This window comes from Phycodurus eques, chromosome 1, assembly GCF_024500275.1.
Source record: "Phycodurus eques isolate BA_2022a chromosome 1, UOR_Pequ_1.1, whole genome shotgun sequence".
Classification (NCBI taxonomy): Eukaryota; Metazoa; Chordata; class Actinopteri; order Syngnathiformes; family Syngnathidae; genus Phycodurus; species Phycodurus eques.
Window position 1 is genome coordinate 47,776,724 of NC_084525.1, and position 141,608 is coordinate 47,918,331.

Consider the following 141,608-nt stretch of genomic DNA (forward strand, 5'->3'; position numbering starts at 1 on the left):
CAGACCTGTCTCCCATTGAAAATGCGTGGTGCGTTATGAAGCGTAAAATACGGCAACGGAGACCCCGGACTGTTGAACAGCTGAAGCTGTACATCAAGCAAGAATAGGAAAGAAATCCACATACAAAGCATATACATACATAAACAAAGCATATACAATACATAAACTGTACATATAGTGTTTTACAGCAATTCTTAACTAAATTTATATTTTTTTTCTGTGGATGAAAACGCAAAACTTGTGGCCAAAGTGTATTTTTTCCAATCCGACACAGGCCTCTGTCGAATGTGAATATAAACGGGAAATGTATCTGATGCGACTGCAATCTGGACGCTCAAGGTTGCGCTCGTCTGACCTATTGTTCATCAGAAAGCGACAAACGTCACGACTGTTCGACAAAAGAAGAGAGGCGCGACCCCACAAATTGCCAGAGTCAAAATGATTGCCCTGTTTCTTCTTGACTTCCTATGTGAAATTATTTGATAAAGAAAAAGAACAAGCTATGGTAGGCATGGATCGCATGTACCTCCCCTTGACAATCGGTTTTCTGTGACATAAAGGTTCCATCAGAAGCGTCCACTCCTAACTGACGATGCCTGCTCCGATGAGAGGCGAAACATCTTCTAAGACTACCAGATCAGTCCAGTTGCGATCGATTCAATGCCCTGAGAATGAGTCAGAGTCTGATGTTGTACGACATGATTCAGTTCAGATTTTATTGGAAAAACTGCCACTGACTGCACCTTCCCCAAAGAATTAGCGAGCATGTTGACTTTTGTTTGTTCGTCCGTTCTGTTTTATTTTAGCAGCTGCTCGGAACACACACAGAGCGACTTGGCACAAACATGTGAGCCGTATTCACTCAGACTCAGTTTGATGTCGTGAGAGCTCGGTGGGTGGTTTTCTTGGGGGTGGGGGGAGTCGACGTATTCTAGGGTGCTGAGGATGACGAATGGAGCACGGGGTAGTGGGGGAGGGTTATGGATAGATGTTATTTAGGATGTGTAACGGTCTTGCTGCGAGACAAATTCATAAACATGATAATGATTCATTGAAAGAAATGAAGTGTAGCCGGCATACTGTATATATATAAAAGAATGTCATTCGCATTTAGAAGTTAGCTCATAATTATGGCTTATTCAAGGATGACTTTTTTTGTTGCTTGACATTGTAGTTACTGCGACCATGACGCGATCGTCTGTCTTTGTACGTCTGACCAGATCCAGGAAGTTGCAGCTGGGGGTCGTGTTTTGTCTGGGAGGGGTCACTGCTGAGCTTGCTCCCACTGAGCGCTCCCAGAACACACACAGTAGGACGTCCGCTGGGCGCAGAGTTCTTTCGGTGTCCCCGCCGTCCCGTCACCCAAACTAGACTTCACACGGCTGTGTCGCTCGGTCCCCGAAAACCAATCAATTCGCCACATTGAGAAATACTCATCGAATTGATTTTTCAAAAATTGTAATTTTATTATTGCGAATCAAATTTGGACTTCAAGACATCAAATTACTACTTTCAAGTAATGTTGTCCGAGCCCATTTTGTTTGACTGAAACATGACGAAGGCAAGGTGAATATGTTAGCCTGGCCTAGATGAAGCCACTCCCCCACAGGCAGACGAACTCTCAGCCTCCTTTAGAGAAACATGCCACGAAAGAACAGCTGCAGCTAATTTTACCTCATATTTGTTGACATATCCAAAACCTAAACTGAATGTATAATCATTTGAAAGCCTTATTCTTATCAACAATACTCCTGAATGCTAATAATGATCGGTAGTGGTAGTAGTGGAGGAATGCAGCCCGATGGGGGGCACAAGCCGGTTCAAACTGTAGGCTGGTCACAAGCCCGGATAAATGCAGAGGGTTGCGTCAGGAAGGACACCCGGCTTAAATCTTTGCCAAACAAATATGAGCATTCATCCAAAGAATTCCATACCGGATCGGTCGTGGCCCGGGTTAACAACGTCCGCCACCGGCGGCGTCAACCTTCAGGGCACCGCAGGTTTGGGTGATTAAGGACAGAGATGGAAATGTGTTGGCTGGTGTGCCAGTAGTGTGCTAGATAGATGCAAAGAATACTTCGAGGAGTTGATGAATGAGGAAAATGAGAGAGAAGGAAGAGAAGAAGAGGCAAGTGCAGTGGACCAGGAAGTGGCAATGATTAGTAGGAGAGAAGTTAGAAAGGCATGAAAGAGGACGAAAAATGAAAAGGCAGTTGGTCCTGATGACATTCCTGTGGAGGTATGGAAGCATCTAGGAGAGGAGTTTTTGACCAGCTTGTTCAATATAATTCTAGTGGGTGAGAAGATGCCTGAGGAATGGAGGAAAAGGGTGCTGGTGCCCATTTTTAAGAACAAGGGTGATGTGCTGAGCTGTGGGAACTACAGAGGAACAAAGTGGATGAGCCACAAAATGAAGTCATGGGAAAGAGTAGTGAAGGATAGACTCAGGACAGAAGTGAGTATTTGCGAGCAACAGTATGGTTTCATACCTGGAAAGAGCAACACAGATGCATTATTTGCCTTGAGGATGTGGATGGAAAAGTACAGAGAAGGTCAGAAGGAGCGACATTGTGTCTTTGTAGCTCTAGAGGAAGCCTTTGACAGAGTACCCAGAGAGGAACTGTGGTACTGCATGCGGAAGTCTGGAGTGGCAGAGAAGTATGTTAGAATAATACAGGACATGTACGAGGGCGGCAGAACAGCGGTGAGGTGTCCTGTAGGTGTGACAGACAAATTTAAGGTGGAGGTGGGACTGCATCAGGGAGCAGCCCTGAGCCCCTTCCTGTTTGCAGTGGTGATGGATAGGTTGACAGATGAGGTTGGACTGGCATCCTGGAAAGATGGAGGCATGCACTGGAAAGCAGAGGAATGAAGATTAGGCGAAGTAAGACAGAATGTACGTGCATGAATGAGAGGGGTGGTGGGGGAAGAGTGAGGCTACTTGGAGTAGAGATAGCAAGGGTGGAGGACTTGAAATACTTGGGGTCAACCATCCAGAGCAATGGTGAGTGTGGTCAGGAAGTGGAGAAACGGGTCCAAGCAGGTTGGAACGGGTGGAGGAAGGTGTCAGGTGTGTGATGTGACAGAAGAGTCTATGCTAGGATGAAGGGCAAAGTTTATAAAACAGTGGTGAGGCCAGCCCTGGCGGACGGATTAGAGACAGTGGCACTGAAGAGACAACAGGAAGCAGAGCTGGAGGTGGCGGAAATGAAGATGTTTAGCTTCGCTCTCGGAGTGACCAGGTTGGATCAAATTAGAAATGAGCTCATCAGAGGGACCGCCGAGGTTTCGATGTTTTCGAGAAAAAGTTAGAGAGAGCAGACTAGGATTGTTTGGACACGTCCAGAAGAGAGAGAGTGGGTATATTGGTAGAAGGATGACGAGGATGGAGCTGCCAGGCAAGAGAGCTCGAGGGAGACCAAAGGGACAAGACGAAAGAAAAACAAAGAAGTGGTAGTAATGGACGGGTGATGGGCAGCCTGTTGACGGGCATCCGTAGTTCCTCAGGTCGTACCGTTATGGTTGGGTGGTGGTGGGGAAGACAGAGGGAGGTGTAACCAAGTGAGTCTAGGGTGCAGGTGAAACGCACAGCAATTGTTTTATTCGGTCTTATCTGTCTAACAGAAATGTTTCTGTTTCTGCTTGGTAAGCATCGCTCATCCACTGCAGCTCTTAAAAATGGAGTCCCCCAAGGCTCCATTCTGGGGCCTATCCTCTTCTCCCTGTACCTGCTCCCCCAAGAGCCTATCATCAAAAAGGATGGCATCTCTAAGCAGACGTCACCCAAATTTACCTGCCCCTTAAACCATCCATCCATTTCCTTTTCCGCTTATCCTCATGCGGGTCGCGCGCGTGCTGGAGCCTATCCCGGCTATCTTCGGGCGGGAGGTAGGGTACACCCTGAACCGGTCGCCAGCCAATCGCAGGGCACACAAAACAAACATCCTTTCGCAATCAAATCACACCTACGGGAAATTTTAGACTCTCCAATCAACCTACCGCGCATGTTTTTGGGATCTGGGAGGACACCGGAGTGCTCGGAGAAAACCCACCCAGGCACGGGGAGAACATGCAAACTCCACACAGGCGGGGTCGGGATTTGAATGCCGGTGCTCAAAACTGTGAGGCGGATGTGCTATCCAGTCTCCCGCCGTGCCGGCACCCCTTAATTCCAAATGTCTTTAATTGTGCAACACCCTTGCTGGATTGCCTGAAGGCCAAAGCTTGGATGGCTTGAATGTATTTGAGTGGACTATTCCGCCCTCTACGTTGGCGTCAGCCAGTCTTCCCTCGCTCGCTTACAATCGGTCCAGAACGCTGCGGCTCGACTCTTAACTGGAGCACATCTGACCTGTGCTGGCGTCGCTCCACTGGCTCCCAATCCACTTTAGAATTCATTTTAAAATGGCATTGTTTGCTTTAAAAGCGCTGTAAGGGCTGGCTCCATCCTACCGCTCTGAACTTTTACAGTCTTAACACGGTCTCTGAGACCTCCCCTTGTCGTCTCAAGAGCAAAGTTGAAACGCGGGGCGACAGAACCTTTGCTGTCGCATCCCCCAGAACTTCGGAATGAGCGCCCCCTCCAGGCTAGACGAGCTCCCGTAGCTCTCCTTATATTTAAATCCCGTTTGAAAACCCATTTGTTGTAAACAGTGTTTCTATGTCCTGCATTTGACTTATGTTATCGATGCTATATTTTATATTGGCATTGCTTGATTTGATATCCTCTGATGTACAGCACTTTGATCAAGTTGTTTGTAAATAAATGGGATTAGCTGGTTATCCAAATGAAAAGGCGCTAAGCGAGCAACACAAAAAGACGCACATTTTGAAAAAAAAACCCCAAAAGACGCCAGGAGCACTTGGAAAACATGCTAACTCCCTATACGGAACCTTCGACGTCCTAAGCGCTCCGCCGCCGCGCTACCTGCTATTTATCATCCTCGTTTTACTGCATTGATGAAAATCTCTCCGTTCGTCTGTTTTCCTCACTTCCCATCCCATTAATCTTTGATGTTTTGACGGGAATAAAAGCGTCAATGTGGCGTGTTATTGTTTGGGATTTTGTATCGGTGCCGAGTCCTCATATATCAAAGTGCATTCGTGGTAGTTTTGTTAGATTTGTGCGGTGAATTGACACCTCTTGCCACACGGTGTGGAGTGCCGGACAATCTGTTTCCACTTGCCGACATTGTTCACCGTTCTCGGCCTCGTCACGCGGCGCTTATTGCGGTTATCTGGAGGCTACACTTGTGTTGTTTGTGCGTGTGTGCGTGTCAGGTAACGACAACAGAGGAAACGCAACAGGTCTGTTCGTGGCTGATTTTAAGACAAGTGATGCAAACTTTACCGTTTGAGCACCTCGTAATTCAACTTTAAGGCGTTCGTAAGTTGTTTTGCTCGTTGGCTGTGCCCACGGGCGTGGGGGGGGGGAGACTTTTAGCCGCTACTCTGTGTCAATCTTCTATTTCGTCAGTCTTTTTACAATGCGGCACAGAACTAGAAGCCTTCCTGAAGAACGTACGTCTATTGGCGCTCCGCGTAGTGACGGCAGAAGGAAGTTAGGAGGATGCATGTGGCACAGTGATCGTTAGAAAGAAAGTCGAGGAACGACTCAAAATCTTTTTTCCTTCTGTATTTTTGGAGATGACTTTTCTCGGAGTTTTCGTCACGTGTTAAGATCTTCCATCCATTCATTTTCTATGTTCAGCGAAGATAATCGAAGTCGAGTCGTTACATAATTCCTTATTTTTTTAAAAGGGAAGGTGGATGTTTTCTTAAGTGTATGCGGTTTTGTGTATTTGTAGCATGTGTGCATTGTTTTCTCCGAGTCGCAGACCAGACCATTTTCTGGCACAATTTGCCAGAAAGTCTTTTTGCGTTCAAATGCGATTGCGAACGCATCGGTACAGCAAACTAACATACATTAGCTACGTAGAGATACTGAGTGCAAAGTGGCTAACGTGCGAAGGCGAGTTGCTCCAAGATTGTCGGACTTTTTGCGCTTTGAGTAGCTTGAAGGCAGAAAAGCGCAATGGAGTGAAAGTCCATTTGCGTTCTTTTAAGACTCGCTGAACACAAGCAATGACTCAACTTGCTGGCAATTGGACAAGGACTCGACTTCATTGGCTCGATTTTTCCCCACAGTAACTTGGGACTTCCTTGAAACCTGGTTAAGACTTGAGACTCGCTGATGACTGATATCGCTGAAGTCGCTTTGGAAAAGCCTTAAAGTGAATAAACATTGTTGTCGATTGTAGCAGGAGTGGCAGAAATGAGCACGATCGCAGAGTGCCGTACACTCGTTTTGCCGCGTTTCCCTGCTGACTCGAACTCGCGTCGATGTTTTTTTTTGCAGCGCAGCCGGGAGAAACCGCCAACAGCGAACAGCCATTTGACGATCGATGAAGTCTGCGAGCACGGCGAGCTCCACGGATGTTTCCGACATCTGCTAACCGCACGGGGTCCCTCCGACGCTTTTAATGGGCGAGATGGCGGCGGCGCGTTTGTCCAACTCCGGCGAGGTCCCATCAGTGCTGCGGTTGACAAAGAAGTCGTGCAAAGAGTCGCCTCAGCCTATTCGCACTCTGCCTCACCCACTCTGCCTGCCGTGCGGCCCATTTGTCGCCACTTTGTGGTTTCCCAAAAAATGAAGGCAACGCGTGAACGTGCTCGTACGTGGCCGCCACCCATTAGCATCCTCCTATTCTTGTAAATTCCACACATCGACTGCGCCTTCTGATTTATTCATTGGCTCGTTTGCGATTCGCTGTGTCTGTGCGCGGTCGCTTTCCGAGTGTCCGATTGGCTCATCTGGCTGCGTCCTTCCACTCGAATGAGTCGCTTGCATTACGGGGAGTCTTCTTGTGGGCGACTCGGCATGCAAACGCCCGATCGTACGCTGAACAGTCCACGCCAACATACCGCAATGAAGCAACGGAGACTGTGTTGTTGATTTTCACATTTAAAAATACTTCTACAATAGCAAGTCTCATATCCAGACCTTTTGTTAACGCGATCGTACAATGATGAAAACTCCAGAAAAAAGAAAAAAAAAAATCCCAACTTCCATTTTTATTTATTCAAACTGAAATGTATTTGCAGGCAAGACAACACAACTTACCTGAAAAGTATTGACTTGGACACTCCTCTTGATTGTGTTGCTTTTTATTTTGTATTTTTATTTTTTTAATTCCATTCAAACCGGTCGACCGATCAACTATTCAAAAATCAATTTTGCATGTATGGATGCTACGCTGGCCTGTGACAAGCATGTGTCTCACGGTTGACAGTTTAAAAGCTATGTCATGACGTTTTTCCACTTTGCCGTGACGTCTACCTGTCGCGCACGCACACGCGCACACACACACACACACACACACACTTGTGGGATTAATACCCTTTCGATGCTCAAATTTGATTTGCTGTGAAAATTCAAATCCACTCTTGGAGGAGGAAGGACGCTGGCACCGACCGCCTGTGCAGCATTGCTGGCTTTCACTGCGATCAATCGATTCGTCGATCGATTGATCGATAGACAGACGGACGGCCGGTCAGTCAGCAAAGCAGGCACGTCAAAGGACGAATCATATTTGATGTGTAAAACATTTTTAGGTCATAACTGCAGTGCGATCTGCGGGCGGAAGCCGTGGGACGTCACGTTTGCCCGACGGCCGATTTCACGAGCAAGGCGATTCGAACTTCGCTCGCTGCTTCCACTGCGGCGCGTCCCGATTCCGAGACGGGCGGAGAGAGTCCGCGTGCGTTTGTCGGCCTAATGCACCTGCTCAGCTATTCAAACTGCACTAAACGCCGCCGGAGGCTCCTTCGTCTTCCCGCCTGCATCTCCCGGTGTCGCTCGAAAATGTGCGCCCTCGCTTTTTGACCCCCCCATCTTACTTCCGCCTTCAAGCCTTCAGACCCGTGAGCGCGTGAAGCTGTTCACTCTACTCTGGCCTTCATTTCTTGTGTCAGAAAATCAATCGTTAGTTTAGCGAGAATTAGCCGCTCGCCTGGCTGAATAATTTAAAACACGCGCGCGCGCAAAATACGCACTTTCTGCATTTTGAAAGTCATTCTGACAATATTCAAGCTGTAAAGCGGCCGAAGGGATCACGTGTGAGGGGAACTTGTTGTGCAACTTGCTTTTATGGATTTATTTAAGTTCTATTTTCTTGTAATAAAAATGAAAATTGAGATAATAACCGCTTTTTTTTTTTTTTTTTTTTTAACCGGCAGGATTTACTTTACACATATAGGTTGTTGTTGTTGTTTTTTTTGTTTGTTTTATTTTTTTTTTTGCAGCAGCAGGAGCAGCAGCGTTCTCACGCTGCGAAACAAAAGCTGACTGAAAATGAAACAAGTCATCAGAAAACAAGTTGACATTTTCTACCGAGTCTGTTTTGGATTGTGTGACTCGTTGGTGCTTTTTGGTTCTTCCAGAACGTTCTGCTGTTGCTCTCCTCCTCCTTTTAGTCGCTGTTTGTTTGAACTTTGTTGCTATTCGCGCTTCATTTCGAGCAGCCTTTTCTTTGTACTTTGTCAACGGCTGTTTTTACCTTCTTGTCAGTAGGGCTTTATTTTTGTAATTTTGTTCCTACTCGCCGTATGTGACCAGTTCTCTTACCTTGTACTTGGTGTGAACAAACCTTCTTGTCAGTTGCACCTTTTGTTTCCGCGTTGGGGGTCTGACTTTTTTTTTTTTTTTTTTTTTTTTTTTGACGAGGTTTCAAAGGGACGGAACATTTCTGGTCCATTTCCGGAACGTTTCCGGTAAATTTCCACGCGGAGGTTAAGCTGGGGTAGCGACACGTTTGACTTTTTTTTTTTTTTTTTTTTTACCAAAACCTTGCAAAGTCCAACGTTCTTGTTCTATCGGCGGATAATTATGTTTAGAATCCTTATTTCATGACTATTATTTTGTTGTCCTTGTATTTTAAACTCCCTTTTTTTTTTTGGGGCAGTATGTTTGCGTGTCGCTTGCCGCTCGGTCTTGCTAACCGATATGTCGGAAAAATCAATTAATTACTCCGAAGCAGCAGTTAACTGCGTCCACGCAATACAAGCCATGAATTATAGAGCAGCCGCGCGTGTGCGTCCGACTGACTCGTTAATAAGCGACACCTATTGTAGCCTGCGCACATCTACTGCGCTGAACTCGGGACACAAACACTAATCCTGTGTCTCATCTGTGGGTGGGCAAAGGTAGCAACTTATAGCTCAAACATGAATTCATAAAGTTATTTTATGCTGCGCGCTGCTAAGAAAATGGATGCTCATCATTTGGACACCTTTTAGTTCTACCATGCCAACTTTTTTCGGAAAAGAGTCGGTCGGAATGGAGAATCACTCGGAAGCGGGATGCAAATCAGGAATCGAAATCGTTCCAATTCGAACGATGCCCAACCCTCATTGTAATACATTCCGTGACTGGTAGAAAGTTGATTTTGGAAATTGCCATGATGACAATTGTGTTTACATTTGACCTCTGACCTGTGGTTCGCACTTCCTCCTCACAGGTCAGAGGTCGTGGCTTCAAAAATTCACAATGTAATGAGTCCGCCATGCGTGTTTTTGAAACGTGGGAGAAAAAGCAAACTCAAACGTCCCAGCGGAGTGTTGAACCTCGAACCCGGAGCTCCTGTTTGCGAGGCGGCCGCGGCCAAAAGGAAAGCACCGAACTGTAAATCGAGCTTTTCCGAGGCAGCGAGAGTATCGATGCGTGATGTTCATACCGCGATATCGATCAATTGTCCGAGCCCTCGTTATCGGGGCGAGCCGTTCCTTCAGCACCGCGGACAGCGCCGGACGATGGTCGAAAGGCGCTCTACTTCCTGATTGTCGTCATCGTTACCGCTAGCTTTGTGTTCTTTGCTAGTATAACCAGTCAAAAGGATTTTAATCCATCCGTCCAATTTCTACCGCATGCTCCCGAAGCACCCCCCACAGGACCCCCCGAGGGACACGGTCGAACGCCTTCTCCAAGTCCACAAAACACATGTAGACTGGTTGGGCGAACTCCCATGCGCCCTCGAGGACCCCGCCGAGGGTGTAGAGGCGGCCCACTGTTCCACGGCCAGGACGAAGACCACACTGCTCCTCCTGAATCTGAGATTCGACTTCCCGACGGACCCTCCTCTCCAGCACCCTTGGATAGACCACCCCCGTCTGCTAATACAAAGGATTTTAAAAAAAGTAAACGAAAAAAGGTTGGAAAAAGTATGTTGATTCAGAAGCAGACCTCGAGACCATTTAAAAGCCTTTGCAGGTGTTTCAGGTCATTACAGTGTCGTGCAATGACGTGATTTCACCATATTCAAACTTGTGACGCAGTTGGAACCTTTCATTCAGCGATTCTTTCGTGTGGCACTAGAGGGAGCCCACGTCCCCGCGCTTTGCAAATCACTCAACGATCGAAAAGAATCGTGAGTTCCACTCTTTGAATTCAAACACTTGCCCGGAAAAGAGACGCAACTGTTGACGGCATGGAATGCTCGTCGCCACAAAATTCCGATTGGCTGGACCGAATGGACCAAAACCGCTTCAAAGTCAGTTGAACAAGGAAGGGAAAAAAAATAAATAAATCGAATCTTCCAAACTGCTTCTCGTTTTTCTTTGTTTTACCTTTACTTGAAGATGGGAGTGAACCCCCAACAAAATAAAAAACAAAAAAATGGAGGATACGGCGCTGAGTGGCAAGTGAAGATGAAATTAGCAGCTGCGAAGGAAAGCGCCCGAGGGCAAAGTGGAGCGGCCGTCCCCTGTGGCTACGAGCTTTACAGGAGACCGCGATGAATTCAGCTTGACTGGCTCCTCTTCGCGTTTCATATTTTGCAGTTTTGTTTTTTTTAATCTTATGCTGGAGGGGGGGAAGGATGGAGAGGCGAACGAGGGTATAAGAACTGCTGACGAAGGCGGCCGAGTTCTCTTCCTTCGGGGTTTGCCCGTCTCCAAGTTTTTGTTCGTTTGATCCGCTTTCATTGACTTCAAATATTCCTTTTGCTTATAATTTGCCAGCTGGAAATCGGACAAACGGCCGGCGGCCTGCGAGGATCCGAACATGAACCCGGGAGCTTTCTCCGGTTCCGCTCCGCTGTCCTTGGCCGTGTTCTTGACGAGGAAGGGCCGAGCGGGCGGCGAACGCTTCGGTAAAGCAGCGGCCGGCTTCGCTCGCGCGGCGTCGCTGGAATCGCTAGTTCGGATTTGCTCGCGCTCGCAATTTGTACTTTCGAAAGTAAGGTAAAAAGCTCCCCGTGTCGTTAGCTCGTGCAGGTGTGCCAGTGCTTGTTGATGATGCCACCGAAAGATGAATAACGCTAACATGAGCAAACGTTGCATATTTTTGAAGAATGAATGACGGATGTGAGAATTTGATTTGATTATTATTATTTATTTATTTATTTTTTCCTGGATCAGGATAAGCTTTGTTTGTCTTGGACGTCAGTTAAGTAGCTTCAACTGCTATACATTTAAAAAAAAAAAAAAATAATAATAATAATAATAATAATAATCCGCAGTCTGCACACAAATTCTTATGTCAGTCTCCGAGAATTAGCGCGTGCATATATTGCGCACACGGGCATCGATGCAACGAAATGGAATCATTACATTTTCTCATTGGAGAGAAAGCTGTAAATGGCAACCTGAAACAAAACTTTTGGGGTTTTCTTAAAGAAAGAAAGAGAGAAATAATTTTTTAAAAATCTGATGGGAGTTTTTGTGTTTTGACACAGTCAATTAATGTAATTATTTGAAGGGGAAAAAATTAATTCAAAAAAGCTGTTTTGGTGCAGAACGCTCCTTGTAAAAATCATATTCATCTGATAGAAAAACCTCCAGAGCCTTTTTTTTATTTTTTATTTTTATTTTTTTTTGTCAATAGTTTTTTTCCAGCTGATTTGAGCAGCACCGAGCACAAACGTTGTGTTTTTTTGGGGGCTTTTTTTCACGTCAAGTTGTTGACCGCTCATGCATCAAATGTTACGAACTTTGCTTCCCGTAAATCGAAGCGTAGATGTCGCTCATCATCGGCACCTGTGAATTGCATTGCGGAAAATCCAGGGCGTCAACTTTCGTTTTTGTGACACTTTTGCGCGACAAAAGTCAACGTGCTCGCTAAATGATCTCATTTAAAGTTGCATCAGTAATTGTGCAATCAATCCCCCCCCCACTCCGACCCCCCCAAAGATACATAAAGATGCCGTTCAAATTGTATTTCTTTTTTCTTTTTGCTTTTTAAGCTAGGCTTTTTTACGAAGATAGCGAAATACCACTTTATTTATTTTTTCCGAGGGCAAAAAAAAAAAAAAAAAAAAAAAAATCGCATGTGTTGGCCAGACAGGAAAAGAGGCGTTTACATTTTTCATCATTCCCCTTTGGCCACAGAGGCAGACTGGCGTTGACTCAAAACTCTTCCGACAGCAGCTGGAAGGCAAGAAAATGGTTGACTCGACTCAAATCGCACACGCACGCGCACGCATCCGGAATATTTGTGTGAGGTGCGGGAATTCTGATGCGGGCGCAATTTTGTAAAGCATGCGGAGCAGGCACGTGCGCACACATTCTTATGGGTGGGTGCTCAAGCTCCAAAATAAAAAAACAAAACAAAAAAGGGGGGGGGCCAGCAATCGCCCAAATCTTTCATACAATTATCTGGATGATATACTTATTAGCCATCAACAGTCAATAATACAACAATTAAAGGAAGGGAAGCTACATTGGATATACAAAGTCTACACACCCCTGTTCAAATGGCATACAAATAATAAGACCGAGATAGATCATTTCAAAAAGATTCCACTATGAGTTAACCAATAACCTGGACAACAAATTGACAAAATGCATATTTTAGAGAGAGGAAGTACACACACACACACACACACACACTCTTATGAATGTGGATGTGTTCAGAATTTAGCGATCACATTCAAACTCATGTTAAGTTGAACATGCCGCCATTTTTCAAGCTCAGCTGTTTTTCAACACGAGCGCCACGGTCCGCAGAGAGTCCGACGGGTCTTGTTGTTCAAAGGCGCTCTGCCAATTCTCACCGGGACTCGAATAAATGCCCATCAGATAGCAAAACACTTTTGCGCGGAACTGATGATGCGGATGGTCTTTTTTTTTTTTTTTTTTTTACTTTTTAAATATGGAAAAATGAAAAAAAATAAAATAAAATAACGGGCTGCAGCAAAAAAGGACGCTTTTTCATCCAGGCCAAAAAAGGCCAGGTGCTCGAGCACCACTTGAGGTCTATGCAGTCCCCGAGCGATTTAAAAAGACCGGAAGCGAACGGAAAACAACAGCGATGCAAATGACGCGCGGCGGGCGGCCGAGATGCGACAAAACATACGCTCCATAACGGCACAACGGGAAAAATGTCAACTGTTCAAGGCGCCAATGGCAAGAGTTTGAAACAAAACGGGGCTCCTTTAGAAATATAACAAAGGGGAAAGGGGAAGCACAATTCTAAAATAAGAATAATAATAATACTTTTTTTTTGTTTTTGTTTTAGTGCAGCTTTAATTGGAGGAATTTGCCCCCCCCAGTCCCTTCCCCATCCACTGCGGACGGATATCAAACTGATTGGCCCTATCTAGCCCCCCACCCACCCGCCCCCCTCACCTCCCGGCCAATCAGCTTGGCTCTTGCCTGCTCAGCAACCAATCGGCTGCCAGCAGTCGGCAGCACTCGGCCGGATGAGACGCAAACGTGCGTGGGCCGTCGCGTTCAAAATCCACCGGCTGCCAACGGGAACGCGCACGCACGCGCGCGCGCGCCGCTCGCTGCCGTGAAGACTTTTTCCGCGTCTCTTCTTCTTCTTCTTCTTCTTCTTCTTCTCGTCTGACGCCGACAACGCCACATTGGAGCTCGTTGGGAAGATTCTCGCCACAATTGTTTTGTTTTGAATTGGAAAGAAAAGTGAAAAAGGGGAGGACATTTTGGAGGACGCGCCGTTTAAGGACTTGGCACCCCCCCACCCCGGTTTATTGACCGCACAAATGGTCTTTCTGTGGGACGCCAAATACGGTACAGCCCTCGTTATTATAATTATTATTATTATTATTATTATTATTATTATTATTATTATTATTATTATTATTATACAGGGTTTCCCTCCCTCCAAAAATGTAATCACGCTTTGACTGCTCGTTACTCAAATATTGCGCTTCGACTTAAGGGCTTTTGTGTGTGTGTGTGTGTGTGTGTGTGTCGGCGATTCAAGCCGAATGACTTCCATTAAGGAAAATTGCGCAGACACTTTATGGCCAATATTGTGTTGCGCGGGATGCAAAAGCCGCCATCCAAAGTTGAAGCCTCGACCCGAGAACATTACGTGCGTTGCAGACCTTCAGTGCGTATATCCATAAATACTCATCATCATCATCATCATGACATTATTGGACCTCTCGTGTCAAAAGTTCTGCGAACTGAAACCCAAATACTAATTATGTTGTGACATGAACACGTTGTCAAGCAAAACCTGAGCATGATCAGCTTTTTTTTCTTTTTTTTTTTTTGTGTGTGATGGAAGTTTTAATCGCGAGACCTTGTGTTAGTTTTGAGATCGGGCAGGTGTGCCTAATATTGTGGCTGGGGAGTGTCTAATCTCAGCAATATTAGCTCTGTATGGGACAATAACACTAACATGAGCAGCAGCAACATGAGGGGGAGGAAAAAAAAAAAAAAAGTGCAATGAATTTGCTATAAATTTGAAATCGGATGCTTCCCGATATCGGCGATGACGATTTTGTATAATGGAACTGTCAATCGACGTCTCCCGCAGACCCCTGCCCAGGCCGGCGCTACACCCCCCCGTCCACCGCCCTCGCCTCGGGGGGCAAGATGGCCGAGGCCCTGGGCGCCCAGGAGGCGGGGGGCGGGGCTTCCCTGGTGGGCAAGCTGCGCGTGGCCGACCGAGACGTGGTTAGCGCCGACTCCTCCCGGGGGGGGGGCGCGGGCGTGGGAGCGTTTTCCCAAAGCCAAACTAAATCCCCGTGCGTTTCTTTGCCAGGTGCTGTCGGATCATCCGGGCGAGCTGGTCAAGACCGACAGCCCCGACTTCCTGTGCTCGGTGCTGCCCACGCACTGGAGGTGCAACAAAACCCTTCCCGTCGCCTTTAAGGTCAGGACTCATCGCATTGATTTCCTCCTCAATGACGCATCTTTGTCCATCCGTGTATGCCGGCGACGTATCGTGACAGACAGAACCGCGAAATGCTCTTCCGCGAGACGGCGGAAGGTCCGCTTAACCTTTCGCCAGTCGTGCAATCGAATTCGATTCGATCGATTTCAGCGACGGCGGCCGAAACTAAGTTTGCCAATTTCTTTGCGGCCCGTCGAAATGCACTTGGTTTCGTAACGGTACAGACAAACGTGCATATGGATCAAGACGTAAACGGCTTCATAGAAACGGTGTGAGCGGCACAATGTCGCCCTTCCGGCTACTCAAAGCCAATACGCTCTTGTCTTCACACAATCCTAATAACGGTAAAGACATGCGCTCCTTCCGACACTTTGACAAACGCGTACATATTCATTCGTATCTCAGGAAGAACGGCACTGATTTTGCAATCTTGCAATGGCGGCCTCGGCCTCGGAGGAGGCTCTCTGCGGTGGCGATAACGCTAAAGACAGCTTGAGTGGCATTTGTAAAAAGAAGCGAAAGAAAAAGAAACTCTTTCGACGCTAACATGCATTTGTGTTGGTTCTCGCGAAAAATCCGATATATCCAAAAATGGTATTAGCATCTTCACAAAACCTTATTTGGGACTTATAACGGCAAAGACGTTTCAAAGTTTGAAAAATGATTTTTTTTCTTAAAAACATTGATCACCATTGCCAATTATTCAAATACTCAAATCAGTCAAATCGATTGATTTTCAATAGGAAATTTGGTGTGTCGCGTCTTTACCGTTATTGATCGAATGACGTGAAAAGGCCCCGTGCGGCATATACTTTTAGTGACATTTGTGCGCGGTGGGCCGGCGGTGAGATTTCCGGAATGCAAAAGAACGTCAAACGTGTGCCTTGGCTCCGCAAAAAGGTCGCGAAACAGCAGTCGGTCAATATTTAATAATCCAACGTTTTATTTGCATGTTACGCTGGCTTGTAAGGGGGAGAAAAGTCTCTCTGCCATTACCATACATACCATAATCCTCATCGGCTCTTACTTTTTTGTCTGAATTGTTGGATGCATTTTGTCCGCAGTGGCTTGAAAGTAAACGAACAAACAAAACAAAACAAAAAAATCACCCCCAAAAATAAAACAATGATATTATTACAGACATTATTATTATTATATTCTGATTTTTATTCCAGCGGTTGCGTATTTGCCCGGGTCCACGGTCTCGTTACATCCTGTCGATGCCCGCGCGCGTCTTTCCTGCACTTTCAGCCGAAAAGGCATTTGTGGGAAAAGTGGCTTTTAGCCGCACGAGCGACCCGTGCGGCGAGTTTGCCGCGCGGGTCGGCGTGCGCTCACACTTGGCGTGATGGGTCCTAATGAGGCGCCACTTAGCGCTTCCCGGAGCAGATTGTCGTCGCGACGCCTAAAACGGATCAACGTTCGAGACTTGAAAAGCCAAAGGTCACGTCGGCGTCGGCGCCGTCTCCGTTTAAAAGGCGTCTGTACTTTCCCCCCCCCGCCCTTTCTTAATTGAACATACTAAAAAAAAAATCATAATAAATAAATTGACCAGTGGGGGGAAAATATATGCTCAGCAATTCTAGTTTTTGTTTATATGTTATACGATCATTTTGAAAAACCGCTACATCACATTTTTTTCTGTTTCAAGTAATTCAAATTAGTCTAGGATTTTGAGCATTAGCATAATTATGCTTAATGTGTGAGGAACAATCAACAACAACAACAAGGGTTTACTCGATTGGGATGATTCGTGTAAACTATTTCACAAATTGGACCTTAACACCCGGCAAACGGAGCAAAAATAAAAATACAAATAACAAATTGTGATTTACATTGTTTTCTTCTGAAACCGCATGATCTTAATTCACAGTTTTTGTTGTAAATCATTTCACCGCATCTTTGCATCTCGAAAAATGCAGTTCACTGTTATTAATATTTGAAGTAGTGACGGGTGTTGCACTATTGCAGGACTTTTTGTTAAAACAACAACAACAACAACAAACACGTCGGCCATGTCAAATGCTGTTTTTTGTATACGCTGCGGACCGCTTAAAAAGCGGACGGTGGGCCACAAATGGCCCCCAGGGCCTAGTTTGGACACCCTGAATTTGAAACACAAGTTTGTCATATTCCAAAATCCCAAAATAATCCGATTTTGTTCTTTTCCTTTTTTTTTTGTGGGGCGTGACCAGGTGGTGGCCCTCGGCGAGGTCCTCGACGGCACCATGGTGACGGTGATGGCGGGAAACGACGAGAACTACTCGGCGGAGCTCCGCAACGCCACGGCCGCCATTAAAAACCAAGTGGCCCGTTTCAACGACCTGCGCTTCGTCGGACGCAGCGGCAGGGGTACGCGCACACGTCGCCGTAATCAAAACACGTGCCGCGCGCGCACGCGTGTGGATTTAAAGTCAGTATTCAAAACAACTTCCTCATAAAGTCACCCCCCACTTCCTCAGACACAAACATGTGCCCAACAGTTAGGCAAATATTTCCACTTATCTAGTTCAAGTAGCGGTGTCTCGTTTATAACGGTGTTTCGAAGCGAAGAGTTTTTATTTCCACACATGCAAATGCGCTGGCAACTGTTTCAATATCTACAGCCAATGGCGGGTATATCGTCGCCTATAAATCTACAATGTAAAATCAATTTGTGTATTTCACATTTTGCATTTGTTTGCCACTAAAAGACAAGCAGTGTCTCCCTCTAGTGGTACACAAAAGAATCACTCCATTAAATATTCAACTGCGCAGAATTATGTTACAGTTATATTGATCTTCTAAGTAAAACACATTTGCGTTTAATATTGAAGAACTGATTGTTCTCGAACATTGAATTAGGTAGAATTGTTTTAACTCAACATTTGAATTCAATCATTACATTTTTGGAAGCGAAGTGTTCATGTCTAAATTGCGCATAATTTTTAGAAGGATATTTAAATAGCCTTCCCCCACCCCCCCCCCAAAAAATAAAAATATAATAATTCAACCTCTGCCTCATTTTGATGGACACCTCAGTTTAATTTTGCTAATCTATGTCATTGTTGAGAGATTTAATTCGATTTTTTTGAGGTGGTTCTTGGCGTAAGCAGTTTGCAAAACGACTCTACTTAAGGAAGTAAGTAGAGTCGTCGGGGGGGGGGGGGGTCGCTTAGCAATTTGTTCCAACGAACGCATCGCAAATGTGCCACCGAAATATTCGACGTCGCGGCGCGCTTCTTCGCCGGCCTTTCACGTGACTCTCCCGGTGTCTCTGCCGTCTCTCCCCTCCTCGTAGGCAAGAGTTTCACCCTGACCATCACGGTGTTCACAAACCCGTCGCAGGTGGCGACGTACCAGCGAGCCATCAAAATCACAGTGGACGGTCCCAGAGAGCCACGACGTGAGTGCCGACTCAAACGCGGCGTTTCCCTTTCGAGCCGCCGTTGGGCGGTCGAACGAATCCGTTCCGCAGCCTCGATTCCTCGTCTGCTTTTTTTGTTTTCGTGTCGGCCAAGCTTGAAACTTGGAATCGTCGCTTCCAAATTCGCAGCTAAGTGAGTCACTGATGCAAAGGCCAACTTCCTCTCTCGCTTCACTTCCGCTCTTACGTGATGCGTCTCTCACACGCACGCAAACATTCAAGCGCACGTACATGCACGGTCACAGGTCGTGTACATATTTGCCGTTTCACGAGTCGCAAATTCTCGGGTGTTGTTTTTTTCCCCCCTGTGGAAGCGATCCTCAGCTATTTGCTGAAAAATTCACCTAATGACGTTTTGTTGTGCTCTTCCTGTAACACCCTAAAATGCCACAAGGTGCCGCCAAAGCCCTTGCTAATAGGAAAGTAGTAATTAATGTCAACAAAGTATGCTGAAGCATTGCAAGTACACTTCTTTGTATGTCAGGGAGGAGCTACGTTTAGCCCGGGTTCTCATGATTCAGATTTCTTTGCATTTTTATCCATTTTTTCCTTTTGTTTTTAATTTTTTTTTTTTGGGGGGGGGGGCAACGAACACTGAGAACGCTTATTGGCTGCCCCCCCGCTTATTGAAGAATTTTTGGGAGGGCCTTTTTACAGGTTGCCAAGGCGACATACACACAGAGGATGTGGCACACTGAGTAATGAAATCTTCTCTTAGGTCATCGCCAGAAGATGGATGACATCAAGCCCGGCTCGTTGGCCTTCTCCGAGAGGCTGACGGAGCTGGAGCAGCTGAGGCGAAGCTCCATGAGAGCGACTCCCCCGCACCATCCTCTTCCTCATCCGCATCACCACCATCACCACCACCATCATCATCATCAACAACATCAGCCCTGTAACACGCGTCAGTCGTCGGCCGCGTTCTCCGGCCCCGCGCGCACCCAGATGGCGACCGGTAAGATTGATTGGCAAACGATCCTGGCGTAAAATAGGCAGCGGTTAAAAAAATAAAAAATAAAATACAAAAATTATAGTAATAAAAGTGCACGTTCATTCGTAGGTTGTCGTTCTCTTGCCGCCCCACGACATTTATGGATTTCGAAAGGCTCGTATCGCAGATGTCGGAAGTCGTCGAGGTCGAACGTAAAAAGCCGCTCTTGTCGGCGAACTTAACGAAACAAATGTTTGCATCACACTGAAAGCAGCTCGGACTCAAACGCACAAGTCGCACGCGCTTCCGGCGAGTCACGGAGCTTCATCTTCATCGCAACCCTCGTTACCGTTTTGTGCTTCTGCGTCGTCGCGGAACCTCACCGCGGCACTTAAAACGACTGGTATCGCTTCCTCTTATTAGCCCGGTAGTGACGCCGAGCGCGTCAAACGCAACGCAAGCTCAACTCATGCGCGCGCACTGATGGACAAAAAAAAAAAGGGAACACGTCCGTCGTTGTGCAACCGCAAGCCAGTCACGCTGTCCTGTGAGGAAGTAATCGATCGATCAATTGTACCCGCTTGCCTGTCAGTCTTCTCATTCATCCGGTCGTTTCATCATCGGGACGCTCAACCGACGGCGAGCGAACGCCTCGGTTTGCCTCGGAAGACGTTTCACGCCTCGTGACGCGGATGAGCTCGTTGAGAGTCTCTTGTGCGCGGCGTGTTCAAAGGTCAGAGGTCAGAGCAAGCCGCTCGCGAGTCTCTGCGAGATGTCGGCTGTCCAAGTTGCGGGCCGGTCGTCCTACCGACCCGTCTGCCGTTTTTGCTCGACGGTTCCTCCTTCAACATTTTTCCTCCTCGGTCTTCGTGGTCCTCGGATGACAGACACTTCCCGACGAGGTCCGTCCCGGGGCCGCCCCCCCCCCGGCTGCCGATGACCGCCCGAGACGCTAACGCGTGTCGGCTGCGTTGCTTGCGATCGACAGGTCCGCGTTAACGTTGGCAATTCTGACCTTTGCCAGGTACGCCCATTTTGCCAAGTCTCCTTTAGTTGCCGCGTCGTGCGCACACTCGAGCCTTTGCGTGAGGCATCCCAAGCAGAAAGCGGCCGCACCTCCGGGACCCAAGACTCCCTGCCTGCGTATTACTTGGTCACCTTTGTCGGACTTGATTTTACCCGGCGGGATTGGACGAGTACTGCGGTCCCGCCTCCTGCGGCCTGCACGGAAGCAGCCGGAACAAAACTCTTTCTCCCGCAGAAAGCTTATCTTGTGTCTGTGCTTGGCATTGACTAGTTTTTTCATTCATTTATTTATTTATTTATTTTTGTTTTCAATTGGACGGTGAATTCTTGTGTTTTTAGCACAGGCACCGCATCCGCCACGAATTGTCGCTCTTACTGCCGACGACTTCCAGGTAAGACCACGGGCGACAAGTCTCTCGGCTTTTCATCTTTGACCGTCCCGCTCGCTTTCCTCCATATCGACTCAGATAAACTTGACTAGCTTAATTTCGGAAGGTTCCGGCTCGTCTGCGTTTTGGTTTTGAACCAGTTTCGCATCTTTCGCGTGGTGTCGTCGCTCACCGTAGAAAGTTTTTGAAATGTGACGGGCTCGTTTTTCAAATGGAGTTGAAGTAAATACATAGTCCAGTAAAGTACAGACGGCTGACAAATCTACTTGAGTACAAATAGTTCGATAGGATACGATATAGGAGTGGAACATTTCACTGAGTCAACGAAAGCGTTGACAATCCGGAAACTAAAATCTGCTCACAATTGTCTCGTTTCTCTCAGACGGTCGACAGTTGCAGTCATCTCCACCGTGGTCCTACGACCAATCCTATCCCTACCTCGGCCAGATCGCCACGCCCGGCATCCACTCGACCAATCCCCTTTCGCCGAGTCGCTCGTCGCTAGGCGACCTGACCTCGCGTCTCACAGGTAACACGCGCGCTCACGTTGCAAGACGGAGATGACAGCGAACGGCGTCACCCAATGAACAAAAGCGTAAGCCTTGAACTTTGGCCTCCTTCAGGTCCCGACCTGACCGCATTCGGTGACCCACGGATGACCTTGGAGCGATCTTTCGCCTCCGTCCCCTCCTTGCCGGACACCCGCTTCTCGGACCCGCGCGTGCATTACCCTCCCACGGCGGCCGCCTTTACCTACACGCCCCCGCACAATCCCCACTCCAACGGCGCCCTCGGCATCACCATGGCGACGGCGATGGCGACCGCACCTGCCGGGCGGTATCACACTTACCTCCCGCCTCCGTACCCGGCAAATACGCAGCACCAGGGCCAAAACAGGCCCTTCCAGTCCACCTCCTCGCCGTATCACGTGTACTACTCCGCGGCCGCTGGCTCGTACCAGTTCTCCATGATGGCCGGCGGCGGCGGCGACTCGCGCTCCCCGCCGAGAATCCTTCCGCCTTGCACCAACGCCTCGACGGGCTCGCCGCTCCTGCACCCGTCGTTGCCCAATCAGAACGAGGGCGTGGCTGTGGAGGTGGAGGCCAGCCATAGCAGCTCCCCGGCAAACGCCGAGGCTGTGTGGAGGCCTTACTGATGACGCACGGGAGTCCAAAAACCTTTTTCCTTTCGTGTCGTCCGCCTTTGGCGGGCAACGGGACGCTTTTAATGGTTCAGCAAAGGTCGACGCTATTTGTACATTTTGATTTTTCAACTGATCTTCCGGGGGACTTAGACTTATTGTTACAGCCACACTCTCTTGACTTTTCTGCAGCTTCTCCATCTTTTCAAGGATGGAGCTCAGAAATCATTTGAATGATTGAAACGCATTCGTCAATGGAGGGGTTCGTCGACATTTTTCCCGGTGGAAATACACGTGTGATTTTTCCGAACGGCAACACATTTCGTGAACGGGCGACGGGTGGGTGTCGACGTCACCTTTTCGCCGCTGCTGAAATTTGCCAGTTGGCCTCGCTCGTGTTCTCAAGCTTCAATTCAATGGGCATCATCTTCGTCTTCTCGGCACTCACTTTCTGTGGTTGGAATCAAGAAATTTGGCACGAGAACACAACAGTTGCCTGCACTTTCACGTTTGACCGGCTGTTGTGAAGTTCGCTGCCGCCATCCAGTGGCGTACGTCAGATTTTTGCTCGCAACACAAAGCGAACCCCACCAATCTTTACACTGGGACACTCATAAGTCAAGGCACCACTGCGTTATTATTTGATCGTTGTTGATGTACGGCTGGGCGACACGGTGGGGGAGTGGTTAGCATGTCTGCCTCATAGTTCTGAGCTCGGGGGTTCAGGTCTTGTGCGGAGTTTGCATGTTCTCTCCATGCTTGCGGGGGTTTTTATCCAGATAGTCCGACTTTCTCCCACAGTCCTAAAACATGCATGTTCGGTTCATTTAAAACTCTCAAGTGTGCATAGCTCACCTGGAAATTACTTTTTTTTAAATTATTATTATTATTATTATATTTTTTATTATTATTACAAATGTAAGTTCTGTGACAGATTCACATGTAGATACCTGTAAATAAAAGCTTAAATGTTGATTTGTCGTCTCATATTCATCTTTTGATGTAAAACCCAAATGTTTTCAGTAGAGATAGACTAATATATATATATATATATATATATATATATATTAAAATTTTTTTTTTCCTCAGGGTCGATAGTTATACCAGTTATAAGTAGCTCAGCAGGCCAATAGCCGATATGCGGAGCTGATAATCATAAGGGAAAACATTGGCATCAGCATTTTGAATAGTAGAAACAACAAGAATTTACTTTAGAAACAATTCTGATTTCAAACGTTAAAGTTATTATTATTATTTTGAAATTATTTCATGTTTTATAAAACAAGCGCATATCTGTTAAGTCCAGTATTTTTCATGTTTTTTTTTTTTTTTAAATAAAATGGGGATCTATAGTTCAAAAACTGAGATCAGTTTTGTATTCCGCACCCAAAAATGAGTTATAAACAGCTGTCGCTCCTAACTCAACAAAAATTGTGTTCCCCAGCGTAATTGCTCGATCTGTTTTCAGTCTTCCGCATAATAAATAAATACATAAATAATAATAATAATAATAATAATAATTGGCCTCAATTTCCACAGATAGGGCTGAAAAGATCTAGAAAGCAAATATGGAGATCCTAACGATCAGAGACATTACACTGGATATGGAAAACATGCAATTTCTGAGGAAATTTCGTGTGAATTAACGTAGAAAAGATGGCGCTGAACTGAAATGCTGGGAAAGTATTTGTAATGGAAGAGACGTTGAATGTGAGACTTAAAAACATCCAGACTTTTAATGATACAGATACATTGTTAAAAATGACTCCATTAGTTTAGGAAAACTGCACCTTCTACTCATCCCCACTCCAGCCCGGTGAGCGGCGCTAATGCACCCGAACGCTGGTTGCTATCCGCCATTTCACTCAAAGAAGAAGAAGAAAAGACGCCGAAGAAGACATTTCGACGTCACTCCGCGAGGCGCCAGATTTGGAAAGCGTCGCGTTGGCAGCGGACAATATTTACACGACTTTACAGACAAACGAGCTGGAGCCACAATGTCCGAAGAGTGCGGCTACTCTCCCGGCTTCAAACGACCATCGGAAATTATGCGAATGCGAAGGAAAAGAACCCGCAGCGAAGCGTTCTCGAAGCCGAGCGGCGACGCCGAGCAAAGCGCCTCGTCGTCGGCGTGTGTCCGGCCCTTCTCACCCGGGCCGCTTTTTTCCAACACCCGGAGCCGCTCCGGTGGGGTGAAACGCAGGAACCCGTTCGCCAGCATTGAGAACCGACACAGCCCGAGGAAGAAGCTCTTCGTTTATAACGACGACGACGAAGGAGCGGGCGGCCGAAAGCCACAAAGAAGAACGACGAGGGACGACTTGGCTTTCTCACAATTGATGGACAAAGTAGAAAACCGGAACGACAATCGGGTTAGTTAACGTTTTGTCCTACTGAAAGCCACCGAAAAGAAAAAGTAGCCGATAATACTAACATCATTTCGTCTCAGTCTACTTCGCAAGTGTACAGTGGCAACTTGCCTTAGACCACGCACGTATTTCAAAAAGATATTCATTCATTAGAATAAATATATAAGAATAAAGAATAAATCCCTTCAAACACCCAAAAATACGACTGCAGCGTGAAAAAATACAGTTTTATAAAAACAGACAGTAAAGAATTTGTTTGTGCATCACGATTTCATGCATGAATTGTGTCGCTCCTGTTCCTAGCCACCAGGTGGCAGTATAATGCACGTATAAAAACGAAGAAGACAGTAAGTAAAATTCGTCCTGTTGCAATAACTGTATACACGTTTCTATATTCATTGCACATCACATGGGACGCCAACGGCAGTTCCATTAGCCCATCTATGGTGTTTTGCATTGCGAGTTGCCATTAAGCTCGCAGACTTCCATTAGAAAGTCACGTACTGTTTTGTTGATCACATGTATTCTCATTGGTTGTTGTTTAGTTTTCCTCGAAACTACAACTGGGAGTGGCAATTTTGCATAAATGTAGCACTCTTAAGTTTTTGCCCGCAACTCAAGACAAAAAAAAACAACAACACTCGTATCTTGAAAAACTTGTTAGTCGGGTCACTTCTAAGTCAAGGTACCACTGTATACTGCGATAACGATCTCATCTCAATTTACTCACAAATTTACAGTACTTAGCTATAGGAACAAAGAGACACTATTTGTCGTCAATAAATATGAATTTTCGGACCAATTTAGTGAAATGCGATTATATCTCGTGGCACACCTGACGATCTCTTCCGGCACACGAGGGACCCCGCTTAAAGAAGTACTGAACAACTTGGTTTATGTCATTGCACCTGCTGTACGTGTAAGGTCTTCTTCTTTCCCATGCCAGAAGGGTTCGTCTCCCTCTGAAGATGACTCTCTCTTTGAGGAAAGCGAGGAAGATGTTAAAACACCACTGCAGAAGGTACTCGGGGAAAAACAATGTCCTACCCTACCACTGTGTTTTATGCAAGCGCTACATGGTAATCATGACATGGCATTTTCACAATGTTTCAGCCCTGCAGGTGATTATTTTTTTCTTCTCTTCCCTCCAAAGTTTTTGGGGAGTCAAATCCGTAATTGAGTCCTAAACCCATTTCTGAAGGGACGTCAAAGAGGTTAGAGGTTCCAGTGTATTTACGTTACTTTCTCCTGTCTCTCCATCCAGAGCCCCCAGGGCATTTCTCCTCTCTCCATAGCGCCCCCCGTCTGCACAGAGTATCCGGCCGACTGGAGCTTGAAGACTCGCCTCCTTTTTACATCCTCGCTGTCGCTGTCTTGGTCTGAACAGCCCAAAGCTCAGGAGGAAGCCCTGGGGCTCAGCCAGCACTGCCGAGCGCAGTTTAATACATTGCCGCACAATCTACAGGTAGCGTGACCTTATCGCCGTGTGTTGGAAAAAATTAAAATAAATACTGCATTTAGTTCCGTTGTTCCTCCTGCAGGATCCGAAGTCATGCACAGCGCTTCGCTGTGCCTTCCAGCAGAGTCTGATCTATTGGCAGCATCCCAGCCTGTCTTGGGTGCCGCTGTTCCCCAGGATCAACGCAGAGCGAAGGTTTGCTGGAAAGAACGCCCCCTGGGCACAAGATGCGGAACTGCGGCGGGGTCTAATGAGTGAATGGTAAGAATGCGAGCCCGCTAGGTCAGTGTTTCTCAAACTTGAGCCAAGGCACTTTTTTTTTTTTTTTTTTTTTTTTTTACATTGGAATAATATCACAGTAAACCACACCCCCAAAAAAAGTTCCAAAAGGTATAATGCAGTGGTACCTGGACCTATGAGTGCCCCCTATGTACGAGTTTTTCAAGTTACAAGCTGTCGCTCAGTTGATTTTTATGCTTTGTGTTACATCAGAGTTATCAGCGAGCTTCATGTCGCTGATGCACTTTCCGCAGTTTATTGAAAGGGAGAAAAAGTCAAAACACACCAATACAAAAATGAAAAGGCTCACAAGGAGCAGGCCCTAAAACTGAACTGACAGCGTGGTAAACTGCCAACACAGTCGGTCTCAACATTGTCAGCATCATGGTGCTTGCCGTTGCTTCTCAGAATTCATTGCAGTGCTCTTTTTAACTACAGGTTGTAGGAAATCAAGCTAAACGTAGCTCGTTACTTGCATTTGTTCCATATTGTTATGTGGGCATTAGCTATAGTTTATGTCAGGCTATGTTGCAATTTATGCTTTTCCTGAAACTCTTCACTGTGGCTTGTGTGTTAAATAGTGGCGTTCTGGTCATGTACACTGCATTACGTAGCAACCTGGTGACTTACCAAATGTGAGAGTTGAAACTGGCAGTAAAGTTTGTTTTCCTGCAACGTAACAGAGCCTATTTGTCCTGATGTGTTATTGCTGCTAGAAATGCTAACTGAACCAAAGATGAGCTGGCGAGTAACTCCAGTACACTCATCCACAAAACTAAAGAAATTGTGAATCCGCAACAAGTAAACTGCAATACAGCGGGGGATTACTCTACTGTAGTATTTGTGTTTCGGGTGTGTGCCTTTAAGGCGCGTGGCCTACTGAGCGACGTCGGGAGATGGAGTCATTTTGACCGTTTAGTCGGCGTGTGAGCAAGTTGTGGCTGACAGCAGCACCTTGCAAGTGTTTTCATTTTTTATGTGGCTGTCGGTTCCATTCAGTAAATGGCTGAAAGTGTGTTGGCACGCCTTGCCCGCGTGAGGTTTTACAGTAACTTCAATGCATCAATTTCACTCGTGACGACATACATCTAAAACTTACATTTTGGCTCGCAACACAAAGACAAATAAAACGGCCAAGCAACTGCTCATAACTTCAGAAATTAAGGATCATTTCTCAGTGGTTGAGAATCACTGGCTGCACTAGGTTGATGGACTCTTTCACAAATGCACATCTCAAATAATTTGTATGTTTGTGCAGGTCAGCCAGTCTTTCGTCACTCTACAGTCTACTAAAGGCCAGACTGTGTCCCTACTTCTACGTCTGCGCCTATCAGGTACAGGAAGAGAAAAAAAACCCCGCCGATTTGAACGAGCTTCTCGTCACCATCTCCCATTCCAGTTCACAGTGTTGTTCCGGGCGGTTGGTCTCGGAGGCTCAAGCAGCATTAATGCGCTGGTTTCTCCCACCACCAGAGGCCTCCGGGAGGCCATGCAGACAGAAGGTGAGTTGTTGCCGAAGCCACTGGTGTGTTTGTGTGATTCATTGCTGTCATTATTGATGGTCAGGTATCGAGTTTAGTCTGCCTCTGGTGGAGGAGGAAAGGACGGCGAGCAAGAGCAGAGAGCAACAAATTGTTTGTGGCGAGGAGCGGCAGCAGAAAGAGTGAGCAATATGATACACTACCTCCAGTTGATTTTCGAGGAAAATTATATTCATTGCTGCCATCCTAAATTCACTTTGTCTTTGAATTAAAAAAAATATGCACCTGAAGTATGCACGTAGCAAGTCAACTCCTCTCGGACATACAAAGATTAGACAGACACCAGAGATGCGCCACTTCAGCATACTTCCTTGATACCAAAAACTATACTTTTAGCTAGGGCTTTTCTGCTATCTTAGGGGCCTATAGAAAGAGCACCAAAGCACCCCCACCACCCCAAAGAAATAGCTCAGGCAAGTTGTACATGGGGAAAAAAATAGTCGCCGATGGGTGAGGCTTCACTGTATTGATAAAGTACTTTTGATCATCGCCTTGGGGTATTGAACAGGGTTGAAGTAGTCTAGAGCTCAAGACAATTGAGTTTTAAGATTTTCACTGTTTCCATTTCCTAATTTATTGGTTTAAAAAATGACGTACACATACTCTAATATTTTACATTTGGCATGTCTGTTTTGTCATTTTCATTTTGGAGACTGCTAGCACAATGAATCATTCTAGCGATCGTATCTGCCCGATCTATCTAGCTATTTAGCTACCAACCTACCCATCCATATCTCTACAGTATATCCATGTATCCATAAATTCAATCTAATCTATTCTTTCTATCACAGTAGCTCAGAGCACGGGTGCTGCTCGGATGACCCCGACGGTGATGACAACGATGAGGACAGAGGAAGCAGTCTCTCATGGTTGGAGGAGATAGGAGTCCAGGACAAGATCAAGAAGCCAGACAGTATCAGCATCCAACTGTATCCTCCAGCCTGTAGCCGTGGCACCCCCGTTTCCTCATCACAGTGTTCTCCTTAACCGTTCTCGTCCAGTCGTGAGGAGGGCCGAGCGGTGAGCGTGGACCACAAGCCGGAGTCTGTGGTGTGCGTGGAGGGGCCGCACACGTTCACGCTCGTCAACTTCCTGATCAACTGCAAGAGTGTGGTGGCGGCGGCCGGTACTCAGGCGGGCCTACCCCCGACATTACTGGCCCCCGTTGCTTTTAGAGGCGCTGCAATGCATTCGCTAAAGGTACCCACAGTACTCTCAGTAGAAGTACAGATACTTGTGTGAAATTAGGCCTACTGATTCAACTCATGTACTTGGGGGGGAAAAGTCTACTTAAACACAGTAACAAAGTACTCCCACCACTGAACATAAGACCTCAAATGAAACTGACTTGCAAGTGCGGCTGATGACCCGTGTGTGTTTTGATCTCTTCAGGCCCGCTGTGTGAATGTGAAGAGCCAAGTTGGTTCAACCTACCAGAACATCAGCAGTATGGAGATAACAGGTGCGTAGCTGACAGATCCATCCAATCCAGGATGGCAACAAAGGCACAGGGGAAGATGAATTGCTTTTTCTTTTGTCCTCCAGGACCTGTACTGCCATCCTCGCTACACGCCATAACAACTCTGCTCCGGCTCGCACAGAAAGGAAACTTCTCGGCCGTTCTTTACACGCATGCGCCCACGGCCATTCTGAACACTCATGGAACCACGGTAACGTGGCCGTAAAAAAAAAAAAAAAACATAAAATGAACATTTTTCTAATGTTTTTGCATTTTTTTGTTTGGGACAGTGTGCGAGTGGGTCAGCGGACCTGTCTGCATTTGGCCTTCATCCGGCCTCCATCCAGCAGCTGCAGCAACCGTCCAGCCTCGGAAAGACGGCACTCGCACAGATCACTATGAACAATTACAGTTACACCTGGAAGAAGTGATTCAGTTCAGCGTCGTGTTGTTTGGGCCATGGTATCGTCTTCTGGTTTTGTTGCTCAAATGAAAGTGCATTGACATAATACTCAAAACATTGACTTAATTGCTTGAACTACTTAATATTTTTTTTCATTATTTTTTTCTTGAATTTTGTCAAGACTAGTTTGTGTATAGGCAGCACACTGGATGAACGGTGAGCATATTAAGTGCCTCACAGTTCTGAGGTTCCAACCTCGGCTGCAGCCTTCCTGTGTGGAATTTGCATGGTCTCCCTGGTGCTTCTGTGGGTACCCTGGCATCCTCCCATACTCCAAAAACATACATGTTAGGTTCACTGAAAACGCTAAACTATCTCTCCACGTTTTACACCAAGTACCACAAACAAAACACAATAGCGTGCTAAGCCTTAGTGTTTATCAAAAATGACAGCAAAGTTTCTCCTAAAAGTATATTTAAGCTACTATTACATTATGGGAAGTGCGGGACGACTTAATTAAGTGCAAATGTATTATTGAATGAATGTACAGTGCAAGCAGTGATTATTTTGTGTACCACTGGAGGAAGCCTGTGTGCCACTCGTAACTGCTCTAAATTTTCCGTTGGGCTGAATGCGAGCGCGAATGCTTGTCTGCATGTGCCTTGCAATTGATGGGCGACCAGTCCAGGGTGTATTTCATCTCTTTCCCAAAGTGAGCTGGGATAGGCTCCACCTCACCTGCGGCCCTAATGAGAACAAGCAGATTGTATGTGTACTATATAAATTTATATACAAATAAATGTTGCACTGTTTTCTATTCAAATTATAAGGGTAGCTATAAAATCTGCAGTAGCTTCTTTATTTCTTATGCCACTTTAAAAGCTTACATTTAACTTCTCAAATGACAAGCAAATATTATATACAGTACTATAAACTGCCAGCTATGATAAACAAATGTACAGATTTTCTTTGCGTGTAGCTTTTTTTAATATATATATATATATATATATATATATATAACTTTAAGCATTCCATAATTCCATAACTGCAATTATAAAAATACCATATATTTCTTAATTTGCTTTTTATCTGTGCTGACAAGTGATACAACTTTTCAACGTTATTGCTGCATTAGCGCAGTAGATTCTGGAGCTCTTAAGTAAACATAGCAACACATGGCTATTAGCAATTATAAAAATGTTTGCTCTCAGTTCTCTTTCAGTAAGTGCCACACTTTCATGGAGTAAAAAAAAAAAAAAAAAATGAAATGGAAACAGTCATTTAAAAAAAAAAAAAGCCCAACCATGGCACTTCTCGTGTGAGGAGGGTTTGATGAGTGGCATTGTTTGGCTGTGTTGTCCCAGAATCCCCTCCATCCTTCAAACACAGTTGCTCTTTGCGGGCCACTGAAATGGAAGGATTGGAACTTGGGATGTCGACTGAGAAAACACTAATGAGATTTACTCACTAGAGGATGGGAGGGAGGAAATTGTGGCCACAGTACAGAAATTCTGTGCGCACAAAATGCTAATTTGTGGCCACAAAATGGTAATTTGTGGCCACAAGTAGCTGTTGGTCCGTACTGGCCAACTGGGTAAGCATATAGAGTGCACATTCCCTAGAAACGGACCCCGCCTAAAGCTGCACAATGGTCAGTGATATGAGGATGATTGAATTTCATTTTGGCTGGGGATCAACTACAAAGACATTCTGAAAAGCCTGGCGTTGCAAAGTATTACCGAGAGGCATTTAAATAGAGAAAGAGACATGAACAGGGTGACTGTTTTTATCCTCACACTAGAGAAAAATGTCCAGTCCCCTCCAAAAGTATTGAAACGGCAAGGTCAATTACTTTGTTTTTGTTCTATACCGACGACACGGGTTTCAGATCAAAAGAGGAATATGAGACAACATTTCAGAATTCCGTCTTTTATTTCATGGTATTTACAGCGTGTTAAACAACCCAGGACAAGAGCACTTTTTGTTTGAACCCACCTACTTTTTAAGTGAGCAAAAGTATTCAAACATATGACTGATGGGTGTTTATAGTTGCGAGGTGTTGCCTTTTCGATTGATTGAAGAAAGAAAAACTACTGAGCAACACATCGAACAGGTCGGCCAAGGGCATCAACGGCAGTTGATGACAGAAACATTTTGAGATTTGTGAAGAAACAGGCAAAGGCAACAGTCAGTGACTTCACTGCCAACCTCCACTGGGCAGGGGGGAAGGTATCGAGCTACTGTTCGAAGAAGACGTCGAGAGAAGAAATATACAGGCCATACCACAAGATGCGAACCACTCACCACCAAAAAGAATCGAAAGGCCAGATTGGATTTTGCAAAGAAGTACAGAGATGAGCCGCAAAAGTTTTCTGGACCAAGTTTAACCTCTACAAAAGTGATGGAAAGGCCAAAGTATGGAGAAAGAAAGGATCCGCTTATGATCCAAAACACAAGGTCATCTGTCTTTGTCTCATATTCATCTTTTGATCTGAAACCCGAATGTATTCAGTATACAACAAAAACAAAGGAATTGACCTTGTTTCCAATACTTTTGGAGGGGACTGTATATTATAATTAATAATAGCGTAAATACATTTTATAAGTGCAAAGGAAACATTTTCTAACAAACCTTAAGGACATGTATTGCAGTTTTTGCTCCATTTGCTTACCATGTTGTTCATGGGAATGATATTAAACCCGCAATTTAGTATTTCATAACATTGTAACCATTTTCTTTGCCGCAAATTTTTTTTTCCCTCGGTCAGAAATGAGCATTTAGGGGTATAATCTCCCATGTGCTTAAATCAGAAAAGGCACGCAGCTCCGCAGTTTCCCGCCTGCGCCCGTTCTGTCGACCAGTTAATTCCATCATTTGCACACTTTCTTGCTATTTACACACTCTGGGCGGAGTAACGCTGAAAGGTGGGCGTTCCCTGTCAAATCTGGCCGAGCACGAATTCTCCCAAAGACTTAAGCGTGTTTCCTCTTCCGCACTCCAGATGCTGTTGAAAGGCTAGCGCCCCGGGAAGGTGAAACATCATCCTGCATGTTTTGATTTAGCTAACCGCTCCGACGGAGCCGGTCACCGCAATACTGTGCTTATGACTGAATGCATCGGTGCCTTACAAAATGCATCTGGAAAATGTCGCACTTCATATGTATGCGTTGCAGATGACGTGCCCACTGCTCCATTCATAAGCAATACTGTGTTGTGACTGAACACTACTTGCTTATGAATAGGGCGGTGGGCATGTCATCAGCAGTGCAGTGATTAACTTCTGTAGCCGCTATGGAAGTTAATTTCACATTCAATGTGTGACATATTTTCCACATGGATGTCAATGGTATTCATGTCTCAAGAAAGCTCCACTTTTAGAGAATTACAGCCTCCCTCAGACTTCAATGAGTCACTAGTGTGGCAGAAGTTATCGCGGGAGAATCGACACACCTTGAAAGTGCGTGAATCAGGCGCAAAGAAAAAAGACTTTGAGCCAACGGGAGAATATGGCCCCAATTTATACCTATTTGATGGCACAGATTAATATTTTGAGGCCAGAGCATTTTGTGTGCACGTTATACCTATTTGGTGGTCACAAATTAGTACTTAGACATCAGAAATCAGCATTTCGTGCATACATTATACCTATTTCGTGGCCTCAAATTAGAATTTCGAGGTCACAAATTTGCATTTTATGTGGACATTATACCCATTACATGGCCTCAAATTTGTTTTCAAGGTCACAAATGTAGCAATTTGTGCATACGTTACATCTATATTGTGCCACAACTATGTTCGGGGCTTCGTAACTCACAGACTGGTGAAACAAACAAAAAAAATCTCATGAAGAAGTGCCACTCATGAAAAAAAATGCTCATTATGTTCCTTTTCAGTAGACGCATCTACAAAATGTGTGGGGCCATTTTGTACACAGTGAATCATCTCCTGCAAATTGACAACCCTGCCCACTTGACAGTCAACTTAAAGCACTTTACCTGAGGTTTTCCATGAAGAACGCTGCGGTTTACCTTTAGGCATGTTGGCGTAAAGAGGATGTTCACACCGAGCATGCTTTGTCAAAAAGGTTCTGGTGGTATATGACGCTTGCTTCGGTTAAAAGGGAACGGTGGACTGAAGTCTTGCGTCGGAGGCTTTGGGAGCTTCCGTTCTTCGTCGGGCAAAATGCCACGTAGCGACAACGCCGGCAGTCCCCGCAGAATAGATGTAGATCAAGATCAGCTGCTACTGAGTGAACAGGTCAATGGCAGAGGTGGGAGGGGAGCGAGATGGTTCCGTGGGTGAGTAGCAGATATCCACTCACTATGGCAAAGAAGACGCCCTGCTTGTGGAGAAACTGCAACAAAAAAAAGATATTAAATCAGGTCAATCACATCAAGACAACAGCAGATGGTACCTCTGAAGCCTGTGGATCATGTGAGCCACCAGGGAATCCGAAATGCCGGGGTAAGCCTCCTCAGTCCGCAAGATGGCCTCCTTCAAGTCGTCCAGGGCGACAGGGTTCCGGTTCATTTGCTCCTGCCTGGCCTTTAGCTGCCAACGTTAACAATTTTTGAGTATCGATCCCAAGGGAATCTTGATATTTTTGTTGTGGATTCTGAATTGTTACCTCGGCTAATGTAGGAGAGATGACTGTAGACAGGCTCTGTGAATAAGGCCTCTTTGGAATATCTTTAGTCTGCACAGAATTATCAAAGGTGAGAGGGGAGTATAAGCACCACACCACTAAAAGTAGGCAAATAAAAACATCAATGCTATTCTCTGCTTTTACAAGGTCAGTAAATGTTCAAGTACTTGCATCAACTGTTCAGGGCAACGAGGAGTATTAAGGAGAGTCCTGTGAACCCCCATAACTATATCACAGATTTCGGAGCGATCCTTTTTAATGGCTTTTCCCCTTATACTGGCAAGTCCAAATTTGGACTTTAATGCCCCGTTGTACCGCAACATGTCGGGCAGCACAGACATCTACTGAAGTAGAGGTGTCACAATAAATCCATTGATCGACAAGTATTTTGAAAATCAATCACCCCTTGAGAGGCATTCACTTAAAATTGTCCAAATCCACAAAATGTCAACCTCTCAACAGTAAATATTCTCAGATTTGATTATTTGATTCATAAAAGCTAAGAAACAACGACGGTCTCATTATTGCTTGACAATTGCCATTTTCACTTGTTCCGGAGAGACACAGTTACTTTTTCCCCAAAATCAAATCACCTGTAAGTCATTTAGTTTTCAAGGTAATGCTGTAAGAGGAGTTTGAAATTATAATAAAGCATTTTGGGATCATAGTTGGTGGTACATTTATGGTTTAAGCTATTAATATAGGTAATTCTGAAGATTTTTTTATGGGGAGTCATGGTACAGGTATGACGGAAGCGGGTGGAGGTAAGTGTCAGGAGTGATCTGTGACAGAAGAGCACCAGCTAAATTGAATGGAAATGTTTATAGGATGGAAGTGAGGCCAGCCGTGTTGTATAGCTTGGAGATGGTAGCAACGGCCAAAAGACCGTACACGGAGCTAGATGTTGAAGACGCTGAGGACGGGGAGAGATGAAAGAAGGATGACGGTGGTAACCCCTGAATAAGACGAAGGCCAAAAGGAAAGAAGACGATCCTCTGCATTAACAAACAAGTGTTGTGTGCAATTGATTTGGGAGGTGTGACTACTGCGCATGGCACCTGCTCCGTTTCATCTGACTGCCCCTCGCCGTTCTGCAGCTTCTTTGGGTCCTTCTCCCGGATGGTAAAGATCCAGTTGTCACTGCCAAAGTCGTTTCCGCCCGACGCCTGCCCATCCTGCTCCCTAACATACATTGCAAACAACTCCTCAGCTTCATGCCACACAACACTGCACATTCTTCGTCTCGTGCAGCTAACGTACACACACACGCTGTACTTGAATAGACGATAACTGTGTAAGACTTGGGTAAAAAGTTGAAGTGCTGATTCAACTTGTACTTAAAAGAATTTTTTTTTTGACTGAAATTACAATAATAAAACGTAAAAACATTTTGACTGTGAATTATATACAATATCCATTTGGATAACTTGGTGCAATGGAAGAAAAACATTTCATTGTCACGCTAAAGCAAAATAAAACAGGCGTTTTTTTTCAACTAAGAGCTAGCCAGCGTTGGCTCAAGCTTTTATGTTAACAATCATGTTCCCATAACTTTGTTAATGTGAACTGACTAACAAAAAAAAAAGGCTAAATTAGTTAATGATAACTGAAAAATACACCTTACTGGTGTGTTTACAGATTAGGTAGAACTTTTTTGAACTCCAGAAAGTGGTGTTTTTGAGGATGCCACAACTACGCATTTGCCACAAATCATTCTTCTAGTTGACAACATCAAACACTTTATTCTTACACGCAGTACTTCTATGTTCAGTCAACGGCGGCATCTGAACTTGCAGTCGGCATGAAAACACAGTGACAACATGGGTAACGTGTTAAAACGTGAAACCGAATAGATGAACATAGCGGCACATGGCAGTGTTGGCTGGAGAAGCTCTCTCTCCGTCTTTGAAAAGTAAAAACTTTTGATGCCATTTCGACCTTGAAATGTCCATCCATCCATTTTCTGAGCCTCTTATCCTCACAAGGGTCACGGGAGTGCCGGAGCCTATCCCAGCTGTCATCGGGCGGGAGACGGGGTACGCCCTGAACTGGTCGCCAGCCAATCGCAGGGCACATACAAACAAACAACCATTCGCACTCACATTCACACCTACGGGCAATTTAGAGTCCAATCAACCTACCACGCATGTTTTTGGGACGTGGGAGGAAACCCATGGAGGCACGGGGAGAACATGCAAACTCCACACTTTCTATTTACATCTTTGTCATCATCATCCGTGGAGGTTAAAAAACAGTAACAAGCCTATTTAGAAAAAGTAAGGAGCAGAATGAACATACAGATATCTCCCTTTACTCCCTTTTCAAATGTAGGGTGTAAAAAAAAAGTCATCAGAATAACAAATACTCAAGTAAAGATGCCTGAAAAATCGACACAACTAAGTATTTGTTACTTCCCACCACTGCAAATATGAATATATCAGTCAACACTTACGTGTCTGACTCATCAGAACTGGACTCTGTGGTTCTCGACTGCTCAGCCTTCCACCGTTTGTACTTGTCCACCAGCTCTGTCAAGTACGATGTCTTTTTAGCATGGCGTACAATCAGTTTATGCTTCAGCAGCTCCTTGGCAGTCGGCCTCTGCAGAAATGAAGCAGGCCAAAGCCATTTCAAATGAAAGGCTCAAGGTAAACATAATGGCCGGATAGAAATACCTACAAAACTGGGCTCCTTGTTGAGGCATGCCTCAACAAACTCCTTGAGCGGCTTGCTGTAGTTTCCCTCCAGAGTCGGAGGGTTGTTCTTTGGGATTAGAAATAAAACTTTCATGGGGTGGAGCTCGGAGTGCGGTGGTTCACCTTTCGCCAGCTCAATGGCTGTGATTCCCAGGGACCAGATATCAGCCTGAAAAGCAAACAGAGCTGTTGCTACACTTTCTTTTTGAACGCTCACAAATGTGGAATCTCAATGTTAGAACATTCCAAAAGACAAATAGGCCTTCCAAAGTTGTATAAAAACTTGGGCGGGGAGATGGTGAAGTTCAGCTAGTATAAGTCAGAGGTTCCCAAACTGGGTGCCTGGACCCCCCCCCCCCCCCAGGAACTGTCAGCTAACATCTATGTTGGCAGAATGTTCTAGAAGTTCGTGGAACGTTTTGAAGGTTATTGAAACTTCTAGAAAGCTCTTTACATTTTTCCTTTACCAAATTAGTGCGGAATCTGTCTGGAATGCAAGGGAAAGTGGGTTAGTTTCAAAACATTACTTCCCCGGTACAATTACGCCTCCCTTCCTTAGCTTTGGGACTGTTAAATTATTGTGACAGCATAAATCTGATGTCCCTGCATTAAGTTTTCGCTTTTTTTTTTTTTTTTTTTCCCAAAAGGAAGAGTTAAAGAACAGATACCTTCCTATGACATTTAGTGGTACAGGTTAGTTATGTTGAATTGACATTAGGATTGTGAGGGAAATGTCTACCCTGTAAGGGGTCCCTGAACCCAAAAACATTGACGACCACAGGCACTAGCTGCTAGTTTGCAACACACAAACTGGCTAGCAGCTGTATGTGTCACTATTTTATAAAAGGTTGAGTATTTTACTGATCTACTCTTTAGCGTCAATATAAACCATTTGTGACAGTTATCAAATGCAAAAATTGACCACCCCCCACCTCTCAAAACGTTTTCTAAGTCCCTATAGTAATAGTTTTAACCGTAACCCTCTACTTCTGTCTCAAAGTATTTGTATAATTATTAATAATTACTCATTTTAAACTAATCTTGCAACATAACCCTTAAAAATAAATGGCTTACAGATGATTTTTTTTTTTTTATTATTCATTACAAGTGTGAGGATGCTGCCGTATGTTGTGGCTTCACGAAACGAGTAAAAATATCAATTACAAAACAAGTAAAAATACCAATTACTACTTTCCTATTAGCCATTTTATTAAGTTTTTGACTCCGTGATCAGCTGGGATTCACTCAATTTCCTATGGACAAAATGGTTTTAAAATGGGTTGCCCATGGTGCTGGAGAAGATTGCGTTCGACCTTTAAGGTTCAACTGTGATGGTGGACCAGCCTAACCTTAGAGTCGTATGCAGACTGTTTTATGACCTCAGGTGCCATCCAGAAAGGCGTGCCCACAAAGGTGTTGCGCTTGATCTGGGTGTCGGTGAGCTGGCCGGCCACACCAAAATCGGCCAGCTTCACCTCGCCTTGTTCAGAAAGCAGCACGTTGGCGGCTGGGTAGAGAAGAGTTGAAACAGCATGACCCTTTTACAACCCCAATTCCAATGAAGTTGGGACATTGTGTTAAACAAATAAAAACAGAATACAATTATTTGCAAATCATTTTCAACCTATATTTAATTGAATACACGACAAAGACAAGATATTTAATGTTCAAACTGATGAACTTTATTGTTTTTAGCAAATAATCATTCACTTAGAATTTTATGGCTGCAACTTGTTCCAAAAAAGCTGGGACAGGGTCATGTTTACCACTGTGTTACACCACCTTTTCTTTTAACAACATTCAATAAACGTTTGGGAACTAAGGACACTAATTGTTGAAGCTTTGTATGTGGAATACTTTCCCATTCTTGCTCGATGTACAGCTTCAGCCGTTCAACAGTCCGGGGTCGCCGTTGTTGTATTTTACGCTTCATAATGTGCCACACGTTTTCAAATGGGATACAGGTCTGGACTGCAGGCCGGCCAGTCGAGTACCCGCACTCTTTTACTACGAAGCCACGCTGTTGTAACACATGCAGAATGTGGTTTGGCAATGTCTCGCTGAAATAAGCAGGGGCGTCCATGAAAAAGACGTTGCTTGGATGGCAGCACATGTTTCTCCAAAACCTGTATGTACCTTTCAGCATTAATGGTGTCTTCACAGATGTGTAAGTTACCCATGCCATTGGCACCAACACAGCCCCATACCATTACAGATGCTGGCTTTTGAACTTTGCGTCCATAACAGTCTGGATGGTTCTTTTCCTCTTTAGCCCGGAGGACACGATGTCCACAATTTCCTAAAACAATTTGAAATGTGGACTCGTCGGACCACAGAACACTTTTCCACTTTGCATCGGTCCACCTTAGATGAGCTCGGGCCCAGAGAAGCCGGCGGGGTTTCTGGGTGTTGTTGATAAATGGCTTTTGCTTTGCATAGTAGAGTTTCAAGTTGCACTTACGGATGTAGCGCCGAACTGTATCTACTGACATTGGTTTTCTGAAGTGTTCCTGAGCCCATGATATCCTTTACACAGTCCTTTTTGCCACCTGTCACATCTTTTTGGGAGTGTGTTACAGCCATAAATTTCTAAGTTAATGATTATTTGCTAAAAACAATAAAGTTGATCAGTTTGAACATTAAATGAAAATCTTGAAAAACATGTCTTTGTAGTGTATTCAATTAAATATTGGTTGAACATGATTTGCAAATCATTGTATTCTGTTTTTATTTATGTTTAATACTAAGTCCCAACTTCATTGGAATTGGGGTTGTACATCACAATTATAGTGACAACAATTAGCACTGTTTAGAATTAAGAAATTTGAACAAACAAAAAAGTATTGCAAATATATTTTGATTCTATAATTAAATTTTTTTTTGTTTTTTTTAAATTGCACTTTTGGTTATTAGAAATTATAAACAGAAACAACCAAAGTACATTTTATGACATGCAAGACCCCAATGGAATTTACATAACTAAAATGACTAAGATGAGTGTATTATTTTCATCCAGCCATCCATTTTCCATACCGCTTACCCTCACTAGGGTCGTGGGCGAGCTAGAGCCTATCCCAGCTCACTCTGGGAGAGAGGCGGAGTACACCCTGAACTGCTCGCCACCCCGCTTTCTCTAATTTAGTTTGTGCAACTGGAGACCGTCGGGGCAGAGTTGCTACTCAAAGCAAATATTTTCCCAAAATTGTGGATACCAATGGTTATAGTTCATCATCAGCATTCCTTAAGGTGTTTTACGATTCTTGTTGTTGTCATCGTCATGGTAACTGTTGAAGCAGAACGTCGCCAATCTTTCGTTGAATGAGCTGCTCTGTTTTGTTAGTGAGACTGCCTGTCTTATATTAACTGGAGTCATCTTTGATTCAGAAGTAGACTATCGCTACCAAACCTTTTCACATACTTAAAACTGAAAACTAAATATGTACATCTAATTTCAAACAGAAGCATACAGCACAGATGAAACGTAGAGACAACAGAGTTGTCCAAAGTCATTGTTTGCAACAATAGCAGTTTCACACCAGTTTCACACCAGCTGTTTTATTTAGGATCTCCACTAACTTGAGGCTCTTCCAGTGAATGTATAAGAGGCACACTGTACATAGCTTAAGAAAACTGCAGGAAAACGTACCTTTGATATCCCGGTGGATCTTCTTCTCAGAGTGCAGGTACTCTAGCCCCTTGAGGATCTCTCTCAGAATGGTGGCAATTTGGGTCTCATCCAGAGCACCTGGCTCCATCTTATGGAGACAAAACAACAAATGCATTGCTTTGAGTCGTTTTCACGTATCTTACTCACGACCAAAAGAATAAAATACAAAGATCAGCAGGTCTTGCTCACCAAATCTAAAGCAGAGCCTCCTCCTAAATATTCCATAATGATCCATAACTTGGCGTCCTACACAGGAATCACAAATCACAGAAACGCGGGTGACGAAGATGTTCCGTCACTCCCCAAAAACTGGAAACTAATTGGCTGTCGAGGCATCACCTTCAGGTAGGAGCCATAGTATTTGGTGACAAAGGGGCTGTCGCATTGGCTCAGCACGGTGATCTCCTGCTGAATGTCTTCGATCTCGTCCTCGGCTTCCTCCAAGTCAATGATCTTGATGGCCACCACTTTCTGAGTCCGATTGTCGATGCCTTTGAAGACCTCGCCAAACGAACCCTTGCCGATGCGCTCCAGCTTTGTGAAGAGCTCCTCTGGGTCCACTCTTACGTTCTGAGCGGGATGGATGGATGGATGTTCGGATGTAGAGGCATATGTGCACAATGAGGGCGAGGAGCACAAAAGTAGAATCAAGAAAACAAAAAAAGGGAATGTTTTAAAAAAAAAAAAAAGGAAAAAAAAAAAAAAAAAAAAAAAGAGCAGTGGTGGGGTGTAAAGCAACATCAGGAAGCTGACATATTTCATTCATCATACACCTTGGATTTAAGAGATTTTAAAACAAGCAAACAAATCAATACGTTTTGGTACTACACATAACCAGGGATGGGATGGATGATAATTTAGCGATTCCGATCCCATTATCGAAACTGCTCATCCATCTGATTACCGGTACTTATGTGGAAAAATTAAATAATACAAATGATATTGGATATCATCATCACCATTAGATATCATTTTATCTGATAATACAAAAGATGCTTCCGTATAGTGCTGTGGATATGGACAAAATTTGTATCAGGATATCGGTAAATTTTCTATCCCAATATCAATTCAGATATAGTATTTTGCTTACAATTACCCCGTACTTGAAAGGAATGGCTGTTTTGCTCATAAAGCTTTGCTTAAAGTCCAAATTTGGACTTGTCAGTATAAGAAAAACAAATGAATCATAGACAAAATAAAAATACAATAAAACAAGTATCCAGTGGAAAAAGTAAATTCCAAACATCAGGTTGCACAACCAGTTTTCAAGGATTGTACACCGTAGTCGTGTCCCTTGTGATGTAGTCTAATGTGTAGCGGCGTAACATTTAATCGACAACTAATCGATTATCAAATTATTCGATGATCAAAAATTATTATTTTGATAATCGGTTAATGATTGTGAGACTTAAAATAGTCCAAATTCTCAGACTCTCCGCAGCACACGTCAGATTTCTGCAGACCTCTATGAAAGCCGACTGATTAGACGAGCCTTGATTCTTCAGTTACTTATTTTCGTTAATGCCCTGGTACAACGAAAGGTACATTTATTTGGACAAATGTGATGCCAACAAAAATAGCTCACAAGAATTTCATTTTAGAGCTGCTATCTAGCCATTTTCCATGATTTTCTTGGTAATGACCAAAATCACTGGAATAAAATTAAGATTAACCAAGTCAAATAGGACAAAATATTACAGAATAAGATGCCTTTTTGTCATAATTATTGTATTCTTCAGGTTAATATACCTTTAGCGGTACCAGGCATTCAAATGAACAAGAAAATAGAAGGAAAGGTGTAATATTTTTTTGCATGACTGTAAGTGTATAGTGACAGACATAATGAAATGGCCTTTCTAATAGATGGGAGAAGGTACAATGAACCCGAGTATTCATCTGTTGCCATTCATATGAGGTGTCTCTGAAAGGTTTCAAGACTGGTGTCACAACAACTCAAAGTTTTCCCCTTCAAAGTAACCCCCCCGGAGTCCAAGCCACTTTCCCAGCCTGAGCGGTGCCACGCCTTCGCACACCTCTGGAAGCATCCTCCGCAGCTCAGTCGTCACGGGCCATCTCGATGTCATCCACGTCTTCCTTAAGCTTGAGAAAGAGTGGACAAAAATCACTGAGAGCCAGGTCAGGCGAGTAGGGAGGCTGCTCCAGCACGGCGATGTTCCTCTCAGCCAAGAACTGTCGGATGCTCAGGTCAAGGTCAGCTGCCACATCTGTCGTCTCGTCTCGCGCACTGAATGAAGCGAACGTCGCGAGGTGTGCTGGCTGATCGTCTGGTCCGCATTGTAGAGGAAAACCCGTAGTCGCTAGTCTGGGTCGGAAATATTTCTTTTGTGACACCGGTCCTGAAACTTGTGACACACCCCATCACGACCAAATAATTGCTCTGTGTTGAACCAAACAGCCTCAGATTGCATACAGAGTTGTGCGTGAATTGACACGAGATCGTGATTATTTCAGCCTTGAGATTTTTTTTTTTGTACATTGTAACATGTGTGCCCTTGGCTCAATAAAGTTTGGTCAACACCGCACGGGTTCGCCTTACCTGCATCCCGGGCAGGTTCCCAGGGGGGTGGGCCATGGTGGGACTGGCTGACAGCTCCTCGGATAAACTCACGTCCGCCACTTGTTAGGTGACGTAATTGTGGGCAGCTGGGCCCACGGGACTACAAGGTCCGGATACTGTTGAGCAGTTATTGTAGAGTTGAAAATGTGCGTGAACTTCCCCGAATAAAATACATTACATCATAAAAGGGTGAACAAGCTAACAGCCGTTTGCTAAGTTCCTAGTTGGGGTCGAGTCATTTAACTTCTCCCTTTTCATCCGGCGCACGTAAGATGTTACGAGATGGCCGCAATTGACATGTTGTTCGGGAACAAAATGAAACTTTTTCACACAAAGCTAAGGCCGCTGTCACTTTGTAAGAGTGAAGTCCCTCGGTAACAGTTTTGCCAGCTCGCAGGGCAGATAGTATTGTTAGCTCTCTACCTAGCTAGCCAAACATAGCAGACAACCGAGCGTTGTCTGCTCGTCCCGGCCACAAACAACACCGACCCCGGCATGTCGCACACGGAACTCCAAAGAACCGAGTCAGAAAGCGATTCTACTCGCAATAACTGGTCGTCATGAGCTCGAAGCAGCCCGTGTTTTGGTTTCCTTCCTCACTTTAGCCCCCGACTCCCGGCCATCTTGTCGGAGTTATGACGTGTGACGGGGCGGTTCTGATCCGGACAGCATCCGAATCCAAATAGTAAGTGAACTCTCACAGAAGTTGATTCCTTAAAATGTCTACTCTTATTTGCATTTATACCATGCTATTGTAGTTCAAACATAATGCCTTGTACAAAAAAAAAAAAAACATATATATTCAAGTGTGAAAACAGTGACTAATTCAGTTTATACAAGGAGGGGGAAAGTAGGTAGGTACAGAACACTTGAAAAACCCATCCATCCATCCGTCCGTCCATCCATCCGCAGTTGAGCACAGATTCTCATTTGCAATGCCGACCACGCTGCAGACGGCAAAGTAAAACAAAGCAAAATAAAAGTAAATACAACAAACTGTACAATGTGATAAAGTTACACCGTTACATGACATTTTGGTGAATCAAAGGTTCATAACAGGCTAAAAACAGGTGCAGTGATCATGTACAGTATCCCTCACGATGATATTGTTACATTTGATTTTTGTTGTTGTAGAGTGTTGCAGGCAATAGGGATAGAAAAATTAAAAATGAGGTCAAAATATTGTAAAATGGCAGGGGGTACTCGTAGCCACTGGTGGGCTGCAGGCTCCCTCTATAGTGGTGAGCGAAATAATTACTGAATTTAATGTTCACACTGGGCATGGTACAGTGGCTTAGATTTATTATCTTAAAAAAAAAAAAAATATCCAGTGCAGTAGCCTACATTTGTTATGTACTGTCCAGTTGCGTCTAACTTTCAAGCACAATATATTTGCAATTAATCTTTAAGAAATGTTTGATTGTTTTTTTTCAACTTTTATGTGCAATATGTTTTAGTCATGTTTTTTTTTTATATAGTGGTACTTGGGTAGATTTTTTTGTGTGTGTGTGTGAAGTGGTACTGGTAATGGATGGATGGATTCACGGATTCATGGATTCTAGCAGCAACCTATAGGGGGCGTAGTTGCATAGTAGGCAATCTGTACAGCACTGCACTTTAATATGGTTCTTGGCAGCACCAAGAAACGTTTTCCAGTTTTGACCAGAGGGCGGCGCCAGACTGCCAGCGTGCTGTCGCAACATCCTTCGTCACGATGCTTCGATGGCGGCACTTGATCGCGTGCCGCATTGACCGAAATGTGGACTTGCACGACCACGTTATGTTGTGACATTATTTTTTTTTAAAAAATATTATCACGTGCATTTCTAAGTGTATTTTATGCCGCTGCTGTAGGAAACTTTAATGTGTCCGCGGGCGGGAATTAAAAACGCAAGCAGTCACTCCCCCCCCCCCATCAGTATTTGTGACATATTGTAGCAATACGCGCATATCAGTGTTACAATGATTTCATACGGAGGCTGTCTCGCACGATTCCCCTTCAGAACGTTACCGTGGGCAGGCGCAACCTCCCTCCTCCATGCGTAAAATATGTAGGGCACGCTTTGCCAGCACCATTTGAGAAAAGCCAAACCGGTAAATATACTGTACTGGGGAGGGGGCGGGGGGAGCGTGCCATATTAGCCAGGCTCCTCATCGTCAACCTTAATCAGCGTCTCAACTGAAGAAGAGAAAGCACATTTGGAAGGAGAAGGAGGAGGAAAAGATGGACATTACCGACCAGGGTGCTCAGATGGAGCCTCTGTTGCCAGCGGTAAGTCCAATGAGTTATGTCTTCATTGGTGTGTGAAATGTCCACCTTATTTGTCTTTAGAATAAAGCACACGACGGTCGACCTGATTTGCGTTGGTCTTGGACACATTTGAAGCTGCCTTGACTGTTTTCGCAATCCGCGTGCGTATCTTAAATGAGCATTTGAAATCTTTCAGCGATGCACTGCACTGGGCATAATTGGAATTTACACTCACAGGCCAATTCATTAGTCACACATGCGGAATTGCACGTCATTTCATGCAAAAAAAAAAAAAAAAGCTCTGTTTTGAGTGGCACTCACAGAGGTACAGTATCAATTTCACAATATTGGAATTGTGGTTGAAGAACTGTACTGTGTCCTGCATCATGTAACCACGGGAGACAAAATATTAGACACAGCTCACGATGCAGTGCAGTTCTACAAATAAGAACTGCACAGTCTTGTTGGAGTTGTAAAATGCTGTTGGTGCTGTCAGTGAAAGCGCAGCAGTTTGTAGAACTACAAATAGCTTTGTTGATTTGGACCCAAATCCTCTTATGCAAGCCGCCAGCTCGCGTGGAGCATCTTCGACTCGGTTTGCCCGTGCACGCCTTCAACTCGCGAGAAGGCCCGTGCTCAATTCCCTCCGATCGATTCCTATTCTTTCGGCGATGCGGTCAGATGGAGCGCCTGCCCCGCAAAGGTCAGCGGCCCACTCCATTGGGCTCGCCGACAAATTCAAACAACAATGTCTGAATTCGCTGTAGACGGCAGCGCCACCTCAGCAGTATTCAGGTTGACACAATCGGTGGCGGAGAGTGAATGTTTACATTGACAGAGGTAAGGAAAATATCTGGTGGCATCAATGGCGACGATACTCGGTGCTGAACAGATTTAGGAGACCACCACCCGATTTGGGGTTTCTGCCACAACTGGCCTAAATGACCAGTTACCAAAATAATTGTTGATTTTTCAATACAGTGAACTCTGCAAAGATGATTGTTGGCGGACTGGTCCTGGTGGTCACTGCTTAAACTCGACTTGATATTTCCCATAAGAGGGCTCATCCTCGTGATGGACTTCATTTGCTATTATCCTAGAAAATCGGAAACATGAAAATTAGTTTTGGAAGTCGCCGCTTTGGTCTGATGCAAGAAAGTTGGGAAGTTGTTTGGAGAAGGGGCCTGTGAGGCTTTCAACCTTTTCAAATACTGTTCCCGCAGTCAAGCGCAACGGCGGGAATCATCATGCCGTGCGGCGGTTTTGCTGCTTCAGGCTCAGCAACTTTGGTCAGGTGCACAGAACCCCTGGAAATGATGATTACGTTGATAATAGCCCCTGCACGTGTCAGGGTGTAAAAGACTCATGAATCGGCATTAGCACTTTCTCAACTCCGGTCGCTCTTTTGCTATGTCTTAGCATACCAACTGTTATCATGTTACAATCTGAATAGATGCCATTACATCAGTGCTATCTTTCAGCTGTGTTTTTCCCTTTCTTTTCTTTTTTCTCGAAACTCATGAATCCATTTTTTCCGAGTCCCGCATGCCCTACAGTTTAATTAATTCTACAGCATGTCGTTTGCTAATACCGTTCATTTAGGCCAGCTGTGGCACAAACCTTTCATTGGGTGCTTGTCGAATACATTTGTTAAGGACTGTGTATGTATGAAGCATGGGGTTTCTTTTTGTCCTGTTGACTGATGTCCTTTAATTGCAGGAACAATGCCCTCAAGAAAATAAAAATGTGGTAAGTACAATCATTTTATTCTCTCACTTAATTTGCACACTCTGGCTTGGTTTAATGACTTAGTTTCCAGGAGCAAAAAAGAAAATGCAGTTTTTGTGATGATGATGATCAGTAGGCGCATTTTGGTCTGTAGCACTTCTCACAGGAAGGATCTACAAACTGTTTTAACATGGCTACAATACAGAATCCCAAACATTATCCCGTGAAGAGCAAATCAAAACAATCAGGTCTTACTGGAACAGTCTCTTAGCTCAAAACGGAAGTGCATTCCACAATTTGGGGGCAATGGACTGCAAGGCTCTTTGACCTTTAGTTTTTAATCTTGAGTGAGGGACAGTAAGTAAAAGACGGCCAGCAGACCTTAACAGGTCAATGACAGGAGCCTGACCTTCGAGGGCTCACTAATTGACCGTTAAAATGTTCGACTGAATCCGAAATTCGATTCAAACACAGAAAATGCACAAAAGTGAAGCAGTTGAAAAATATCTTTTTGTTTGCGTGTGTTTTCTGTAAAAAAAAAAAAAAAAAAAAAAACATATATATTTGAAAAATAAAATCGAATTGAAAAATAAGATTTTGTTTCGATATGCAATGTTAGTAGTTAGTAGTAGTGCAAAGAAGTATTGTTTTCACTCATTGGTCGGTTAGTATTATGGGTTAGAGGTCATAGCGCACGCGGGCAGTTGAAATGTATGAAAGAAAAAGGATCTCAGCAGAACCGTCGTTACCGGTATTGTTATCTATAGTTATGTGCTCTTTATGTACAAGTGCTTTTCTATTGTGTCCACATTGCCCATTTAGGATTCTTATTATTTATGTCATTATTGTGTCATTATTGTACATATTTGTTGTCTCTGTAGCAGGTTACTGCAGGATTCACCAAATCAAACACATTTTTAAATTTAAAGATCCCATGCCATCATTTTTTTTTCGGGTTCGCAAAATAATTTGGGTTGAAAATGCCCAGGATGCCCCTTTTCAAGCTGCTCAAGTTGGTCATACAGTGTACACCTGGCATTTTATAACGCTGGATTTGTCATTAATATTTGACATGTACATAAGCTTTGCTCTAATTGGATCATTAATATCTAATTTAAATATGGGAAACAGCATTACATTACATTTGCTAGCCTGCGAGCTAGCAAGCAAAGGAGCTCGACCGCTCACTCGACCGCGGCGACATCGTTAAAACGTCAGCACTTGGAGTTGTGTGTGTGTGTGCGTGTGTGTGTGCGTGTGTGCGTGCGTGTTCCCCACATAACACACACACACACACAGCGCAAGTTAACTATTTATGAACCATAATCACAGCGGCACTTGATCTCAATATTCCGGCAGTAGTTGACTACAGCAAACTCATTTTCAGGGTCATTTGATTGACAGCTAAAGGTCTCACATCACAATCCGGCAGCTCAAGGGCAGGCCTTATTTGACATTTTATTTATCTTTAACCAGCTAAAATGCTTTTGAGTACATACATGGTGGTTTTTATTTATTTATTTATTTTTATAATTCATTCATTCAAATTTGGCAGGCTTTAAGACTTTTTGGGCCTCTTTAGTGGGTGTACCCCGCGGCTCGGCCGACGATAGCTGAGATAAGCTCCAGCACGCCCGCGACCCTTGTGAGGATTAAGCGGTACAGAAAATGGACGGATGGATGGATGGAGCCTATCCCAGCTATCTTCGGGCGTGAGGCGGGGTACACCCTGAACTGGTCGCCAGCCAATCGCAGGCAAGAGCCATGGATAACACAAAAATATGGTACCAATTGTACGAGAAAAAATCTGCAACATAGCGGGACCGCAAAGCGACAACTGTCATATACCGGAGGATGACTGTATCTGTACTCCATGACAATAAGTTGCAGGGACTCATTGTTTCCAGACATTTGCATCCTGGGACTCACCTCGTCTCAAGTGTAAAATGATCTGTGTGATGCAACGCTTTGCACAAGAAGCAGCCGCTTAGCTTGTCACTCAGCCATTTTTCCTGAGATGAGTGGGCGTGTCCCAACCGCTAAGTGGGCAGGTACTGGAATAGTGAGTGTCGTTATTATTATGGCGTGCAATCGACAAACCGCATACATGTAGATGGCAAACTTAAAACAGGTCACAAAATCCTTTTGACCTATGGTAAGTTATATAAAAGAGTGGGGGGTGGACCAGGTCAACCGCTTTGAGACCCCCAGCGAGAGGTGGACTTGATACGGTTCCAAACGCGATTTGTATTTGATGTGAAAGCCATCTGAACTCGGTTCGCTATGGCCTGCATGAATGTTTTACGCTGAATGGCTCTGTAGCCAGCTTCTCGTTTGTGTTCTTGTTGTGCAACAACATTAGCGATAGCCTCGGCAGCTAACAAGATGAAGCAATTTGTTATTGATATGCTCGTATTATGCTAAACTCACGATGTCTTAACTGCCAGTGGCATGTAAACAAATTAGAACGTGCTCATCGCGAACACATCTTTGGTTCAGCAAGTAGCACTGTACTCAACATTTACCGACTTGTTTAGACTTCTGACAGCAGCACGTCTTTTCACTGCCTTAACAAGGATAAGTCCGCTCAGCTGTTTGACGGTGTGTTGTATTCTGCTGATCCAAGAGCAAATCCAGACTGTCAACAAAAATCCAGACTGTCACATCATGAGATGCCCGTAGTTGCTTAGTACAAGCGTTGCACCCAACTCTGACTAGTATTAGCACCGATTCAAGTGCTATCACAACATGAGCGGTAGCCAGGCTGGACCAACAACATTTTGTCCACTAAAGTTAAGAGATTCAAGGCTCGCAATGGTGCTGCCAGAGATGCAAGTGTAGCAAAAACCACACTGAAGTTGTTATTTTTGGGTCAAACCGCTTCATTTATGGTTGGGCACAGTCTTGGAATTGACTCGTGCTCCTGGTCTTTGCTCGGCTGGAGTAGGTTGTGGTTGAATTTGGAGACATTTAATCTGAGCAGATTGGTAGAGATCTGACAGTATCGCCCTGTTTTTTTGTTCTTGTTCCTAAAATACTTTAAACCTTTTGGGACGCAGTCCCTGACCCAAGACTTTAGGTAATAAATCTGCAAGGCTCGGGGAGAGACAAGCTGCGCTCACATCATGGTAGCATCGGTGATGTCACAGCGCTAATCCCTGTTGAGGGGTGGGGGTGATGGGCGGATTGACGGATGGATGCGAGTCAGAAAACATTTGACCCTGGATGAGAGGAGACACGATTGAATCAGAGCTGCGCTGAGCTCTATTTCTTCCCTGGGATTTTTGGATGTGAGCTCGCCGCCTCGCATTCCAAGCGGACATCGCGGTGAACCGCGTCCTCCTTCCGAGTGGGACACGTAACCCTTCTGACTCTCTCTTCCTGCCGCTGCCTGCAGAACAAGGGGGGTTAGGGACCATCCCGTCCCATCCCAAGGGACCCAAAATGCTCTCGGTGGACTACAACAGGGGATTTAGTTACCAGGTGAGCCACTCGTATTTATTTTCTTGGTGAAGGGACAGGATGTCCTGTTGTGCACGTGAGAGGTCCTGTGGAGTTTGACCTGACAGATGGGACGGTTGAGTTGCGAGATTGGGGCTTATACCTGCTGCACTGATCCCGGGTATTTCCTAGGGATGAAAAAAGAAAACAAATATGCTCATATGTTTGGACGGTTTTGACAGCTCTTGTCGACGGTAGGAATATTTCTGTTTTTTTCAGTTGTGATGCTCTCAGCAGTTATCATTGCCACGGTAACCATCTGTAGGGATGAAAAACCATGACAACTAAATCCACTCGCCAATCACACGGGCCCGTGCAGCCGCCGATAATCCATCTCTCTCTTTGCAAACTACAAGCCACAGAATCATCCTGTTTGTCGTATTTACACGAATGCAGCTTGAAAGTAGATACATTTGCATTCCTTTGCCTGTCCAGCCATCTTTTGTAAACTTACATATTGTTGACATCCTTTTTGCCACGTCTGCCGAGTGCGATGGAATTTTTTTTGAGCGGACGTATACTGTGTACTTTGAAAGTAGATCCCGCAACCTTCATTATGTCGCTCCCCGGGGAACACCCGTGAATAGCTTAGTGCCCGAATGAGGTCACACATTGTACCTGCATCCCAGAGAGCTACATGACATTGTGTAGAGATTACTCGTAAGGAGCTTGTGTGAAATATATGAATCGTAGGAGGCAGTTCAGGCGCTTTAGAGGGGAAATAATATGGAAACTTGACTTTTTAATTGCTTGCATACAAGTATCTGAGTCTCTGGAGTTGCCGAAATGAAATGACCAAGTTAATGTTAGGCAAGCAAGCGAGCCGTTCTGTACTGATTGCGATGAAATAGTGGGGCTAATTCGCATAATACCATCCCCGCACCGTGTTTCTCTGCCCATGACCTGGTAGCTAGGGTGGGTGAAGATTCCCCCATTGTCACATGACAGTTAGGGGTCTGGTTGGTGGAATACACAGAAGCATTTTTATGTCAAGGCCAAAAGGTAAGCAGGCCTGCAGTGTTAGCATAGGGGAGCAATAGCCAACAAGCTTATTAGCATTAGCTCGTGATAACTGCAAATGTGCAAAAGTTCGGTGAAGTTGGAGATGTTGTGGCAGTGGGATTTGTGTGCGGCTCATTGGGAACAGTTTACAATTGTGAATTCAAAATACCTCGTATGTGTCGTTTCAGTAACTCCATCTAAATGAAACATTTAGTTTTATGGCAAATTGGCGTGAAATGACCTAATGTAGTGTCTGTAATATGGAAGACCACCCTAGAAAGGTGAGACGAAAACAATAGAGCAAAATGATGTAAAACGTGACCTTATCATTTGGATGCTACACTACATTGTAATAAGATTCATTTCATATTTTTCTGTTGTCACGGCAGCCCCAGATCACCTACTTTAATCAACAACAGGATGAACCAAATATTTGAGTTACAGGGCAGTATTTCTGATAGCGCTTGCTTTCTGAATATGCATATTAAAAGTACATTTGAACCCTTTAGCACTTTTCTAAGACGGAACTCACAAAGTACTTCATATAGTTAAAATACAATCATCCATATACTGTGTACAACACAGAGTCAAAAGAATGATCTTAGCTTCATACGGTTACATACAATGTGTAATAATAATAATAATAATAACAGCAAACTGTGTGGATTGTGCATTGTGTCTTGGTTTCAAGCCATGTGTGCTCATATGATGTGCACACAGCGGAAGTGAAGCATCGTGACCTTCAGGAGAGGAACTTGACATTGGACTCATTCCGCCTGAGCAAAAACTGAACCCGATTATCTTTGCAAAGGCAGAATATACTGTATTGAATTCATCTTTCGTGGCGGTGGTCATAATGTTGCGGCACGCAGTAATTCCTCTGGAGTGATGTCGTGGACAACACGTGAGCATGTCCCTTCGTCACGCATGCTCGCACGTCCACCACCCCTCCTCCTCCTCCTCCTCCTCCTCTTCGTCCCTGCAGTCGTGGTTACATGCTCCCTGAGCTCGCCTGAAGTCTGCATCGCACAGCACACCTCAACAAATTCGGAACTTTATCTCCTCCACCTCTCCTTTGTATTTCTTGTCATCGTTCAAATTCGGTCAGGTTTATTTCAGTATCTTCGCAGCCTATAAATAGAAACAAAGGCCTGCTGGGAGGAGATTTTGACTCATCATTACGTAATAGCGGTCTAGTGAAACATGTATTTATATTTGGCTTATTTGGTGGGAAACATTTGGTAAGGTACAGAGGCATAGCGGGTTCCCACACCGGACTTATTTGGTCATGGACAGACAGGAAGTGCAAGTGCGTCACTGACGCTCGTGGTGCACGTCACAGGGGTTGAACCACTTCAGATTTTTTTGTAGTCAGGTAGGGATAGTCGAGTTGATTTATCATTGGTGGCAATATTAAAAGTTGGGTCAAAGTCAATATATAATAATGTGACATTAATGTGAGCTAATCCTTTTTTTTTTTTTTTTTTTTTTTTATGGCTGGGTGTCAGCAGTGGTTTTTTTGCCTTGGACTTCTCCCATTGATGCCATTTTTGCCCAGTGTCATTGTGGTTGTTGAGTGGCTGAGTCGTGAAGACTGACCTTAACGGAGCCCGCAGTTCTTTGGACGTCGTTCTCGGTACTTTTGTGACCTCGTCGTTCCCCGATCGCTCCTGGGAAGGTTCACCGCTCTTCCCGGTTTCCTCCGTTTGTGGATTATGTGCTCTGGCTGTGCTCACTGGAGTCCCGTAAACTTTGATGTGGCTTTGTAACCCTTTTCCAAACTGAAAGACTTCAGTCACTATGTTTCTTGAGTTTATTTAGATCTCGGCATGATATGTTTCTTTATGGGTTTTTGCAGCCTACTTCACTTTGTCTGACAGCTACTATTTAAGTGACTTCTGTCATTATGACTTAACATTAGTTCATTATAAATCTGTGAAACAAAACTCAGCCGTCTCTGTCCCAACCCCCGGTGGCCTTGTGCTGACCTCAGAACCTAAGAAAAAGCACCTTAATCATATTAGACTATGACTGTAATGTTCTTGGTTTGAAGTCTTCATTATTGCGAAGTCGTGGTGGTGAGACCGCAATCAAAGTGAGCACGAATGCGCGACAAATGATTGACATTTCGTAAGTCATGCCTTCTGTCTCTGATTGGTTGTTTTTCCTCGGGCACTGTGTTGTTGTTGTTTTTTTGGGGAGGGGGGGGGGGGCAGGGGCAAGAGATGGATGATATTTTCACAGATCAAATATTTACCATTTACTACTGTCAAGTCATAACTGTTTTAACAAATATTTAATATAAAACAAAAAGGGGTTTTTTTGGGGGGGGGGATTGCAATTTCTTTTTTCACATAGAGCACCATGGGTTTGTATTGGTTTTCCCTTAATTAATTAATTAATTAATTAAGTAATAATAATCATAATATACATAAAAACGGCATTTTTTTATTTACTTGGATTGTTGTTTGTGAGATACAACATTCAAATTGTCTTAATTATCCAAAACCATTTAAGTGTGACAAATATGCAAAATGACATCCAAAATCCAATCAGTAAGGGCGCAAATGCTTTTTGGGTGCCAGTCTTCTGCTCCATCTTCGCAGTCTTCCGCGCAACTGTGTACACGGCTTTTGTAACGAATCCTAATCTGAGCGCACGTCCTCATGTACTTTCAAGGCATCGGCAGGATCTTGCCACGTCTGTTCGCCGTAGCCGTTTGACCTTATAGCTCACCATCCACGTGCTCGCCCGTGTGTGCGAGAGAGTGACGTGCCACCATTTGACTTGCCCGGTGATCTTTGCGGGATGGTCAGCGAGAGCTCGTCTTCTCTGTACTGCATACAGTAGTATGTACTTATTTTCTTTTCACAAAGCAGAGGTACAATGTTGAGTGTATGACCTTCGATCCCAACACTAAGCAATTGGAATCAGATGAAAATGTTTAGTCCCTTAAAAGAAACATATTATACATTTGATGACAGTTCCCACGTGTCTTAATAACACGCTTTTGTTACAATATCTGAGCAATAAGGAATCATAGACATTTTTGCTGCATATTTCTTGTCACGCTGGAATTGCTCGGCTGCGCCTCGAGTCGAAATGCTCGGTTCTTTTTTCAACTAGCTTTATTTAACATTTCCGCGATACAGTTGACTTGAGGAGCATTGCTGTGCCGTCAGACAGCGCATCCAATCGTAAAAAATGTACTCTTACCAATGAACCCTTTTCGAGGATTGTAGAAATAACAGAAAGAAAAGGAACAGACTATGTTGTGAATTTTAACAGCGTAGTCCGCTCCTCTGATTTGAGAGTGGCACTTACCAGGGGGAATGGCAACAGCAAAATTCACATGACCTTCCAGTAAATTTTCATTGAATTGAATTTTTTTGTTTGTTTTTGTGTGTGAAATTCATGTTTTGTTGGTTTTGTTCTTTTAACACGGTGATTTTGTGTGCAACTGATGCGTGGTTCATTTTGTGCATGACCTGGATGACTGAGAATCTACACAGACAATAAAATATGTACCTAATAATATAATAATAATCATTACAATATATGATAAATAAATAATGTAAACTGTCAATATACAGCCAAGCTCATTTCCTAATCATCAGACAACATTGCCCTTAATTATAAACGGCTTACAGATTAATTAATTGTAAAAGAGTACACTGGAATTTTACAGGTACCAGAACAAAAACATCTCTCTGTAATTTCCACTAACAACCCTGGCTTAAATCAAATCCTTCTCAACATGCAAATGTTTTAGTCCCTCTGTTGAGATGTATCACTTACATACTTACACAACATTGACACTAATAACTCATAATGTTTAGTTTTCCATCCGTGTACAACACACGTGCTAACAAGCCTATTGGGCGCATTTTCTTGTTTTTCAAAGTCAGTGTCTGTATTTAACAGCTGTACACGGCGCAAAAGCACCGTGCCGTATCCACTAGAACCAACGTGAGCTCTCTCTTCATTATCTGTCTGTGGCGGTTCTTATAATGACTGATGACTCTTGTCGGCGTCGGTGAAGAGCATTTATTTATCAAGCTTTTTAAAGCACGACTCAAAGTGTATGATGACCCTGAGCAGGAGAAAGTGGGTTTCAAAAACTGTATCCCAATTGGCTTGCTTCGTTGTTATGGCTCCAGCTCGTTTTCCCTCTTTGGGTGCGGTTTTAAACATATCTACCCACTTCCGAAAAAGAGTGTAAGTTTGAAAAAGGGTAGACTTTAGATTACGTGTGGTTCCAGTTGAGCCAAACTTTGTCCATCTGTGTGTGTTTGTGTCAGAGGACCGATGAGGAAGCAGTGGTGGACCGCGGCGGAACCCGCTCCATGCTGAACACCAACTTTGAGAAGGAAGAACTCGAAGGTAACAACCCTGTCACTATAATAAAGTCGTTCTTTGAAACAAATGGTCAGGTTAGCGTGAGGCAAGGTTTGGCCACACGCTGTGCACAACAGCGGTGCCGCCATTTTTTCTTTGTTTTTTTTTTTTCTTACTGCACGTCAAATTAAACATTTCATCAATCAATCAGACAATAAAAAGTCTCATAAATGCAAACACAACACTGAGCACAAGTGGCCTGGACCAGTATGGAGTATCGAACTGATGAGGACTCATGCCACGCCTTATTTGTGTGCTCTATCATATATCATATCATATCCACACACACACACACACACACACACACACACACGTATGTATAGTATAGGAATAACATGTGCACAAAACACCATTGTGGGTTTAATATAATTCCCACAAATTAGTATGAAGGAAGCACATTATATCTATTTTGTGGTCACAAATAAGCATTTTGTATGCTTGTTGTATCAAAAGTATATTGTGGGCAATATTTGAAAATTGTCATGGCTGGGATAATATTTAGGTTCTAGAAATCCGATTTGCTTGTTGCAAATAAGACATATTTATATGAACTGTAATCTTGATTTAAAAAAAAAAAAAAAAAAACAACAACAACGATCTTGTGTTTCTATTTCCCCCGTGAGTCGAGTTCAAGAGACACTCACTCGCCGCGAGCAGCAGGAAGTCCCCTCGATCTCGCAAAGCACAGGGAGGGACGAAAACGACGGCACTTCTGCAGTTCAGGAGTGCTTTGTACTTCGGTGGAATCGAAACAAAATCAGCCATGTTCAGGATGCCAAAGAGTTGCTGTGTTGATTGTTGTACAGCAAACAAAAATAGCAGACCTAGAGTGATGCACTGTCGTGGTTTAGATGGAATGTCCATTGACTGCCTATTGGAAACCACTTAAAGTGATCATACGCAACACCCCACGGACTCACAGCAGACACAAGTGAATAATTTCACATGAATGAAGATAGACATGCTTCAAGTATTGCTGTCATCTTCTTCTCTTATTACACCTGCCGAGAAAGATTTGCTTTCACCACCGACTGCGTTGCTTTGAAGTCAACGTTCTCATGTTCTTCATGAACTTGTACTCGTAAACCACCCTTTGCACTGAATCGGAGTCTGATGTCTCCATTGAGTCCTCAGGCTGCGATCACCATCTAAGGCACAACAATTGAACACAGTCTGCTTAAACTAAACCCACACAATCATATGTTTTCATCTTTTTTAATGACCTCACCATGCAAACATTACAGTGCAGGGTTGAAAAAGTATGTCAAGCCCTTGGCTAATGACTTCTCCAAGAGCTAATCGGAGTCAGGAGTCTGCCAACCTAAAATCCAGTAAACGTGATGAGATTGGAAGCTGCCCTAAAAGAAAAACAAAACACCGCTTTGAGTTTATTCTCAAGAAGTATTGCCCTATGTGAACCATGCCTCGCACAAAAGAGCTCTTAACATACCTGCGACTAAGAATTGTTGACTTGCATGTGCCTGGAAAGGAGCAAAAAGTTTCTTTAAAAGCCGTGATGGGCTTCAGTCCATGGTGAGACAGATCGTCTGTCTTATCCATTCATCCAGAGAAAGTTCTGCAATGTCGCTACTCTCCCTAGGAGTCGCCGTCCCGGAAAGATGACTGGAAGAGCACAGCGCAGAACGCTCAATGACAAGAAGAAAAATCCTAGAGTGGCGGCGACAGACTTCCAGAAATATCTGGCACGTGCTCTGCTGGCAAATCTACAATAGGTAAAACTTGGATTTCATGAGAGGACACCTTGGAGGAAGCTTCTGCTGCTCCAAAAAGTTTGTAAAAGAGCACCTGGATGTTCCACAGCACTACTGGCAAACCATGTGGACAGATGAAAATAAAGTTGAGTTGTTTGGAAGGATCGCACGACACTACTGTGTGTGTGGAAAAGAGGACACCAACCATAAAAACCTCGTGCCAACGTGAATTAGCGTGGGAATATATCAGGATCTTGGTCAGCAGCATATGAAGAACGCGTCCGCTTCTACCGTAGCACCGGTTCTGGAACAAACTGCTCCTGCGGTGTGCAAGCGCCAACATTAAACCTTTTTTGAGTGGTGGGCCCATGAGCCAAATTGCGGAAGCCCTGACAGAACCGCAACTGGCCCCGTATGTATAGTCATGAGATAATATGATACTAACCCTAAAGTTCAATGATTATTTCCTATTTTGTGCCTTGATACTATATTGTTAAAGCCTTTAGCATAGCATTGCTTCTGTTTCGTTGTAGAATGTGTTGAATACAACATTGATTGATTTTTCTTCTATGCAATTTGAACTGGCCCGGTCGGGCCAGCGTCTGTACGGTACTTAATTTTGAGGGGTGACGTCCTCCCTTCCCAAGTAGCCAAAAAACGAAAAGTGTGAAGGGTTGAACATTAAATGTCGTCTGCTACTCAGCCAGCAGTTCTGGAAGGTGAGGAGCCATCACTCGGGAGATTTCGCTCAGCTTCCATCCCGTTCCACATCCTCATCATCCAAGTCGTTTGATATTAAGTTTTGTGGCTGAGCGGCGTAGTCCCAACATCGGATGTACGGAATCTGTATTGACGCGCTGTCCGATCGTCGCAGCCTGCCACCAACTCTGTGGAAACCCGTGACCGGTCTTCTGGGCTTTCATCTCGGGAAACGATTCAGTTTGCGTGTGTTGCAGCTGCTCTGCTTTCCCCTTGAAGTCGTATAATTACAAAGATACAATTTGTATTTAATTCCCATAGTTCTAGAAATGAAAGCCAACAGTACGCATTTATTTTTGCTCAACATGTCACATAGAAATGTAACTCGGCTTCTCTGAAAAAAAGAAGGTGAAGGTGTAAGTTTAAAGATTTAAGTACAAATCAGTTTGTAGGAAATCCTGATTAAAGATGTGTCAAATCTATGATGCAGATTTATTTGATTTTACTGGACACTCTGGCACCTCATATGGTGCAGGAGGCAAGAACAGGGCATCCACAGTTCTCTGAGCATTCAGCTGAGGGCCCGGGAAGGGCGGAGGGCGGAGGGCTGGGGGCGTGCGCTGCGCCGCGCTGGCCGCTCAGCTCGACTGCAGTGAAAAAGAGGAGACAGTCAGCTCCGATTATCTTCAATCCAACCTTGTGCATGCATGCTCAAGTTCTGCACGCACAAGTGCAGCAGCGAAAATGTGGGAAAAGCTGTCTGGAGGTGCATTTGTTTGGCCTGCATTAAATGTAAAATAAACACACACACACACACACAAAAGCTGAATTTCCAACATGCGCAAACAATCCTAATTTTAAATATCTCAAAATTGCACATCATAGGTAACCACATCCGCAACGTGTTCACATTGACTTATTAAGGTGTTTATTCAGTGAGAAATAAGCAAAAAAAAAAACAATCTAAATGAATTTTGCTTTGTCCATGTGACATGTTTCAACCCTTAACAAACTTTAGCGGAAATGGTTTAGTTCCAGGCTACTAACAAATGGAATTTCATTTTTTAAAACTGACAGATGGGCCAGGTCATTTGTAGATGAGGTTAAAAAAATGTAAATTAAAATCATTAAAACATGTATGTAAAATACTCATAGAATCTCTTTTTAAAATGTTATTTATAGTGAATGTAATATAATGAATTCACATATTTTTTAAATAAATACACATTGTTGAATGGTTATGTGAATTTTTTAACAATATTTTTACTATTTACAATATATCAAATGATTTAATGTGAAAAATGAATAAAAATTAAACAGAAATGAATGAATACATTTTACTTAACCAGTTTAAGGAAAAATGCTAAAAAGAATGCAACCACAAAAATGGTAAAATTTTCATGCTTATTTTAAAATTGTATTATTTATAATTAACGTGATTTATTAACCAATTTTTAATATCATAAAAATAGGTAAATGTAAAAAGATTTGATTCCACTACTTTTTCATTGTACTATTTACGATAATTCTCATTGTAAATAATACCTCATCATGTTACGCAAACTGTTCAATTCTTCATATTCTCTACATAATATGTTCAAATAGCTTTTTACAACGGGAGACAAGAAGCCGCGCTCCACCAACTGCTCGGTAAAATTCCCAATACGTCATTTCCGTTACACATTTCTGGTGCACTACTGAGTGGGCCAGCGTGGGGACAATGGTAGTCACTACATAAATACAAAAATTACAAAATCAAATACTGAAAAATGCCACAAGATGTTACAGGAGCTGATCAGCTTAATTAGCATTGTGTCATCTCCTCTCGTAGTGGCTCGTGTGAAAATGATTATTCTTATTTTTTTCAAAACAAAAATCGAGCTTTAAGTGTCCGAGACTAATTTCAATAGGATGAAAGTTCCAGAGCAAGAAAGCTGCAGCACGACAGTAAAAGCTCTGTCACCAAACGGTTGGAATATGAAGTTGCTTGCTTTTTGTTGGCTCCAGGTCACCGTACTCTGTACATTGGGGTACATGTTCCTCTGGGCCGGAGATCACATCGCCGCCACCGTCACCACGGTCATAGACACAGGAAGCGCTCCAAGGAAAGGGACTCGACAGCTGACGATGGACGAGAATCTCCCTCACACAGTCGGTGTCCTTCCGTCCCTTACGTTTGCTTGTGGCTGCTAGCATAGCTGCAGTTTGAGCAGAAACGAAGGCTTGTCCCCCACCGTTGTCTTTGCTGCAGCAAACACGCCGGCTCAGAGGGTGCAGTTCCTGTTGGGGACTGAGGATGGCGACGAGGAACACATTCCGCACGCCCTGTTCACCGAGCTGGACGAAATCTGCCTCAGAGAGGGGGAGGATGCAGAATGGAAGGAGACTGCCAGGTGGCTCTGTTTTTGTTGCACGGCATCCCACTGGTGACATCCCTCTAGACCTTTTTACATAATGTTTGTAAACAATAGTCGCCAGGGTACCTTTTTGGTGGCAGGAAAGTGATCGACTACTGCGGACCTGAAGTAAAAACGATGACAAAAACTGGTTGTGGTTGGACTTGCACCGCTAGATAAAATGTGAAAATGTATCGACTCAATTATTTACGTTCATTTTACATTCACACTGATGGTAAAATGTGAACGCTGCGAGTCAAGCATTTACATACAATTGGCTATGCTTGTATTATTATTCTATTGCTTTTTGTGACTTCTGACAGAGCCAAACATTCATTACTGTGGCTCAGTAGGTAGAGAGTCCACTGACCGAAGGGTAGCTGGTTCGAATCCCGGCTACGATTGTCTGCATGTCAAAGTGTCCTTGGGCAAGACACTGAACCCTAAATTGCTCCCTGTGGGCATGGCAGCAGCCGCCCATCGGTGTGTGAATGTGTATGTGTGAATGTAATGTAAGGCTTTGTAAAGCGCTTTGGGCACTGTGAAAGCGCTATAGAAGCGCAGTCCACTGTCCAGTGTTTGAATGCTAAAAGACTAAAATACAAAAAAAGAAATAAATGCAAGCGTTATCACTTTCTATTCATCCAGCTTTTGATAGTTTGGCAACGACGGAAATGATATGCGTGCGTTTGTGTAGGTGGCTGAAGTTTGAGGAGGACGTTGAAGATGGCGGCGAGCGATGGAGTAAGCCCTACGTGGCCACGCTGTCTCTCCACAGTCTTTTTGAGCTCCGCAGCTGCATTATGAACGGTACCGTGATGCTGGACATGAGGGCAAATTCGCTGGAGGAGATTGCAGGTAAAACAGATTTTCCAAAACATATATGAATGGGACTCTACAAATCATTTTCATCCGATCATTATGTTTTATAGTGTCTAAATTGCAAACTCGTTTCCAAACCGTTTCTTTTCCATGTATACAGGAAACCCCCGCATACTTATAGTTCACAATTCACAAAGTCAACTATTCAAGTTTATTCTGTGGAACGTATTGTCAGCTATTCACAAAAAAAAAACCCTCACCTGTTCTTGTTTTTTGCGCTCTTTTGATAACGCCAACACCCTGGCTAATAGGAATCTAAAAACTGGTATCAAGGAAGTATGTTGAAGTGACACATCTCTCTTTATCTTAGGGAGGAGCTTAGTTTAGCCTGGATTGTTAATGGAACTTATGGAGACTCTTCACTGAATGTGCATGTACATACGTGCTTGTGGTGCACGCTTTCAAAATCAAATCATCCATAAAGCCATTTATTTTTAAGGGTAAGATGAGTTTGGAATGATAAAGTGCTTCGGGGAAACCGTCCCAAAATGCAACACAGTCTGCCCCGCATTATGATCGGAAAGTACCTTAAGAGTACAGTCAAACTAAAGCAAGCCCAGCATGTTCTACTTTTCAGATATGGTCCTGGATCAGCACGAAGTTTCCGGCCCGCTGGGACAGGATGCCAGGAGGAGGATCCGTGAGGCCCTGCTCAAACAGCATCACCACCAGAACCACAAGAAGCTCGCCAACCGCATCCCGATTGTCCGCTCCTTTGCAGACATCGGCAAGAAGCAATCAGAGCCTCATTCTATGGATAAGAACGGCGAGTGGGCTATTGGGCTATGTACTCTATTAGCCATACAGTACGGTTAACATACACTCCAACAAACTAATGAGATCCGGTAAAAGCACTGTAATGATGAGTCTGACTTATCGTCTATATATATACACATATATATATATACACACACACACACACACACACACACACGTTGCTGGACCTGACATCAGTGTTTTCTTGACAGGCCAAACCGTTTCATCGCAGTCGCAGTCAGCCAGCACCGAGGGCAAACAAGACGTCAGCAGAGAAAACAGTGCCGTCGACTTCAGCAAGGTGAGCCACCGCTGGTTCGGCTGTTTATCTGCTGAAAGTGAGACCGGGTCAAATTATTGATTTAAGATTGGGTACCATGTGGAATGCTCAACCTTTGCATCTTATCCTGGGAAAGTGGACAAAATGTCACTGGAAGACCACCCTTACATAACAGCCTAAACACTGACACTCATGGTTATGTGACAAAGTTTAAAAATACTGAGACTCAAGCATTCATTCATCCATTCAAACTTATGTGTATATGTATTGTGTAGTTTCATGAGGGAACGTATCTAAGATGATTATTTTAAGCTTGTCCAAGACCATACTCACTCTAAAGAAAACAAGAGAAACAACATCAGCTCTGGTGTGCAATCACCTTGGTGACACAGGCAAACAAAAACTGGAAGACACCTTAAATCTGTTTTGTTTGGGTGGCGTAAAATAGAGTGACCAAAGATAGAATCACTATGCTTGAAGGGGTGTTCTCAAGGTACGCTGACTTCCTTTACGTGTTAATTTAAGTGTGAATGGTTGTGTCTGGCAATTAGACCAATGCTAGCTAAAATCACAATAATACTGTATGTTGTAGCAGAGTGGTCTGCAAGAAGGAGTAGTGTTTCTGGAGACAGAGAGAAACAACTTTTTAACATACATAACATTATGGCTGTGAAAAAATAGAGATGGTCAGGTCTTCCAATTATTGAATTATTCATCCATCCATTTTCTGAACCGATTATCCTCACTAGGGTCACGAGCCTGCTGGCGCCTATCTCAGCTGACTCTGGGCGAGAGGCGGGGTATACCCTGAACTGGTCGCCAGCCAATCGCAGGGCACCTATAGACAAACAATCAGTCACACTCTCATCCACACTTACCGGCAATTCGAACCCCGGTCCTCAGAACCGTGAGGCGGATGTGCTAACCAGTCATCCACCGTGCCTCTCAATTATTGAGTTAGTCAAATTAAACTTTATATTCTATATAAAACTATAAACTGCTTCCAAAGAGGATTTATAAATAATATTGTTCCCAGTATAGACCCTTGTGGGATGCCAATGCTAACTTTTCACAGAACTTGAACCTGTTAATATTCACAAATTGTTAGAAATCTGTTAAATTGGACTAATCTAGATACAGAACCTTTGTCTAGTACTTTGACAAGTGCTTTTTAACTGACCACAATGCATTCCAAGTCTAAATCAAGTTTGTGTTATTTAGCTTGTCATAATAACTTTCTCAGGAATGGTGCGTAAACATTTTTTGATTGTGTATAGGTTTGTGGAGGCGCTTTTACGATGTGAATACCAAGAGCTTATAGACATCTAACCAGTCATCCATTTTATCTATCATATATCATTTATCATCTATCATCGTTAATTTAGGGTGAGGTGGTGTACACCCGGAAATGATCGCCAGTCAATTAGAGGCCTGAGTAAATGGGACATTGACTTGGTAAGCATGGGCCAGCCAGATGTGAAAAAAAAAAATCACCAATGCCCAACACATTAACAGTTTGTGATTGCAAACTGGTATACAAAGGTGAGATCGTAGACATAAAAACAGTGATATGAAAAACCATAGCCAGCTTGAAGAAAATGGGATTTACCAAGCATTTATTCTGATTCCTGCCTAGCATTCTAATACCGTGACGCCCTAGGTGCATATTCTCGTAGTATTAGGGGATTGCTGTTATATGCTGATTTGAATTAAACGGCATCAAAGTCCTTAATTTATTTCTGTCTTTGTCATTTCCGTTGGCTGGTGTCATCAATCATTGAAAAGTTTTGTTTGTTAGATTGACCTTCACTTCATGAAGAAGATCCCGCCTGGTGCCGAGGCCTCCAACGTCCTGGTCGGGGAGTTGGAGTTTCTCGACCGTCCTGTGGTGGCCTTCGTCCGCCTGGCACCCGCCGTGCTGCTCAGCGGTCTGGCTGAGGTTCCCATCACCACCAGGTTACTCCCGCTGACCTCCATGTTTCTTCTTGGGCAGATGATCTGGGGCGCTCCCTGACTGTGTCCTCTATGCACTATTTCTTTTTTGCATTTCACAGGTTCCTTTTCATCCTGCTTGGGCCTCTGGGAAAAGGTCCACAGTACCATGAAATTGGACGATCTATTGCAACCCTGATGACGGACGAGGTGAGGCCTTGGTTACCAGTAATAACGACAGATTTTGTTGTTTACTTGAGCTCCGGCTGTACTTTGAATTCTGCCCAAAAAGTAATCTCTAGATGGATGAACGCACGGCATGCATGCTGTGAGGAACGTCAGGATTTCTCATTGCAGCTTTTATTAATGCCAGATGTTGCTATTCCACCAGTTTGGATAACAGTTCAACGTTTTCCCTCGCCAGGTTTTCCATGATGTGGCCTATAAAGCCAAAGACAGAAATGATCTTGTCGCAGGCATTGATGAGTTCTTGGACCAAGTGACAGTGTTACCCCCTGGCGAGTGGGATCCCTCCATCAGAATAGAACCACCCAAAAATGTGCCCTCTCAGGTAAACTCCCACTCCCAAAAAAAGGAAGCAATTGATAGTATTGTTTTCACCCGTGAGTAGTTTGTTTTGTGTGTTCATAGGATTACACATACACTGCACCAGTGTTTCCCAAACTTCAGTGAGCCGAGTCACATATTCACATGAGAAGCAAAATCTCATGGAACAACACCAATCAAAAGTGTCACAAAAAGTGCATACACAGGACAATTGCCATCTAGTGGGAGAGCATTTACTATCCATTGCTGGCATATATCGGCAGGCTCACTTTATAATCTCTCATGGAACACTGAAGTGCTACGACACACTGGTTGGGAATCCCTGAATTACACCATTATTCACCACCACTCGTTTTTTCCCCTTAATAAACGCACCTTCATTTTTATACTGTACACGTTACCAGATGCGGAAAGTGTATTGAATTATTGTACTTTTACTCTAACAGGACTATTGCAAGGTAAAAAGTACAAAGCTTAAATGTTACTCAAGCCTATTTTTGACTACATGGTAGTTATTCATCACAGTTGCTTATTGCATTTCCATTGTCAAAAGCAAGTACACCGCGGCACTAGATACTCCGATGCAAGGTACGATTTCTGGCCAGTTGGGGTTCCGAGCCGGATGTAGCCATATGTGTGACCTAAATCACTGCTGGTTGCTCATCGACTGGGCAAATTCATCTTTGCAACGTCCTTACTAAGTTTTCAAGAATAGAACATTAAGAGTTGAGGCTAGATGGCTAGAAATGACAAAATAAACAAATGCTCACATTTGTTTGCCCTGTCATCTTTGTTATAATCCACGCTAATCTCCATTTTGCTACAGCTAATTGTTTTCTTGTTGCCGTCACCCTTCTCTCAAAGTTCATCTCAATTACAACTATGCCAAAATTAATTTGAAGCGGGGCCAGTTTACACGGAGGTCCTGAAGTTATTACATTTGGTCAGATCGCCTGGTAGTCGAAATCCTTGACATAATCCTTTTAGACCTGTCGACTCTGGACATCACTAATACATGATAATCATAGAGATTGATATAGCGCCTTTGAAGGGACCCATGGACACTCCAAATATTGTTCCTTCGAACTCGACACAAGCAGATAGGCAAGAGGAATATGTGACTATTTTGCAATATATTGTCACGCTTTTGGCGTGAGTGTTTGAGTGTAACGGCACTGCTATAGTTCCACATTCTTCTTGAAATTTGTGGCGGTTGGATTTAAGAAAAAAAAAAGTTTTTTCCCCTTATAAATTACACAGGAAAAGCGGAAGATTCCTCCTCTTCCAAACGGAGTTACAGATCTTGTGGATTCAGGGGAACATGGAGGCCACGGTGGCCCTGAGCTTCAACGCACTGGAAAGTAAGTCGAAGACAGGACGACGCCACAATCGCTCGCACACCAGCTTCCTGGTAAATTGCTACATCAGCTGCGCACCAGCAGATTTATTCACCTTTGCCCTTCAGACAGAATTCACAGATGCATGACAATTGTCGTGTCCAAAGTGCGCCTTTGCAGAGCCATTGCGGCTTTACGCAATGAGATAATTACAGTAGGTGCTTGGCAGCGTGACAGAAACATTTGCTTTCAACACAAGGCAGTTTCGGGTGTTACACTTCAGACTCTTAACTTCACACTTGCAGCTTTCCTCCTCTGTTTACTCCCTTGGAAGGCGGCAAATTCAACGTTAAAAACCCTATCCCTAAAACCTGACTTTCATTAAAAAGGCAGGTGACAAAGCTGTCTGTGATGGCTACCGTGTAAAGGCTTCATGACAAAGTGAATAGTGTTGGCAAGTAGTTTCGGTTCTGTCGTTAAGCTCAGAATGTTACACTGACACACAGCTGTTGATAATCCCACACTATTAACTTTGTGGTTTCACAGCAAAGCAGTGCTGCTAAAATGTGTCTTCCTCCAAGGCTGTTCGGCGGGTTTATCTTGGACATCAAGCGGAAGGCCCATCACTACCTTTCTGACTACACTGACGCCGTCAGCCTGCAGTGTCTGGCCTCCTTCCTTTTCCTTTACTGTGCTTGCATGTCACCTGTCATCACCTTTGGAGGTCTTCTGGGTGAGGCTACTGAAGGGCGTGTGGTAAGAGAATTAAAAAAAAAAAAAAAAAACAGCAAACCCCCTTTTATTGCGGGTTATGTTGTAGACCCACCCACAATACAGTAGGTGAAAATTAAAATAAATATGTTATTGTCACTCCGAGTTGACGCTTGAAACTGACACAAAAAAGAAAATTAAACATTCCGTCCATTCTTTCTGTCGCTAATCCGTATACGGGCTAACAGATATTAGCATAGGTTTTGGTGTAAATATAAACCTTCAAACAACTGCTACAGAGCAGCATCACATACAAACAAAGTATACAACAATGCTTGCAGGCTCGTATTGTTTTTGTCGGAACAATGACTATTACTGGTGCTAAGATGGGGCCCTTCTCTATCTCTTCTTCTTGCACTTAATTACGCCGCATCTCTACCTGTAGGCCTCAGTGCTGCCCGCTCGAATGTTGTGGCAGAACGTAGTACCACACTGAAGGCACACAACCCGAAATTGGGGCTTGCATGTATACTGTCAGAAAAACAATCAAAAGCAATTTCTTAGTCACTTGTGAAATGACTTCCAATAAAGAGAGCTGTCAAAAAACAACACAGTTGCTTAAATAACTGCTTTATTCCAGGGGTGCTAATGATGAACCACGATATAGAGGGGGAACACTATATATTTTAAAATGAGGGTGAATTCCTAACACAATATGTGAAGTAAAGGGATGCAGTGCTTAAGCAACATTCGGTTACTGTCAAAGCATGACTTCATATGACATATGATAATACAGTATGTGACCCATAACGATCGGTGCTGTGTTTTCAGAGTGCCATCGAGTCCTTGTTTGGGGCTTCCATGACTGGAATTGCATACTCGCTTTTTGCTGGGCAGCCACTTACGATCCTCGGCAGCACCGGTCCGGTTCTTGTGTTTGAGAAGATCCTCTTCAAGTTCTGCAAGTGTGTCTTTTCTCTTTGAGTAAATGTTTGTCACTTCTCGCAGTTGAATCTTCTTGCAAAGTGATGCCATTTGTTAAACATTTCGTTTCAGGGACTATGGCCTCTCCTACCTCTCCCTGAGGGCCTGTATAGGCCTTTGGACGTCCTTTTTCTGTCTCCTGCTTGTGGCCACAGATGCCAGCTCGCTTGTTTGTTACATCACCCGGTTCACAGAGGAAGCCTTCGCATCCCTGATCTGCATCATCTTCATCTACGAAGCCCTGGAGAAACTCGTCCACCTTGGCGTGCACTACCCCATCAATAAAAACAACAATCTTCAGAAACTAACGCAATATTCGTAAGTGATTTTATGAAGTTATCGCCTTCAAAAGTTAGGAAGAACAATCCGTTTTAACTCTTTACCAATCCCAAAAATAAGATTTTTCTTAGTACGAAACCTTCCAATTCTGCATTATCTAGAGGTAACGAGATGTTCCACGTTGAATTCCATAGGTGCACTTGTGTGGAGCCCAGGGATCCCAGCAATGACACTCGGCTGTTCTGGGAGGAGAGGAACATCACAGCCTCCCAGGTCAACTGGACTACGTTGGAAGTTACGGTAAATAATCTTTAAACTCACTGGTCGGGTTTACCGGCACAATCCAATTTTATTTGGCCAAAGGTTCTGGGTTTAGGAAGACCACAACTGTCAGTGCTGGGACCACCTCAGAGGCTGTGTCAGTTGTATCAATACTAAGATATAAGCATTCCCGCTAATTATTTTTTATGTCAAGAATAGTGTGATTGTCATACGCAAGCTCATTGACAAAAGTGACAGAAAAATGCTGAGGTTGCATGGCATTGCCAGACGTACGTCATTTGTGTTTTAACGTTCGGGCCATTTCGCCCAGAGGAACACTGACCCCTAAATTCTGAATGGAAAACATGCTGGTGTAGGGTCTTTGTAGGATGTCGATTACCACTCACTTGATGAACCCGTTTGCCATCATTATCCCGCTATCATCCTCTTCGGGTTCTCTGGTGCCAGTAGGAGTGCGAAGATCTGCACGGGGAGTTCGAAGGCAGCGCCTGCGGTCCCCACGGCCCTTACATTCCTGACGTCCTGTTCTGGTGCGTGGTCCTCTTCTTCTCTACCGTCTTCATGTCCGCCTTCCTCAAGGAGTTCAAGACAAGGCGCTACTTTCCTACCAAGGCCAGTACCAGCGTAGCCATCTAGTGGTCTAGCTACTGTACATTGCAGTCTGTGCCGTTTTGATCTAAAAGAGTATCCTGTCCATGTTTGCCTTCAGGTGCGAGCCATCATCAGTGACTTTGCAGTCTTCATCACCATCCTCACCATGGTTCTGGTTGACTATGCTCTAGGCATTCCCTCACCAAAGTTACAAGTTCCCAACAAGTTTAAAGTGAGTCTCATCTTGTCCACTTGATAAGTTTTTTGTGAAGTATTCAGAGCAATAACTGATTGTGAGTGTGCAAAACTGCCACCATTTTGACCTTTTGACTTCCGCTCAAGCAGCTTGGTTCATCTATCCATCTATATTCCACACCGCTTCTCCTCACTTGGGTCGCGGGCTTGCTGGCGCCTATCTCAGCTGACTCTGGGCGAGAGGCGGGGTCCACCCTGAACTGGTCGCCAGCCAATCACAGTGCACATGTCAACAAACAACCATTCGCTCTCGCATTCACACCTAAAGGCAATTTAGAGTCTTCAATTAACCTACCACGCATGTTCTTGGGATGTGGGAGGAAACCGGAGTACCCGGAGAAAAGCCACCCAGGCACGGGGAGAACATGCAAACTCCACACAGACGAGGCTGGTGCTTGATGTCATTTGTAATATAAAAAGCTCTTGCGCGATATTAATCTCTTGAAGAACAGAGTTAAAAACGGTAACTAGGACACTGCACAAACATGGGTTTATATACTTTTCAATACACAATGTGTTGCTCCTGTTGGAAAGTTCCTTTTTTTCCCCATTTGGCTTTCCGTATGGACCGTTTTCACTGGTACAGTAGTGCATGATCGGCAGCCTAATGTGAAGTTTATGCTTTATTGGTGTCACGTTCTGTCTTCAAACTATCACTCAGTCTACTGAGTTGTCGCTTCTTACTCGTCATCTGTTTGACCTCTTAGTTGCGATACCAGTTTGATATCTGTAACCTTCCTACACTCACGTGAATGGTTTCAGTTGTGCTTGTGTCTTCTAACTTGATGCCCATGAGGCCCACAGCTGTGTGATTTACTCTAAAGAGGTCAGATTTATCTAGTTTTGAGACAAAAGCCTGAAGTTTTGAAGCAACGCTTGGACAATTTTAGGATCAATAATTATTATTTTTTTTAAAATAATAATGAAAGAAAAGGCTCAGTGATTCTCATTACATATATAGGAACATTTATGAATGCAAAGATGTTAAAAATACAAAACAGACACCACAAGACCCTGTCCCAAAGAAGAGCTTCGTGTCTTCAGACCAGTTTCGCTCACATCCCATCTCACGAAGACACTGGAGCAGCCCGTCCTTAACCCCAAGTAGTTCACATTCCAGGACGTGGTTGCGGTTATGGATGGTTTGGCTACCTGCAGAAGAAAAACTGTCAGGACACCCACAGACTGAACAAACCCGTCATCATCTGTGGTGAGGGTGAGGTCAGTTGCAAGACCTCACTGATCTGAATGTTCACTGAACTGACCTCGTCAGGGGATCTGTGGGAGGCGTGACCAAACCACCGAAGCTGACGTTGAAGGAGAATAGCGGGCAGAGCACCGAGTCAGCATCACTGGCGCAGGGTTCCTGATGGGATACGGTCAAGCAGGCAGCAGCGAAGGATGAGCTGGAGCCAGTTGTCGTCAAAGACTTCTAGATTCCTGAGGTCAGCTTTTCCCACGTTGACCGTGTCTGGCGCCTCTACAACAGGATGGTGCGGATCAGCGCCGATAGATTCTTCGTCCTCAGGGAGGTCTCACGGCAGGACCACAGGCAAGACTGTAATCAAGGAAAGTCATTGGAAACCCCAATGTGGTCCCCCTGCTTAGTCAGTTGGTGCCAGCTGCTGATGAGGTAAAACAGAAGCATAGTAGGACTGGGGAGCCTACTATTATGATACTCCCATGAACAGTCCTTGAGTGTGTGACGCTTTCTGAAAGTGCCCAACAGAGATGCAACAGACTTGACATTTTTCTGACTTTCAGACAGAATCTTGTCTATGTGCAAATTGACAAAGGACACAGCTTCCCACAAGCAGACAATTCTAATCCACGGTAGCATCTGGTGTGACATGCAATACTTGCATCGTGACATTTTCAACACAAAGGGGCTGTAGAAGCGAATCTCAGGTATTAGACACCCCAGCCATGGCTTCCTGTTATCAGCTTTCACACAGGCGCCATCCCACCTCTTTAAAAAAACCCAAAAGAAAACATACAGTAATACAGTATGAAAGAATAACAGCCACTTAAACATCAACTGTATTGAAGAGTAACAGCCTCATCCCTGTCTATGCTGCTTTTAGCCAACCAGAGATGATCGTGGCTGGGTTATAAACCCCGTGGGTCCCAACCCATGGTGGACCACCATCATCACCTTCATCCCTGCTCTGCTGTGCACAATCCTCATCTTCATGGACCAACAGATCACGGCTGTTATTATCAACAGGAAGGAACACAAACTGAAGGTATACCTGTCTACACCTGTAAATTACTTCCTAAGTAGTTCTTGGATTCGAGAATAAATGTCCTGGTCTTGGCTCTGGTCTTTCAGAAAGGCTGCGGCTATCATCTAGACTTGTTCGTGGTTGGCGTGATGCTGGGCGTGTGCTCTGTGATGGGCCTGCCGTGGTTCGTGGCCGCCACCGTGCTCTCCATCTCTCACGTGAACAGCTTGAAGCTGGAGTCCGAGTGCTCTGCACCCGGAGAGCAGCCCAAGTTCCTGGGCATCCGTGAGCAGCGCTTTACTGGTCTCATGATCTTCACCCTAATGGGCTGCTCTGTCTTTATGACCTCTGTCTTGAAGGTCAGCAGAATAAACTAATAAACACATGCTGGATGTATAACTATGCAAACCTCACAAATGACTTGTCTGGGTTTGAATTCCAGTTCATCCCGATGCCTGTGCTGTATGGAGTGTTTCTCTACATGGGGGCGTCCTCACTTAGAGGCATCCAGGTGGGTTTTGGGTCTTTCTCAGCCCATTACGACCCTTTTGGATTATTTGTGATGGAGAAAGGGACTAACATTGAACTGGAACTTACAAAAACTACCAAGCGGTGTTGAACAATCACTGTAACAAAAAGAGTACAGAACAAGTTTGTCTTTGAGCCAGTTTGCAAATCTATTAAATACACAAGTGGCCTAGAAATGCCACAGGCCAAAAGGCCAACAAGTGCCCACACTACTGTCCAACAATATAACTCAAAGAAGAGTAAACGCTCATATGAATCCCGGCTGCCGGCACGTGCTACGCAAAGACAATTTGAATGTTATTATCTAGTCCGCAGTTCAACACAAAGACAGCGGTACAACACAAACGAGGGGTGTAGCGACACATGAAATTAAAGCCAGCCAGCACTAAAGGCCAAAGACTCCCTTTGAAGCCCTGGAGCGGATCCACGAGTGCAGCTGGCGGTGTTCCTGGCATCCCATCTGCGATTTCCGCCTCCTTGCTTGGCACCGATTGGTGACTTGAGTCGGGCATGAGGGCCACCAATCAGGGAGGAGCAGTTGGCCAGTCTCAGCAAGGAACCGGCGCACACAGATTAACATGCAACCACAACGGCAATACAGTTTGAGCGGACAGAAAATAGCACGGGTCGTAACGCAGCCATTTTTGTTGTCTAACGTGAAACCACTGGACTACAGAGGAGTTGGGTCTGGCTTGTTATTGCTCTTTACCTTTAAAGGAAGTTCTCAAACATAAATGGGGTTGTCTAGATGAGTGATTCTCAAAGTGTGGCACGTGGGCTCCCTCGAGTGGCACACAAGAGAAACGCTGCCTCAGTATAGTTTGTCGTATTTAACTTTTAAATTCAGTACATTTCCATTTGCTCTTCAAGAACTGTTTGTTCATTTAAGTATTATTATTATTTTTTTACTTCATGTACAATTAGATAAGATACTGTAGCTCATAGGCATCAAACTCAAGGCCCGGGGGCCAGATGCGGCCCGCCACATCATTTTATGTGGCCCGCGAGAGCAAATCATGCTCGTCAACGGCCGTGATTTTTGCTCAAATCTTGACCCAAATTGTCATAATAATAAACAATAATGTTGAGATATTGCATTTTTCTGTTACCAAACCCTTCTTCTACCGTAACTTTAACAATAGATGAACAAACTATTTCTGATTTCAAAACTAGTTATTTCTCAATTTGTTGTGTAATGGCAACAATATGATTTGGTGATGAAACATTTCACTCTTCTAACGGCCCTCTGAGGGAAATCATAACTACAATGCAGCCCGACACTGCTGTAGATAGATTGTTAATAGATTTTCTTTTGGGGGGGGGGGGGTGGAGACAGAATAGATGTGTTCGTTCTGGGATTATTTCTTTACCTCAGAGCAGCATCCCAATTGACTTTGAATGATGTCTGACCTCTCCGTTGGCAGTTCTTTGACCGTGTCAAGCTGTTTGGGATGCCGGCCAAACACCAGCCTGACTTCATTTACCTTCGCCACGTTCCACTCAGGAAGGTGCACCTCTTCACCATCATCCAACTCAGCTGTTTGGTGCTGCTGTGGGTCATCAAGACCTCCAAGGCCGCCATAGTGTTCCCAATGATGGTAAAAAAAAAAACTCAGCGTCTAGCATTTCAAGTAATGTAATACAAACCTTTGTATGGATGCAGATAGAGTGTGCATTGTCTATTTTTCTTTCATAAGGTCTTGGCTCTCGTCTTCATCCGCAAGCTTCTGGACTTAATCTTCACCAAGAGAGAACTTAGCTGGTTGGATGACTTGATACCGGAGTGGAAAAAGAAGAAGCTCGAAGATGCTGCACAAGAGGTCAATGTGAAGTCATTTGTAATTGAAACAAAAAAACGCTTTGTCAAGGCGAACTGCATGCGTGTTGTGGACATGTTGCTGTGATCGCTCCTGACGGTCACTTTCGGTCTCTCCTCAGGAGGAGCACAGCATTATTGCCGAGGAGGAAGGCATCGTGCAGGTTCCGCTTGAGGGACACTACAAGTAAGTTTACAAGTCAGTTTGGAATGCCACAGTTTCCTCAAAGCCTCACCCTCCATCCTCTATGCTTAACCTTGCAATGCTAATTTGATGCTTTATTTTTCGGATGCATTTGAAGGAGCGACCCAGCGACAGTGAACATCACCGATGAGATGTCCAAAGGCTCATTTGGGAATGTTTGGAAGAGCGTGAACCCCGTGGAAAAGGATCCGCCTGCTAAAAGGTAGGCCAACAGCAAAAACAAAAAGAAGGGAATATTGTATTTTGACGAAACTGACATGTTTACAATTTAGAATCTGATCTTCCCAGGTTTAGTGTGGAGATGATATGTTTAGGTTCAACAAACAAGAGTATTTGTTTTGCCCTTGGTCCATACACAAACGGTGTTTTAGGTCACTGAAAACCTACTTTTCACAAAACCTTTGTCTTGACTCTTTCTGTGTGTTACCATTGCATCCTTATGTCTGCTGATCTTATTTGTGTTTGTTAACTTAAGGTGTAATGAAGTACGATATGTCTGATCCCTTCGCCACACACAAAAATGGTTTCCATTTTACTCCATTCACTCAATGAAATGTTGACGGTGATATTTTCTTGTCAGCCTCTTGCACACAATTGAATCTTGTGAAATGAACTTACAGAACTGTCTGTGACCCTGGAGTGTTCCCTTTAAAAAAACAAAACCCCCCAAAAATGTGTGCGAGGACATGACTGGAGAGAAGCCCTGTGGTCACGGTTGTCCAGCCAGTAGACTAACATAGAATCTCCTGCATTGCCTCCCTCTGCCTCATTCCACCCCTCCAGCTCCCCTTCCTAACCTCTCAGAAGCTGAGAAGCCAAAGGTGAGTCTTGAACTGTTGCTCGTTTACGGTTTGGAATTGTTTTGACCTTGCCATCGGCAATCAATGAGAAAATGTTCACACCTGGCATGGACACGCATGCTGTTCTTCTGTCCGTGCGCCTTTGCCCATTCTCAATCTATCTATCTACCCTTCCATCCATTTATCTATCTATCTAGCTAGCTAGCTAGCTAGCTAGCTAGATAGCTGTCCAATCAGATTGCTCCGGGGCATGTTTGCATGATATTTTGGGAGTGCAATGACAGCTGTGCAATTTGTTTCTTTGGCATTTCCCCCTCAGCCTCTCACTACATTCAGAAAAAGTCTCATTTTCCGGTACTGCGATATGTTTTTGTACAATATGTACATTTCCCTCCCCCCCTTTCTGCCCAGTTTTCCCAAGAGTGTTGAGAAGCGCCACAAGCGTCGAAAGCGCGACAAGAGCTTGGACCGGGAGACAAGTTTGTGATGACGCACACTTGAAGATAATGCCATCGTTCTGTTCCTTATGGTCATTGAAAAAAAACAAAAAACTGTGCCACACTTCACCACCTTTGTACTGTGAAACTTTTTTTTTTTTTTTTTTTTTTGTTATGCGTGTCATGTGCAACTTGTGTATGAAACACAAAATTAGAAACAACATCGGTGACTATATTAAAGAGTTACTGCACATTTTTGTGAAACCAGCAACAAAACGGGCCAACTAAAGGACACATTTTGAAAAATGTTGAATTGTATTTTATATGTTTTTATGTTTTGCAAAACCGGTAACATTTATAAAATCTTGCTTCAGCCAAATTATTAAACTGCTTATTTACGTGATGGACGTTATTGTAGAAGTTAGGATTTCTGTGAAAAGTGTGTCTAAAGCTAATCTACAGTTAAAATAAAAAAAATTTAAAAAATGATGTTAAATCTCCTATATTCTGTATATTGAATTTTTTTTGTGATGTTACAGACTTTTTTTCCCACCTTTTTCAAGGTAGTACATTATCTTTGCCTCCTTTGGCAAATTGCTACTTGTTCTTTTTCTCTTTGTCCATCGTTGCTGATGTTTGGAGTGGCTTGTAGAAAAACGTTTATCGTTTATCATCTTGTCAGTACATGTCATCCATGGACCTACGCTGTCTTCTGTGTTGTGTTAGCGGTCAAAAGGATTTTTTTTTTTTTTTTTAAAGACACCGTTAGTACTTCTAGGGATGCAATAATTAAAAAAAAAAAAAATCTGCAAAGGGCAACCTGTAATACGTGCTGAAGAGTCTTAACGATGTACAATACATACTATATTTTATTGTATTCAGTGTTACTAATATATCACCAAAAATGATGTCCAAGGCAGTTTTCTGATGTCGATGTTTCTTTCCCAACGTCTGATGCTACTCTCCATGCTTAGAGAAACTAATAAGAGGTCAAAATAATATCAATATCACATATTTTGACTGCATCTGTGTCTATTTTACTTTTTTTGTTGTTGTTTTTTTTTTTTTGCCTTAAACTTTGACAGATGATGGCCATGCGCTTTTGGTTGTTAATTTGACTGGAGATTGTGAAGTAATCAGTTCCACTTTGTTGTTAAATTGTGGTTTTGTTCAGCAGAATGAGAAAGATGCAATGACGAGTGTCTATTAAAATTTCAATAAACGTATGTGGAATGATGCATTTCCCCCCCCCCCACCCCCCCACCCCCCCATGTCGATCTTTGCCCTTTGAGCGCCGTAAGTGTCACGATCGAGCTTTTTGCGGTGTTTGATAGTCTAACAGCTTCTGGAATGAAGCTGTTCCTCAGCCTGGTGGTCCTGCATCGGATGCTCTGTAACCTCCTGCCCGAGGGGAGCGGATGGAAGAGAGCGTGTGCGAGATAGATCCCGCGAAATGGCAAATTATGTGCGATATGAATATGAAAGTAAATCCGCAATGCACTGAATCTGCAATAGGTGAACCACGATATAACGAGGGAACACTGTACAACGATACTCACGGGCATATTATTTTTAAACAATTCATATTACTGTAGTTTACTGAGTCACTAAGAGTAGTTGTTATAGTCTTCTTCACTTGTATCGTCACGACTGTACTTTACTGCCCCCGAGTGGACAAGTTATGCACCAGAAGGTGTCGCCATGCATTAATTGTGATGCACAAACTGTTAAATTATTTACATTCTATTTAATTATGTTTTTACTATATGCTTTATAAACTAAAGTGTTTTTTTTTTTCCTGAATAAAAAAAGTGTTTTTTGGAAGGAGGCTGCAATGGCTTAATGGCATTTTCATTCAACTCAATGGGGAAAGACGATCTGAGTTACGAGCGTGGTCCTGGAGCGAATGAAACGCGTATCTCAGGTGGTATTTCTCCTTCTCTTCCTTTGAAATTGGTTCAAATACTTTGGACGCCGCAAACCAAGTTTTCTTACACTGGGTAAGACATTTCGCTCTAAAATCTCTTGCTAATTTTCTGTGATACTGTCAAGGCCTCCAGTACCAGATGTAACAAAGCAGCCCCACAACATTATGGATCCTCCACCATGCTTGACTGTCAGGGTGGTGGTCTTTTTCTTAAAGGCTTCATTGCGCCGTCTGTAAACATACTGTTTGTGTGCATCGCTAATAATAAGATACATTTTTGTTTCATCTGTCCATAAAATGTTGTTGATCATTTGCTCTTTTGTATCAAACTCAAGTTCTCTGTGGAAGGTTTTTTCACTTGATTCATTTTCTTCGGGAGATGTTCCACATTTAGTACTTCAACTTCGTGAGTTCCACTCATGGTGAGCACGACTGTACGTTTTAGAGTTTAAAAGGTGTGTAAGAGTGTAGAAAGTGTTTATAAGTGTATGGTAGCGGTTAATAGGAGTGTGTAGATTATCAAGTCTGGGGAGGTATCTACAGCTTTAAAATATGTATCAATGATGCCAAAAACGGCGGCAAGGTGGACGACTGGTTAGCAATTCCGCATCACAGTTCATTCAGTGAGTCTTTCTTGTAGCAAACTTTGAGAATCACTGCTATATGTGTGAAGTAGAAGTAACGCAAACACTCAATGAAAAAAAACATTTATTTTTGCAGAGCAGAATTATTTATACCTAACCTTATATAAATAGAAAATAATTTAAATGTGTAGAAAAAATAATTCTGGAGGTGCTTTCAAAACAATGGAAGAATCTGCATTTTTTTTTTTTTTTTTTTTTTTTTGGGTATGGCTTCCCGTTCCTCAAATTTGTTTTTCTTGCGTCGTCCTCACAGAGAGCTCGTCCTCAGTGCTCGGCTTGTCTTCTCTTACTGGGATACACAGAACATCATGCTGGGATCACGCTAGCTGACTAAGGCAACTACTGAGTTGTTACCTCTCCCCTGAAGACTTGGAGGTCATGACCCAGAGTAAATACTCCTTGGCCGCCATGGAGTCCAGGACCTTGTTGACGTCGCTGGTGAAGCTTCCGTCCACGTGCCGTCTGCGGTTGAACGCCCGATCGTGCATCTTGGCGTCCCATCTGGGTACACGCACACCATGAAAACCATTACGGGTCTGTAACCTGACCCAAAGGGTGCCCGGATTTGTGCCCGTGAGCAAATCACAACTAGTGTGTGTAAAAAAAAAAAAAAAAAAGTTTTATATTATTTTAAATCAATTGCCTGATATGGTCATGACTTTTTAATGAATCCTTTAATGCATATATTCGGGAATCAATACGACTTATTCGTACAACAAAACATTTGCTGGTGTTGTTTGTGCTGTTTGAAGTGAAAGATACAAGTTGGATGTTGGTCTGAGTGTTCTGACTGAAGGATGACAAAACCCCGAGTTGGCATCACAGGCAACCTTTTGTGTTCCCGTTCTCACCGCCAGTGAGAGCGAATTGAACCGACACGGAAGTCAGGAAAATAACCTGTCACGCATTCACTAACCAGAGCAACAAAGGAAAAGGTGTTATTTCATGTTCAAATAGCTAAACAAATGAAAGATACAGTTCTGTCAGTTCCGAGACTTGCGCGGAGCACGAAGCTGGACACAATTTTCCTCATCGCAAGACCCTTTGATATCCGAATGATTTTGAAGCCGTTAGATTTGAATCCTTCCACTCGTCCCTTTTCTGTAGCTCTTGTCCTCTCTAAGGTCTCGGCCGAGCCGGAGTCTATCCCGGCTGAATTCGACCGAATCAATATGTGCTGTATGTCCCGGCGCAGTATGTAGTCGAAGCTACCAATTGGATGCTAAAGTAAGACGCTAACCCTTAGCTTACTTTGTTTGTGCTGTGAAATACGTCAGCCAATTGTAGCGCACATATAAATGAACGACCATTCACAACTAAGGACAATGCGTGTTTCGCGCATGTTTTTGGAAGTCGGAGTACCCGCAGAAAACCCACACAAGCACAAGGAGAAAATGCAAACTCCGAACGGGGAGGATTCCGACCCCCTCGACCACCGGTACAGCATGTGTTCAGAGCTACTAATTAGTTGCTAAAGTCAGAAGCTAATCCTTCGCTTACTTTGTGTTGCAAAGTACAACTTCACTCAACGCATTCATGTGATTTATTATTGCTCAAGGAAATCATCAAGGTCAAAGGTGAAGGGGGCGGGACAAAGCAGCCGAGGTCATCGCCACTGGACGAAGGCAAACAAGCAGGACGTTCCCCTACTCTCTTCGGATCGGTCCTGACGCGAGCCCGTCATGCGCTCAAAGACAAAGTCTTTGAGCGCCTGGTCCTGGAGGTACGAGCTGACGTCGCTGGTGTACGTCCCCTCGGCGTGGCGCTTCTCCACGGCGCTGGGAACAAGACAGCCACGTTCGGTCAGGGCCTCTCAAACTACTCCACGATATACCAAATCTGCAGCGAGAGCATCGGCAGGCCACGCGTTCGGGACCCTGGCCTTCATTGGGGACTTACACCACTTCGTCCACCGCCACTGTTAAAAGGCAATTATAGAAAGCAGCAATACTATCGAAAAGCGCAATATTACAGAACACAAGTGTGACATGTTCATCATCTGGAGCAGTTCACAATCAATATGTATTTGATAACGTGACAGACACGGTCAAAATTGATATCATATAAATCATACTCACCGAAAAGCCTAATTGTATTAATCTGGGCGGATGACGACAGACGTGATTTGCTAGTTCAGGTTAGCTGTAACGAGTTTTGCTCTGACCGACCAATCAGAGGGAGTAACAAATGCAGAAATCTGATTGGTTCAAGAAATAGTCCCCGCATTATTGATGTTGTTGAAGTTAAATCAGACAGCTGAAGTTTAAGTGATACTCCTCACATAAACTTTGGACCAATTAAAAGCTTTGATATGATTGTAATGTAGTATCACATAAATCTGATTATTTTCTTTTTATTCTTTTTAGAATAAAAGGTATATTATTAAAAGAATAAAGTCTTATTTCTTCATAGAACAAAAGGCATATATTTTGTTAACATCCTATTTTTTAGAATAAAGCCTACTTTTCAGAATAAAATGTGTAATATTACAAGAATAAAGTTGTATTTTTGAAATTCCCTCGTTAAAGCTTTGACTTTAATATCATCACATTCTGACTTTATCTCTATTAAAAATATGACTTCATTCTCGTAAGATTGTGATTTTTTTTAATCCTGACTAAATGTCTTCGTCCTTGTCAAGATTGCAACATTTTTTTTCCCATGAAATAAAAATCCAACTTTATTCTCATTAAGTTTATCTTTTAAAAAAATATAAATTTATTGCAATGAGTTTTTGTTTGGTTTGTTTTCTTCTTGCAAATATGAAACGCGGTGGTTTTGTTTCGTTTGAAGGATTATTAGGGGGTCTCCCTGGAAAGGGTTCCTGGACTGTAAAAGCTTGCAAACCCCCCGTCTCAGACCACGACAGTAGTTGCTCTGTGGTCTCCGTGGTAACGGCAAGCGAGAAGTTCAAGCAACATGTTCAGCTTAGCTTTGAAAGTCAGCATAAGCCTCTTGGGTGTGGCTTTTACATCTTCTCCGTGTGTGCCGGTGTGGGTTCTGGTTCTCCATCTCCAGTCCCGAAGCATGTACGTCATGTTAGTTTAATTGCTGGGAGAGACTGCAATGACCACATGAGATTCTGAACAGGATGAGTGGTTAAAAAAAAATAAATGGACGGATGGATGATTTTACACTCATGTCAATAATATTACCTTAGCGCTGTCTAGAATTGTTGGTTATTAAGTTTAAAAAAAAAAAAAAAAAAAACCCACCTGTTTAAGTTGTTGTTGTTTTTTTAAATGTGATATTTGGTTGTTCTAAGAAAATCCATTACATTCAGCAAAAGTAAGATAAAGTGATGAATTCTCACATCAGAAAAAGCCAATCAGTTGTATAAATGGACCACTAACCCGCTCCGCTTGTTGTTCATCAGCCAGTGAACAAAGTCCCAAGCTTTCCGGTCTTCAAGATATTCGCGCTCGTCGTTGGCGAACATTCCCTCCGAGTGTCTCCTCGCTAAATCATCGTCTGTCTCCGAGCTTGAGGAAGAAGAGCAAGCCCGTCACAAAGCGACTCGGGCACATATATTCTCAACCGCGTGTCTGGTTGTTGATGTACCTTGAGATGTCTTGAAGAGGAACCTGGCAGCTAGTCTGGACAAAGCTGAGGACGACAAGGAGGCCAGCCAGGGAGCGGATGTTTGCCATTGCTACGACCTGTGCCACAGCACCAGAACTAGAACCACACACAAAGTAAGTACTATAAAACTTGCACCATATCAGTGAAGTTGACTCAAAGGCTGGCTCACTGTTTTCCTCTTTCAGAATAAGGACGCTAGTTCCTGGATGACTTCTCGTCTTTGCTTGTAGCTCTTGAATACCTGAGGTTGGATCTGCTCAGCTGGGATGGTTTCACCGCTATTTACAGTCCACGAATTACTCTCGACCCATTAGTCAAGTGTGTTTCAGTCCCTGCCGGGAAGGCATTGGCGTGTGATGCCAGTTCGGCCATGGGTGCGAAGTTCAAACAAATGAATGCAAACAGATCACAGGATGTCATCCTTTAATGGGCCATGTGATATCCAGTGTACAGTGTGTGTGCGTGTGTGGGTGTCATGTGGGCACAGTGAGTCAGTATTTGAGGATTCTTTACAGTTCGTGTTTAAACAGATAAGGAACAATTGTTTTTTGCATTAGCGGGTGGCATTTAACGTCCAACAGTATATGTACCAATATCACCTTGAGCTTCTCAACAAGGTTTAGCTTTGGAAGAGATTGGTTGAACATTGTGGATGCCAGAGAGGCGATCGTGTAGTGATTTGAATTTCGAGGGGGAGAGGAGGGGCTGTGGCTTGCTAGATGCACCAGAGCCTTCAGTCCAGGAGGGGAACATATTTGTAGACGAGTGTCTGGGTGCAGAGGTGGGACTAAGTCATATGTTCAAGTCATAAGTAAGTCTCAAGTCATAACCTTCAAGTTTCAAGCAAGTCCGAAGTTACTCTACCAGGTCGGACACATATTTTATCGATGAAGGCAAGACAATTGAAGAGAAGGTGAAGATTTGTTTAACTCCACCAATCCTAATGGCTCTAGACATCTGCATGCCCCTGAGCATGGCTGCCATGCAGCCATGCTCCCGAGATAAGCCAAGACAGGCAGAAAAGCCGCACTGGCCAAATGAAGCAAGTGCTCAAGAAACTCGGACGGCATGATGGCATACCACCATAGCAGTTGAAGGACAATTCTGAAGATCTGGATCTCATCACTGCTCACATTGTCAACACCTCCTATGGCCATGGAAAACCCCAAGCACTCTAAAGATTGGAGGCACATCTCACTCACATCTGGCCTGGGTAAAATACAGGAGAAGTTCATGGTTCACAGATGAATGCCAACCGTGTGGTCTGCATCCAACAGTCCGGAACTCCAGCACCACAACAGCTCTCGTCAAAGCCAGTAACTCCTAGTCAGTGGCTGCAGATTTCAAAGTGCCAACCATGGTACGAGTCCGGTAGACGGAAATTTTTGAAAGATGTCGACCAGGTGGGCCACCGCCTACCGCTGCAACATCAGGCTGACATGAAGATGTGCCCTAAGGAACTGGCCTGGCTACGGTTATGGGTTATGACCTCAGGGGAGTGTGGTCTCCACATTCGTGTTCCTCCTGTACATTTCCCCTCGGAAGACTACCTTCAGCAACACACTGGACATCAGGTATGCAGACGACATAGGGCCATTTCAGGCTTTTGTCATTGCAGACATCAGCAGCAACACCACCACGTCCAAGGAGGCAGAGCATCTGCCAACAACATGTTGCTCAATGGTGAGAAATCAGTGGAGGTGACGATTTGTTTCTCCAAAATTCCCCCACGGCCTGCTGCTGTCTCTGGGTGGACAGGAGCTCCGGGTGGTTACCACCACCATAGACCTAGGTTTCTACCTTGACAACAACCTGAGTGGAAACACCCGGGTGGAGCAGATATTAAGGGAATGGCACCAAACAGCTCCACTTGCTGATGGTCATTGCCAGACACAGACTAATAAGTGAAGATCTCGTGTCTGTTGTCTGGAGTATGTTGGTGTCCTCTTTCTCGGATGCAGCAAACAACAAACACTCTTGACTTTTCAGAGAGCCCTCAGGATCATCTTCAGTGGCTCCACCCCACCACTGGACCTCTCACAACTGCCAACACTGCAAAGCAGGAGGGAAAGGGCAGCCATCCAGATGATCAAGGACATAACAAACACCACCCACTATACGACCTGGTACAACAAACAAGGGCCACCCACACATGCGGGGTATGCTACTGCTGGTGGACACAGGGATCCAGGGACTGATGTAATAAGTTGCTGCAAACAGAGCTGGTCTGTCTGAAGAAGCCATTCAACTGATTAGCCTTGACCAGTGTGCCCTCTTGCTTTCAATGAGTCTTTAAATTACTATTACTTGATATTACGACTCCACATAACTCAAAAGTTTTCCTCTCCAGCTTCCAGTATTGGCCTCTCTCAGTGTCTCCTTATTTAAGTATCATGTCACCTTGTCCGATCTGCAGGCCATCCATCTTGTACTTCTTGTGTTCTTTATTTTTTTGTGCCATCTAAGGCTACATGGAAGGTTGCTAACACGAAGGTGACCAGTTTAAGACAGTGGTAAATCACCAAAAGAACGCTGGCTGTAAAGGGAGGCCTCAGAACCTCGGTAGGAACACATACAAAAAGTATCAATGCATTAAACAATTCAAACACGATAATAACAATACATTTTGAGCAATTGGAAAGATAGGAACGACTTTATTTTTGTATTTCATTTGTACATCACATTACAATGTCCACCAATATTATAGCCCACTAAAGTGGGTATCTGGGCAACCATGGCAACATCAGAGATTATAAATACAAACTGGTGTAGCATCCAATTGATTTTAAGGTCACACAATTAGTTATTGTTTCTTTGACTGGGTAGATAGTTGTGGAGTGCTGTTTTTAACTTTTTTTTTGCTATTAATGCTGCAATGTCGGCCTCCATTTAAATGACAGTACATCATTTAAACAGGTAAACGTGTGATGTGCAGTCTGCTTTGTGCGAGCCGCAGGAGTTCTGGAGTGCTGATCCAGTCAACTTTATGCAAAGCACCTCTGTAGGAAGTGACTCATGTGGGTATAGACGTGCTGATACGCAGAACCAGAAAGCCCGTGGTTCTTGTCCGTGTACCACTAAAGGACAACATCAACATGTTCATAATTTAATTTTGACATGCTGCATATCAACATCAAGTTTAGTTCGCTTACCATTGCTTCAAAGTCCACCTGCTCCTTTACCAGAGCTTCAGAGATCTCAGCTGCCTGCTGGAAATGCACGTTGTCTAGAAAGAGTAACCATATAACAAGCAACGTGAATCGAAAACTGGTTCTTTTTGAAAACCGGTTCACAGTTTATTGGATTCCTAGGAGTTTTGTTTGCTTGCCTGCCGATTCCACTTATCGATTCCTCTTAGTCACAAATGGCATATTTGTCATCATCATTTGTATCGTTATTTTGAGTTTTGTGTGGGGTATTGTGCTCTGTTGCTACACCAATGTAGCGTCTGAGATGGTAACAAAACATCAGTATCAAGCCACGCCTGATCCGACTGTTACATTGTTACATTAGTGGAAGAGCTGCATTGTTTTGGGTTGCAGGTGCTTTTGGAGCCTTTCTCAGCTGACTTTAGGCCAAGAGGCAGGCTACATCCTGGACTGGTCAGCAGTCAATCACAGGGCACATAAACACTACCGTTGACACTCACAGTCACACCAATGGACAATTAAGTCACCAGTTAACCTACCATGCATGCATTTTTGATATTATCCACATTTTTGTTGATTTGCTTTTGATGAGATTGAGTTTTTGTTTTATGTCATGTCATGTTTTTCCCGTGTCCCTTGTCAATGTTGTCTTGCTCGTTAGGTTTTCATTTCCTCCTGTTCTCGTCAGCCCGGTCCCTTGTGTCTACCGATCAGCTTCCTCCAGCCACTCGTGTCTTGTCCAGGTGTGCCTCGTTGTCTCGTCGATTTGCTTGTATTTTGTTCCCTGCTTCCTTTCAGTCGGTGTTGGTGCATTGACGTCAGATGTTACGTTTCCTGAGTCCCGTCATGTTTCTAGTGGTGGGTGTTTTGTTTCCATGCGTTTCCTTGTTGCTTTGAGTTTAGATTTGGCGAATTAATGTAGTGTTTGGTCCTGATCCTTGTTTGCCTTTTCTGAAATTAAATAACTTTTTGAGACTCCTGCACTCCTACCTTGCCTATCTGCTTCCCTGCACTTGGGTTCTCCACCCTTTGCCTCCCTATCAAAGCCACAAAAACCCAACTGGGAGACCTCCAGAGTTTGGCTCGCGAGTGTTACATATTTAAAATCAAGTCAAATTTATCTTGTTCTTGAAATCATCCATCCGTTTTCTGTACTGCTTGTCCTCATTTGGGCCGTGGGTAAGCTAGCTGGAGCCTGTCCCAGCTGACTGAGCAAGAGACAGGGGTACAACCTGCACTGGTTGCTAGCCAATTGCAGCCCACGTTTAAATGGCACCTAGTGAAAACTCACAAGCATGACGACAACAACCAAATTCCACAGAGGATGGCCTTAGCTGAAATTTGAAGCCACAAACCCTCGAATGTGAGGTAGATGTGCTATGAATTACGCCACCCTGCTGACTATTTTGTACTAAATAACCGTGATTAGCGTGACTCACCATCAGCTGTTCCGTGAACCAGCAGATACTGCACGGCATGGAAGTTTTTGGCCCGTGCAGTCACTGTTGCGTTCTGCGCAGAATGGGATTGGATTGAAACACGTAGCTGCACAGCTGAAGGGTGTGTGCAAACTTACAGTGTAGGCTAATTGATTGTCAATTGGCTTCATCATGTACCGTTCGGTGTAGATGGAATCTGGAAAAAAAACAAAGTGGACAGTTGTTATTTGACATATTGTAATAGTGGGAATGTTGTTTTAAAAAAATAATAATAATAATACATTTTTTAAAAATACCATAATATTCCCATTTGGAGACCGGAGCAACTGCCATTCCACATTTAAAGACTCCACTTCCGGATCCCAAGGCCATGGAAGCCACATATCCGCCATAAGACTAACGAAAAGTCCCATCAGGTGCAAAGTGGCTTAAACATTGTCTACTACTGGACTACTTACCCATCCCCATATTGCAACTCTATCTTTGTCCACAAATCCCATTTTGATGAATTCCCTACAATGGAAATGTAGTTAAGGCCTTCTCATACAAGGAGTAGAAATGGTTGTTAACCCTTCAGCCTCCCTACCTGGCTGCTGTTATCTGATCTTCCACCTCATAGGATCCGAGACGTTTATAGATTTCGTGCATTAGCTTGTCGCCTTGGTAACCACTGCCTCTCCCATCAAAGCTGGCGACGATGATTTTCTCTGTGCTGGCCAGGTAAGTGGACCAGCTCACTCTATAGGTAAAGTCTACCTTCTGGCTGCAGGGACCAGCATACCTGGAGGGTTGATGAGTGGTTTAATCTTCAACGCTACGTCTGTTGCCTACGAGTTTTTCCAGAGGCTGCTGATGTACTCTTACACATCCAGCAATAAGGGGTACTTCTTGGATTCATCAAAGTCTGGTGGCAAAAACATCTGGTACCAGAGCTCTGTCGTGAACAGCAAGATAGAGATTGAATCCAAATTGATTGAAATTTTGGACAAGCTTTGCACAGTAATATTAGCAATAACTCTCCAGTGGTGTTAACGTGACGAGAGAAGTCTGCGGTGGTGCAGCAATATGTATCAGTAAAGTACATGCTTCATGACAACAAGAGATGATGAGACAACATTCTGCACCTGTCAATCACAGGACTTGTACACATTCACTCCTATGGGCCATTTGGTCTTCAATGAACCTAAAATATCTCACTTATTACATATTAAAAGGATTAACATTGGCAGTCCTAGCTTGAATGGCACCCTGTGCAAGACCCCTCCAAATTGCCCATGCAACCGCCAATGACATATGACACCATTACACAATAGAAAAGCATTTCACTAGCAATTTTATTGCATTTTGAAGTGCATGCCAGAAACCGCCGCTGAGTACAAACGATTGGATAGCTAGCTTAATGAACTCACTGTAACCAGCAATCTTGACAGTTCCGCGACGCATGGTGGGCATTTGGATGTCGGCTATCAGTTGGCTGAATTTGCTGTTATCCTCCAAGCGTTGAAGCTCTAGTGATGAAAGAAAATTCAACACAATCCTTTTTCTGTCTTTCTCCATTAGGCTAGTAGCTCTCACCTTTGCCTCCCTTGTTATCCATAAGAGAGCTGTACGGAATGCCAGGACCTTTGATCCAAAAATAAACAACTTGATGATATGTCTGTCACCCAACATTTAAAAGATATTTAACATGCAAAAAGAAGAACTGACCATTGCACCTCATGAGGTAGAATCGTGCATTGTGGCTGAAATAAGCAGAATTATACTGGCAGTTGTCACTGCTTAAATTGCAAGTTAGACACGTGACCTCCCCCTTGGTCCATCTGAAACAAGCACACGTTGGATGAGGTGCAAATTAAAAGTAAATACATTGCAACGGAATAGACGGGTTACCGATAAATGTTCCTGCCTCCTGGTTTTCCACCCTCTTGGTTGCTAGAGTAATATCTGTGATGTATGATGAGTGTTACAGCGACAACAACCTTATTTGAAATCTACCGTTCCATCCATCTAAAAAGTTGAACTTACACACTATCTGCAGTTACTTTCTGAATGGCAACAACTTCCCATTCTCCTTTGGTAATCGGCGTAGCGTTGCCCTGCAAAGGAAAAGTTGGCATACATTTTAGTCCCAAATCCCATGCTCTGACACGTACCACGATATATTCTTTCGCGATAGTTTGTCTGCTCCGCCAACCTCGACCACGTGATGGATGTGCTTGTAGCCTTTGGAGTCACTCATCAACAAGTAATAACTCATCTTATCTTCAGAAAAAAATGGATCTGATGGAGAAAACTAGCCAGAAAAAAATATGTTAGGATTGCACAAACTGGCTAACATTATTTGGGTCACTGTTTTGTAACTACAGTATGTAATTGTTTTATTTTTACCCGTCCAATCCAACCAGAGGAGCTTTCCACGTCCAGACGCTGCAAAAAGCAAGACAGAAGATATGTTTTAATTCTGACATAAATTGTTCTTCATCTACAGTCTATTAGTATAAGTTTAGTACCACTTTAAATTTTTTGTGGGACCGCGCTCGTAACTCGAAATACTCGTAACGACATATTTCAGTAAAATGTAAAGAATTAAACATTTTTGCCACGTTTTTTTCTTCAAGTCAATGGACCTTTCGGTGTGCTTGCCTTGGCCACCTGGGGGCAGTACAATACAGATACGTGGCTGTACATGGAGATGGTTGTCACAACGTCACAGTATAAGCTGCAGTAATATTAGTCAGTCTTCACAGTGGATAAAAAAATTCATGCTAAATTTTTATAATCTGTCTTCATGTGTTCCTCCACCGTTTGTGTTCAAATATCCGTCGCTCTCAGGGTTCGGACACCGCAACACCAATACTACGCGTTAGTCTGTCTCTGGCGTTTTGCATTGTTTCTTCGCATGAAGGTAAAGGGACTTTCCTAAGGTGAAGCTATTTGGTTGTCTTACAATACGTGTAATTTTGTTTGCGGTCTGCCAAATTGCTGCTTGTTGTCAAGTGAGTGGAGTTCTCCAGCCACCACTGTATAGTATCATTTATAAGTATGTATAGTAAGACTTGCTAGCATATGAAAGATGACACCGCTTGTTTTGTACCTCAACTGGGACCCAGGTGAGGTCCTTGAGGTCGTAGATCTGAAGGATGAGGTGGGTTTGGAGCCTTTGTAGCCACTGGATGGCAAGACGCTGGTCCGTCCCCCAAGTCACTGTGGCCAAGTAGTGCTCCCTATTTGGCCACAGATGGCAAACTGTGATCCTCATCTGTTATGTAATTTGAATAGCCCAAAGGGTTCTCTTACTGTGAGCTGAAGGGTTCCGGAACGAGGACTTCGGTGATAATTGTTGTGTTATCTGTGTCCACAACAAACAGCTTCACCACTGGGTTTGGGGAACCTGCCTGGAGAGGACAATACGAATGACTCAATCGGGACTCGGGTTAAAGCCATGGACAGGGTACCCATCTTTGGATATGGGTAAGGGTTAAGGTGTTTCGACTATGTGACTATCCAACATTGGATAGGGGTGAAGCTTTCATTGATGGGTACCCACCTTTGGGTAAGGGATAGAAACAGTACTGGGATACTGACTATCCCCGTACCAGGAGAACTCCACATTGGGGACCTCTGTATCATTGAACTGGACATAGGCCACATATTTTCCTCCTGGGGACCACCACAGGCCCTGATTGGATGAGAACATCTCCTCTGGTAGGGGGGAACAAAAATGTGTGCTTTGAATCCAAGTCATACACGCTTGGACAAAATTGTTAGTACCCTCCTGTAAAATTGTCATTGAAATAACCTGAAAATGACAAAAACAATAATCATTAGAAGTATAACTCCTCGTGGGCAAACTGCTCCAACTGGATCAGATTTGAAGGGTGTTTTCTCCAGATGACATTTTTCAGCTCCTCCCGCAAACGTTCAGTAGGATTTCAATCAGGCCACTTCATCATAGTCCCGTAATAGTGCAACGCTGCCGGGAGAATCTCCTTTGCGCAGATCTGTTTTTATTGTTTAATTAAATAAGAATTATTGATTTGTTATTGCTTTTGTCAATTCCAGGTTTTACACTTGATAAATGTTTTTTTTTTTACTTTATTCCAATCGAAAGCTACTAAGACTTAGGTCCACGGTTATACTTATTTCTAACTACTTCTTACTTACCTTCATACACCCAATCAGGAATTCCATTTAAAATCTGATTCTCCTTGCCGTCCAATGTCACTTGGTGGAGCTCTGAATCTGGGCTGGTCTTTATGTACACGTTATTTTTCCAAACAAAGGCCTAGGAATCCGAAAGAAAATAGTCTATGAAGGCTGAATAATCCATCTCTGGCTGAGAGTTGACATTAAGTGTTTGGGAAAGGCTGATCAAGGTTTCACTAATCTATCATGCGCCCCAAAGCTGACATTACCGGTTGAAGCTTGATTCAGTCGCACTCACCAGTTTGTTCCCTGCAGGCGCCCAAGCCAAGTATTGGATTTCTTCAGGTAGATTGTTAGCTTCTACAAACTTGCTGAGATTAAAAATCCAGTAAGAAAAATTACCTACAATAAAAATGTAAAAAAAAAAACTGCGTACTTACTTCAAAGTGCGATCGTAAAGCGAGTACGACGCTGTGAATGAATGCCGCCACACCTATCAGGACAGGAAATGTTCTCTTGTGATTTATGGTCAACATCAAGTGGAATAAAGACAAACAGTCAAGGTGCCTTTGAGACATTCCCATTTCACCCCCCAAAACTTGAGACTTTCCATTGAACTTCATATTTATTGTCTTAAATAGATTTTATGCGGTTAGAAATGCATACTGGTCATGCTAACACACACTGCAAATAGACAATGTGCATGCAAACAGTGAGCTTGTTGACAGGGTGGACATTTTGGCTAATGTTAGCATTTAGCGGTAGCCCTTCGCCTCGCAACATATTTCAGTTAGCAAGCTGGCTGTGTCCTGTCTAACAAATATATTTTGAATTTCCGAAAGGTTTTCATTGATTGGGATTTCACTGACAGAGTGGACATGTTACGCTTGACAACATCCAACTACATTCAAAATAGGATGAAAATGACAAAAGTGTAAATATTTATTCTACAGTCAGCCACTGTTTCAGCCTCCATTGAAGAAAGACAAAATGCTGGTCGTAAATGTCAACGAATACATCAGACGCTTTCTTAAAGGTGCACTTAGCCCATAATGACAGGGTGGACAGCAATTTCGGGGACATGCAAAATGTTCAATATGATGAAGAAAATAGAATATACATGATCAAAATGACTAAATTGATCAACTAACTTATTGTAGACTGAAACTATGTAAAAAGAGGTGATTTGGTATATTTGTGATACCGACCCATAGAACAAAAGCTGAGTCTTACCATGCGGCGGTTACTTAGAAGTGCCACATATCTGCGGTCAGCAGACAGCTGGTAGTCAGAAGCGCCTTTTTCGGTCTGTTTGAATGGGAAAAGAACACTTTCTCACCAAATGTTCTGATCCGTTAGGCCCATTTTCTCGCCCGAAGATAGCTGGGATAGGTTCCAGCACGACCCGGAGCCCCACCGGTCTCAATTCAAGCGTTACGCTTTCTACCACGATGTCAAGACAAAGATCGATGGCTTACAAATGTGTCTGCACTTAAGAACATGGAGGACTGTCCCGTGGTCACATTATGGAGATAGACGGAGCCTTCTCGACGCTGCAGATACTCGTCATCTACAAAAAGAAATGAAGTTACAATTACAAACAAAACAATTTAGAAAACTAAGAAGCTCTGTATTGATTGGCGCTAAACCTCCAACGTGTCGGATACTCACCAGAGATCCATCTGATGCTGTAAGATTTGGGTTTGAGGTCACTGTTGAACACGTCCGCCAATGTGAAAAACTTCCTGTCCGTGGATCCATCCTGGTCCTCTGAAATATTCAAGAAAACCGGATGTTGCACACTGCGCCCTGATTGTATTCGCCGGATCGTCAAAACGTCTTCTCGGATTCATTGAATCTAAAACAGGGAGATCTCAACTTGGACTTTTTCCAATGACCCCCTTATGATCATAAAACCAAAAAAAACACATTGTAATGTTATGTTACGATAACAAATTCATATTTTTAGAGACAAAAGGTTATGTTATGAAAATAAAGCCATGGTTTTTCAAGAAAAAGTTGGAATCTTTACAAGAACAAAGATGCATTTAGTAAGGATAAAAAGTCATACTCTGACTAGAATTAAGTCAAATTAATTTAGATAGTCGTAATATTATGATATTAAAATCTAACTTTAACGACGAAATAAAGAAATTTTTTTAACCTGATTTTAATATAATTTTGACATTGACATTTTTTACTCTGGAAAAGATGCCTTTATTCTCTAAATAGTTGGACCATGTTCTTGAAAGAAAATCGCCTTTTGTTTGAACAACTTTATTATTGCAGGGGTGTCGGATTTATGTGATGATACGTCACAATCATTTCAGCACTTAATTGGCCCACAGCTAAGGTAGGAAGGAGAAATTGGTTTATTATTTTTGTTTTATTGGTGCGCCAGTCCCCATATATACAGTGGATATAAAAGGTCTACACGCCCCAGTTGAAATGCCATGTTTGTGTGATGTAAAAAAAATAAAATGAGACCAAAATATCATTTCAAAATGTTCTCCACCAATAATGTGATCCATAACCAGTGGTGATTACATTTTGAATGAATCATGACTCATGGATTCTTTTCCTTTGGGCTTGTCCCTTTAGGGGTGGCCACAGCGCTTCATCCTTTTCCATGTCAGCCTATCTCCTGCATCCTCCTCTCGAACACCGACTGCCCTCACGTCTTCCCTCACGACATCCATCCACCTTCTCTTTGGTCTTCCTCTTGCCTGGCAGCTCCATCCTCATCATCCTTCTACCAATATACTCACTCTCTCTCCTCTGGACGTGTCCAAACCGTCCAAGTCTGCTCTCTCTAACTTTGCCTCCAAAATATCGAACCTCGGCTCTCCCTCTGATGAGCTCATTTATAATTTGATCCAACCTGGTCACTCCGAGAGCGAACTTCAACATCTTCATTTCCGCCACCTCCAACTCTGCTTCCTGTTGTCTCTTCAGTGCCACTGTCTCTAATCCGTCCATCATGGCTGGCCTCACCACTGTTTTATAAATGTTGCCTTTCATGCTAGTAGAGACTCTTCTGTCACATAACACACCTGACACCTTCCTCCACCTGTTCCAACCTGCTTGGACCAGTTTCTTCACTTCTTGACCACACTCACTATTGCTCTGGACAGTTGACCCCAAGTATTTCAAGAGCTCCACACTTGCTCTCTCTTCTCCCTGTAGCCTCACTCTTCCCCCACCACCCCTCTCATTCATGCACATATATTCTGTCTTAGTTTGGCTAATCTTCATTCCTCTGCTTTCCAGTGCACACCTCCATCTTTCTAACTGTTCCTCCACCTGTTCCCTGCTTTCACTGCAGATCACAATGTCATCTGGAAACATCATGGTCCACAGGGATTCCAGTGTAACCTCATCTGTCAGCCTATCCATCACCACTGCCACCAGGAAGGGGTTCAGGGCTGATCCCTGATGCAGTCCCACCTCCACCTTAAATTAATCTGTCACACCTACAGCACACCTCACCGCTGTTCTGCTGCCCTCGTACATGTCCTGTATTATTCTAACATACTTCTCTGCCACTCCGGACTCTCGCATGCAGTACCACAGTTCCTCTCTGGGTACTCTGTCATAGGCTTCCTCTAGATCTACAAAGACACAATGTAGCTCCTTCTGACCTTCTCTGTACTTTTCCATCCACATCCTCAAGGCAAATAATGCATCTGTGGTACTCTTTCTAGGCATGAAACCATACTGTTGCTTGCAAATACTCACTTCTGTCCTGAGTCTAGCCTCCACTACTCTTTCCCACAACTTCATTGTGTGGCTCATCAACTTTATTCCTCTATAGTTCCCACAGCTCTACACATCATCCTTGTTCTTAAAAATGGGATCCAGTACACTTTCCTCCATTCCTCAGGCATTTTCTTGCTAGAATTCTATTGAACAAGCTGGTCAAAAACTCCACAGCCACCTCTCCTAGATGCTTCCATACCTCCACAGGAATATCATCAGGACCAACTGCCTTTACAATCATTGCCACTTCCTGGTCCACCACACTTGCCTCTTCTACTCTATCTTCTCTCTCATTTTCCTCATTCATCAACTCCTCGAAGTACTCTTTCCATCTAGCTAGCACACGACTGGCACCAGTCAACATATTTCCATCTCGATCCTTAATCACCCGAACCTGCTGCATATCCTTCCCATCTCTATCCCTCTGTCTGGCCAGCCTGTATAGATCCTTTTCTCCTTCTTCAGTGTCCAACCTGCCATACATGTCATCGTATGCCTCTTGTTTGGCCTTTACCACCTCTACCTTTGCCCTGGGTCGCATCTCAATGTATTCCTTTCCTCTCCTTGGTCCTCTCAGTGTCCCACTTCTTCTGAGCTAACCTTTTTCCTTGTATGATTTCCTCTACTGTGAGGTTCCACCACCAAGTCTCCTTCTCTCCTTTCCTGCCAGAAGATACACCAAGTACTCTCCTGCCTGCCTCTCTGATCACCTTGGCTGCAGTGGTCCAGTCTTCTGGAAGCTCCTCCCGTCCACCGAGAGCCTGTCTCACCTCTTCCCGAAAAGCCGCACAACACTCGTCCTGTCTCAGCTTCCACCACATGGTTCGCTGCTCTGCCTTAGTCTTCCTAATCTTCCTTCCCACCACCAGCAGAGTCATCTTACACACCACCATCCTATGCTGTCTTCCCACACTCTCCCCTACCACTACCTTACAGTCGGTAACTTCCTTCAGATGACATCGTCTCCACAAGATGTAATCCACCTGTGTGCGTCTACCTCCGCTCTTGTAGGTCACCCTATGTTCCTGCCTCTTCTGGAAAAAAGTGTTCACTACAGCCATTTGCAACCTTGTTGCAAAGTCTACCACCATCTGTCCCTCCGAGTTCCTTTCCGGGATGCCGTACTTCCCCATCACTTCTTCATCAGCCCTATTACCTTCACCAACATGTCCATTACAATCTGCACCCATCACGACTCTCTCTCTGTCTGCGATGCTCAGAACTACTTCGTCTAGCTCCTTCCAGAATTTCTCTTTCACCTCTAGATCACATCCTACCTGTGAGGCATAGCCACTAATCACATTATACATAACACCCTCAATTTCAAGTTTCAGCCTCATCATTCGATCTGATACTCTTTTCACCTCCAAGACATTCTTAGCCAACTCTTCTTTTAAAATAACCCTGACTCCATTTCTCTTCCCATCTACACCGTGGTCAAATAATTGAAACCCTGCCCCTAAACTTCTAGCCTTACTGCCTTTCCACCTGGTCTCATGGTCACACAATATATCAACCTTTCTCCTAATCATCATGTCAACCAACTACCGAGATTTTCCTGTCATAGTCCCAACATTCAAAGTCCCCACATTCAGTTCTAAGCTATGTGTTTTCCTCTTCTTTTTCTGCCGAAGAACCCGCTTTCCACCTCTTCTTCTTCTTCGACTTCGACCCACAGTAGCTGAATTTCCACCGGTGCCCTGCAGGTTGACGGCGCCGGTGGCAGACGTCGTTAACCCGGGCCACGACCGATCCGGTATGGAATTCTTTGGATGAACGCTCATATTTGTTTGGCAAGGTTTTAAGCCGGATGCCCTTCCTGACGCAAACCCTCTGCATTTATCCGGGCTTGTGCCCCCCATAGGGCTGCATTGAATGAACACTCATGGATGGTTCCTTGAAAAACTTTTTGGATTTCAACCAAACCATTTTGGAATGAACCACATATTTATTCTTTACACAAATAATAAACTAATTACAAAACATGATGACATAAAATTTCATAAAAAATGTTTGTTGCATTATATGTGTGTGTATATCAGCATGTGGAAAACATGATACCATGTTGATCTAATGACAAATGTGAACAATTTAGACAATATTGCTTCATATGACAGCCCAGAGAAGTGAATGTTCCCTAAAAAAAAGTCCAAAATTGTCAAACTGTTCAACAGTATCAACTCATAGATTGCACCGCAGGGTGGTACTTTGAGGTCATATTTGGAAAAATGTGACATTTGAGACAACGGCAGAATGGCACATTGCCATGACCGTTGAACATCATTGTGAGCTTCAGATGATCCTCACATCATGAGACCCACCATAAAGAGAATGAAGGACATGGTAGATGCTTTAAAAGGTCGCAAACAGTTCATAACAGCCGAGGACACTTAAATGTTAACCATTAACTTCAATTTACCTTCTGTTCTGTGTTTAGCCTTGAAAAAATGGGCGCTTTCTCACAACGAACCCCCCCCCAAAAAAAATAAATATGGTGAAAAAAGACTTACCTTTTAGATAAATCACGGTGGGTACTGTGATCAGAACAACAACACCAACCAGTCCAAGAACCCCGAGGACCACCTTGGCAATGGAGACCTGAGTGAGCAAAAACCTGTGAATGCGCATGGAAAATGCCAACTAAAAGAAAAGCAAGTACGGTCAATTAACTAACCATAATTTAAATGGGTGAAGAAAAAAAAATAAAACAAATCACAAGAGCAGTCATACGGCGGCAGCTAATTGTGGTCACAGAGTTGTGCGTCTATCGAACTTTGCTGTTAAATATTACCTTCGGTTTCAAAGGTAGGCCAATAAATGTGTAAACAACCGAGCAAAGTTTGCCAACTCGGGAGAAACTGAGTTTTCTTTCTCTTTTTTTTTTTCTTTCATTTTTAATAACATCCCAGTCAAAATGGAAATGAGTTTTGTCTTTATCAGGCTACGACTTCTTCCAATCTGTTTCATTTCATTTCTTCCATCAAAACCTTTTGTTGTCATTAATAGTTTATTGATATCATTTTCTTTGGTAGGATAAGGACAATTTGTGGTTTCATAACAGAAGACGCTTTCCTGTCAAGGCTTTAAGATCTAGTGGTAAGAGGGCGTGCTGCTCTCTCATGGAGATACATATGTATATATATATATATATATATATATATATATACACATATACACACACACACACACAACCCCAATTCCAATGAAGTTGGGACATTGCGTTAAACAAATAAATACAGAACACAATGATTTGCAAATCATGTTCGACCTATATTTAATTGAATACACTACAAAGACAAGATATTTCATGTTCAAACTGATCAACTTGATTGTTTTTAGCAAATAATCATTCACTTCGAATTTGATGGCTGCAAGACGTTCCGAAAAAGGCTGGGACAGGTGGCCAAAAAGAGTGAGAAAGCTGAGGAATGCTCATGAAACACGCGTTTGGAACATCCCACAGGTGAACAGGCCAATTGGGAACAGGTGGGCGCCATGATTGGGTAGAAAAGGAGCTTCCCTCAATTGCTCAGTCATTCACAAGCGAAGATGGGGTGAGGTTCACCTCTTTGTGAACAAGTGCGTGAGAACATTTTGAATAAAAAAAAAAAACAGTACATCATAATATAATCATATACTCTACAATGCATATTATATTGCATATTACTGAGTATTTCTAATGTTATTATAGATAATTGCCAATATAGTGCAGAAAACGTTCACTTTTCCCAGCATGTTTTAAAGAAGTATATTTTACTATGTACAGGCGGCACGGTGGATGACTGGTTAGCACATTTGCCTCACAGTTCTGAAGTCCAGGGTTCAAATCTGGCCTCACGTGTGTGGTGTTTGCATGTTCTCCCTGTGCCCGCATGGGTTTTCTCCAGATACTCCCGTTTCCGCCCCACATTCCAAAAACGTGAATGGTTGGTTGACTGAAGCAAAAGCAAAGCAAACATATACAGTTTAGCGCATTCCACACACAAGGTGACTCAATGTGCGTTACACGATTAAAAGCATTCCAAAATAAGAAAAAAAAAAAATACAAATACAATTGAAACTGCGTACAGTGCAGGAAAGATCACTTCAAAGTGGAAATGCTCTAAAAAGCATGAGAGAAAAAATGAGAGACTTTTTAACCTGGATTTATGAACATTCACACTTGGGGCTAACATCACTTCTGCTGGCAACTTCTTCCATTTGTGTGCAGCATAAAAGCTAAATGCTGCTTCACCATGTTCGCTTTGGACTATTTGACCGCTATTTTTCCGCTATTTGACCCGAGTCTGTCGCTCGAAATGGAGTAATACTGCATGTGATCTGACCTCTTTGCGCTGGTCAGGACCAGAGCTCCCTTTTTGGGGAGTCCAGTCAGAAGACCCACAAGACCAGAATTGACGCCTTTCCCGAGTCAGTGTTCAACCTTATATCATTTAGCAATTTGATAAGAGCTGATTCCTGACTGCGATGAGTTCGGAAACCTAATTAAAAGGTCAAAAAGTCAATTTAAAAACAAATCAAGAAATGAGTGAGTTGATGAAAAATAACTTTCTCGGCAATCATGGCTATGAAGGGGAGGTTTGAGATGGGGCTATTGCTTGCTAACATGGAAGCGTTCAGCAATTCTATTTTTCAGAAGAGGCTTCATGGCAGCTACTTTAAGAGTTTTAGGGAGCTCGCCTCACGGAATTAAGCAATTGCTTATTTGCTGCAAATCAGCGGGCACACACTTCGCAATCGTTTTGAAAAAGTCAGATGGTACTGAGTCAAAACAGCTTGTTGACGATTTCAGCTGCTGCGTCGTTTTCTCTACAGTTTATTTGGTGGACTGTATCAAATTCTGACACGGTAATGGAGCTTTTCCTGGGTGGCTCGAAAACTCTCATTTGTCCGTAGGTGTGAACGTGAGTGCGAATGGTTGCATCCTGCTATCATGCCCACATGTGTTGTGCTGCCAACCCAAAGTCAAACGTTTATTAAGCTACGGAAGGTCGTTTCGTTACAAAAGTGGCCAGTGAGTAAGGTTCACTAATGTACCGTTTGCCCTTCGTTATTTCTGCCGCACACTCAACGGTGACCCCCGAGAAAGACATCAGACGATAAAGGCATTCCTAATGTTTTGAAAAAGTTTTGGAATTGCCTTAAACAAGAGCAGTATGATGGCAGAAGGATCAACACACACACACACACACACACACACTCTAAGGCCGCATGATAGCACACTAAACTAACCTAACAGGTGTTAGCAAATTCACCTTTAAAATTGCAGCGCTTCGTTGACATGTATAACTTGAAATAAATAAATAGCAATTCCAGGAGCGAGCGACAGATCGTCTTTCCTCAACCGGGAAGTTGACACGTCAACACGGAACTTGGAAGCGCTACAATGAATACAATTATCCAAATGATTATCGGTAACAGCTGTCACGTATGGCGAGGAGCTGGGCCCGAGGGCAGGAGGAGGCAGATAGATTGTGATGAACTGTTTATTTAGGGAGGTAACGGAGGTGGCCCTGGGTGCGTTGGCATCCGGCAGGAATGACGTGCATTAGGAACACTGGAACGAGGAGAGACAAGGGAGTCAAAAAGGGAAACGAGGAACAGTGTGGCTTACGTGAGGTAAGTGGGCCGCGATGCCGCTGGAATAAGATGCGATACTTTCCGGGAACAGGCAGGCTTATATGCAGGTGGTGACGAGGTCTGATTGGAGACAGGTGCTGAAAGAGAGAGAGAGGGGGGGGGCGCCATCCAGGCTCCAAAAACGGTACTGCAGGGCAGTACAGCCTATCCCAGCTATCTTCGGGCAGGAGGTGGGGTACACCCTGAACCGGTCGCCAGCCAATCGCAGGGCACATAGAAACAAACAACCATTGGCACTCACATTCACACCTACGGGCAATTTAGAGTCGACCATTAACCGAGCACGCATGTTTTTCAGATGTGGGAGGAAACCGGAGTGCCCGGAGAAAACCCAAGCGGGCAAGGGGAGAACATGCAAACTCCACACAGGCGGGGCCGGGGATTGAACCCGGGTCCTCAGAACTGTGAGGCTGACGCTCTAACCAGTCGGCAACCGTGCCTATTTATTATATCCCATATAACAACAATAATAATAATATGTATCTTTTTAAAGTGGTTGCTGTTTGAATGTCGTCTGTTCCGTAGTCTCAGTCCATCACTGAAGGCGACGTCACATCTAAACATTTAGCAACAGGCGGGTCCGTCGCATACCGTAAGCGTAACAGCATATTTGTCCTTTGAAGGTTTTTGGAAAACTACAAAATAAAACTCAATTCTTAGCAAGCACATTTGTGTATTTTTTTATTGATATTTTAACAGTAATATCAACCAGATGTGTGAACAAGTTTGCAAAAAATAAAAAAAATAAACATAACATCAATTGCGAAATCCTCTCCTTGAGCCGTCACCTTATCGTGGTGGAGGGATTTGTGTGTCCCAATGATCCCAGGAGCTAAGTTGTCTGGGGCTTCACGCCCCTGGTAGGGTCAGCCATTGCAAACAGGTCCTAGGTGAGGGACCAGACAAAGTACGGCTTCCAAAACCCCTATGAAGAATACATTAACTGGATCAAGGTTTTCCCTTGCCCGGACGCAAGTCACCGGGGCCCCCCTCTGGAGCCAAGCCTGGAGGTGTGGCTCGAAGGCGAGCGCCATGGGGCCCGGCCGGGCACACCCCGAAAGGATAACGTGGGTCCCCCTTCCCATGAGCTCACCACCTCCCGCTGGGGACTCCATCGTTCTGCTGGGGGAGTTCAATGCTCACGTGGGCAATGACAGTGAGACCTGGAAGGGCGTGATTGGGAGGAACGGCCCCCCCGATCAGAACCCGAGTGGTGTTCTGTTATTGGACTTCTGTGCTCATCACGGATTGTCCATAACGAACACCATGTTCAAGCATAAGGGTGTCCACACGTGCACTTGGCATCAGGACACCCTAGGTCGCCGTTCAATGATCGACTTTGTGGTCGTGTCATCGGACCTGCGGCCGCATGTCTTGGACACTCGGGTGAAGAGAGGGGCGGTGCTGTCAAATGATCACCACCTGGTGGTGAGTTGGCTCCGATGGTGGGGGAAGATGCCGGTCCGACGTGGCAGGCCCAAACGTATTGTGAGGCTCTGCTGGGAACGTCTGGCAGAATCCCCTGTCAGAAGAAGTTTCAACTCCCACCTCCGGTAGAACTTCACCCAGGTCTCGGGAGAGGCGGGGGACATTGAGTCCGAGTGGACCATGTTCCGCGCCTCAATTGCCGAGGCGGCCGACCGGAGCTGTGGCCGTAAGGTTGTCGGTGCCTGTCGTGGTGGCTATCCCCGAACCCGTTGGTGGACACCAGCAGTGAGGGATCCCGTCAAGCTGAAGAAGAAGTCCTATCGGGCCTTTTTTGACTGTGGGACTCCTGCGGCAGCTGATGGGTACCGGCTGGCCAAGCGGAATGCTGCTTTGGTGGTCGCTGAGGCAAAAACTCGGGCGTGGGAGGAGTTCGGTGAGGCCATGGAGAACGACTTCCGGACGGCTTCGAGGAAATTCTGGTCCACCATCCAGCGTCTCAGGAGGGGGAAGCAGTACACCATCAACATTGTGTATAGTGGGGATGGGGGGGCTGCTGACCTCGGCTCGGGACGCTGTGAGTCGGTGGGGAAAATACTTCGAAGACCTCCTAAATTCCACCGATATGCCTTCCCATGAAGAAGCGGTTAGGTTAAATATCTGGGGGTCTTGTTCATGAGTGAGGGAAGAATAGAACGGGAGATCGACAGGCGGATCAGTGCGGCGTTTGCAGTGATGCAGACTTTGTATCGTCGGTTGTGGTGAAGAAGGAGCAAAGCCGAAAGGCGAAGCTCTCGATTTACCGGTCGATCTACGTTCCTACCCTCATCTATAGTCAGGAGCTGCGGGTCGTGACCGAAAGAACAAGATCCCGGATACAAACAGCCGTAATGAGTTTTCTCCGCAGGGTGTCCGGGCTCCCCCTTAGAGATAGGGTGAGAAGCTTGGTCATTCAGGAGGGGCTCAGAGTAGAGCCGCTGCTCCTCCACATCGAGAGGAGCCAGATGGGGTGGCTCGGGCATCAGGTTAGGATGCCTCCCGGACGCCTCCCCGGTGAAGTGTTACGGGCACATCCCACCGGGAATGGAGACCCCAGGGACGACCCAGGATACGCTGGAGAGACTACGTCTCTCGGCTTGCCTGGGAACGCCTCAGGATCCCCTGGGTACGCTTCAGGATCCCCTCGGAAGAGCTGGAGGAAGTGGCTGGGGAGAGGGAAGTCTGGGCTTCCCCGCTGAGGCTGCTGCCCCAGCGAACCGACCTCGGATCAGCGGAAGACAATGGACAATTGCGAAATACAAAACTTACTTACATGTAAACACAAATATACTGTAAGAGAAGTAGTTAGATTTTCCATATCATAACAGTTGTGTTACTCATCTGTCGTCGCTGGCTTTAATCTTCTGTGGAGGGAGCAGCAAAAGGTCGAGCCAACGAGGTCACACGGTCTTCATCCATCCGAGCGTGTCTGAGAGTACAAAAATAAGCTGACGGTGAATCACAATAGCGGTTAGCCTCACACGCTTCGGCTATTCCGATGACCGCCCGTCTTAAAATATCGATACATGGACGGGACTGGGGGCGAGGAATGAGGGCGTCCTCGTCACCAGGATGTTTGGAGATAACGAGAACGATATTGATATCACCAAACCGTCATAACACTTGTCGCAAGGATGGCAGATGGCTGTACTATGCTACAAGCGTGTGGAGATATTTGACTAAAAATGAGATCGGGAGCACAGTTACTTGCCAAAGATGCAAGTTTATGCTCAAATACAATAAAAGCACAAGTGCAATGGAAACAATGAAACTGAGATATACTTCATTTTTTAAGAGCCTGGCTACTGTCTTAACAACACGCTACGCTATGGAACACAAGATGAGACTGGCTCTCTGAAGGGAAAAAGTGAAATTTTTTTGAAATGCTTTATTTCACACAAAAACCTGCCGTTGGAACAGGGGGGTGTAGACTTTTTTTTATCCACTGTATTTACATGACAAAAGTTCTGAATGAAACATGTATATTCTTGAAACAAATATGGAATACGAACCACACGTTTGTGAGAACAGCGTCTTTCCTCAGCGGATACGCAAGAGCGCACGTTATTTCCGTCATGCCGGAAGGTGTGAGGCGATGATTGGTCACAGTAAACAGTAAAAGCCCGTTGAAAGCTTAACAAATAGAAAAGCTGCACATTTATGGGGAATAAACACCATTTTCATCACTTGTGCCACTCACGGCGGACATCCTCTGCAAACAAATCTTCCCTAATGCAGCATGTCTTGTTTGATGAGTAGCCTACGACCTTTCCATTTACATACCACGAAACCAAATCGCTTAGAGATGACATTTTGAACACATTTAGTGTCAGTGTAACAGTAAAGTGTTTAAAAAGTGTATCAGGCGTTTTCTTTTTCTTTCCTTCGCTGTGACTCCACTTAACGATATTGTTTTTCTTTCACAATGAAACAACCGTGTGACTGAATCAAGAGCCGACTGGGGTCGATTCACACAACATTCCGATTCCGATTCCTGTCAAAACTGTGTTGCGTGTTTTTCTTTGCACATTAACGACAAAAGTCCTGCTTTTGTTTGAATTCCTCATTTTAAAAAAGACCAAATGCTCAAATACAATAAAAGCACAAGCTCAAGCGAGACGTTTTTCCTCTTGTTTTTTAGATTGTAGGGTGAAAGCTGCAGCTGGCTACTAGTGCGGACTGAATGGGTGGCAACAGTGGGGAAATGGAATGAACTATGAATTGAACTGGTTCATTTTTGGAATGGTGAACTGAACTTTGAACAAGTTCAAGTAGAAAACGAAATTTTCCATCATTGTTGACAGCCTTCACATGTACCAGTCCTAATGCCGGTATCGACCCGATACTGATACCCTTTATCAGTACTCACCTCTCCCTCATGAAAACATGAATCAACATTATGTGTGTTTGTGTGGGTGAAAGAAAGAAAATAAAGCTTTTAAATTTGTAGGCTGTCGTGTTGTTCATCCATCCATCCGTTTTCCATACGCTTATCCTCACTAGGCTCACGTGCTGAGGCCTAAACCAGCTATCTTTGGGCGAGACGCAGGGTACACCGACCACCATATAAACAAACGACCATTCACACTCACATTCACACCTACGGGCAATTTAGAGTCTTCAATTAACCTACAATGCATGTTACTGGATGACCAGTCGTCCACCGTGACGTTCAGTGTATTTTGAATTCGTTTATTGGTGACCTGCCACATCCAATATGGCGGTTGCACGCGTATAGCAGCAACGGGCCAACCCGCTCAATGAGGCATCCATGGAATTTCTCTATGGTTAGAACCCGAAACAGGATAAAGTCGCTCTACAATCTCTCGGCGTCGATGTACAAGTTGGCTGTTTATGCGGTGTCGAATCGAGAAGGATTCTTTTTTTTTTGTTGTTGTTTTTCAATCTTTATTTCCAACAACCAACACAAATTGGTTTCATTACGTCACACACTGGCTTCTACTTCCGCTAGCGTCTGGCAAGTACTTACCGGAAGTAGAAAAGGGTGTCACTTGTGTTATGCACGACTGAACACTTTTCAACTTGTGCTAATTTTCTTTTTCAGTTACACAGATGGCTTACCCGGGATACGGTGGGGTGAGTACATTAAACGGCCTCAATATGTTTATTCGTCGTATTTTGTGTGTATGTCAGAGAGATAAATGACTTCCGGGTTGGGGAAAAGAAAATCACGAACATTTAACTAAAATGGTTACACCCGTTCAGTATTTCATTTCTATGATGGTGAAGAACGATACTACATGACAAATCCCAGATCCAATAAAACAGAAGTAGTGTGCTTACACTCACTTTAAGTTAGTCCGACGCACACCGCGGAGTCGAGCGCAAGGACGGCGCAGAGATCAGAATCAGAATCGTCTTTATTTGCCAAGTAGGTTCAAAAAACACCCAAGGAATTTGTTTCCGGTAGTTGAAGCCGCTCTAGTACGACAACAGACAGGCAATTGACAGAGAACACTTTGGAGACATAAAGACATTGAGAAAAACAGTCAATGAGCAATAAAGGGTTGTTAGTTATGTCGGCGAAAACTTGCCCCTATTTGGCGCAGGTTGCTAAGCGACCGAATAAGAAGTAGCCTGGCGGATTTTCCGCTCGTTTGGAAGTACAGTAGGCAGCTGGGCCGATTTTAGGATCAGAAGTTTAGGGGTGCTGAGCTCCCAACCTGGCAAGATAAATTTCACTGTTTTTGTATATTTCAATGCAATTTCATTCCCACATTTATTCAAGAGAAGCATGGCACTTCTTGGGAAAGTCTGTAACTAAATTGTCAAATCTTAAAACGGTTACTTAAACATTGAAATAACAAAAATATGAATGGTTTGGAATCCATCCATTTTCTGAGCCGCTTCTCCTCACTCGGGTCGCGGGCGTGCTGCAGCCTATCCCAGCTATCGGGCAGGAGGCGGGGTACACCCTGAACTGGTTGCCAGCCAATCGCATTGCACATAAAAACAAACAACCGTTCGCACTCACATTCACACCTACGGGCGATTTATAGTTGTCAATTAACCTACCACGCATGTTTTTGGGATGTGGGAGGAAACCGGAGAAAAGCCTCGCAGGCACGGGGAGAACATGCAAACTCCACACAGGCGGCGCCGGGGATTGAACCCCAGTCCTCAGAACTGTGAGAAAAATGTGCTAACCGTGCCGCTTCCAGTTCAGTAAAATAATAAAATGATGAAAAGCTCTCACATTGTAAATTACAAAGGTGACATGCACTGTTTCACATTTTACCGTAATGCACCCCCCCCCCCCAAAAAAAATTGTCAATAGTGCGCATTATACATAGGTGTAGGGGGAAATGAAAAAAACTTTCCCATTTTATAAATTTAAGCCGCCATCTAGAGGTTATGAAAAAGATGTACATGTTCATTCTAATATGCTGCCACCTCGAGGTTATAAAAAAGGTGGAGCCTACACTTTCTTTCCAATATGACAGGGGTATGTATGACTGCATATATGTTCAGTAGTGCTTATAAGTTTACATACCCTGGCAGAATTTGTGAAATCTTTATTTATTTATTTGAATACGAGGGATGACTGAACAACGCCATCATTAATTTCTTTATGGTTAAGTTTTGTTTAATGATAATGCTTTTCTGAAAAGCTCGACAGTTTAATTTGAATCCCATTAAAATAAAATGTGTCTTGCCTGGCCCTCCATGTTTTCTTCGAAGAAATTTCCGACCTTGAGTCTATTTCCTTTCTTAGTATGGCAGCCCAATGCCTCCCCAAGGAATGCCTGGAGGACCAATGGGGAGACCCGTACTTGGTCACATGGGTGGACCAATGCTTGGCCCAATGGGAGGTGCACTGCCCCAGAGTGGTGGGTACTCCCCCTATGGAGGAGGCTATCAGGCAACGTATGGCGCTCTGGCCCCAGCTGCCAATGACCCGATGTGGGGTTACTTCACAGCCATTGCTGGCCAGGTATGAAAGGAACAAAACTGGCATCTGCAGCGTCTTCTGGCCAGCAGACCCAAGTACATGAGGTCTGACACTTGTGTACAGGACGGTGAGGTGGATGCAGTGGAGCTGCAGAGGTGTTTAACTCAATCTGGCTTCACTGGAACCTACAGCCGTGAGTGGCCTCCTCTATGCTAGGCCATGCAAAAGCTGTGCGTCTTTGTACAAATTGTGTTTTCTTCTTGTTGCAGCATTTAGCCTGGAGACATGCAGAATCATGATCGCGATGCTCGATGTATCCTTTTGCGCATCACTGCGGGTAACCGCGGCGGTAAGGTCATTGAACATGTTTACGCAATGTTGCGCCTTCACCACCCCATCACCAGAGAGACTTTACAGGTAAGATGGGCTTCAATGAGTTCAAGGAGCTGTTTGTGGCGCTGAACGGCTGGAAGCAGAACTTCATAATGTTTGACCGAGACAGGAGTGGTACCGTTGAGCCCCATGAGATGAACCAGGCAATCAGCTCAATGGGTGAGAGACAGATGAGAATGTGAAAAATATTACTTCAGTGCCATCTGGTGGTATCTTGATGCAGAGAACCTATGTTGAAGTGAGGGTGTGAGCTTCATTTTGTTAGGCCATAGCTTTGTCTAATCGAAGAAATGGCTTTGCCGCAGTTACAAACCTTATTGTGTGGGCGTCGGTTACTTTGGATTTTTGCTGTTCGCGGGTTCAGTGAACCTTCAAGGTAAGGCATCAATCCTGCCCTGCGCTTTTCATAAAACTCAGGTGTTTTACAACACATCAAACAAGCAAAAACAGACAAAAATAAACCGGTGAATTGGTTGAGGGGTAAATGAAAGTTAAATGCGAAATGAAAAAGGTAAGTTTTGAACTTGTTTTGAATGATTGAATATAGGATAGGTGAGTTTGCAAATATGCGGGGCTGCCATTGTATAGTGCGATTTGTCTTTATTAAAAAAATAAAAAAAAATTCGAGCAAAATTTGCATTGGAACATATCAATGACATTTCAGTTCATTTCAACGGGAAACATTTATTTGATATCTGAATACATTGAGTTAAGCGCTAGATCGCGGAAAACAAGTTCAACTTATTATAAGTCGAGGTAGCACGATATAACATTATTATTATTATTTTTTTTTAATTTAAACCAGGATACCGCATCAGTCCTCAGGCTCTGAACGCCGTCATCAAGCGCTACAACAAAAGCGGCCGCATCTACTTTGACGATTACGTGGCCTGCTGCGTCAAGCTTCGTGCACTCACAGGTAGCACGCGCGCTACGTGAGAACGAGCCAATGGTAGCTCTGAGCGCTTTCGCACTTACTTGCATGTATATTCCCATTGCAGATCATTTTAAGAGGAGAGATACCATGCAGCAAGGTTCTGTACATTTTGGCTACGATGATGTAAGTCACAGTACCTTCCACATCTGCACGTGCGCTGTCTTCAAAATCACTTGGGTTCTATTCGTGCTACCTTTTGAAAGGGATGTTCGATACCACTTTTTTTCAGATTGATAACATTACGAGTATTCACTCTGGAGTACTCAATGGTATCAAGTACAAATACCACTAGTACTTTTGATAACATCACATTTAAATGAACACAATAACAGATAATTTTGAACTAAGACCTTTCTTTCTTCCTTAAGCACATGATGTTTTGCCAATGTGTCACATCCTTGCAAGTGTCGCGCCAACTATTGGTGGTGAGGACTTATCAATGGCAGATTTATTTATTTAAAAAAAAAAAAAAAAAAAAAAATCCCCCCCCACACACACTTAAGGTATCGGTGGCTGTTGTCGGCAGCCTTCACCAGTACCCGATAGCTTGAAGTCAGGCCGGTATCGGCCCGATACCGATAGCTGGTATTGGGACTCGCTTTTCCCATCCAGAGGAGTAAAAAAAAATATAGATAAAAAAAGTTTAAAAAAAAAAAACTTTAATGTATGTCATGTAAAATGTTAAAACACATTACATAACATGCATGTATGTATCATTTTGATCCCAACACAAAAACATATGGCAGCTAACCAGGAAGTGGCCACGGCTACGTTGCCTATACATTTAAATTTTTTCCCGACTGCCTATACATTTTAACGTTTCCCAAATCATTTTTCCATTTTTATTGATGCTCTGTTATTTTTTTCTTGTATTGCTTGATTTCTTTTAACTACGTTTGTACGGTGACCCGGTGTTGAAAATGAATGGATGGATGGAATATGTTTGAAATGATCAGAATTAAATGTAGCATAACAAAAGGAGGGTTCTATTTTATTTATTTAGATGTTTTTTAAAAATCTAAATAAGTTACTACATTTTTTAAAAATGTAGTAACTTATTACATCAATGGTTCACCTTTTAGCAGTGTGAGACTTTGAAAGCTCGGGCTTTTCTGTCAGGAAATATCGTTCGCTTGGGGTATTTGTGCAACAACGGCACAACAAACACACCAAAGCCATTTTTTGGGAAACTGTTTATGGTGGTTATGATGCAAAAGTGCAGAATGGCTTTCTCACAACACATTTCCAGTAATAGGCGGATAACAAAATATTCTCAAGTAAATCTAATCCAAATATAACCTGGTTGTTTAACTTCACACTTGATGAATGACGGACAGCCACTGCAGAGAGCCGACTATTTGTATACAAATAATAAAAAGCCTATTTTCCATAATATGTCCCCTTTAACTCATTCACTACCAGCCGTTTTCAAAACCTTGTTCGCCAGTCACCAGAGTTGTTTTGACCAGTTTGTAATCTGATTATTATTATCTATTTTTTATTATATATATATTTTTAATTTTTGTTGTTGTGTTGGATGCAGCTTCAGTGTTCGGTCTGTTCTTGATTTGATCAAATTCTCTTGTGTTCTCTTACAGTTCATCCTTTGCACTATGTCCATTTAAGTGCTGTTGGTGGGCGGAGCAACCATGCCAAAATCCTTTAGCGAGCCAATCAGGCATTGCCGCCGGACCAATCACTGTACAGCAAAAGCAATCGTGGCCAGTCGGGTCCCTGGAGGGTTATAGGCGTGGGACCCTTTTGCTTGTAAAGCTTGCTATAACATTAATGTATTTGCTTATAAATGGATATATACACATACTAGTATAATTTAAAAATGTGTCAAGCCAAAGGTAGAGTCATAGTTTGGAAAAGAGATTTGGTGACACCTGTGCCATTTTTTTTTTGAGGTGGAGTGAAGATCGTGCTGTCTTATAACAACTTTATATAAATCTATTTTAAATGTATGCAAAGTATCAAGTTGTATTTTTGTAGCCCCCAAAAGAGACTGCACGTAACCGAGGCTGTAGTAGATCATATTTTGTTACTCACAAAGCGTTTTATAAATCCTCTATGCTTTGTGTTCACTGACTTTGTACAATTGTGCATTTCTCAAGTGTACTTAACATTTTGTTCAATTTCATTAAAGAACACAGACATTCGGATTAGCTGTGGAAAAACGATGCCTTGTATTGCATCCTGGCAAACAACAACAAACATGCATTAAATGAATTGTGACCAGCACTAGATTTTATAATGTGCCATTTATATGATTCAGTACAGCATTTTATTTTTTAAAGAGTTTTGAAAAATAAGTACCAGTTTCAGGTGAAGGCTGTTGGACGCCAAGCTAAGTTGTGAATATTGAATGTTCTTTCTTTTCCGACTACACCGCTCTCAAATATTGAGGGACTTTGGGCTTTTGGGTCAAAGGTGTTTGATTCACGAATCAATACATTTCCTAGTTCAATTACAATTGTTTTTTGGAGAGACTGGAAGAGTCACAGAAAGCCATAGAAATGTTCGTGGCTCTAACTAGGGATGGGTAAAAATATTGATTCATCGATGCATCACAATATTCCTCTCCCCAGTTCAATATGGATTCAGGTAGTCCTCTTAATCGAGCCACTAGAGAGCTCAAAACTCTACATGTGCTCCACGCTCAGCAATAAACAAATGGAAGGTGGAGATATGATATTGTTAAAATCAATTATTGCGATGTTTATCACAATTTCCAAGAGGTAATGGATATGAATCAACTTTACATTTTTTCCAGTGCTCATACAGACCTGTCATGTTTTTTTTTCTCCTTTACTTTTGTACTCCATAAACACAAATAAGTTATCACTGTGTACGCTTTTTATTTTCGGTTGTTTCGTTGCTCAAAAATGAGGTGACATACAATATATGTTCACATGGACAGGAAAATAAATATCTTAAAAACCTCAAAATGAACTGAAATATTTGCACATTTCTACTTACTAAATCGACATTGTGATGGCTGTGGGAATTGATATATTAAGGAGCAAACCAAAAATACTCTGTAAAAAACAAAAAACAAACCATGCACATCTCATGTCACTGACAGTGTTGTATTTAAAATACATTTATAGTAGATTATGATCTTATATGTTCTGTACACAGTGTATATATAAATGGATTTAAGAAATCCAAATTGCAACTAGCAAGGGATATTCTGTAAAGGAATGGAAGTTTATTATTGTTGTTGTTGTTCCTTTGCATATTCAACTTCTTTGACCCTGAGTCAAAACTTAGGAGAAGGTCCTTAGTTGTCTTGGGAACGTTGGGCAGGGCAACGTGTAAGGGAGCCGCGGGTCACAAACGGGTCTGCGGAGTCCCGTTGGTACCGAGCTGCAGCGAGCGCGCGCAGTCTGAAGACGGCCTCAGGGGATGCTGGCAGTGGCGTCGTTCGACGGAGGACACGCTTCGAGTCCCTGCTTGCATCCAACTGCGTTCGCACCTGGAAGAGTCTCTGTGCGGCGCAGGAACGGGGAGGTGGCGCTCGGTCGGACCTCTTCTGGGCCAGGAGTCTTAAAAAAAAAAAAAAAAATTTTTTAAAGTCAGAACACGAGTATGGAATGGATTTGAATAGGAGTTGGATGAATATTAAATAAAATTCCATCCAGTTGTGGAAGTGTATATATATATATATATATATATATATATATATATATCAAATAAATTAAAAAAAAGTCTACACACCCCTGTTCAAAAGTTTTTGTGTTGTAAAAAATTGACCAAGATAAATAATTTCAAAACTTGCTCCATTTGTTTAAATATATAACCTATAACCTGTGGAACTCAACGGAAAAAAGTAAATGCGATTTTGATGCACAAGTGTGCACACCCTCTCATACGTGGGGGGCGTGGCTGGCTTCAGAATGAACATTGAAACATTTTAAATGGTAGTCGGCACACAGCTGCTAACATTTAAAGTGCCTCTGATTAACCACCTGCTAATTTCAGATGTTCTAGTAGGCTTTCCCTGATATCTTTTGCCTGAAGGTTTTGCGCAAACACTGACGCTTCTGTTGGACTGCCCCAGGGCATCTGTGGCTACACGTGTAGCTTACCACCACTAGGGTGAGAACCAATTCCCCCCCCGTCTTTTCATCAACTTTGGAGGGATGTCGAGTTGTTCGTAATATTTTCTCAACTTGGTGATGACTGTCTTCATTGTGTTCCACGATGCGTTCAATGCCCTGGAAATTCTTGTGTAACGTTCTCCAGACTGTTAGGAAATCCCTCTGATGCTGTGGAAGCTTTTGCAGACCATGGCTTGTTCTGTAAGCTGTGACTAGAAAAATGTCAAGAAAAGCCTACAAGAACATCGGAACTTTATTTTGGGTTAATCAGGGTTAAGATTTTCTTTCTTTTTTTTTCTTTTTTTTTTTCCAATCGAGTCCCAAACTATGAGAGGACCGTTTTTTAGTCTACCAGAGGCGGAGTAGGACTGAGTCCGGGAGTCGCCTGGATGGCCGAGGACTCCGGCTGCTCCCTGGTGGTCAGCCTCGGGCACGCCGGACCGGACGGTGCTGTAAGCGGGAGGGAAGGCGGTGGTCTGCCTCTGGAGGAGCCGGAGGATGGCTTGTACGTCGGCCGTCATCTGGGACTCCAGCCTGTAAGCCGAACACCGCAAGGTCGCATGACCACGTCGTATCCCACCGGGCACTTTTAGACCTCAGTTTCCCTTCCGCACCTGTCGAGGTGCTGTTGCAGTCTGTCCAGCCGCTGCTCTACTTCGACATAGCCGAGGTCTGTATCGACGTCCTCCTCCCCAGTCGGCGTGGCCGGACACAGGGACGACTCCTTCGCCTCGGCTCGGCAGCCTGCACGCACAAAAATCTCTCAGCACAAAACCAGACCCGCAACCAAGCAATCCAAGAAGGTGAGGTTTTTTTTTTTCAAAACCTGGAAAACGTTGAACATTTTGGCATTATAGAGCTCATTCATATATGGGAGCAGTCACAGAACTATGCATATCCACACATGTCCATACGCACTGCATTGATTGCTATTATGATTATAAATACGCTATGACAACTTTGGATTGACACTATAATAATAGCAATAGGGTTAGGGTTTCAGGACAGTGTTACTGTTTTCAAATTAGGGTTTCAAATCACGGTTAGTGTTTCAAAGTAGCGTTTCACAATGGCGTTAGGTTTTAAAAACAGGGATAGGGTTTTAAAAACAGGCTTAGGGTTTCAAAGTAGTCCGCTAAGCTAAATGCAGACTTGTGAACTGGTTTGACATGTCCAACTTGGGAGAGGCGGCGGTTGTGAATCATATTTTGGGGGAAAAAAGCACATAAGTCGTCTTGTGGCTTTGCTCTGTATTTGCACGATCTACATTACGTTGCTAGAATCTTCCGGAATCGATAATAATAAGGATGATAATTGGAATAATAAGAAGCAAATCTCAAGTGTCACAAATGAGAAGTCTGGAAATTAGGGTCTGGAGAATTGTGGAATTTTGAAATCTGAAATTTGTCGGCATAGTAACCCTGTATTTGGAAGCAGTTTACAGAATGAAAACATATTCATTTTCCTGAATAAATAGCAAAACCAGATCATCAGCAGTGGTCTGTATTTTCCCCAGAGCTGTCTAATTGACAGACAGAACAAAGTTTTGTGTATTCACACGGCTATTATGGGACATAACCCGATTCCTTGTGTTCCTCGTCATGGGAAGGAAAGCCTCCATCCTCACCTTTTGCACGGACCTGCGCGCCATCTCCGGGCGTGCCGATCCCGAGAACGCCAGAGCGGTGGTCTGTCGCCGGCGGGTAGCCCAGTTCGCCGGCACAGCAGGGCTTCTGTTCCTCTTCCCCCTCCCCGCTGCTTGTCTTCCCCTCGACCTCCTCTTCCTTGTCCTCGTCTTCTTCCATGGCACAATCTCCCTGCTGATTGGCTGCAGGGGAGGACGCGCAGATTTGCCTCTGCTTGGTGTGACACAATGTTGCTGCGGGCTCCCTTTGTAGAGAGCCTGGAACAAAGCGCAGGTATCGGGAATCAGGAAACTCGAATGTAAAGAGATCCAGTGCAAGCGCTTGGGCTGGTTGATTAATAATCAATTCATCGAGTTTTGGTCAGGCCGATTTTAAAAAAATTTTTGGAGAATTTTTCTTCGCACTTACCATCTTTCTTCCCGCGATGGAAGCAAACAGAGAGGCGCTAGTTTACAAAAGTTCAGTCGGAAATTTGAAATAGTTTCAGGTTTGCAGTGTCAGAAAATGAGCAAAAAAACAATCCGCTTCTAAGTTCAAAGGTTGTTGCAACCAAAGGTCGTAGTAGCAGTAGTACATTTAATCAATATTTCAAACGGAGACACGCCGTAGACTGGGAGAAACGTTTTCCTGTGCGCAACTCGGAAGATCGCGAGTCCCAAAAGTTCCGCTCAGAAGCAGACGACATCAGCGGAATCGTTTTCACGTTGTTGTGCGTCCGACAAGAAAGGAGAACAATTGTGGAGTCAAACGCGCTGCACTTTAAAGCTGAAGTTGCCGGTAAAAAAAAAACCAAACAAAAACAAACAAACCATTTTTGTCAAATATGTTCAAACTGTCTCCATGACCTGACTGTAGAAGTTTATTCAAATAATATTTTGAGAGAAAAAAAACCCAAAACATCTCCTTGGGCCTATGAGCTAGTGTATTGACCGTGTCAATCATTTGCGTCACTTTGACATTTTGATTTTACCCTCTGACCAAAATGATATGGTGATTAACTCACTCACTGCCAGCCTTCCCAGTTAACATGGATATTTGACTTCTAAAGCCGTCAATGGCAGTGAATGTGTTAATAAAAGGCAGCTCTAACATACCAGCGGAAGACTTCCTGGTGCATGACGCTCTCCTTCGACTGGTTATAGCGTCAATGTTGGAAGCGGTGTCTTGTGGCTGGGTTGTCTGGGCGGTTCAAATGGGATGCAAATCAAATGCATTGTTATAAAACACGCTAGTAAGGAATTATAAAATTCAATTGATGCATTTAGAATTGTTTGAATGTTGGCCTCTCTCGGTTTGGGATGAACTGCTGCTGTAACTAAAGCATGGAACATAAACATGACCTGCCTGTTGCATCTTGCTTTTCATGCATTATTATTATGATTACTATTATTACGAGGGCTGTGCATGAATCGGTGTTGACTCGAATTGGGATCGAATCAGAATTTGTGGATTTGAATCAGAACAAAGCTTAGAATATCATACTACTTACGTCATTCTTAAACTGCATTTACTCAAAAAAAATGACGAATTTTTGTGCTTCGTTATTCACAAATTCACTTTTTTTTTTCTTTTTCTGTGGAGCCTATCACCTTTTTTTTTCCGGAAAAACGGATGCATACCTTGGCATTTTCATCACAAAGGTCAAAGGTCAGCTCCAGGTTCGTGATGAAATGCTCAGCAAATTCTGGGTACATATCCAGAACCTCCAAGAGCTCCTCCCGCTGGATGGTGTGCAGGTCGCAGTAGCTCAGAACCCGCACATCAGCGCAAGATTTCCCCGGCTTGGCGGACAGGTGGATCATTTCGCCAAAGGTATCGTTCTTGCCTGCAGAAGATGAGGTTGAGCCACTAATTAGTCTTTTTTTTTTTTTTTTTTCCCAAGGGACCTGCCATTTGCAATGGCCAGGCTGGGTAGCGGCGCTCTGTTTGAATCCGAACAAAATTCGACCCAACATTTTAGAGCATGGGCACACAGAGATGCCCCCCCCCCCGCCCCCCCCATATCGGTTAAATACTGAATGGCGATGAGCGATGTAAAAACGTCTTCACTTCTGATCACTCATTAGAAAGGGTAAAACAAAGAATCAACATTGAAGTCAAAGGAAGATATTCAGCACTTTGACCTGCTTGGAGCGGAATAATAACAGGCCCAATCGGATGTTTATGCGGCAGAAATGTGATTTCATTTGAGACCAGACGCATGTCTCACCAAGCGGTAGGCAGTCGGAGTGATTTGAGCCTTTTGAGTTGTTTTTAGCTATCGCTCTCTCTCGCGAGCATGTGCCCACGCCACCTGATGTAACGCACACTCAGAGGATTTCCTCTCCCTTCCATCGTGGCGGCAGGGACAGTTGACCATTTTAGCAAAAAAAAAATAAAAAAATAATAAAAAAATATATATATATATGTCAAAGCCATGCCTGGGAAAAAGGCCCTCATGACCACTTTTTCAAGGGTTCCCCATCTGGAGTTTTTAATCCCGTTTGATTGCAGTGATTGCCTCGAACGATTTTACAACACAATCGGAAGTTAAGGATATATTCATTTTTTGTCCAGAACACTTTCAATATTTTTTTTGGGGGGATACGGCAGCAGTGATTTTAATTCTGTTGGGCCCCAAAGAAGCAATTGCCGATGTGAACCGGCGCTGAAGAATGTGGAGGTGTGACAGTTTCAGACCCACCCAAGATGGCTACAACAACATCTTCTCTGAGGATCTCGATGGAGCCGCGTGTGACGAAATATAGCATGCTGAGCACGTCTCCGCTATGGACCAGCGTGTCTCCAGGGGGGGCGTGCGTGGTCTTGAACCTCGTGGCCAGGGCTCGGAGGCAACCTTTCGTGGCGCCGTGAAAGGCCTTGCAGCCCTGCAAGAGGTTCTTGTTGAGGTGAAGGCAGATATCTGCCTGCAGGCACTCTGGGAAACCCTTCAGCACCTAAAAGCAGACATATTTGTGGTTAAAGCCAGTCCACGATTTGGTTCTTACGTTAAGTTAAGGTGATTGACAGTGCTGGAGTTTTAGTTTGTCATAATTTGTTCAGAAAGGACCGTTTTCTCGTGTGTGTATACATTTCTTAAACCTTCCTCAGTTTGTGGGGACTGTTTTTTATTACAATACTGTCCTGCATCAGCTTATTTATTTCTCCATACAGACCTGTTTACATTTTATTTTTATACAGGCTGAAGCATTCCGTGACGATCAGACACAAGTACAGGTAGCCCATCGCATAATGCTAACATAATATGTCTACATGAGCAAATATCAGTCACAGCTATTGAAGCATTTTCAAAACCTACAAAGTGATAGCAATATCTTTTTTTTCAACGAAGTCAATGACTCAAATAATTTGCTAATCTTAAAACGAAGCATTTTAAAACCAGAGCGATGCTAATATGCTGTTTTAACAGTAAAACTATAGGCCAGTGGTTCCCAAAGAGAGAGGGGGGGGCGCGCTCCCTTGGGGGGACGAGAGAAATTGCAATGTGTGAAATAAACTGCAATGGAGTGTGTTTTTATTTATTTTTGTGTGTGTGTGGGATTTCTTATGAACCAAAGGGGGGGGGGGGGGGGGGGGGGGGGTCAGCAGACAAAGTTTGGGAACCACTGTTATGGGCTATGCACCGGACCATCGTAATACGAACAGTAGCAGCGTTAACAAATGGTACGTAGATGTACCTCCTGCTCTCACCAGAGTGGTCCGATCGTTCCATTTCACGTGAGCCAGACATGAAAAAGACAAGTAGTTGTGAGCACTGTCAACACCAGTGGCATGAACATGAGATACTGGAAGAAGCAGAGATGCAGTAAGAAACAAACTTAAAGGAGACATGACGCTAATCACATCATGTTCAAAGTAAAGACCCATGTTTTTGGAAACAAGGAATTAGTCATTTTCCCGTCAATTGTTGCGAAGCAGAATGATGAATGAACTGATGCATGACCTCAGCCATCTTCAAAATCTGCGATAAAGTTACTGTAATTGTATTGCATTTTGATACATCTTGAAGGTGTCTCACTTTGCGTCGCACGCCACACTGAAACGAGCAGAACGCGTTCCTCTCATACCATATTCATGTCGATGCCGTTGGTGTACGTCCAGGCATGCTGAAAATATTCCTCCAGCCGCTGCCTGAGCGGGTTCGGGATCTGGTGAAAGCGGATGAATTCTTTGACACGAAGCATCTGGAGGTGATAACGGGCCGTGCTGGAATACAACCTCTGGATGATGGCCGACACGTTCCCGAAGATGCTGGCGTACATCAGCGCTGGCGAACACAAAACGTCCGGAGAGGGTTTTAGACCGATTGCGAGATTCAGTGCATTGCGGCTTTTTTAAAAATCATATTCATACTGAGCATAATCCGCCATATTGCAGCATTTTGAGGCTACGGTGTATTCCCCCCCCCTGGTCAAATAAATGCTTCCTAGCCTAAAACTTTAAAAGTAAAAAAAAACAAAAAAAAAAACATGAAAACATATTACAAGGAACAAAATGTATGGTAGAGGTTTGTAGGAGAGTGAGGAAGATTAGTAAGAGTCCGGGGAGGGTCATTGAGCTTTAAAATATGTTTAAAATATAAATCATTTAAAAAAAAAATATGTGGCGGACTTGATCTGTTGGTCTGGAACCTAAAACCTGCGATAAACGAGGCATTGCTGTGTTTCAGCCGGGACTCCTGTTGGCCAATTCCACAAGGGCTACCGTGTGCGCAGAAATGTGACGATTCCGACTGAGTCGCTCACATCCGATGAGCATGACACAAATGGAAAAGATCTTCTCCGAGTTGGTGTTGGGGGAGACGTTGCCGAAGCCCACGCTGGTCAGGCTGCTGAAGGTGAAGTACAGCGCAGTCACATACTTGTCTTTGATGGACGGCCCGGAGCTCGGGTCGCTGTAGTTATATTTCTTCCCTAGGAGAGAGCAATCGGAGTATTATTAAGTGTCACAGGTTTGATGAAATAAAACTAACAAGACGCAGTCACCTATGGACAAGCCCAGGTTGTCCAGCCAGCCGATCTTGTGCTCCAAGTAAGGCTTCTCCACATTGCCGATGGCATACCAGATGCAGGCCAGCCAATGAGCGATTAGGGCAAAGATACACATGAGCAGCATCAGCACGGCGGCGCCGTACTCGGAGTAGCGGTCCAGCTTGCGCGCCACGCGTACCAGACGCAGGAGGCGGGCGGTCTTCAGCAGACCAATTAGGGTGGTGGTCTGCAATGCGACGAAAGGACACTTGGAATTATGCAGAGCAGAGCGAAGTCCCGCCCATTTGCGGTTCGCGTTCGCAAATTCACCGTTTGCGATAGGACGTGGCCTCGCCCATTTGCTGAAAAATCTCTGTGTTCGTTCCGTAATGCTCGAAAGATGCCACAAGATGGTGCCGAAGCCAATATAAGAAGAACGCAGTCATTGGCGTCGAGGAAGTATGTTGAAGTGACACACCTCGACAGAGAGGGACTCACATCGTTGTATGTCGGGGAGGAGCTAAGTTTAGCCTGGGCTGTGAGTGGAAGTTCTGGATGTTATCTTCGCCTCATGTACATGCGCGCTCGCACTTTCAGGGAACCTTTTCAAAATCATCTGTGAGCCATTTTTCTTTGAGGGTAATGAGCTTAGGTTCCACGGAAAATCCTCAAATAGGCGAATTTGGGAAGAGTGAAGCGCAAATATGCGGGGGCTTACTTTATTTCAGAGTCAGACCCAAAATCGTGGCCTCGGCCAAGAACTACGGTGGCCTTTGCAGGTCATTTGAACTGGTTACACGTCTTTTTTTTTTTTTTTACAGTTGTGTGAGAGTTAAGAATGTTAACATGTCACTTAAACATTGCCATTTCAAAAAATGTTTTTTTTTTTTTTTACAAATAATAATAATAATAGGGAGCAAGAGCTGCTACATCATACTGAATAAATAAACCGGACCGGATCATAAAAGAAAAAAGATCAAAGATTTCCATGCGATTGCCAATTAAATCAGTAATAAAAGAAAAAGAAAAAGAAAAAAAAAAAGGATTCTTTGTGGGAAATGGTTTCTAGGCAACCCGGCAAGATTAGGCCAAGATTAGAGCAGCTTTCAAAACAGACACTATTTCAGCACTAAGCGACTCACAGTTGAACTAAAATGATTTCCACTTCCAGGGGGCTAAAAATAACCACCCCCTTTTCACCTCTTCCGTCGGTCAGTTACCCATGCGACAAGGACGTAGTGCGTCTCTCGGCATGGCATCGCTCAAATGTCGTCAAATGTTTTTTTTTATTTTTTTTTATCTTATTCTACACTGCGGCCAGCCCGCCTGGCCGAGACCCCGATAAATTCCAAGATATCCAGCAAGTACATGGTCGCAGCGGTTGAAAAGCAAATGATCACATTTGATTTAAGACACTCTTTATATTTTTATAGCCACACGTATACTGCACATTTCTTCTATCGCGTTGAATGGTGGCAGTCCAAATATTAAAACTGTGACTCCACACAAATCCAAAGATTTATTTAAGATATGTTTTCCATAACAACAGTCAGTATGAGTGCAGTTTTAGTGCTACTGGAAACTGCAACACAACTCCCCTCATAATAATAATAACACTTGACACCTTTTCATAATCTCTGTAAATAAAAGGCACAAGGGCACTTCCGGGCGGTACGGACGCGAGTGACTACGCAGAAGGTTTACGCCGCAACAGGATTATTGGCGTCTCACCTCGTCAGATCCCGATCCAAAGATGAGCAGGTCAAAGGGGATGGCGGCCACCATGTCGATGAGGAACCAGCCTTTAAAGTAGTGGACGGCGATCTTGCCCGCGTGGCTGACCACCTCCTCGTTGTTGTTGACGTACGTGGTCCGGAAATTGATGAGGATGTCCACGATGAACATGATGTCCACCATCAGGTCCACCACGTTGAGCGGCGAGCAGGAGTAGCCGCACTGCCGTCTCTCCAGCTCCTCGATGTCGTTGAGGAGGAAGGCGGCCGAGTAGGGCGTGAAAATGGCCGTGTAGATGACCAGCAGCAGGATGAGCCAGTCCCACACGGCTTTGAAGGGGCTGTAGTGAAGGATGGTGCACTTGTCCATGCGCTGGCTCTGGAGTTTGTACTCCGGCAGCACATCGGCGCCCAGCGAAAGGACCTGGAGAGCGTGACGGGTCATTGTGATCCCAAGTTCGGGCAATCCTGTTTTATTGGCCAGAGAAGGCATTTTCATCTGGGCTGCTTTCTCATCATTGTGGTTTGAACCACAATGATGAGAAAGAAAACTCCATTTTTTTTTTTTCCCCCCCCCATCTGAGCACTGAGCAACTCCACTTTAGCCAGGGCCGTCACTAAGGTTTAACAGATTGGGGATTCGCCCCCCACGATCAAAGCTGATCGAACTTTTGCAAACTAAAAACACAATCTTCGACCGCGGGGCGGGGTTGGCGGGTGCTGCCGATCGAAGTTTTACAACCTTCAATCGCAAGCGTCGAGGGGCGGGCGTGCTGATGTAATACTGTACCAATGTACTTCGCCCACCCCTGCAGTGTCCGCTGTACACTCCTTCACTTCATGCTTTACTTCAACGATACTGAACGTTACAAACACAGACTTACAATTTGTTTTCCTCATAAAAGCAACCTGAACATCAACAAGTCACACTCACTGCACGGACCACCGTCCGACTATGTGACTAAAAGAAGAATACAAAAAAATTGCATTCGCCTGCTTGAGATGGAGGGGGGCGTCACATACTTTTTTTCCACAATTCGCGGCAGTGCTCAGCCCCTTTTACTGTATACCTGTTATGTATTCACATGACCTCACCTGTGTGACTTTATCCGTGACATTGTGCGTGCGGTCTTTGACCTTGGGTGCGATCACGGTTTTGTCCGAAGGCGGCGTGGAGGGGCACTTCTTCTCCATGTTGGCCTCCGAGAAGTTCAGCGTGATGAGGGGAATCTTGTTGATTGTGCTGTACTTGTTGAGGTTGGAGTCAGAGGTGGAGCAGAGCAGACTTGATTTGATCTGGATGAGAGGCCCTGAGGAGACGAAAACCGAAGGCGATTGATTGCTATGGCAAGCGAAGCGAAGCACGAAAGTGAGTTGAAACGCATCACAGCGCAGACGATACAACATCACTCCCGACACTTCTTATGGAAGCACCCAGGTTGGGAAGCACTGACCTTTGACTCAGCTACTCTACATGCCCCCCCCTTGTGTCGGCTATTATTTAAAACAGGCACAGTAATGCACAACGAAAAGTAAAACGGTGCCGCCTTGACATACAAGTGCCCCAATCAACGGGTTTTTCAAGTTCCGAGCCATCGCTGGGTCCATTTGGTTTTTTTGCTCCGTGTTGTGTGCCGACATATTAATTACAAGCAAGCTTCAGCTACACCCCCGCTGGAAACGAATTTCCAAAAAAAAGGAGAGCAACAGTTGCGCATGCACTTTCAGCCATTTTCCGAAAAGTACAAATGGTCAAAGACACGAAAACAAAATGAAAACCCAACTGATTCATGTCTGGTTATCACAGAAACTCATCTAGAATTTCAACTTGTAATTCAAAGTAGCTGCGGCACGGCGGGCAACTGGTTAGCACGTCTGCCTCACAGTCCTGAGGACCCGGGTTCAAATCCTGCCTCGCTTGTTTGGAGTTCGCATGTTCTCCCCGTGCCTGCGTGGTTTTTCTCCGGGTACTCCGCTTTCCTCCCACATCCCAAAGACTAACTTGCTCGTAGGTGTGAATGGTCGTTTGTTTATAGGTGCCCTGCGATTGGCCGGCAAGCAGTCCAGGGTGTACCCCGCCTCTCGCCAAAGTCTCCCATTGGCGCCAGCACGCCCACGACCCGCGGTATGGGAAATGAATGAATGAATGAAGTCCAGGTAGGCGTTGTACCGTGTGGACCCGTTATCTCCGCAATATTCAGCACTTCACTTTGCGTTCTTTGCATTTTTGCTTTGTTTTGTTTTACCTTCAAGTATCAACTCAACGTTTTCAGTGACGGCTGGCACAGGATGGGATATTTATCTGAAGTCACATTTCTTCCCACATTCAAGCAACCATATTGACAAGCGACCACAAACCGACAAAATCTCATTTATTTATCCCAACACACGATCGATCCAAGAATTCGTGCAGTCGGCATGCCTGAATTGTGCGCTGAGCGACAGATGTCTTAGAAATGGGATACACTGGAAATGCAGGAAGCTTCCCTTTGTTTCCTTTGATTTTGCGGCCATTGTCTGCGATGGCAGCAACAATAGCAGGGAAGGTGTGAGGGGACCAGCGGAAGAGGAGAAGTGAGGAAAAAAAGAGCTTTTTTTCGGCAAACTGGATCTGACATCAACCCAGATGAGCAATATTCATTACTCGGTGGTCGAAATATAACCGTATCAGATTTCACATTGCAAAAACAACAGAAGGGTTAGCAATGAGAGCGACACTTCTACTTTCCCACAGTGAATCATCCTCTTCCAGATCTTCTGCTCTTAACTTCAGCTATCTGCAAGTTTCCCTGAACCACATCCATAAATCTCTTCTTTGGTCTTCCTCTTTGCCGACTATCTTCTGGCTGCATTTTCAGCATCCTTCTAACGATGTATCCAGTGTCCGCCCCCCCCCCCCCAGCACGTCCAAACATCTCAATCTGGCCTCTCTAGTTTCCAGTCTGTGCTCTCCCTCTGATGAGCTTATTTCTGATCCTTCTTAAATTCGAAAATCCAAATTTAAGCTCTTCAAATGTCTTGAATTCAATGGCAACGTAAATTCTTTTAAGCAGGTCTTAATTTTCTTATGTTCATTTGGCGACTACACGAGCCCAACTAAGTAACTCATCGACTGACTGTTTCCCCCCTCTCTCGACATCATTTTGGGTTACCACTTTGGATTTAATCACCACTTGTTTCATTCAAACGGCCTCACAGCAGCACCAGACACATTTCACGGTCTCAGAAGAGAGCGTCGCTCTGATTCAGACAGGCGTGAGATGAGAGAAGTGGAGAGTGTGTGCTACAAAACATCCACCCATCCATTTTCTGCAACTGCAGGGAGCTGGGGCCTATCCCAGCGGACGTCGGACAAAAGGCAGACTATACCCTGGACCGGTGACTTGGGACACGAGTGAGCCGGAGCCTATCCCAGCAAGCAGCGGGCGAGACGCGGGGTACACCCTGGACAAGTCGCAGGCCAATCGAAGGGCAACCATTGACGCCGATGATAATGATGATGCGATCTCCTAATTTGCATATCAGATGCAGTTGCAAGTATCTGGAAATAGCGTGAACTGGACTCTTCTTGTTTCTTTAGACTCTGAAGTGGAGGATAGGGGAACACCCACACCCCCTTTAATACCAAGGTCAAGACAGTCCTCCTGTATGGATCCGAGACTAGGAAAGGGACTAACACCTCCACCGACAAACTTGCCCTTGATCGACAGAATCCTAAGACACATTCTGAATATGAGATGGCCTGACAGGATAACAACAGTCTACGGACGAGAACAGACCAGAAGCCCACAAGCCAGGATGTGAGGATGAGAAAGTGGGGGTGGACTGGACACATCTTACAAAAAGCAAAAGACAACATAACAAGGACAGCACTGGATGGTAAGACACAAGACAAAAGCAAAGCGAGGAGGCCAAGAAAGGCTTGGAAAAGATAAGTCCAGAGTAAAGCCAAGAAAAACGGACAAAACTGAATCTGTTGGAAGCATGTGGTGAATTGGATTCACTATTTCAATCATGTCAGATGGGAGTATGTTCATACAAACACGGAAATGACTTGATTCTGTCACTTCATTTGTCGCACGGGCACAGTAAAACAGGAGCATCTTACCTTCGCTGGCGTGCCGATCCCTGAAGGCCATCTTGGAGCAGGATCTAAAACCATCCACGTCGTAGAGGGAAGAGGCTCTACGAATACTACATACACTGTCCCTGGATGCATTTGGAATGAGGCCTGGGATGGATGGAGCAGCAAACATTGTATCACCCTGGCTCTTGACAACAGCCTCATCTGGGTATAATCTGCCCCAAACACCTTTGGGCGACGAGTGGTCCAAGGGGGCAGACACAGGTGTGGAACAAAAACTTGGGGCGATAAGGGTGCGGGTGTCATTCGGGTTTGGGGGACTCCAACTGTCACGGATGTTTGGGAGTCGGTCGTTGCACATTGCCACAGAGTCGTCGCTGTGGCAAGGAGAGTCGACCATCAAACCGTCAGGGTCTTCCTGAGGCAAGGACTGCTTGCTGATGCCCAGAAACGGCAGAACTGGCAAATGGAAATGGAAGGCTCTCCTTTTCCCTGAAGGAGGAGTAGATGACAGTAAAAGCCTATGCTTGTAGTTTGGCAGTAGTAGTAGTCGTAGTAGTAGTTTGATTGTGCCTGTTCCCAAACATAACAACTAAAATATTTTGAAAGGCAATTCATCCCCAAATAAGATACAGGCAGAAAATTTTCCCTGGTGTTACAATTTCAAGGAATGAGATTTTGAGATTTGCTCAGGAGATATCGAAGCTCGGCAACTTAGGTTAACATGTCATTTGATGATGTTGATACAAAAATAGCAGCGGTTTTATCACCTTACTTAGTTTAGCCTGAGCACCTTGAAGGATTTTATCGGGTTTTCACTTACGTTGGTCAGCTTTGGAAGGGGAGGCGGGCTTTAGCTTTTCCACTGAGGCACTGCTGCCCACGTCCAGAATGCAATCAAAGTTGAGGATGAACATCATGACCACACCTTCTTCATTCTTCACTGGGATGATATGTGTTGCACAGAGGAACTTGGAACCTGACCCAAAAGAGATCCGATCATTGTTAGTGAAAATTGTCCGGTAATTGCAAGGATGAGCCTCCATTCAAAACCCACATCCACAAATCAGTTTGAACCAAATTGCTTAGAGATGATATATACAGCCATATTGAGTAGCTATTACAATTTCTTTCCATGGGACGAGACTGAAGAAATGATACTTTGCTACAATGTAGTCAGTGTACAGCTTGTACTGTACAGTGAAAATGTGTGTACTCTCCCCTCAACATAGTTATTCATGTCTAAACCAGGCAACAAAAGTGAGACGTCTCCTGGAGTCTCAGTCAAATCGAACATGTTCGATTTCATTGCAGACCTTTTTGGCAACTCCTCTGCTCACTACAGAGGAATACCTTAACGTAGCTTAAAATCGCAAAACTCGTCACCAAAATGCACGTGGACAGCTCTACTCATGGCCACTTCCCCCTCTCAAAATATCAGAACGATCATATCGGCCCAATGTTTTGGATATTTGGATATAATATTTTGAGAGCGCGAGAAACATTTTGGTCCCAGAGTCGCCGCGACTGATCACTCTCGCCAGTCTCGGTTGACATCTCCACCATTGAGATAGGACCTTTCCGGATGATGACCTGCCGTAATGATGACAAAGAAATGCGAGTGAGCGCTATATACTTAACATCTATGTCCAAAAAAATGGCAACATAAATGAAGTCAGAGATATACAGGACGTGAAATATCTCATTATGTGGCCTTATTTAAGTTGACGTATTCAGTCCCTTACTAGCTGCTTCTAGAAGACACTTTGAGCATGTAATGGTGTGAACTGTATACATATATTTATGTTTTAAACGTTGAGTGGTTTGGCTTGCTGTGACGTCTCCAAAAGTGTATGGTAGCCAAATGCGGGTTCCCGGGGAGAACCCGTGCTCTTTTTTTTTAGCAATACTTTCCTCTGGATTTTATTTGATTATTATTATTTTTTGTTTTGTTTTTTCAAGCCTCCTTCAGCGGGACACTGGTATCTGTCTGGCAATGTTATGCCAGTATTTTCAGATATTGTAGCATATGACTCATTAATAATGAGGAAGGTCTCCAGTGCATATTCAGTTGTAAAATGAACCTTTCTTGAAGATCCTCACAGTCAAATCAGGCTGCAATTCCACTGTCGACAGGAAGTTATTTATAGCTCAGCCTGCCTCGCAGAAGCTCTTCGGGAGGAGCTTAACATGCTGTCCAGAAATTCATTAGGATGCAGAAGTGGCCAATTTGATTGTTTTTCCACGTCAATTCTGGAATTTGTGCTATAAATACGAAATCATTTTGTGCAGCCGGATAATGAATCAAGTGCTTCTCACTTGACTTGAGAAGGCGAGGGCTTGAATTACGCGTTGCTGAGCATTGATTCCGCTGGGCTCGGTGGTACGATTCCCCGAATGGTACATCACTTTTATATTATTAGTCACATCAAGTCTTCTGATATGAAGAGCAATACAATTCGTCGAATAATTGAAAACAATCATTGACGGATTAATCGATTATTAAAACAACCCTTGGTTGCAGCCCGAGTAGCAACAGTTCTGAACTTTCTTCATTTATAGACAGCCTGTGCTGCCGTGGACTGATGAACACAACATCTTTTAGCAGTACTTTCGTAACTGTTTTCGAGCTTTATGTAAGTTAAGATTTCTTAATTGCAGGTCTTCGGAGAGCTCGTTTGCGCGACACGTGGTCCGCATCGGGCAATGCTTGTTGAGAATAACATACTCATAAATGGTATTTACTAACCTCCTTTTGTGGACGTACGCATGCGGAAGTTGAACTGAAATGAAAATGTTAAATGCTACAATATAATTATTATTATCCAGTCATTTTGAAATTGACTGTTTCGCAAAAAGAAATCCTTCAGCACATTATTGTTCGCTTGCATTAAACCTTAGCGAGACAAAAGGTCATGTGAGATACAATTTAAACCAAGCAATTACACCTGGACACATCTTCAAGTGATTGATGTGGAAAAGCAATTCATTGAAGAATTGTAACCCTGACAACAGCACCGTATCGCAACGCTCCATTCCTTTCGGCAAGAAATCAATCACGTTCACCCCAAAGTTAGACAGTCGAGAGAGAGTTGAGGTTCTCAATTTAAGGTCATCGACCTGCATTTGCTGCCATCATTTCATGTTAGCGCAGTTATTACTTTCAAGACAGCTCACATTGTATGTGTGTGCTTTGTTCATGTCGCATTGCAACCGCATGTGTAAAGCCATAATACAGCAAAGAGCTTATCCTTCCTGATACAGGACTTATATGTAGCGCATGCTTGACATTCCTGAGATAAAGAAAAGCTACGGAGCGTTCCAGTGGGCAGACGACCAACAATGCTTACTTACAACCATAGGACGTGGTCTTGTCCCTTGAAATACTGATAGACAATGGGGGGGGGGAGTTCGGAACTCGACGGGATGGATGTGGCCTGCGACGCAGTGAGCTCCTCAATAAGGGGCGAACGACAAGACCTGAGGGGGGGAAGCCAGCAGCCTCTGTTGGGGGTGCAAAGCGGCATACGGCACCGGTGCTAACTGTCACATAATGGCATCGTGTGGGGGATTTGCTTCCTACATCCAACTTTAAAATCGCCTCCATGTGTCATCTGGAGCCGTGCCAACAAATTATTGCTGAAAAATCGATTCCATTACATTACATTACACCTATATGCGACGATGTTCTCTATCTATCGGGAATAATATCACAGACATACAGACGATGACGACCCAACTACACGGATCTGCAGCAAAATGGGACTCAGAATCAGCAAAGAGAAGACCAAAGAGATATAAAATTGGCAGGAACAGCCAGCAGAAAGTCAATGTTCCAGCTCAACCAGCAGAAGAAGTCCACCTATTTGGGTGGGATCATTTCCAGAGGAGACCTCACTGATATTGATCGAAATTGAAGGCAGCAGGAGGATTGCGGCCCATGAATCGTATTTGGTTAGCAAAAAGTACTTCCATCCACAACGAAGCTGCAGCTCTTCCACAGCATTATAATGCCAGCAGCCGTTTATGACAGTCAAACACAACTTCCAGCTGTGAGCCAAAAACTGACAGAGATGGACGACTCTCAGGAGTCACACGTCAACAGTCGAGTTGAACGCTCAGACTCTCGCATGATGACTGCAAATATGTGGTCCACTATAAACTGGGAAAAAAGAGTCAAAGAACGAACACGAGAAAGGATGCTAAGGTTCTTTTTAAATCACTAAAAGATGTATTCTTCTTCTTATTATTATTACTTATTCTTCTTATTCGGCATTCTTGAGAATCAACTTGACATAAACCTGAACTACGTCACTCATTGTGCCTGTTTGCCTGACGTACAAAGTCAACAAAGTATGAGTTCCCCTGTTCTGATCTACGTGAATCGTGGATTAACGCAACCGTGAACTCTGAGATTTCCCTGACCCGCGAGCTGTGGATTACGAAGCATTGCATCACTTTGGCCCAAGAAAAATTCTCCATCTTCGAAGCCTCACACTCTCAACTGTGAAAACCCCCAAAGACATGTAAGCTAGGTTAAGTTCACAGTTTAGCTAACCAATATTGCTGGTCAAAAATGAACGAAGTTTCATGTCGGTTATGGGTTCAACTGAGAAGACAACAAAGTAATTGTTGTTACGCAGAGTGTAAGGGTACGCCCTGAAACCAGAGGGTCGGCGGTTCGTATCCCCGCACGAACGCATCTTGTCGTGGTGTCCCTGGGCAAGATACGTAACCCACGTTGCTTATAAATTCATGCGGTTGGATGTTTAGTGGTGTTCGGAGGGGCCGTAGGCACAGAATGGCAGCCAGGTTTCGGTCAGACTGCCCCCTGCAGGGCAGCTGTGGCGACACAAGTAGCTTACCACCACTAGGGTGTGCCTGTGGAGTGAGTTTGTATTTCACATTGTATTTCACAAAGTCAGTCAAGGTCACTCACCATCCTTCCGTTGGTACATGATCTCCACCTTGCGCTCCTCCGTGCCCAGGAGGGCCTGGGCCACTTGGGTGATGGCGTAGCGGCTGGTGAAGCGGCCGTGGAGGAAGTCACACGTGCACGACTTCTGCATGACGTCCGGCCTGGAGAAGCCGGTCATTTCGCAGAATCCGTCGTTGCAGTAGATGATGGCGCAATTTTGCACACAAGCATTGGCGATAATGAATTTCTTATCTGTCAACAGAGGAGTTGAAATAAATTGTTCATTAGACAGGTCGCCAAAACAGCAGTGCGTCGTCCTCATCGTTGTGGAGCCAGAAAAATGACACCATTGAAGTTTTGGCATTGCAAGTCAATGTCGGGCGGCACGGTAGCCGACTGGTTAGCACATCCGCCTCACGGTTGTGAGGACCGGGGGTTCAAACCCCGGCCCCGCCTGTGTGGAGTTTGCATGTTCTCCCCGTGCCTGGTTGGGGTTTCTCCAGGCACTCCGGTTTACCTCCCACATCCCAAAAACATGCACGGTAGGTTAATTGAATACTCTAAATTGCCCGTAGGTGTGAATACGAGTGGTTATTTGTTTCTATGTGCCCTGCGATTGGCTGGCGACCAGGTTCAGGGTGTACCCCGCCTCCCGCCCGAAGATAGCTGAGATAGGCTCCAGCGACGCCACGACCCGTGTGAGGATAAGCGGTCAAGAAAATGGATGGATGGAAATCAATGTTGCCATTGCAAAAAAAGAGATCGGGTTATCATTGCGATGATTTATATCTTATATCTTACAGCTTGCAGCTCATCTTCATGACTGGGCCGAGTGCCTCCGAGCTCGGCATTACCCCCACAGAGTCTCGATGGGGTTTAGGTCTTTGCACTCAGCAATTCGGCTCGCATTGCATGTATGGAAAGTGAGACATAAGTTGAGATTGATTGAGAGGTGTGGGGTGCGTTTACTGTTCAATCAAGGGACACAAGGACATTTATTTGAGTTTCCAAATTATTCAATTCAATTCCATTTATACAGCTCCAAATCTAAAAAGAAACTCTCCATTAAAAAAAGAATAAAAATAACAAATACTGCTCATTAATAACAAATGAGATCTCAAGTTGGTAGAATTCCAATCAATGCAAAAGATGTAATTCTGGCACCTGTACCATTGACAGGAGGTTTTGTTTGTTTAAAAGGACAAGAAAACATATATTTTGGACGAAAATGAAATCAAATCCGTGAGTAATGAGACTTGTGTTTTATGTTTTTTGTGAGAATCATTTCAGGGGCGCAGCATGCAACACAGCACAGGAAAACACATATCATGCACTGTACTTACTTTGTCCTTCGAATTTACGAATTATGACTCCAAGAAATGTGTTCTGTGGCGCCATGTGACCCCTCCGGACCGGCATGATTCCCTCTCCCCTCCCCAAAACAATCCTCTCCTTTTGTCACTAGTCAGCCATGGTGGTCAGAAAATCCCCCACCCCCGCCACCCCCCCATCCCATATCCACCCCCCCCCCACCCCCGCACATCTCCCCATGACGCACGTTAACAGTCTTGCAGGGTGTTCTCGTGCACAGATACAAGCAGCCGCCTCAGGTTTCCGAGATGCTCTTTTGTGTCGACTCTTGCGTGTGCGCGCAGCCACAAGAGCGCAGTGCATTGTTTGTGTAAACGTGCGGCGGTGAAGGGGGGGGGGTGGGGTGGGGGGGGGGGGTGGATGGTCGAGGGAGGAAGGGAAGGTGGGGTGCTCTGAGGGATGAAAAGTGCTGACGGATGCAGGGTGGGCGTGTCTTCTTTTTTTTGTGTGTGTAATGGAGATGTATCGACGACCACCCCCCCCCCCCCCCCCCCGCAAATTTGAAAAACAACAGTTCCCAGGTGTCTTAACCCTGACATACTGCTCATTTACCACGCACACAACGTATATGTTCCAATGGGGGCAAGAATTGTCTGTGAAATTGTGACCAATATTTTTTCAAAATGTATTAATAGCACAGCTGACATTAATAAATGGATGACTAATCCGTCGTCGGAAAAGGAAAGTGTAATTTGTTTCGCAGGACTCGCGTTCTAAATGTATTCTGTTAAATTGATTTACGAGTTCTGTTAAATTGCCTTACGAATTTTTGGAACAAAGGAAATTTTGTCTTAAGTTACGAGCAAAAAAATAAAAATAATATATATATATATATATATATATATATATATATATATATATATATATATATATATATACATATATATATATATACACATCTATATTAACATAGCCACTCCCACCACACTTGAGTAGTGCAGCCGGGTCTACTGCCTCTGTCGTACATGCTTCTCCTCCTGTCCTGGTCTTGTCCTGTTCTGTCCTGGTCTTGTCCTGTTCTGTCCTATCTTGTCCTGTTCTTCCCTCGCAGGGTGTAGCACGACTGACCCCATACAACACTCGATACTAATGTGTCATTGTACTAGGCATAGAACAATTTGATAAAATAAAGAGTGACTCGACGCCACAGATGTCCCAAATAACAGGACACGTGACATAGTTCAAATGTACGAGAACAACTGAAAGAAAAGCCAAGGAACTAAATCCAAACTGACTGAGGAGAGAGCTGATTGGTTGACATCAGGGTAGCGGGGCTGACGAGAAAAGGTAGAGACAAAGGCATAGGGAGCAGACAGGAACACTCGATTAGGACAAGAGAAACTGAAACGATCTGGACCCCCCAAAAAAGGACCATGAACCCCAGGTCTCTGACATCACCCTGGAGGAGATTCCATTTTCGCAGATGGCTTCTGGGGAAGCTCCAGGCATGGCCGGACGACCTGCAGAGTTTTCTAAGCAGATTTGGAATAAGGACATCATTTGCTCAACATTTCTTTTACAACGGGAACTTTTCCAGCATGCTGTGGTCTCTCCAAAAACCAAGAAAGGAGACGTCACACTCAAGAATTGGAAACGTGTGACTCTTTTAACACACCGACTATATAATACTCTCAAACGTTTTTGCTAACACGACGAAGGTTTCTATTCAGCGTTCTAGAATCGTCGTTACCCCGGGATAGACTGTTACCAATGCAGCAAACCCCGACGCTCGATGTCACCCAAATATGGAGGATCGTTTAATGACATCCCAGGGAGGAAATTCTTTCCCCCTCTCGGCTGGTGCACTCTGCTCCGAGAGAAGCGCCTTCCCATTTATCAGCTTGTTATCGGCCAGTGCAAGGACGCTGAGAGCGGAGCAGTATCGTCGCTACTGCCGTCGTCACGGGACCATTACTGTCGTTGATACGGCCGTTGCTGTGCTCGTTGTTCTCGCCCTCCCGTGTCTCTCCATCTCCAACCAACCCAAAAATCGGACTTGACTTGCTATAGAAGTAACATCTTACGTAGCGAAGGTTTAGTTCGGATGTTTACGGAAAAGCCCTCATCGTCACCTTTCCTGGCGTATTCCCTCGCTATCTCCGGAGCGCTATACAGGTCGGCTTAGCGGTCGAGGGAAGCTCGGCATGAAGTAGCTGCTTTGTCTTGTCAGTGTCACACTGACAGCTCAAATGTCTGGCAAGCGCAGCTCGCAGATGCTTGTTCACGACCTGGCTCGGTCCTTTCAAGCACTTTTTCGGTAAGATTAGATTAGTTGGCGAGTGTGCTCCCGCTGTTTCCTTTCATCGAATCACACTTCCTTTGAGTTGAAAATAAACTTGGGAAATGCAAAGCGAGAGCCAAGGGGTCGAATCCCGTCACGCGCGCGCCGCATATATAAAGTCGGCACACCTCTGCTTTAAAAAAAATAAATACAAAATAAAGGGGACAAAACGAGACCAAGATAAATCGTTTCAAAACATCTACCGTTTATGAAATCTATAACCTGAACAACAACATGTGAATCTTTTCGAGTGGGGGGAGGTTGGGGGACACAACCGACTGAGTTAATGTGGTTGCACAAGTGTGCACACCCTCTTGTAACTGGGATGTGGCTGTCTTCAGAATTAACCAATAACATTCAAACTCATCTTTAACGTGAGTCAGCACACACCTGCCACCATCGGAATCAGTGAATCTGAGTAGCACAAAATATACTCCAGCTGTTCTAGTAGGCTTTTTTTTTTTTTTTTTTTTTTTTTTTGCTTTTGACCTGAAGCCTGACGGTTTTGTGCTAACACCGACAGCTATTTGGAACTGTTCGTAATTCCTTTCACCTCAGTTCCAGCTCATGAAAAACATCCCCAAAGCTTGAGGCTGCCACCACCATGCTTCCCTGCTGGCGTGGTGTTGTTTTGGTAAAGAGCAGTGTTGCTCGCGCCCAACAAACCTTTTGGAATTATGGCCAAATGTTCAACCTTTGTATCCTCAGGCCATAACACATTTTCCCACAGTTTTCTTTATGGTACAATTAGAGATTTGTATTTTTTTTTTTTTTTTTTCAATATCAGCCACTACCTATTGTCAAGTGAGCTTATTGGTGGATATTCTTAACTCAAACTTGTCAGCCACTTGCAGAAGTGCTTCCCGAGTCGCAAACGGGAAAGCAAAGGGTCGAAGACACACGTTGAGAAATAAGTTATACTGTTTTACTCTGATTTGATTTTTTTTTTCCCCCACCAGATTTTCTACAGGTGATACCATACACACACACAAAAAAAAACATTTCCCAAAAGGCCTTTTATAAAATGTATTTTTATTTTGATTTTTTCTATTTCTCTGGAACCCATTCTCCGATTTTCAGAACGCTTGTTGCGTTGTTCTCCGGTTGAATTGCCCATTCCGCCCATTCTGTGATTTTGTCACGTTGATCTTGACAGTCAGAGTCGGGATTGGAGCCATCGGTCATTGGACGACTGATGCACAGCCACCCAAGGTTTAATTAGTCACTGGATGGCATCAGCTGATTGTAGGACCCCCCCCCCCCCTCCCCCAACACTCTCTTCTTGATCCTTTGTTTTGTTTCCGTGCCAGCTCCGCAGTTGGAGCCACAGTTGCCATGGAAACTATCTTGTGTACTCTGACCGTGAAAACTGAAAAGAAAAATGCACTGATATAGTCGACATCAACTTGTTTGGCCATATTAAATCGAATGCCAGTCCAAAATGAAACAAGGTTCTTGATTTGAAGCAGGTCGGTTCAGCTCTGGGGCAAAATGTTTTCATCTCTTGTCATACGTTGTCAGAAATCTGCATGGAGGAAATATGAGAAACAGTACAATGATGACTTCTACAATTGCTTTTTTTATTTTTATTTTTTTTATTTTTAAATGGAGGACATGCTAAATGTGGACCACTCCGCTGTAAGTCCAGTCTGCATGCAGGCTCCACCTTTCCAATATGGCGACGGGGCAATCGTTAACGAGCCCACCAATCGATATTGAGCCTGTGTTGACTTACGGCTGACACCGAGAATTGTGCAAAATCAGAATAGTGCACAAAAGCTATTTTAAGTTATTTTTTTCTTTTTTTTCTTTTCCCCCAGTGCACTCTGAAAACACATCCAGTACACGATGTGTGAAAAACAAAAGCAAATCTACGCCGCCCTCTGCTGCTGATACCGTAAAAAAAACACGAATACAAGCACGTGATCGAATGGCGGAGACATAAATGTGTTTTACGGCATTCCCTTTTCAAATAAAATTGGATTCAGCTTTGTTTAGCTGCTCAGTGCCACAAAAATGCAACACACGTGGGGACGACTTGAACTTCCACCAACGACCCAGGCTAAATGTAGCTCCTTCCCGACATCCAAACATGTCAGTCTCTTACTTGAGATGTCATTGAAGCATATGTACTTCCTTGACACCAATGACTACTTTCGGGTTGCACAGGGTTTTGGTGCCATCTTGTGGCCTCTTAGGGTGTTTGAGAGAGTGCACCAAAACCTTGAACAGGAGCCGACCTCAGCTGACTTTGGGCCAGAAACCGGGTACACGCTGGACCGGCCGCCAGCCAATCACAGTGCAGATATACACAAGCAAGCATTCACACTCACATTCGCGCCTATGGAGGACCAGCAGTGGCCGAATTAAATAGATAAATACTGCACATCATCCAACAAATCAATATATGTCATGAAATGTTCAATTATTTCAGTATTTATTCAATTATTTCCATTTTCATTTATTTCAATTTGTATGTGATTATTTCAATATGTATTGAATTTATGGATTGAATTATTCTTTATTATTATTATTATTATTTGAATATGTATTCATTTGACTATTTCAAGATGCATTTATTTCACTGTTCATCTGTTGACATTGTGCCAGCGGTCTGCGGTGAACCTGAAATGCATCTTTTTTTGGGCGAGGAGGAGCAGCACACGGGAAGGCCTCAAAAATGTTATTCGAGCCAATTGAGAAATCGGCCATTTTCAACTTGCCGTTCCCCTCTTCGCCGGCAGATGGCAGTACTTTTGCATAAATGTCCAAATCCGCAGCGAGCTTCATTTCAAACAAGAGTGTGTTCAGAGATGAGTACAGTCATTTCTATTTTCATGATCATTTACATTTGACCACAAATGAGCCTTTTCTCGATACAGACATAGCCAATGCTCTAAAATCTAGAGTTGCTTTCAAAGGCTTTTGATTCGGCTACAAGTTCTTCAGTCGTCGTGCAATAATTGTTTTGTCATCGTTGATGCTGTTGGCTTTTTGTGACTTTAAATATATTGCGACGGAGGAATGCTTTCGTGACGTAAATGCGGTATTACAGACAGATGACAGACAGGTGGTCTTCAGTTGTTCCACAAAATATCTCGATAAACTTGAGAATTGATTTTCCCATCGTCGACAGCAACGCGTCCAGGCTCCGAGGAAGCGAAGCAGCACCGAACCGTGATATTCAAATATTACTGTCATTCAGTTGATGAACAATAATTAGCACACATGTCCACGGAGCTCAGAATCGGTCTGCCTTCGTCCCGATAAAAGTCACCAAAATCGCGTTAGATCACCTGCGAGGTTTAGACGTGGGAGGAACGGGCGAAAGTTTAGACCGACTTTCTGCCACCAAATTGGCGCATGTCAAAGGACACAACTCAACGCTTGTCCGCGGAGCTCAGAATCGGTCTGCCTTCGTCCCGATAAAAGTCACCAAAATCGCGTTAGATCACCTGCGAGGTTTAGACGTGGGAGGAACGGGCGAAGGTTGAGACCGACTTTCTGCCACCAAATTGGCGCATGTCAAAGGACACAACTCAACGCTTGTCCACGGAGCTCAGAATCGGTCTGCCTTCGTCCCGATAAAAGTCACCAAAATCGCGTTAGATCACCTGCGAGGTTTAGACGTGGGAGGAACGGGCGAAGGTTGAGACCGACTTTCTGCCACCAAATTGGCGCATGTCAAAGGACACAACTCAATGCTTGTCCACGGAGCTCAGAATCGGTCTGCCTTCGTCCCGATAAAAGTCACCAAAATCGCGTTAGATCACCTGCGAGGTTTAGACGTGGGAGGAACGGGCGAAGGTTGAGACCGACTTTCTGCCACCAAATTGGCGCATGTCAAAGGGCACAACTCAACGCTTGTCCACGGAGCTCAGAATCGGTCTGCCTTCGTCCCGATAAAAGTCACCAAAATCGCGTTAGATCACCTGCGAGGTTTAGACGTGGGAGGAACGGGCGAAGGTTGAGACCGACTTTCTGCCACCAAATTGGCGCATGTCAAAGGACACAACTCAACGCTTGTCCGCGGAGCTCAGAATCGGTCTGCCTTCGTCCCGATAAAAGTCACCAAAATCGCGTTAGATCACCTGCGAGGTTTAGACGTGGGAGGAACGGGCGAAGGTTGAGACCGACTTTCTGCCACCAAATTGGCGCATGTCAAAGGACACAACTCAACGCTTGTCCACGGAGCTCAGAATCGGTCTGCCTTCGTCCCGATAAAAGTCACCAAAATCGCGTTAGATCACCTGCGAGGTTTAGACGTGGGAGGAACGGGCGAAGGTTGAGACCGACTTTCTGCCACCAAATTGGCGCATGTCAAAGGACACAACTCAACGCTTGTCCACGGAGCTCAGAATCGGTCTGCCTTCGTCCCGATAAAAGTCACCAAAATCGCGTTAGATCACCTGCGAGGTTTAGACGTGGGAGGAACGGGCGAAGGTTGAGACCGACTTTCTGCCACCAAATTGGCGCATGTCAAAGGGCACAACTCAACGCTTGTCCACGGAGCTCAGAATCGGTCTGCCTTCGTCCCGATAAAAGTCACCAAAATCGCGTTAGATCACCTGCGAGGTTTAGACGTGGGAGGAACGGGCGAAGGTTGAGACCGACTTTCTGCCACCAAATTGGCGCATGTCAAAGGACACAAGTCAACGCTCAACTTGGCGCAGACCGGTATGCCAAATGGGCAAACACGCCTCGAGAGTCTACGAAAATCAGGATTCGGCAGTTTTTGCGCTCCGCCGCAGATTCGCAGTCTGCGAAAAGACAGCCTTGACTTTTTCTCATCAGGACAGCGTACTACGAGTACTTGCTATTTAGAGCGCTTCTATTTTTCGTGACGTTCATTGAGATTTGCCCGCACGTGCGAAGCGCTTTTAGATTTCACATTTATAACATTATAGAAAAGGATTATTCTAATTAGCCGAAAGCCACTGATCGGTTGAGTCGTTTGCCTTTAGCTCGTCGCCGACGGCGCGATTGCGAGTGCCGCCTGTTGTTGTCTCTGTCTGTGCCCCGCGACGGACTGGCGGGTGACTCCCGGGTGAAGTCATCTGCCCCGTGAACCCCGAACAAGATAAGCAGTACAGTATAGCAAATCACTTGACGATTACGTAGCTGAACAACAACCGATTCAAAAGCAAGAAAACTCTTAAAGATGAACACAAATATTCTCCGTGAACAAAAAAGCGGGCAATGTTGATTTTGTATTCGAGACATGTTTACGTTTATCCCCGTGATCTTTATTGCGCGGTACACGTTTGACCTGGCTTGGTATCCTCTTGCCACCGCGTGTTGTCATGCTCTTTATCAACTCGCGGTCCGCTCAGCTGAGAGGACAGCTGGCCTCCGGATGGCCCGGCCCGCCGTTCAGCGATCACAGCGGTGACTTGCTGTACATGTGCCGAAATGTGCGCCGGCGGAAGGACAACGCTCCCTCATACGACGGAAGCAGAGACCCCCGCTGAGGTTCGAACTCGAGTTGAGCGAGGGCACAGCGATTAGCCAACCGTTTTTTGCAGGAGTGTGTCGTGGCTGAGAAAGATCTCGTTCGATTCCTATTTGCCAATAAGTGCCTTCCTTATTTCATGTGAAATCAGCCATTCCAAAAAAAATAAAAAGACAAATTGGCACAAATGACATGACGCTGTTAAATGCGACAACGCTGAGATGTTGTAAATCGGCGCAAACCCTGAGAAGAATCGGTGCCAGGCAACAAATCTCCTGATTTTTCAAGGAGAAGTGGGGGGGGGGGGGGTTGTAACTGTGATGTCAGCCTACCTTACTGCAGTTTCTTCTTTTCTCTCTCTCTCTCTCCTCTCTTTGCCTCCGAGCAGGGCTATGAACTTTATAAAAGGCAGCAGGGTAAAGCTGCCATGAAAACATTGCAGAATACGATGGGTAGGGGAGGGAGGGGGGGGGCGGGGGGATTTTAGCCTGTGGGCTCTGGGAAAGGAAAAAAGAAAACGATGCATGCTTGGGGACTGAGCGAAGGAGACCCTTTTATGAGGGGGGCCTTTCCAAAAGCCAAATTCAATGCGGGTCAGTCCATGAGGTAACCTCGCGCTCCGACAATAAGGTCGCCATCGGGGGGGTGTGGCTCTCAAAACCGCGCACAAATACTTCACGACTGTACTTCGGTGGAATCTTTAGGAGATTTTTTTCGTTTTTTTTTTTTTTTTTTACATTTGAACTCCAACTTTCTACTGCTGACTGAGTCTCAAATAGGCGCGTTAGGTTTTCCAACTGCTATGAATGACGACGTGAAGTTAAAAAAAAAAAAAATAATAATAATAATAATTGCAAGAGGCAAAGTCAAACGGCAGTTGGAGTCTTCATCAATTGAGATCTCGGGAAGCGACCCCGCAGGGACGGGGAAAAAAAATGGCAACAGGAGGTTCGAAGAAGCAACACTGTATATTCTCCATCCGTGGCCTTAATTGAAAGAAACGTTTGCTGGAGAACGATCGCGGCCAATCACTTGTCTCGTGCCGGCAAACATCGTATGATTTTCCGTTTTCATTTTCCAATTCTGCGTTTTTTTTGTCTGTTTGTCAGTTTTTTACTTTTGTAGTACTTTTGCACTTGAGTACATTTGTACTTTTTTTTTGTGTGTGTGCGTCAGACCAAATGAACGACAAATACAAGACATGATCAAACAGCGATGACATGAAAGGTCACGCCAAGAAGAATGAGAGCGCGCATTATAGATTCTTTTTACTTTTATCCTAAACTGAGAAGATGGTTGAACAATATTGATCGCAAGTCGTTAAAAGCGATCGATTTTGGACGAAGAATGTGTTAATTGCTTATGATGGTGTTTATACGCGCTCGCGTGCGCACGCACGCACACACACGCTTAAATGTCACCCATGAGGCTTTTAATAGACGTCTCAATGAAATTTCTGTCAAGACATTTGGTTGCGTCTTATGTGAAGGCTAATTGCAAGGAAATCGGTAAAATGATTGAAGTCGGCGAGGCCGTGCTGACCGTTTATTTTCTGATTACGGTTAGCATCTTGCTACGTCGTAACAGGAAGAGCGGATCGAGACGATCAGAGGCGGAGGTCAGATTATACGTCTCAGTTTCTCGTCTCCAAATGCTGCAACGCGTCCTCAGAACGGCGGAATAGGGACACGTTCGGCTCGACGGCCTCCTCCGCCGCGAGTTCATTTACATTCCAGACGCGGGGCGATCGGCCTGGCCCCAGACAATTAGATAACGCAGAGGTGGCGGCACATCACAATGAGGCCTCTCCGATGATTAAAACATCAGCAGCTCTCTAAATAACGCTGACGGGAAAAGAGAGAGAGAGAGAGAGAGCCAGGGGAAATTGGATCATTCAAAACTTTTTTTCCTCCCTGCATTTTATGCTCATGAGGAACTAGCGCGTATCTTTGCCGTTATTACCATGTTATAAAGACAAGAGCGTCATGGCTTTATTGAGTGGTTTGGATTCATTTCTTTGCAGGGTTTGACGGGCAACGCACGTAAATTGTGCGACTCGCACAATTTTGATGGAGCTTTTTATATCTCTCTCGTCAGGCATTTTTGTCTTCGGCCGCCATTTGCTCGGCCAATAAAGACGAGCTGTGCTACGAACGCTCAGAATTTGAAACCGCTGACTTTCCGAAAATATGAATTGAAGCTGTTTCAGCGTGCGAGACGTTTAGCCGTAGAAAACCAAAGCGAGCGGTCCAGCGCAGTCGGAGGTCGTCCGACAAGCGTCCCGCCGGAACGATCCCGTCTGTCTTCCTTGATCCGTGTCACTCTGTTCCCGCAAAGTGTGTGTCATCTGGAGTGCATGACTTCAAGTCCAGCACATCTGTCTATCTTTTAATTTTGTTTTTTAACCTTTTACTGGCGGTTGTCTGTCACGATAAGCCCTGTTTTTCCAAAAAGGTTAAAAGGTCAGCCCTGACAGCTATTCTTCCACTGGCAACCCAGTTTTGTATTTTAAGCTCAGTACTTTGAGGACTTTTCTTTCCCCGCATACATATCGCTTCAGTCACACCTTTTTTTTGGTTTTTTTTCTTAAATCTTTTTAAGTTCAAGGGCTGCAAAGAACACAGCGCATCGGCGATGTCGCCATTTGAGGATGGTGATCGCTGCCACGTTTCGCTAATTTCAACAAAGCGCGCCGTGCAGCCACCCGCCATCTGAAGCGCGGCGCCGGCCGCGTTCAAAGGCTTCTCTTTTTTTATTTTTTTCTTCATTATTTTCTTCCAATCTCGCCCGTCGAGCTATTAGCATTCAAATGTTTTCACGGACTTCACACGAGTACATTCCGATGATCTCAAAGCACCGTCAATC

General features: G+C 44.2%; 8 protein-coding genes across 13 annotated transcripts; 4 read left to right on the plus strand and 4 right to left on the minus strand.

Annotated features, from left to right (window-relative positions):
* The first annotated feature begins 13,753 nt into the window (after positions 1-13,753).
* Positions 13,754-23,013, plus strand: runx1 (RUNX family transcription factor 1). Its single transcript, XM_061669239.1, has 8 exons — positions 13,754-14,028; positions 14,786-14,925; positions 15,014-15,124; positions 17,341-17,497; positions 18,426-18,530; positions 19,270-19,506; positions 21,280-21,426; positions 21,521-23,013. Exons 1-8 carry the CDS (start codon positions 14,001-14,003, stop codon positions 22,051-22,053), a joined length of 1,458 nt encoding a protein of 485 aa, XP_061525223.1. The 5' UTR covers positions 13,754-14,000; the 3' UTR covers positions 22,054-23,013.
* Positions 23,014-23,920: 907 nt separating this feature from the next.
* LOC133412690 (protein downstream neighbor of son homolog) lies at positions 23,921-30,467 on the plus strand. The gene is made up of 12 exons (XM_061696244.1): positions 23,921-24,410; positions 25,354-25,428; positions 25,672-25,872; positions 25,949-26,127; positions 27,404-27,479; positions 27,545-27,647; positions 27,712-27,808; positions 28,478-28,615; positions 28,688-28,886; positions 29,079-29,148; positions 29,232-29,356; positions 29,436-30,467. Exons 1-12 carry the CDS (start codon positions 24,036-24,038, stop codon positions 29,574-29,576), a joined length of 1,779 nt encoding a protein of 592 aa, XP_061552228.1. The 5' UTR covers positions 23,921-24,035; the 3' UTR covers positions 29,577-30,467.
* On the minus strand, positions 29,459-43,805 carry LOC133412695 (serine/threonine-protein kinase 24-like). 3 transcript variants are annotated; one of them, XM_061696267.1, is made up of 13 exons: positions 43,736-43,805; positions 43,115-43,251; positions 40,897-41,127; positions 40,747-40,803; positions 40,537-40,645; positions 38,240-38,397; positions 36,874-37,059; positions 36,647-36,795; positions 35,253-35,376; positions 34,177-34,245; positions 33,964-34,100; positions 33,871-33,903; positions 29,460-33,791 (listed from the first exon to the last, which is right to left on the minus strand). In XM_061696267.1, the coding sequence occupies exons 2-13, from the start codon at positions 43,148-43,150 to the stop codon at positions 33,785-33,787; spliced, it is 1,296 nt and encodes a 431-aa protein (XP_061552251.1). In that variant the 5' UTR covers positions 43,151-43,251; positions 43,736-43,805; the 3' UTR covers positions 29,460-33,784. The 3 variants fall into 3 exon arrangements, with proteins under 3 accessions (XP_061552259.1, XP_061552251.1, XP_061552242.1); XM_061696258.1 differs by having other exon boundaries at positions 43,559-43,767; XM_061696275.1 differs by having other exon boundaries at positions 29,459-33,791; positions 36,874-36,957; positions 43,115-43,767.
* Positions 43,806-45,090: 1,285 nt separating this feature from the next.
* On the plus strand, positions 45,091-77,444 carry LOC133412667 (sodium-driven chloride bicarbonate exchanger-like). Of its 3 annotated transcripts, XM_061696215.1 has the most exons (27): positions 45,091-45,407; positions 47,106-47,135; positions 55,919-56,000; positions 60,434-60,577; positions 60,678-60,819; positions 61,520-61,680; positions 62,282-62,470; positions 62,673-62,761; positions 64,539-64,696; positions 64,795-64,882; positions 65,097-65,243; positions 66,500-66,600; positions 67,158-67,332; positions 68,119-68,252; positions 68,344-68,589; positions 68,745-68,850; positions 69,283-69,444; positions 69,542-69,655; positions 71,763-71,924; positions 72,011-72,262; positions 72,346-72,414; positions 73,856-74,029; positions 74,129-74,251; positions 74,370-74,434; positions 74,550-74,654; positions 75,236-75,273; positions 75,664-77,444. In XM_061696215.1, the coding sequence occupies exons 1-26, from the start codon at positions 45,360-45,362 to the stop codon at positions 75,246-75,248; spliced, it is 3,279 nt and encodes a 1,092-aa protein (XP_061552199.1). In that variant the 5' UTR covers positions 45,091-45,359; the 3' UTR covers positions 75,249-75,273; positions 75,664-77,444. The 3 variants fall into 3 exon arrangements, with proteins under 3 accessions (XP_061552199.1, XP_061552181.1, XP_061552190.1); XM_061696197.1 differs by lacking the exon at positions 75,236-75,273; XM_061696206.1 differs by lacking the exons at positions 45,091-45,407; positions 47,106-47,135; positions 75,236-75,273 and adding exons at positions 50,288-50,404; positions 50,512-50,597.
* A 1,080-nt stretch (positions 77,445-78,524) lies between these two features.
* On the minus strand, positions 78,525-81,910 carry LOC133412710 (glucagon-1-like). The gene is made up of 5 exons (XM_061696288.1): positions 81,822-81,910; positions 81,614-81,742; positions 79,901-80,038; positions 78,615-78,761; positions 78,525-78,549 (listed from the first exon to the last, which is right to left on the minus strand). Exons 1-5 carry the CDS (start codon positions 81,908-81,910, stop codon positions 78,525-78,527), a joined length of 528 nt encoding a protein of 175 aa, XP_061552272.1.
* Positions 81,911-84,541: 2,631 nt separating this feature from the next.
* LOC133412679 (dipeptidyl peptidase 4-like) lies at positions 84,542-97,000 on the minus strand. Of its 2 annotated transcripts, XM_061696228.1 has the most exons (25): positions 96,846-97,000; positions 92,248-92,346; positions 92,055-92,146; positions 91,810-91,884; positions 91,017-91,069; positions 90,875-90,947; positions 90,595-90,715; positions 89,978-90,132; positions 89,728-89,825; positions 89,525-89,654; positions 88,819-88,857; positions 88,625-88,723; positions 88,456-88,526; positions 88,321-88,374; positions 88,138-88,250; positions 88,006-88,053; positions 87,840-87,938; positions 87,295-87,364; positions 87,017-87,211; positions 86,889-86,943; positions 86,727-86,826; positions 86,568-86,626; positions 86,431-86,503; positions 84,995-85,068; positions 84,542-84,919 (listed from the first exon to the last, which is right to left on the minus strand). In XM_061696228.1, exons 1-25 carry the CDS (start codon positions 96,961-96,963, stop codon positions 84,827-84,829), a joined length of 2,256 nt encoding a protein of 751 aa, XP_061552212.1. In that variant the 5' UTR covers positions 96,964-97,000; the 3' UTR covers positions 84,542-84,826. The 2 variants fall into 2 exon arrangements, with proteins under 2 accessions (XP_061552212.1, XP_061552220.1); XM_061696236.1 differs by lacking the exon at positions 88,321-88,374.
* Positions 97,001-104,915: 7,915 nt separating this feature from the next.
* LOC133412724 (grancalcin-like) lies at positions 104,916-111,026 on the plus strand. The gene is made up of 8 exons (XM_061696315.1): positions 104,916-105,036; positions 106,676-106,894; positions 106,976-107,045; positions 107,122-107,165; positions 107,257-107,404; positions 108,051-108,164; positions 108,247-108,305; positions 109,781-111,026. The coding sequence occupies exons 1-8, from the start codon at positions 105,013-105,015 to the stop codon at positions 109,805-109,807; spliced, it is 705 nt and encodes a 234-aa protein (XP_061552299.1). The 5' UTR covers positions 104,916-105,012; the 3' UTR covers positions 109,808-111,026.
* Positions 111,027-111,041: 15 nt separating this feature from the next.
* LOC133412718 (potassium voltage-gated channel subfamily H member 7-like) lies at positions 111,042-131,058 on the minus strand. Its single transcript, XM_061696301.1, has 17 exons — positions 130,983-131,058; positions 129,661-129,891; positions 125,545-125,700; positions 124,746-125,213; positions 121,733-121,947; positions 120,636-121,061; positions 118,920-119,151; positions 118,680-118,847; positions 118,002-118,201; positions 117,612-117,614; positions 116,618-116,870; positions 115,554-115,759; positions 115,029-115,113; positions 113,916-114,191; positions 112,903-113,032; positions 112,641-112,822; positions 111,042-111,733 (listed from the first exon to the last, which is right to left on the minus strand). Exons 1-17 carry the CDS (start codon positions 131,056-131,058, stop codon positions 111,519-111,521), a joined length of 3,522 nt encoding a protein of 1,173 aa, XP_061552285.1. The 3' UTR covers positions 111,042-111,518.
* Between the last annotated feature and the right edge of the window lie 10,550 nt (positions 131,059-141,608).

Bases quoted from the DNA above. Each gene is read 5' to 3' on its own strand.
- LOC133412718 (XM_061696301.1), bottom strand. From the start codon at position 131,058: ATGCCGGTCCGGAGGGGTCACATGGCGCCACAGAACACATTTCTTGGA. The intron at 115,760-116,617 runs GTGGGTCTGAAA...CATCTTCTGCAG, and splicing joins TGTTGTTGTAGCCATCTTGG to GCAAGAACGATACCTTTGGC. The intron at 113,033-113,915 runs GTGAGGATGGAG...TTGTGCGTGCAG, and splicing joins CGCGCAGGTCCGTGCAAAAG to GCTGCCGAGCCGAGGCGAAG.
- LOC133412724 (XM_061696315.1), top strand. From the start codon at position 105,013: ATGGCTTACCCGGGATACGGTGGG. The intron at 107,046-107,121 runs GTGAGTGGCCTC...TTCTTGTTGCAG, and splicing joins CTTCACTGGAACCTACAGCC to CATTTAGCCTGGAGACATGC. The intron at 107,405-108,050 runs GTGAGAGACAGA...AATTTAAACCAG, and splicing joins CCAGGCAATCAGCTCAATGG to GATACCGCATCAGTCCTCAG.
- LOC133412679 (XM_061696228.1), bottom strand. From the start codon at position 96,963: ATGCGCATTCACAGGTTTTTGCTCACTCAGGTCTCCATTGCCAAGGTG. The intron at 87,365-87,839 runs GTGAGTTCATTA...TGTTCACGACAG, and splicing joins TGTCAAGATTGCTGGTTACA to AGCTCTGGTACCAGATGTTT. The intron at 87,212-87,294 runs GTAAGAGTACAT...TCAACCCTCCAG, and splicing joins TACCCCTTATTGCTGGATGT to GTATGCTGGTCCCTGCAGCC.
- LOC133412710 (XM_061696288.1), bottom strand. From the start codon at position 81,910: ATGGCAAACATCCGCTCCCTGGCTGGCCTCCTTGTCGTCCTCAGCTTT. The intron at 81,743-81,821 runs GTACATCAACAA...TTCTTCCTCAAG, and splicing joins CCTCTTCAAGACATCTCAAG to CTCGGAGACAGACGATGATT. The intron at 78,550-78,614 runs GTAACAACTCAG...TGTGTATCCCAG, and splicing joins TCCAAGTCTTCAGGGGAGAG to TAAGAGAAGACAAGCCGAGC.
- LOC133412690 (XM_061696244.1), top strand. From the start codon at position 24,036: ATGTCCGAAGAGTGCGGCTACTCTCCCGGCTTCAAACGACCATCGGAA. The intron at 25,873-25,948 runs GTAGCGTGACCT...TTCCTCCTGCAG, and splicing joins CATTGCCGCACAATCTACAG to GATCCGAAGTCATGCACAGC. The intron at 26,128-27,403 runs GTAAGAATGCGA...ATGTTTGTGCAG, and splicing joins CGGGGTCTAATGAGTGAATG to GTCAGCCAGTCTTTCGTCAC.
- LOC133412695 (XM_061696267.1), bottom strand. From the start codon at position 43,150: ATGGCCCACCCCCCTGGGAACCTGCCCGGGATGCAG. The intron at 34,246-35,252 runs GTGCCATGCGCA...AATTCTGTGCAG, and splicing joins AGTCAGATGAAACGGAGCAG to ACTAAAGATATTCCAAAGAG. The intron at 33,904-33,963 runs GTACCATCTGCT...TTTTTGTTGCAG, and splicing joins ATGATCCACAGGCTTCAGAG to TTTCTCCACAAGCAGGGCGT.
- LOC133412667 (XM_061696197.1), top strand. From the start codon at position 45,360: ATGGACATTACCGACCAGGGTGCTCAGATGGAGCCTCTGTTGCCAGCG. The intron at 62,471-62,672 runs GCGAGTGGGCTA...TTTTCTTGACAG, and splicing joins TCATTCTATGGATAAGAACG to GCCAAACCGTTTCATCGCAG. The intron at 69,445-69,541 runs GCCAGTACCAGC...GTTTGCCTTCAG, and splicing joins GGCGCTACTTTCCTACCAAG to GTGCGAGCCATCATCAGTGA.
- runx1 (XM_061669239.1), top strand. From the start codon at position 14,001: ATGGTCTTTCTGTGGGACGCCAAATACG. The intron at 15,125-17,340 runs GTCAGGACTCAT...GGGCGTGACCAG, and splicing joins CCCTTCCCGTCGCCTTTAAG to GTGGTGGCCCTCGGCGAGGT. The intron at 17,498-18,425 runs GTACGCGCACAC...CCCTCCTCGTAG, and splicing joins CGTCGGACGCAGCGGCAGGG to GCAAGAGTTTCACCCTGACC.